A 144,179-nucleotide genomic window follows, 5' to 3' on the forward strand; every position below is an offset into this window, starting at 1 on the left:
TTGAATCCAATTGTACTGGCTGTAACAGATAAGGAGATGTTGTTGCTAGAATCCATGTATCACATATCTGGAAGCAGAGTCTCATATGATGAGGAAAGCCTCTCTTACACCTCTTACTCTGGGCCCCTGATAGTGTAAACAGGAGGTGCAGAAGTGCAAAGTGGCATGAGTGCCTGTAACTCTTGCTAGCAGCAGGGCAGGTGTCCACGCTGGGCAGCTGAAGTATTTAGAAGGCTCCAGTAAGTAGGTGAGCTGATAGGCAGCAGACTGAGGCAGGTTTGCACTGGCAGCTGAGATGGTTGCTGGTAGCAAATAGTAGGTAAGCCAGGACAGCAGGGTGGTAGGCGGCTACCAGTGACAGCAGGCAGAGGAGCCAAGTCAGACAGGCTGGGTCATACTGTATATGCAGGAGCATATTTAGGAAACAAGCCGGGTCTGGAATCGACCAGTGAAGCAGGAGCCAATGGAGAAGACAGAAGCAGAGGTCAGGGAACAAGGCGAGGTTAGTGCAAGTGGAGTTCAGAGAATGGTCAAGACAAGCTGGGTCGGCAGCTGGAATCAGGATAAAGGATCACAGGATACACAAGGGGCTGAAGACAAAGCAACACTGATCCTGAGCACTGGCCTAGTTTAAATAGCCTGTTTAGCACCAACATCTGTCACAAGTGCATGTCAGTGCAGCCGCGCATGGATATGCGCACTGGGTATGCGCATTTGCATTAGCAAGTGTCCAATTTGTGCAAGCACAAAAGGGAACATGTATTAGCCTGCAGACAGAAGTTTGTGTAGAGGAGCCATCTTGTATATTGGCATGGCCTTCCTTACGCCATGAAAGATATTAAAAGGAGAGATATGAGAGGTCAATGGGTGATTACATCCAGCATCATCTATCCAAGGCTAACTGACAGTCTAAAGAAAAAATTTGCTATAAGAAACCTCGAGGATGCCATTGCTGACCCCCCCTTTATAAAAATTCTAGTTTTCTGGCTGGAATGCTGATTCTCTAACTACACCACATTTTTAACGACTAGGAACAAGTATAAAGCATAATAGTTAGACCTTTTGATTTGCATGTCTGTTCCAGATCAATGAATAAAACACTCTATTTGGATTTTATCCTGATCGTTTGTTGTTCATATAAAGTGCAATTGTTAAAATGATTCATTCATTATGCAGTACAAAAACACAAACGGAATCAGTGTCAGACTAGTGCAATTAATTACATTAATTGGATCCCTGCCATTGCTACTACTTAACCTCTGAGCGGGAGAAAGCCTTTCATGACCTTTTCCTCACATGAGGTCCATCTTTTCAAGGTGGGACACAGAGGGTGTTACCACAGGAAGAAGATTTGCAAAAATAATAAAGATTTCAGAATTTTTTATTTTGAATTGTTATACATTGATTATCTAAATTTTATTAACTATTGCTGTGGGAACATTATTTTATTTATTTTTCACTGTTTTGCGTGGTGAATTTCATAAATTGACACTTTTACACTTTAAGAAATGTTTATCACTGCCCTCATTCTTTTATTGAACTGTTATGATATTATTATTAATTTTGGAGTACTCAAATGTGTGATGTATTGCTTGAAATGGTGGTTCATCATGCTAGAAAACATTTGACATTCAAAAGGATGAGGTCAGTTAATTTTTTTAATAAAGTGCAGCTGTTAAAATATGTTTTTTTTTTTCATATTCCAGTTATTCAAAGTATTATATCTAAAATTTAAACATATGTGAAAACAAGGGCCCATCTGAAAGTGGCATGCACATTGAAGCATGGTGGAGATGAAGCTTACTGTGAGGGGTGTGGTTAAAAAGGTGTAGTTTGTTGAACCACTTGTGTTCCCAGTGCTAACTCTGTTTAACAATAGCTACTGATCCCAGTGGTTTCTGCTGATCCCAGGGGCTTGTTCTGAGACACACAGTGGATACAAAAAGTATTCACAGCGCTTAACTTTTTCCACATTTTGTTATGTTACAGCCTTATTTCAACATGGATTAAATTAATTTGTTTTCCCTCAAAATTCTACAAACAATACCCTATACTGACAACATGAAAGAAGTTTGTTTGAAATATTTGCAAATTTATTAAAAATAAAAAAACAATAAAAAATCACATGTACATAAGTATTCACAGCCTGTGCCATGACACAGACAATTGAGCTCAGGTGCACCCTGTTTCCACTGATCAACCTTGAGATGTTTCTACACCTGTGATAAATTCAGTTGATTGGACATGATTTGGAAAGGCACACACCTGTGTATTCAAGGTCCTATAGTTAATAGTGCATGTCATAGCTAAAACCAAGCCATGAAGTCCAAGGACCTCTGAGACAGGATTCTATCGAGGCACAGATCTGGGGAAGGGTACAGAAAAAATGTCTACAACATTGAAGGAGCACAGTGGCTACATCATCTGTAAATGGAAGAAGTATAAAACAGCCAGGACTCTTCCTAGAGTGGACTATCTGGCCAAACGGAGCGATCGGGGCAGAAGGGCCTTAGTCAGGGAGGTGACCAAGAACCCCATGGTCACCCTGACAGACCCCTGGGTGGGTAGGGCATGCATCCCAAAATTCCAGATACTTCAACATCTAGGAATACCAACACTGCCAGCAATTCAGTTGGACTGCCCATCTCAGTAAGTGAGGTAAAGGTTGCTATAGGTAACAATTTGAATATTTCAACATTAATTACTGTCCCTACACACAGTAGATATTGTCCCTTAACTAGGGATCTAGAGAGTTTTGCTAAAGAAGGTGCTCAACCTAAAATACCAACAATATCTCATCCCAGTACTCATAATGGTAACACCAACTCCAACCATAGGGTACCCCAGCACTTTGGTTCAGGATGCATTTGAAAGGTTCCAAGATGCTCCGACTTCTTCAAGCAAATATTGAGCTTCCTCCCAGAAAAGTGTTAGCTTTATAACTAATTTCAAATGTGGCCAAAGGTTAATTTAGAAAATCATGAGAAAACATTGGCATATTCTCAAAATGGACCTGAAGCTAGGCCCAATTCTTCCACCTTTGCCACAGATAACGTTCAGGAGGGCACGCACTATAAAAAACATTATTGCACCCAGTAAGATCAAAAATACAGTAAGTCTGATAGGAGACCCATGGACATACGATCATATTTTGGTGATAGATTGGGCACTTTTCAGTGCAAAAAGAAAGCTTGCCTTTCGTGCCACTTTATAAAACATGGGCTATCTTTTTTTTTTAGCGATAGGGAGGGTACAATTTTTCAAATATACATTTTATTTGGAAGGCCCCACCTGGCCCTGCATAGGACTGCCCCCTTTGGTTTCATAGGGGACTGCCTGTGTGCAGGGCTTTCCATTGTTATGGATTGGTGGGGTCTAGGGAAACCCAGACATCTTACTGCGGGTGTATACGCTGTCGAGGCCATCGTACGTTTATGTAAGGGTTTCTAAATAGTTTGTGACTCATTTCGACCTTCGGTCTGTGGTAAGATATATGGGTGTGTTTGCATGTACTAGATGGACAGATTCCATTTTAAGATTCTTAACGATGTGTTTATAGTAAAACAATTCTTTGAAATTTTCATATATATATATATATATATATATATATATATATATATATATTTTTTTTTTTTCCCTTTTCTTCCTGTACAGTGCAGTCAGGGATATTATCTCCCTCACAAATTGAAGGTATAGCCGAGTCCATGGCCAGTGTCAACATCTAAATATGCGTTTTTTTATGTGTATACATTTCTGGTCTCCCCCTAACTGGAACATATCCAATGCTACCTGTGGAAGGTATATGGTATACCTGTTTTTTTTGTTTTTGTTTTTCCTTTCTTCTTCTTCTTCTTTTCCCTTCTCGTATATATTCGATATGATGTGTAGATAAACTTATGGTTCATGTATTTGCTTGTTTGTGTGTGTGTGTTTTTTTTTTTTTCTTTCTTTATATGCAAATTAGACATCTGTGGAATATATGCGGACAACAAAAAGCCCTCAAGAAGCGGATATATATATATATATATATATATACCACAAAACATATTGGCACTTTCCGCATTAATAAACGTCATACCACGATTGATGTCATTCTGTGTGTAATATGTTATGGGCTCTACATGGCCCTACATGGTTCATTCTGTCTGTGTTTGTAATATTGGATGTAATGAATAATCAATACAATTTTATTTTTACTTTTTAACATATATTTGTGAGGCATTTTGACGCTCTATGGGAGTTACCATCTAAAAAGCCCAATTCTTTTTTTTCCGCTACAGATAATTCTTGCTTACAAATAGGGTTGGGCGAACCCGGACTGTATTGTTCGGGATCGTACCGGACTTTTGGGTGATTCCGTACCCGGACATGGACCCGAACATTTCACTGTATGTTCGGTACTGTCCGTTGTTCGGTAATGTTATTTGATGTTTTGGCGCGGTTTTAATGGCGCGGTTTCAACAGGTGTAAGGCATCCAATCAGCAAGCGTTTAACTAGTGTGCCCTTAGAAGCCATCACAGCCATGCCTACTAATGGCATGGCTGTGATTGGCCAGTGCAGCACGTGGCCCAGAGTCTATATAAGCTGGAGTCACATAGCGCCGCGCGTCACTCTGCTCAAACTATACTAGGGAGAGGTTCCTGATGCTGCTGAGGGAGAGATAGGGAGATTATTGTAGGGTCAGGCTGGAGATTGCTTTGAGGGAAAGCATAGGAAGAATCTTCTTTAATCAGACAGCGATCTACATTGATTTGATTGTGTGGGGGTGCAGTGCACGATCTTTTAGCCTGGAGGGAGAGATAGGATATTATTGTAGGGGCAGGCTGGAGATTGCTTTGAGGGAAAGAATAGGAAGAATCTTCTTTAATCAGACAGCGATCTACATTGATTGTATTGTGTGGGGGTGCAGTGCACGATCTTTATGCCCTGACCTGAGCCCAGTGAGGAGGAGAAAGGAGGAAAAAAAACTTTTATCAGTCTGTTAGGTGGGCAGCATGCAGTGCTGCACATTTAATGCAAGCTCAGTGCATATGTGTCTGCTTAATCTGCATTTAAAAAAGAAAAAACTTTTTTCCTTCATATTTTACTTTGACATACAGTGTTTAGACAGACACTGTTTTGTAACCTGCTTTTCAAAAAGCACCAATGTAAGGGGGAAATAATTATTTTTCAGTATTTAGGGGAAAAAAAATAATTTTTCAGTTTTTCATTCAAATGGGTTTTTTTTTATTCAATAGCGGAATAGAACAACAACAGTATCCAACCTGTAAGGAGTGCGATGTGTAGCGACCATTTCATGTAAGCTGAGTGAATATGTGTCTGCTTAATCTGCATTTAAAAAAGAAAAAAAACCTTTTTTCTTCAAATTTTACTTTGACATACATTGTTTAGACAGTTACTGCTTTTCTAACCTGCTCTTCAAAAAGCACCAATGTAAGGGGAAAATAATTATTTTTCAGTATTTAGGGAAAAAAAATATTTTTCAGTTTTTCTTTCAAATTGTTTTTTTTTTATTCAATAGTGGAATAGAACAACCACAGTATCCAACCTGTCCTGCGATGTGTAGCGGCCATTTCATGCAAGCTGAGTGCATATGTGTCTGCTTAATCTGCATTTAAAAAAGAAAAAAACGTTTTCCCTTCATATTTTACTGTGACTTACAGCGTTTAGACACTGCATTTCAAATCTGCTAATCAACAAGCACCAATTAAGTTGTATTTCGCTTTGCAAAAAAAACCCATTTAGGGGATAAAAAGTTAATTGCGGCCTAGTCTGCATATGTTACAGTGAGATACACCCATTGCATACTGTTGTATTCCGCTTTGCAATAAAAACCCATTTAGGTGAAAAAAAAGTTAATTGCGGCCTAGGTTGCATATGGTACAGTAAGATACACCCATTGCATACTGTTGTATCCACTTTGCAATAAAAACACATTTAGGGGATAAAAAGTTAGTTGTGGCCTAGTCTGCATATGTTAATGTGAGATACACCCATTGGATACTGTTGTTATATTCCGCTATTCAATAAACACCTATTTAGGGAATAAATATTAAATTGCGGCCTAGTCTGTATCTGTATGTGTGAGATACACCCTTTTAGATACTGTTGTTCTATTCTGCTATTCAATAAACACCCAAGTAGGGGAAAGAAAGATATTAAATTGAGGCTTAGTCTGTATCTGTACGTGTGAGATGCACCCTTTTAGATACTGTTGTTCTATTCTGCTATTCAATAAACACCCAAGTAGGGGAAAGAAAGATATTAAATTGCGGCTTAGTCTGTATCGGTACGTGTGAGATACACCCTTTGGATACTGTTGTTCTATTCTGCTATTCAATAAACACCCATTTAGGGGACAGAAAGATATTAAATTGCGGCTTAGTCTCTATCTGTATGTGTGAGATACACCCTTTGGATACTGTTGCTCTATTCTGCTATTCAATAAACACCCATTTAGGGGAAAATTATGTAATTTTGCAGCATTTGCTGATTATGTTACTGTGAGATACACCCTTTAAATTTGTTTGGCGCATCTCCTTCCATCACTGAGGATTGCAGGGCGCTTCAGTTTGCCTCCTGTTGCTAACTCCTCCTACTCTGCTTCCTCATCCTCATCCTCTATCGCCTCTGCATCCGGAGCAGTGATCATTTCCAAGGCTTTGAGGGCAGTCATTCACAAGTGACTCCGAGGGTGGGTTCCTGCACCCACAAACGCCAGGTACACAATTATCCAGTAAGGGCACAGTTCTGGAGGATGACGAGGTGGAGGACGAGGAGGAGGAGGAGGGGATGGAGGAGGACGAACCATGTTCACAGCAGGGTTGCACCCAGATAACTGATAAGAACAGATACTAAACTTGATCTTAGCCAAAAGGTCAAGAAGCAATGCTGGTGGCATTCCCACCTGACAGTGGGGGCACAGTGGAAGCATAAGGCGAAGGCAGAGGAGGAGGAGGTCGCCAATGCAGCCAGGGCACCGCCAGCACCTCATAAGGCAGGGTTAGCATGTATGAAATGTGGAAATGTTTTGTCGGCATGCCACAACCATCAGGACCACCAGCTGTTTTTTTTTTTTTTTAAGCCCGTGGTGTGTGAACACACTCAGACTATCACCCGGTGGGTGCATAAAAAAGTGCACACCAAAAAAGTGAAGCACAAAAAGTGCACAGGGTGTACACATGGTCCTTGACCCTGATCCCCAGGGGTGCAAGGCTCCTGACAGGGACTGGGGTACTTACACTGGCTAACCTGGCCGAAACCAGGCAGCCACGTTCTTTAGGAGGTCTGCTGAAACAGACCACCCTAAGTACTAGGTGGGGCTCTCCCGAAGAGAGACCCTATGAGAGAGGGCGAACCAAGCCAGAAGGCCATATCCACCCACTCCCAAGACTTTCAGGGACAGGCCCAAGGACCTACACCCTACTAATCATGCTGTGCAAAATAAATTGTACCGCCACAATAAGAAACATAAAACGTGAGACACACAACACATAAAAGTGGGGAAAGGGATAGTGAAGAAGAAGTGCAAGATTAGTGCCATGTTGCAATACTATGGCAGGCCCTTCGGCCAGGAATAAAAAAAAATCCTCTGCTCCTGACTCCTGACCAAAAGGCCCGGCCCTAGAGGCAGGTGTGAAAAACGTGTGTAGGAAGTGCAGTGTCCTTGATGCCATACTCATAGTGTTGCCATCCACCGTGAATTATGGCACCCCTGGACCACTACTCCAGGGGCACATACACCACAGGCTTTTCTGAATCCCGGTCCCTGGCAAGACCAGTGCAGCCCCATCCCTACCAGAAGACCTCAGAACTTAGACAGCTTTGGGAGAGCCCGGCCCACAACCAGGGACACATACCTTTTCCAAGGCCAGACTCAACCCAGAAGGGGGAAAAAAGCCCCCCCCCCACCACCATCACCGTTCCTTACCATATACCATATACAGTTCCTTACCGTTCCTTACGTACTATACACGTACTGACTGACGGGTCTGCCCCCTTCAACTTCTGGGTCTCCAAATTGGGCACATGGCCTGAGCTTGCCCTTTAAGCCTTGGAGGTGCTGGCCTGCCCTGCAGCCAGTGTATTACCTTAACGTGTATTTAGCATGGCTGGGGGCGTTATCACAGACAAGCGCAGCCGCCTGTCCAGAGACAATGTGGACAAGCTCACGTTCATTAAAATGAACCAGGCATGGATCCCACAGGACTTGTCCGCACCTTGTGCAGAATAGACATGTATACCGGCCTTACCCAGCCATTGTTGTATTTTTGATCTTTCTCAGTCTTTTGGGGTGTACCCTAATTTAAAAAGAAATAAAATTAAAAACAAAAACCAGTGTTGGCTACCTCGTCCTCCTCCACCGCCGCTTCCACCTACACTGCCACATCCACCGACACCTCAACCTCCTACTCCATATGGGCCTCGTCCTCCTCCTCCACCGCCGCCGCAGCTTCCACATACACCGCCATATCCTCCGCCACTTTAACCTCCTATGTTATTTTAAGTTATTTCCCTATCCACATTTGTTTGCAGAGCACTCTCTTAAGATGATTTTGCTGCCATTTGCAGCCCTCTGGCCCTTTCCATGTTTGTTTTAGAGCCATTTTAGTGCTCAAAAGTTCGGGTCTCCTTTGACTTCAATGGGGTTCGGGATCAGGGTAAAGTTCGGGTTAAGTCCGGGTCACGAACCCAGACTTTTTTTTCAAGTTTGCCGGACCAGCCGGACCCGCCGAACCCAGACATCCAGGTGTTCTCTCAACTCTACTTACAAATATATACAGTATAGGGATGGTTTCTCCTAGACTATCTGGCTCACATCTCCATACCATAACGATATGCTGTTTAAACTAACAGGGTGGAAGACACCCAGGTTATGATGAGCCTGTATATGAGGTTGGCAAAATGAGTTTTGCCCTCATAGTTTTGTAAATATATACATATATATATATATATATATATATATATATATACACACACACACACACTCACACAAGGTATATATATGGGACTATAGGGTTTAATGAGCTCTACCTGCTTCCCCCCTCCTTTTTTCTTCTCTATATCATGTCTGAGTTTACATGACCAGGCTGGACTGGCTTTACAGAATGCATTAAGGCCAATTCAGCAGGTTCATCTAAAAATGAAAATGAGATCCTAACGTACTTTGCACAACTAAAGCAACTACTTGAACATAAGTCCAGATTCCATTGGCATGCTATTTACTTTCAACAATATCCAGAGACCAAAGCGGTACCTTTTAGTCTACAGATACAGATCTTCCCAACTGACTGTTCAAATTCCCTTACATTTGAAGTTAAATGGGAACAAAATCTTACAGCATGCTCTTTGAGCATGCTAAGTATCCTCAAACACCACTATGAAGACTAGATCCTGAAATTGGATAAGGAAATTCAGTTGGTTTCCCTTAAAGCTGAATACATTTCTGGACTCCCCAATATATAAAAATGAAAATGGGAAATTAAGAGATACTCTTGAGAAATTGAATCAACAAATTATAGCTAATGAGGACAAAAAAAAATTACCAAAGACCCATTAGCCTTTAAAACGGGACGTGCATGCAAATGGCACAACATCCAGAGCAAAAAAACCTTTATACAAAGGGGAGAGGGTCATCAGAAAGTGAAATGTCTGACCATTCATCTGCCTCATCAGCTTTATCTTTTCAGTGGACGCCTCACCCAAGGGATGGCAGGAATGGTCGCCATACAAGAGGAGGCCGAGGTAGATGTATTATTGGTGAGTCACGTAGCGATTACAATCGGACGTCGGCTTCAATGAAACGTAAAGTTCCCCCTAGATAGGGCCCATAAACATTTGGTGGTGAAAGAGATGGGTCAGTCAGAAAAAAGGATACATATGGGAATAGGACGCCCCCCTCTCCCACAACCAGCCCACATGGATGACGATTTTTTAGACACACTTCCTACAAACAAATTCCACAGATCAGTTTGATACAGGAAAAGATGGATACTTTTGTGATCTGTCCGGAACATTAGAGGATACCAATTTTGAAATCAATAATCAATAATCTTACACAGTGTGAATTTACTGAGGAAGAATAAAAAAAACTAAGATTGGCCAAGAGACAGACATGGATCTCTTTGACGTGGTGAAGCATCTGAGCCTCTTTGTGAGTAAATGAATTTTACACACCAGTTTGAAAGAGCTGCCAGGCGCTTTGAGTGACAATGTTAACTTCAAAGCCTTAATGAGAGACGAGGATCCCGATGAAGTAACTATGCTGAATAGGGAATCCCTGGCCTGGCCAGCTAACTATAAGAACAAGTCAAGAAAATTCACAACTCATACCAACTCTAAGAGGAAACCTAGATTGAGGGCTGAAAATGAACAGAGGGATGCCATAAATAAATTACAGGAACACCATAACATTGTTATAAAACCCTCCGATAAGGGGGGGAACATTGTTATCCTCACCCAGGACTCATGCGAAAATATTCTATCAAACTTGGCCTGGTACAAAAGAATCTCCCCTTTAACCATTGCCCAATACCAATCTCTATTTTGCAGATTAGTGGACAGGTCCTTTGCACAGGGTATCATTACATAAGACACTAGAGATTATCTAGTTATTGAACACCCTGTCATACCTACATTTTATGCACACCCTAAGATGCACAAAAATCTCACAAATCCTCCGGGTCAACCCATTGTATCTGGGATCGGGAGTATTACTTCCAAGGCCAGCATCATTGTGGAAAAATATCTACGCCCTCATGTGGAAAGCTTACCCACCTGTTTAAAAGATACTCTTCATCTACTTAACATCCTTGATGGTCTACATTAAGATGCCAACAAGATTTTGGTGGCATTTGTAGGCCCTTTACTCCAGTATACATCTGGGCTTAGGGATGGTCAAGACGTTTCTGGATGAGAGGAGCAATGTCTACCAGGAATACAGTGAGTTCATTTTAGAGCTACTCAAATGTATTCTTACTCATAATGCTTTTATGTTCAACTGCTCACACTATCTCCAGGTGCAGGGGGTAGCTATTGGGACTACTTGTGCCCCATCATATGCCAAATTGTACCTGGGGGGCGGGAGCGGTCGATCTTTGCATCTGAGGACTTGTCGATGTACCGCCGCCATGTATCCCTATAGCGGAGGTACATTGTCGACATCCTGATTTTTTGGATAGGAATTACTTGAGTTTATAGATAGATTGAATGCCAATGATTTCAATTTGCACTTCACACTTAATACTGATGCAAATACATTGCCATTCTTAGAGCTCACGAACATCAAACACCCTGACAGTTCCGTGGCCACTAGCCTTTTCAGAAAACCAACAGCAAGGAATTCTTTACTTCACGTCGATGGTGCTCATCCCCGACATTTTATAAGGGGCATACCTACGGGCCAGTATCTACCTGTACATCGCAACTGTACTAGTGATAATAACTTTAGGGTAAAAGCCAAGTGTAGGAGAAGTTCAGCTGGATCCAAACAGGCGTTAGCGCACATGCGCAGGCACATTAGCGTGTGCACAAGAAGAAACGTGCATGTGCGCATGCGTGAATGTGCGTTCACGCATGCGTGCCCACATTGGCGCCAAACTGTCTATTTAACCTGAGCAATGACAACAGCATATTGCTGTGTGGTCTTTCAGCTTGTCGCTGTTTGCCTGTGCCCTGACCTGCTTCCTGTTTACTTGTGTTGAACCGGCTTGTCCTCAACTCTCCTATGAATTCCTGCCTGCCTACCTGTGACCTCAGCCTGTGTTTGACCCTGCTCCTGTCTCATTTATTTGTACCTCGCTGCCAGATTGTATACCAACTTTGGCTTGTATCTTGACACCACTTCCGTCTTATGTTCCTGTACCCACACTGCCCGGCTGTTGATGACCCCTTGGCTTGTGTTCCGGCTATGCTCATGCCTTCTCATCCAGCATCACAGAGTTCCAGTTCCAGGTGTCCGTCCGGTGATCCACGGCCATTGGTTTCCTGCCAAGGTGCAGCTAATGCCACCTGTTATACCGGCCCTCGTGCTACTCTGTGCCCCACACCACCTGTCATCTCTACCAGGGGTGTTAGAAAGGAGGTGCAAGAGAAGCCCCCTCTACAGCTCGATCTCCACCAGGTATGTGATTTCTTAAAAGGGACTATAGCCATAGAGCATTCAAAAGGGCCTATAGAAAAGCATTGGAAATCCCCCTGAGGGAACACTGGCACTTATTGACCAATGTCATTAAACAGTTTGTGGATGCGGACCCTCGGGTGACATTTCAAAGAAATCAGTCTCTTAAAGACTTTCTCAGCCACTTTAAGAGAACCCAGGGATTGGACCCCTGTGGTTCCTGCACCCGGGGTACCTATCGATGTGGTCACTGTGACTATTGTCGATATATAGGTGTTAACAGAGACCCAATGATGGTTGGATTCACAAAAATTTGACATAAGCATTTTGCAAATTGTGAGACCATGTTCATCGTATATCTCCTGATGGGTGGGTTGCGATGCGCTCTATGTTAGCAAAACAAAATGTATGCTTTGACAACCTGTGAAAGAACATGTGAAGGAATCAGGATATATGTGATGGGGTCCCTGAAAGTCCTATTGCAAGGCATTTTGAAAATTGCTGATTTGCGGTATGGAGAATTTGAGTTTTATGATGATTGATAGACTACATCCAGAACTTTGGGGTGGGGACTTTGACAATGCAATTCTATGCTCTGAGTCTAGGTGGATTTTTACCCTAAGAGCTGATATACCTTCCGGTCTCAAAGGCTTTGTGAGCTACACCCCATTTATTTGAAGGTGCCTTGTAGAATGCCCAGCCAAGGGCGATGGCTTTCCTATGTTCATCTCAGTTTTTGCTGTGGCTTAACTGGGATAAAAACAATTCAATTTAACTACTGTATATATTTTACCTAATTGTATTTATTTTTTGGTCACACTTTTATGTGGAAACCTGTGGGGATTTACATATGTAAACTGCTGGTATGTTTTTAGACTGTACACTGTCCTGGCAAGGTTATCTTCCCTCCATCCTTTTCTCCCCTTTTTTTTTTTACAATTATACTATTTTGGATGTGTTGCAGTTAGGTCTCACTTTGGCCTTTAGTTTCAACTATTAGGGGCATTTTGTCTTTACTGTTCATTATTTGATATTTTTTCTTTTAACTATTGTGAGTGTCCGAGCGTTTATTTGGTACGATGGACTTGCTGCTTTGTCCTTCCCTTTTTAGTGGTGACACCAGATGAAGGTGTGGACATGCGTGGTGATCGTTTGGTTTATTTCCGGCCGGGTCCATTGGGGCTGTGGTCTTGTGGTACGTGGCTGATTGGGGAGCAGGGCTGGGTATGGCTTGGGCTGGTTGGTGTGCCCTGATGGATGCGTCTGGCCGGGTGTAGGCTGGGCATTGCTTCCACCTTTAGTTGGGGGCTTACGTCACTTCCGCCCGTGGTGGCTGGTTGCCACATACGTAGCTGAGTGACGGATGTTTACATCCTGATATGTCACTTCTGTTCTGGGGACAGGAACTGATGTCAGTTTTGGCACCTGTCTCCTTTGGCTGGGGATAGCCAACCATGTGGGGTTGGCCATATGTGGTTTGTATCCTGTTCCTTCTGGCGACCATTTCTTCCCCTGTGTTTTTGTAAATAGAGGTCGATTTTTTTACAGTGCCAAATGAGAGGCCCCACCTGGCCCTGCATAGGACTGCCCCCTTTGGCTTCACAAGGGACTGCCTGCGTGAAGGGTTTTCCAGTGTTGGATTGGTGAGGTCTCGGGAGACCCAGACATCTTACTGTGGGTGTATATGCTATCATACGTTTATGGAAGGGTTTCAAACAGTTTGTAACTCGTTTTGACCTTGGGTCTATGTTAAGATATATTGGTGTGTTTGCATGTACTAGATGGACGGATTCCATTCTAGGATTCTTAACGATGTGTTTATGGTAAAACAATTATTTTATATATACATCTATTTATATATTTTTTTCTTTTGTTCCTGTATTTATACAGTACCGTCAGGGATATTACCTGCCTCACAAATTGATTTTATAGCCGAGTCCATGGCCAGAGTCATCATCTGAATATCTGTAGTTTTTAAAGTGTACAGTATATCTAACTAGAACATATCCAATGCTACCTGTGGAAGGTATATGGTATAATCATTTTTTTTTCTTTCTTCTTTTTCTTCTTTTTCTTATTTTCCCTTCCCATATATATTTGATATGATGTGTAGATAAACTTATGGTTCATGTTTTTTTTTTATACATATGTGTGTGTTTTTTTTCTCCTTCTTTATATACATATTAGACATCTGGACAACAAAAAGCCCTGAAGAAGCAGGATGTATATACTGCGAAACATGTTCTGCATTAAAAGCCATCATACCACGATTGATGTAATTCTGTGTGTAATATGTTATGGGCTCTACATGGCCCTTTGTTCATTCTGTCTGTGTTTGTAATATTGGATGTGATGAATAATTAATAAAAACATTTTTTTTTTATTTTTTAAAAAATATTTATGATGCATTTTGATGCTCTATGGGAGTTACCATCTAAAAAGCCAAATTCTTTTTTTCTGCTAAGGATAATTCTTGCTTACAAACATTTTATAACCTGTTCCACTGAATATGTCATTTATATGCTCACTTGCCTGTGCAATTTGTCTAATGTGGGGCGCACCAAATGAACCCTTAGAAATTGGATTGGGGACCACTGTTGTCAGTGGTTGTGACAAGGTTGTGACAAGCACAGCATGCCAAGACATTTTAAAATCTATCACAACCAGAATATCAATGATGTGTCTGTTTGTACCACTGACTATATACCTGAGGGGTCTTTGACGGCCAACAAAAGTTCTCCCTGTTGTATAAAACAGGGGACCTTTTGGATTTACACGCTTTTGACCTTGGTTAAATGAGAAGCTAGATGTTTATACTATTATATGATTTTTACATTCATTATTTTTTTATAGTTTACATTTTTTTTCCCTGTGTGAGAGTCTCTTTTTAATTGCTAATGTTATTTTTAATATGACAAGTCTATGGTTTTCTAATTTTAAATATGACATAGAAGAAAGTGATTTATCTTTACAAAAATCCTTATTCCCCTAGCAATTGCCTATATACTGTATATCCTTACTGGCTGTCTATACCCCATTACCAGATGAAGGGCCATGCCCGAAATGCATTGTCATGGTGACTTATTGCCCATAAGCTTTTATATAACTGTGGAGTTATGCAAAGTAATGACATTCTTGTCCCACACCCATGATAACATTAACACTTCTTGAGAAGGGGCAGTGGGAAGACCTTGGGGGATTGGTTGTAGAAGGAAAAGGAAAGTCTCTTACCCCATTTGTGTTTCATTTATTCATCATAATAAAAATGAAAAAGTTTGGTTCTGTCACATCAACAGGGCAGGGGGTTAGCAGAACAGGAAGCAGAGCAACTATCTTGTGATCCAGAATTAACCTTTATATTGCAGTCATATGGTATTACAAGGCGATCAATCCATTCATTTCTGGTGAGTGTGTTATCTGAAGGGAATTGCTTCACAAGGTGTGGTGATTGGGACATTTTATTTGATCACCCAGAGTATCTCCAGACAACATAGATACAAGATCACCATTCACCAGGTTGATTACACTTGGACAGTTTTAAGATTTTAGTTTGTTTTGTTATTAATAAGTGCTGCTAGTGCTGGATAGAACAGTTGTTCTTACAGTGTTATTGTTAATATGATGGATCGTGAACTGGAGAGAGTCCAGAGAAGGGCAACTAAACTAATTAGGGGATTGGAGGACCTTAATTATGAAGAGCGTCTACAATCGCTTAATTTATTCTCCCTGGAGAAGAGACGCCTGAGAGGGGACATGATAGCAATTTATAAATACCTCAATGGTGTTCTTAGCATAGAAAAAAAGCTATTAAGTTGCAAGGATTGCATGAGGACTCGAGGGCATACAAGGCGATTAGAGGAGAAGCATTTTAACCTCAGGCAACACAGGGGGTTCCTTACTGTTAGGGCTACAATATTGTGGAATTCTCTACCACAAGAGGTAGTTTCTGCGGGAAATATGGCTACTTTCAAAAGACTCTTGGACGTACATCTCAAGGATCAGAACATTAAGGGATATGAGAGATGATTACGGCCACGCGCGCCTACACAGGTTGAACTGGATGGACTATTGTCTTTATTCAACCTTAACTACTATGTAACTATGTAATATTTAATTAACATCACTTTTTTGTTATATATTGCCTACAGCCATTCACAGTCCTTCTGAAAGTTTTTATTTGGCTTATTATTTAACTATTCACTATTACTATCCATTGTGATTGCATCCATTCCGTGGGACTACAAATAACAGCTGGCAAGTGCAAGCACATGGACTATCATTGGGCTGTGTAGACTCACATCCCCCAGCACTATATATAGAGGCTCTTTTGTTGTTTCTTTATGTGTATTGGGACATAATCGGTACCTTATATGTTCCTCATAGCTGGGGGTGGGTATTTAAATTATTTTATGGTCCACTATAGAGCACCTACATATTTGTTTTTTGCCTTTCCTTTATGGCCTCCCAGACATGATGGAGGGGGCCTATTACCCAAATGTAATAAATACTAGGAAATAGGGGATTGGATGCACTTTATTGAATGTAAAGTGGTGTTTGGTGCACTTTCATTTAAAGACTGCCACTGACAGAAATTTAAAAACTATAAGAAAATAAAAAAGGGGGAACACCAGTGTTAAAGTAAAAAAAAAACTGTGGCTGCCAATTTAAAAAAAGGGGGCAGGCAGGGGACAAAAAAGAAAAAGAGGTATACAACACTGTATACAGCACTAAATGTAATGTAATGCTGCACTACACAATGCTCACACTACACTGACACACTACACTACACACTATACTTACACTACACTATGCTCACACTACAATGACACACTATTCCCACTTTATAATCACATAAGGCTACACTAACAAGCTACATTCAGAGTCACAATAACACTAACTAGCTATCACTGAGCCCTGCTCTATCTCCACTCCAACAACACACTGCAAAAAGTTTCCTGTGGGAACCTTATATAGTGTGGGGTGGGGCAATGAACACTAAGCCATGATTGGGAAAAGTCCTCTTGACTTTGTTTAATCAGGGCTCTGACAGTACTTACCAGAGGTCAGGTGCATTGCTTCATTCAAATAGGGCCCTAGAATGCACTGTGCAGCGTTAAATGCATTGTGGGGTGAACATCTGGCCGAGCATCGTGCAAATTCAGAGATGTATAGTAACGAAGTAGAACTACTTAAGTACTGTACTTAAGTACCGAAATGCGGTATCTGTACTTTCCTAGAGTAGAATTTTTTTCTCCTACTTCTACTTTTACTTCACTACATTTTTTCGATGATTTTGATACTTCTACTCAAGTATTTTTTTTTTTGTGCTGCATAGTTACTCGTTACTTTTAAAAAAATTACCACTGCCAGAACAGTAGATGGCAGGTTGCATAAAGCTCAAAAAAATGTGTATAATGTCATTTGTAAATCAGCGCATACGAAAATAAAGGCTGTGTATAATAAAAGCTGCTATACCAAATCTTTCCAATAAAAAGAAAATATGAAACAAACAAATAAATGGTGCTACAGCGCTTAAAGTGCATCAAGAAACTACTAACAAACACAGGTTAATCATTTGAATAAATCATTTGAAATAATAAAAACAATATGATGTTCATACTTTTGACTTCTTTCTTTAATAACTACATAACACAGTACTTGTACTTCTACTTTCAGTACTTGAGTAGAAATTTTTTTTCAAAACTACTGGTACTTTTTACTTTTAGTACTTAAGTAGCAAATTTTTTGAAAAAACTACTTGCAATACTTAAGTAAAAAAATGTTGAATACTTTAGTACTTCTACTTAAGTAACTTTTTCTGCGAGCACTTCCACTTCTACTCAAGTAATTTTTTGATCGAGCACTTGTACTTTTACTCAAGTAGAAATTTCGAGTACTTTATACAAGTCTGTGCAAATTCAGGTGTTCATCGAACAGGCGATGTTCAGTGCGAACTGTTCGCCCAACACTACTAAGAAGTTTTTTGAGGCAGGATTGTACATCAGAGTTGCCTTCCTGGAGAGGTTTGGTCAACATCTTTGATAAGGCACCAGCCTTATCATTCACTGACCCAGGTCGATAGGAGATAATAAAATTAAACCTGGAAAAGAACATGCTTGTCTAGAAGACGTCCTCTTGCCAAAAAAAAAAAAAATTCTAGATTTTTATGAGCAGTTTGAACAGTTCCTGGATGTTTAGCCCCTTCCAGCATATACCTCCATTCCAAAAAGGCCTCCTTAATTGCCAACAATTCCTTATTTCCAATGTTATAATTCTTTTCAGCAGGGAACATTAAGCAAGAAAAAGACGCACAAGGATGAAGCTGCATCTTTTCTCCTTTTTGCTGAGAAAGGATTGCTCCCAGAGCAGAGTCTAAAACATCCACTTCCACTATTAAAAGAATTTCAGGATCAAGATGTATCAATATTGGTGCAGAAGTGAAAAGAGTCTTTAGTCTGTCTCTCAGGTGACCACACAAAGGGCATCCCTTTCTTTGTCAGCTGTGTAAGGGTGAATCATCCACAGTCTTTATATCGATAGAAGAAAAGGTATTTCTTGTTTAGATATTATTGCTGTGGGCAAGTGCTAATGTCCATAAAGTTTCCCCAGCCCCAGTGTCCAGTATAGCAGAGAAAAGAATTTTAAAACCGTTAGAGAAAATTGTAATGGGGATGACAAAATTAAATAGTAGAGAATGTACTATATTCATGAATCAATGGGGAGATAGACTGGGTAATGGAATTTATTTGTTCAGGCACAACCACATCAGTTGCAGCAATTGTTCTTCTAGCCTTGTTAGGAAAGTTAACTGCATAATGCCCAGTGTCCCTACAATATAGATATAAGTTCCTTGAATGTCTTCTCTCTTTCTCCTGCACTCCAGAGACATGGTAATAGGGTCAATGGCTTTGTGCTCTAGGCTGTTGATAGGCACATATGAGCCCCCCGTGATTGCCTCCCACCTTGTGCAAAGGGTATGTCACAATCAGGGGTCAGGATCAAAAACCAGTTGCTATAGCAGTTGCGCAACTACCAACTACCAGTAGAATAGGTACACAGGCAGTCACCCTGGGGGATTATGTGGGCTCATCTGAGGTGTGAAGTCGAAGTTCTAACTGGAGTTTACCAGAGCTCCTAATGGTGGAGATGGAATTTGCTGCATATTAGTACCAGGTCACGGTCCTCAGGATCACCCCACCAGGAGGTGAGAAAGCTGGGGTCCAGTAGAGGAGAAGCAGGTAAGGATCAAACAGAAGCATAGCCAGCAAACAAGCCAAAAGGTCAGTAACGAGTAGTTGCATGTTGGGATCAGGCAGAAGCATATTTAAAGAACAAGCCAAGGGTCGATAACAAGTGGTAGCAAAATATGGAAGGCAGCAGGGAAGACAAGAGCGAGATACTTGCTGAAGAGAACACAATAATCTGGCAAACTGGAAGTGCAAGGACATGGCCTAAATCAGGAAGTTCAAGGGAGGAGCAAAGAGATCAAGGTTCAGGAGAAGTTAAGGCACAAGGCAGGGATGTCCAATAGATCAGACAGGATGTTATCCAGCATCTCAGGTAGCTCAGCGAGAAGAGTCATTGCTAGACACAGTATAGGTCCCGGATTCAAGTCCAGGAACTAACACAGCCATCAACACTTCTGGACCCATTCTGTGATATGTACAGAAGAACAATGAGTCCTGGAAGGTATTGCCTGGTACCTGCATAGCCCTGATGGCAACATCATCAAGTCTGTGTGGAATTACAAGAAGCGACAGAAGGATTTGAGGCAGCCTACATCCACAAAAGATTTGGGGTTAGTTCTACAAGATGTTTGGAAAACCTACCTGCCAAGTTAATTTAAAAACTTTGTGCAAGTGTACCTAGAAGAATTGATGCTGTTTTAAAGGCAAAGAGTGGTCACGCCAAATGATGATTTGATTTGGGTTTCTCTTCTGTTCATTTTTTTTTCCATGTTGTTAGTTGATAAACATAACATACAGTACATAAGTATTAACACTTCTATTTCTGAAAGCATTCTTAAAGAGGAGTTCCAGCCTGGGGAAAAAAAACTGAAAGTCAGCAGCTACAAATACTGTAGCTGCTGACTTTTAATATAAGGGCACTTACCTGACCGGGGAGCCCACGATGTCCGCACCCCGAGCTGATTTGTCCATTGGCTCTGAGTGCAGGCGCCAGTATCGTCACTAAGGGAAACAGGAAGTGAAGCCTTGCAGCTTCACAGCCTGTTTCCTACTGCACATGTGCGAGTCACAATGCACTTTCTGAATAGTCCCATTGTCTTCTGGGCCCTATGTGTCTCCCTGAAGGCAACTGGGGGGAAAGGTGTAGAGGCTGGAAATTATGTAGATCGCTGCATCAGAGTACAGTGTATGTTTAAGCGATATAAGCAAATTCTTCATAGTTATTTCAGAGAGTGGTTGGTCTGTGGCAGGAAATTAATCAATTGCTGAAGGGTGTGAGGTAGCCGGGTTGGAGTTGGCTGTGAAGGGGTTAATATGCTTGCTGGGATCGGTATCATCCCTGCTGGGCTTAGACTTAGCAGGGCTGGCTGTGGTAGGAGATGCAGGGGGAGAGGTAGATATCATTTTGATATCTATCTGCCTTTATGAAGGAAAATACATGCTCATGTGTTTCTACTGTGCCTGATCACCATAGTGGAAACAGCATGTCTCTTTCCCTGCAGATAGCCTCACGTCCATGGGAACAGTAGTAAAATCCTATTAGGCATTGTTCTCTGAGCCTTGCTGAGTGGGATTCACGCTAGTAGTAGTGATGGGAGTGCACGCAGAAGTTTGATAATAGCAGCGTTCACGGTTCTACACACTGGTTTCATTGTGTAGTGGTGGGTGCGAATTCCGCTACACGTGGGATTGATTGTTAACTGCAGTGTGCAGATTTCCACGCACCAACGGCAGGAAGCCCTGCATGCTGTTCTGCTCAGTCATGAACATGTACTCCCCTTTTCTATTGTATAATTGAATGTAAACAATAATATATATTTGAATGTAATGTATATTATATATATATATATATATATATATATATATATATATATATATATATATATATATATATATATATATATATATATAAAATGTATAATATATATATTGTATATAATTTAATGTGTCATTGGCTGATTCTATGTGAGTAACTTATGTCATGTGACTGTACAATTGGAACAGATTGGCTGCTGTTGTATATCCATCACTTCCTGCTGTTATCTCTTTGTTGTCCCATAAATAAATGGAGCTCAATGCTTTAGGCAGGACATTCTATTGAACATCCAATGCAAATAACAGCCTGTGTGTCTGCCTTACTGGGTACTGGTGAGCGGGCTCCATTACCTTATACAAAAGAGCTGAGAACTGTGCTTTTTAGCACAACGGGATTAATTGCACTTGGCGTATATTAATATCCAAGAGTGCAGTTATTAGCGCAACTGAGTTATTTGCGCATCAAGCGTACATTAAGATCCAATACAATTGTAGAGGGTCCCTCCAGCTCCTGAACCACAGGCCTGGAGTCACCCCACCTTACTAGGGGGCACCATCAAGGGCCACTGACAGCCTCCTTAGCACTCTATCACCATCTTCCTCCTGATTGCCCCTGCTGGCATGCCGCATGCCTATTTATGAGGTTCCTACCCCCTTCCATCCCCTCTTCACTTGGGATTGGTCATGGACCTTATAAATATGCAAAACAGCCCTTCCTAGCTTCCACCCACTACATATAGAAGGTTCCAGAAAACAGGGGGAGTCATCAGAGGAGCTGTCTGCTGAGTCATTTAGCCTCCCTGAGTCACTCAGCTCGAACCCAGATTCAACCTAGGTCTGGCTCTCAGCCAAACATATTTACCTAAACTAAAAACTGAACTATGTACATTTAGCATACTAGCTAGAGGGTGCTACCCATATCATATATCCAATTGCACGGTTTAAGTGCACTATTTCATGTGATTGTATTTATTTGGGTTTTTAGTAAAGATTGAGTTTTAATGATGGTAGAGCGTGATGGTGGTCTATTCTTGATTTTGTTTGAGCTATGAATACCTAGAAACCTTACACAGTGGAGCAAAAGGAACTGTTGGATCCAAGGTGAACCTGAATAATATCCCAGACCAGTAATTTTATTTTGTATTTATTTACTTTTGTGGTTCAATATATCATTGAAAATAGGAGTGATAAGCTGATTTTCTGTAAAGGAGGATTCCATTATTATTCACACATAAGTAAAGGAGTTACTTAAAATGGAGTTTCGGCCTCAAATACCTTTTTAAACTAAAAATACCCCTATAATACAAATCCATCGCCCTTTACAGAACCTCTATTCTCATGATTACAAGGTGAACAGTATTGAATTTTAGTCAAAATCCTACTTTTAAAAACGCTGTCTGGGCGCAGCCATCTTAGACGTGGGCATCTGAAGCCGCAGTGTAATCTGCTGTGTTCTTCTTCCTGATTCCAGGGAGTGTTCTGGGAGTTCTTCATGATCCCAGCCTCCTGGGAGTGATGGCAAACAGCTCCCAGGATGCAATGCAAAGGCGGAAGTGATGTCGGTGGCCATGGTCACAGAGGGGGGAGAAGGAGGAAGTACAATCAAAAATCAAAAATGCCCTGTTGATCAGCATAGCGAGCACTCCAGGAATCACCAAAGTTGCAAAATAGGCCGGAACTCTACTTTAAAATTACATAGTTTGTCTGGTTGAAAAAAGACACAAGTCCATCTATTTCAACCAATAACAATATATAATCAGGAGTTTTCCACCACTATTCAACATTCACATATTGTGCTCTCTCCAGCTTATATCTTACTCCTTGTGTCCTTATCTTTGCTATCATTTGTTACCCACCATTGACATATGAAATGCTCTACCGCTATAGCTACTAGTCCCCTAGGCTGACTCATGACCATGACAGAGAGGTCCAGATATTGGGGGGACCCTTTATCTTAAAAGGGCTTTCAAAATCTGATAATCCCCCCTCCCCCCATATCCACTAGATCTGGAGATCTGGGATATGGGGATGATACTTTTGTCCCAATCAACATTAGAACAAAGTGCATTGCCAGGGAAGGGGGCCCTTTGAAAATTATTCTCCCAGTGTTTAAGGCAAGAGGCCTGGTATGGTTCAAGACAGGGGCTGCAAGCTTGCTGCTGCTCCCTTACCTGGAGCCAGGCAGAATAACTGGATAAGGGTATTTGTTTGTCGTGCGTGCAAACAGGTTTAAATGCCAGTTAGTGAAACAGCTGCTGCCCCAGTCAGGAGTTTATTCAGTTGGTGGGCTTTCTGTTGGGCACTGCCTCCCTCTCTGTACTCAAAAATTCAGAAGAGAAGATTTGCCCACATGAGTCCCAGCCACATGGTGAGAAGGAGAGGCTGAAGATGTAATCCATCCAGCCAGCAAGATGTAACTGAGAAAGAGAGTCCTGTGCTTGTGTCCAGCTTCTCACCACATTTTGAAGCCATCCACGATGTAGGGAGGACTGCTGGGACCTGTAGGAGGTTACACATTTGACAAAGGAGCATGCATGCTCAATACGAGCTTCGCGCATGCTCTGAAACATGTTGTTTTGCTAGTCCCCCGGTGACGTAACACGCTTCTTCTGTGCTGCGCTCAACACTGCAGCCCAACACGCATCCCCAGAATGACTAGGTACCTGCCTGCTATACCTTCCTGTCCTGACCGCGGGCTCTGCACCTGGATTGCCATGCTGGACCCTTCACCTGAAGGAGGACATTTATGCTATATCACAGATGAGCCTTTACCCTACTCATATCATGTGAGTTGGCAATTATCATTGCTGTTATCCCCTTGGAATACAATTATTACACTTAGAGGCGCTTTTCTGTTTTTGTTCATGCTGGGACCTGTAGTCTGCTCTCAAGACATTAATTCCAGAGATCTGCCTCTATGGACTTTTCTTTCTCATGAACTTCACCTGAGCACGCTTGGGTAGGGAAGTTAGGGAAAGACTGTGCATCTTTTGGAACTGTTGCTGAGAGTTTCCAGTAAAGCTTTTGAAACTTGACTGGTCTGAAGTTACTAAAGGAGTGTATGTAAGTAACCATAACACATTTTCTACATCTTGGGTCAGTTGAAACACATTGGGTTTGAAGAAATCAGCACAAGAGTTAATGTGGTACAGAAAAGAGCAAATGATTACCAAGGATATGAAAGGTTTTAAAAAAACAGCCTACCATAAGTGTGTAAATAAAGGGGGGATTAACCGCGCTAAAGGATGTGAGTTAAATTAAAACAGCAGCAACTTCCAGTGTGACCACACCCTAAAGAAATTATGTAAATTAAGTTGCACTAAATGTGATCAATGGAGGTATAAAGTCCACAAAAGTCCCAACAGTGATTAAAGATGACAATATCCTGGATGTGATCCTAGACCAGACTCCCTTAAGGGTATACGCTTACCAGATTAAGGTAAGAAAGAAGCGGATGTGCTCTTATGTCTTGTCACCTTGATAGAAGATCCAGGCCCGTGTGAGCAGTAGACTCAGTGGTCATTGGATCATGAAAAAAAATTGTAAACATACGCAATAGCGTAAAACCCAACAACTAGGTATGATATCACCTCAGTGTGACTTAAATGGTAGAATGTGTATAATTAGAGCCACCACCAAGATTCACTGGTATAGTGAGCTAATAAGAAGGAAAAATAAGAGATATATACCCCTTACCAAATACAGATAAGGATAAATGCAAAAAACAATTGATGTGTTCCAGTTGGAGTTGCCTCTTACCAGACGACAATATTAAAAAGCCAAAGTGAGAAGAAACAATGTTGAAGAAGATGGGTGTTGAACCATCACCAGCTAAATCAGCCTCTTACCAAATGGAAAATAAAGGCAAGTGTGTATAGATCAATCCAGTGTGACAGCAGGATTCAATGCCAAAAACCACCAGTAGGGGTCGCCTCTTACCAGATAATTAATTCAGCCAAGCTTGTATGACAATCAGTATACGGGGCCCGAACATGGAAAAGAAAGACTGGTCCTCGCAATCATCCATAGGTTCACTAATCAAAAAGAAGAAGAGAGGCTCCCATAGCGTAAAACCATACAATTTATTCAGGTAAAAAAAGGGGTACACTTACAATAGACCAGGAAGGATTGAGCAGATAATGTGCAGCCGCCGGCCGGATGGCTTCGCTCGCCCGCACTCTCTAGGTCGCGATCGGATGACGTCAGTACGCCGTGCCCTGACGACGTTTCGTCACAGATGACGTTTTCAAAGGTGCGGACGGCGTACTGACGCCATCTATTTAAGCAGGAAGATGGATAAAAACCGGAAGCGAGTGAGCACCATCCCGCCATCTTAAGTGGGGGAATCCAGACAAGAACGGTAACACACACGCCACCGGGAATTGACACCTACAAACATTACATGTGAAACCACATTGAGAGTTACGATAACCCCACAAATGGCTACATATAATGTGGTACTCATGACAAGAAACAAAAATAAAATATATTGATAACACAACCACATATGAAGCATCAGATATGCCGCCATCTAGTGGTCATGAATCAATATGAAAGTTTTTAAAACATAATAGTCACATCAGGACAGCAACTTAATTAACATGCACAATAAATAAAAACTCATGAGTGGATAAATTTGTGATATTAATAAAAATTTGTCATTATACCCATCCTAGAAATATGACAAACGTACCGTTTGGACTCAATGTAGTCAAAAATAATTTTTATTCATGTTTATCAATAATTTTCTTTTTACATTATTTATTTTATATATTGTATCGTTATCACCACAGGACAGCATTAATCACATGTAGTCACTATATATGTGGTAGTATTTAAGAGGACCTTATTGGCAGTACATGGGCCCAGTTTTACCCAGTAGATATCCATGCATGTTTGATTTTTCAACCAACAACGATTGGAGTTTGTCATATTTCTAGGATGGGTATAATGACTAATTTTTATTAATATCACAAATTTATCCATTTATGAGTTTTTATTTATTGTGCACATTACTGCACATTATCTGCTCAATCCTTCCTGGTCTATTGTAAGTGTACCCCTTTTTTTACCTGAATAAATTGTATGGTTTTACGCTATGGGAGCCTCTCTTCTTCTTTTTGATTGGTGAACCTATGGATGATTGCGAGGACCAGTCTTTCTTTTCCATGTTCGGGCCCCGTATACTGATTGTCATACAAGCTTGGCTGAATTAATTATCTGGTAAGAGGCGACCCCTACTGGTGGTTTTTGGCATTGAATCCTGCTGTCACACTGGATTGATCTATACACACTTGCCTTTATTTTCCATTTGGTAAGAGGCTGATTTAGCTGGTGATGGTTCAACACCCATTTTCTTCAACATTGTTTCTTCTCACTTTGGCTTTTTAATATTGTCGTCTGGTAAGAGGCAACTCCAACTGGAACACATCAATTGTTTTTTGCATTTATCCTTATCTGTATTTGGTAAGGGGTATATATCTCTTATTTTTCCTTCTTATTAGCTCACTATACCAGTGAATCTTGGTGGTGGCTCTAATTATACACATTCTACCATTTAAGTCACACTGAGGTGATATCATACCTAGTTGTTGGGTTTTACGCTATTGCGTATGTTTACAATTTTTTTTCATGATCCAATGACCACTGAGTCTACTGCTCACACGGGCCTGGATCTTCTATCAAGGTGACAAGACATAAGAGTACATCCGCTTCTTTCTTACCTTAATCTGGTAAGCGTATACCCTTAAGGGAGTCTGGTCTAGGATCACATCCAGGATATTGTCATCTTTAATCACTGTTGGGACTTTTGTGGACTTTATACCTCCATTGATCACATTTAGCGCAACTTAATTTACATAATTTCTTTAGGGTGTGGTCACACTGGAAGTTGCTGCTGTTTTAATTTAACTCACATCCTTTAGCGCGGTTAATCCCCCCTTTATTTATTATTCTTTTTTTGACCTTTAACTGCCGCTTTTGGTTATATTCATATAACAATGGATATTTTTGAATATCGAGCCTCCAGGTCACTCAATACAGATGGAGTCTTTGAGGTCCTTTCCACTGAGGAAACCGATGTAAGTGGGCTTTTTATGAGACTCAAGAACCTACTTGTATCAGAAATCCACACTCAATGGGACATAGCCTTCTTGGATACATATATCAAGAAGACTATGGTCCCCAGGAGCCTCAGATGGGAAGTGTGTCCCCAACAGGGAGAAGTCGAGTTGGAGGACTGGTATAAATACTTTAACGAGGCAGGGGTGAACTTCTTGCGCTTCTTATCAGGTAGAAAGAGTGCCAAACTTTCCAGACTTGATGACAAAATAAAACTAGTCAAAGAGAAATTAGCACCCTATAAGGAAAGCGAAGAGTACAAATCCTCCTCAGCTGATCTCTTAAAAAATCTTGAAAAAGAAGAGAGAGATCAAAAAATTAAGAAACGCAAGAAGTTCAATAGAGATCTCCAGGATTACCACTCCGGTGGCGTTTTTGAGTGGCAAAAACGGCTTATGGCGGAATTAAGTTCTGAGGAAGAGGGTATGGAGATCTCTATGGCTCAAACAGATAGAACAGTGTCTATCCCCATACAAACAGCAAACAATATAAAAAAAAACACAAAAGAAGGGTCCTAATCAGAATATTAGACGCCTATCTTATAAATCACCCCATAGGGGATCGAACCCCAAAAAGGGTAAACAACCCCATAATCAATCCAAACCTACCAATACGTATAATAACCAAGGTTATAACACCAACTGGCAACAGGGTGGGCGTAATCAATCTAATGCTCCAAATCATCATCAAGGAGAATATATCCATCCAACAGGTTACCCTAATACTCCACAATGGAGAAGGGGACCCTATAATTATCCAGAACCCCCTCACCACTTTAGGGAACATGGTTCAGAGTACGGTTATCAACGTCCTCCCTATGGTGGGTATGACCATAGCCCCTCTAGACCAGATGTCCATTGGTATGATCCACCCGGAGGTAAAGGTAGGGGTCCAGTTAGAGAATCTAACTGGCATAATAGATCTGACACTAGACAGGACAATTATCAATATAATGTCCCATTGCAAAACAGATTCTACCCTTTGAAAGATAATGAGGGTCCCAATGACAATCAACCTATCCCCAATCAGGGCGTACCACAGCCCCCTAGGGAGATAGTTTCAGATAACCCAACCCCCCAAGGTTCTACTGGTCAAAATTATCCAGGTTGGGTTTTTCCCAGGGCCACCCAAGGAACCAAGTGCCCCGTAGAGCCTCAAGAGGAAGTAGAGGAGGCAGGCGCATCCAATCTAAAAAAAGTAAAAACATAGCTGGGGCGGGGGTTTTCAACCTTAGTAAGGTAGTCTTAACGGAACCTGAAAAACTTTTATTAGATAAGGGTTTGAAATATGCTCCTCCGAAACGTTTGGACAAGTTCCATACTTATATGGATGTCCACAAGTTTGTGAGGAAGCTAAATATCAAACGATATATATTAAGTAACCCTGTTAAAGAGAATCGTTTGATTAGCTCTGAAATTCAACACTCCGGGCTCTCAAATGCTTCATTATTCAATCCTCCGGGATCCCTGGCTCCATCATTGAAGGTCTTTAGGGACGTGGTATTAAGAGATCTTGATAAGATCAAACCGCTTAGTACCTCCTTGTCTGCTGGCCTGCAAAAAGGATTAGATTCCTTGTGTGACAATAAGGACTTGGTCATTAGACCAGCAGACAAGGGGGGTGGGATTGTCGAACTTGACCGTAGTGATTACAATCAAGAAATGCAGCGTATCTTAGGTGATAATCAAACTTATGTTCCATTATCTAGGGACCCCAAGGTTTCCTATAAAAAGACTTTGGAGGTTATTGTAGAGAGAGGATATAATCAAAATATATTAAACAAAAAAGAAAAAGCAATCTTGATCCCTAAGTGCCCCCGCACTCCGGTCATTTACTCTCTACCAAAATTGCACAAGAGTCTGACTTCCCCCCCGGGTCGTCCCATTGTCAGTGGCATTGACTCTGTGATGTCCCGGGTGGGGAAGTACATTGACTCTTATCTACAGCCATTGGTGCAAACCACACCTTCTTACATTAAAGACACGAGACAGGTTATTGGCCTCCTAACGGGTTTGATTCCCACTGACCAACTCTGTATGGTCACAGCCGATGTCTCCTCCCTTTATACAATTATTCCACATAACGTGGGGTTAAATGCGGTCAACATGTACCTGAATAGGGATCCTGACTTACCAACAATTCAGATATCCTTTATTATGGAGCTACTGGAGTTTGCTACTCACCATAATTATTTTTGGTACAATGGGCAGTTTTATCGACAGGTCACTGGGGTGGCCATGGGTGCAAAATATGCCCCGTCACTGGCCAATTTGTTTATGGCCCAGTGGGAGGAGGACGTCATCTATTCCCACCGCAGGCCGCAGATACTGCTCTGGGCTAGGTATATAGATGACGTGCTCCTCCTCTGGGATGGCCACCACAGTGACCTAATATCTTTTTTGGACTACTTGAATTCCAATGATCGGGGTATCCAGTTAAATTATGAGTGTAGCCAGTCGTCTATTAATTTTCTTGACCTCACCATTAGTATCAAGGATGGTCACTTTTCCACATGTACATATTTTAAAACAACCGACAGGAATTCATATATTCCTGTCGATAGTTGTCATTACGCACCATGGCTTAGGGCTATACCCAAAGGCCAATACCTTCGTATCAGGCGTAATTGCAGCAATTTTCAAGAATTCCAATCTCAGGCTTGTATTCTTACCGAGAGGTTTCTCGATAAAGGATATAATAAGAAATTTCTTGATGAAACACTTTTGGAGGTCAGTAGACTGGATAGAACGCAATTATTAAATAATGTGCCCAAAGCTGTCAATAAAGACTCCTCATATAATTTACCTTTTGTTACCCCCTTCTCGACCCAACACATGAGTGTAAAAAATATTGTTAATCGTCATTGGCACATTCTAGGTAATGACCCAGTTCTGGGCAGTTCTCTGCCTGTTAAACCACGTGTGGTATTCAAAGGGGCCCCTACTTTGAGAGATAAAGTGGCACCTAATGTCCTAGAACCTCCTGGTCCTAAACCCACCTTTTTGAGCCAGTTAACTGGATTTTATAAATGTAATAGATGCAAGGTTTGTTCTTTCAGTTCCAATAAATGTAGAACAGTTAAAGAATTTGCATCCACAGGTACAGGTAGAGTACATGCTATAAAGCCATTAATTTCCTGCATGAGCACTGGTATTGTTTATTTGCTCCAGTGCCCATGCGGGCTCCAATATATTGGACGAACCAAAAGACCACTACAAGTAAGACTCAATGAACATATATCAAATATACTTAAAGGTTTCCCTAAACACTCGGTGTCCAAACATTATGCCCTTGTCCATGATAAAAATCCCAGGAATACTTTATTCCTTGGGATAGATAAATTTTTACCCCATTGGAGAGGCGAACCTCTGGTTAGAGGAATCTCAAAGCTGGAGATGACCTGGATACATCGGGTTAAAACATACGTACTGTTAGGACTCAATGTAGATATTGAGACAAACGCATTTATAGACAATGCGTAATTAAATCTAGTTTGATTGGGTTCAAAAATAATTTTTATTCATGTTTATCATTAATTTTCTTTTTACATTATTTATTTTATATATTGTATCGTTATCACCACAGGACAGCATTAATCACATGTAGTCACTATATATGTGGTAGTATTTAAGAGGACCTTATTGGCAGTACATGGGCCTAGTTTTACCCAGTAGATATCCATGCATGTTTGATTTTTCAACCAACAACAATTGGAGTTTGTCATATTTCTAGGATGGGTATAATGACAAATTTTTATTAATATCACAAATTTATCCACTCATGAGTTTTTATTTATTGTGCATGTTAATTAAGTTGCTGTCCTGATGTGACTATTATGTTTTAAAAACTTTCATATTGATTCATGACCACTAGATGGCGGCATATCTGATGCTTCATATGTGGTTGTGTTATCGATATATTTTATTTTTGTTTCTTGTCATGAGTACCACATTATATGTAGCCATTTGTGGGGTTATCGTAACTCTCAATGTGGTTTCACATGTAATGTTTGTAGGTGTCAATTCCCGGTGGCGTGTGTGTTACCGTTCTGGTCTGGATTCCCCCACTTAAGATGGCGGGATGGTGCTCACTCGCTTCCGGTTTTTGTCCACCTTCCTGCTTAAATAGATGGCGTCAGTACGCCGTCCGCACCTTTGAAAACGTCATCTGTGACGAAACGTCGTCAGGGCACGGCGTACTGACGTCATCCGATCGCGACCTAGAGAGTGCGGGCGAGCGAAGCCATCCGGCCGGCGGCTGCACATTATCTGCTCAATCCTTCCTGGTCTATTGTAAGTGTACCCCTTTTTTTACCTGAATAAATTGTATGGTTTTACGCTATGGGAGCCTCTCTTCTTCTTTTTGATTGGTGAACCTATGGATGATTGCGAGGACCAGTCTTTCTTTTCCATGTTCGGGCCCCGTATACTGATTGTCATACAAGCTTGGCTGAATTAATTATCTGGTAAGAGGCGACCCCTACTGGTGGTTTTTGGCATTGAATCCTGCTGTCACACTGGATTGATCTATACACACTTGCCTTTATTTTCCATTTGGTAAGAGGCTGATTTAGCTGGTGATGGTTCAACACCCATTTTCTTCAACATTGTTTCTTCTCACTTTGGCTTTTTAATATTGTCGTCTGGTAAGAGGCAACTCCAACTGGAACACATCAATTGTTTTTTGCATTTATCCTTATCTGTATTTGGTAAGGGGTATATATCTCTTATTTTTCCTTCTTATTAGCTCACTATACCAGTGAATCTTGGTGGTGGCTCTAATTATACACATTCTACCATTTAAGTCACACTGAGGTGATATCATACCTAGTTGTTGGGTTTTACGCTATTGCGTATGTTTACAATTTTTTTTTCATGATCCAATGACCACTGAGTCTACTGCTCACACGGGCCTGGATCTTCTATCAAGGTGACAAGACATAAGAGCACATCCGCTTCTTTCTTACCTTAATCTGGTAAGCGTATACCCTTAAGGGAGTCTGGTCTAGGATCACATCCAGGATATTGTCATCTTTAATCACTGTTGGGACTTTTGTGGACTTTATACCTCCATTGATCACATTTAGCGCAACTTAATTTACATAATACCATAAGTGTGTGCCTGTGGCAGGTGAGACAACCTCTTGCAGTGAGGGACTTGTTGTCAGCACTCTCTCCATAAGTGGTCCATCTCTTGTAGCAACAGGAGCAGATCAGTGCCACAGAGGTCCTCAGTCTGTGCACAGGTACGGAAGAGCAAGAATTTAATGAGTGTGTGTGCATGGTGGAGCTCCGTTTTGCTGCTGGAAGTGAGGTACCTGAAATATGTTGGACAGGTGGAGTGGGTATCAGCTCAGCGTGTCCCTCTTAAATGCAGCAAGTGACAGTAGTGATGGATATTAAAATGAAGAGAGGTAACTAGAGTTTGGTAATCTATTCAGGTGTACATGGCTTATGGCCATCATTGTTAGAGGTCTGCCTTAAAGTTCAGATATCCCTAAAAACGACCTCCACTTTATCGCAAGGCATTGGTGAGTATGGCACTAGAAAAAGGTACCCCATCTGGAAGGTAGTTACCCTATTCAAGGTGCCTAGCATAGCTGAGAGGAACCCTCCCTGGGGAAGGCCTCCTGTGTGACCCATACTTGGTGCCCGACGAGGAGAGGAATACGGAAGAAGTGTCACCCACCTACCCCTACATGCACCCCCTCCCCTCCTGAAACATGTCAGACCACATTTTCTGCAGAAGAAAATAAAATAATGTGGGTTTCCCAAAAAAACATACAAGACCCTTATCCTGAATAAAGGTCTACAGAGGATTTTTAGGAAAACACTATATAAAGAAACTAAAAAAAAGGTGTTTGAGCAAAATCCATACAATGTCCTTATCCAGGCATGTAGCCCTCCTGACCAAGAAAAGGAGTGTTAGAAAGCGTGTACTTCCCTCCTGAACCTTTTCAAGCCAAATACCCTCAACATGGCGAAGGTACCTGGCAAGGGGGGTGTCTGCAAGGCAGTGTCCCCTAATATTGATAGGGACATGAGTTTTATCCCCATATCCCTGGACCAGGTATATAGTACCCATTGTTACACATTCACACAAAATATATATATATAGTAAATAAAACACACACATCATTGATAAAGTATTTATTGAAACAAAGTCTTGTGATGTTTTTCTAAGGTGAATCACATCAATCAGTGATGCAGATCCATCATCAATGACAATGAATAAGCCCTGGAGATCAGATGACACGTGAAGACCTGTGCCAACGACCCTTAGCCACTGGACTCTCCCTCCCTAGCTGTATTCTAAATGTCAACAAACTGGCAAGGGATACTGACTGACATCATTGACCAAAAAAAGTTATGATTATTCTGTATTTGCTCAATGACATCATGGGGGTTTCCACCATCTTGTATACAAGCGGCAGGTAAGTGGCCAGGAGCTGTCATTTAGTGATGCTAGAAATGAATGACCACTGGCTGCAGCAACCAGAGATTAATGCAGGTGAACTGCAAAAAGCTTGAGTTTGGGTCAATCTTAGTGTCAATCCAAACCCAAAGCTTATCCCTGCTTAAGATACATTAGTCTGTTAAAGTGGTTGTAAACCCTTACATACACCTAGTGAATTGACTGGCCTCAGGTGATACACAGAGATGAAACAAATTATCCTACATTAGTTGTATCTGTTTAACTGCTGTCTTCTCTTCTCTACATTCGTTCAAATCAAGAATTTATAAAGCTTGTCTGAGCTGTCAGAAAAAAGGGTTCGGAGGGCTAAAATTACATTCTGCAGAGATCAGTGAGGAGAGCCTACCTTCACACAGAGCTGAGGCTGTCAATCTGCTGGAGGTCACTCCCCTGTCACCATGTTTACTTTGGTGTCAGGAACACTTGTCAGAAGTGATTCATGCAGATAGCTGAGGAACCTAGCAGCAGACAGGAATAACACTCAGTACACACTATAGAGCAGGGGTATGCAAATGGTGGCCCTCCAGATGTTTCACAACTACAAGTCCCTTGAGGCATAGCAAGGCTCTGACAGCCATAAGCGTGAGACCCAGAGGCATGATAGGACATGTAGTTATACAACAGCTAGAGGGCCACAGTTTGCATATCACTGCTATAGGGGGATATGCTTTGTTCATATTTCATGTCTGCGGTATACAACCACTTTAGGTTAGAAGAAGGGATGAGGTTTCAGTTCTACTCTATCAAGGGTCTAAGACAAATCATGCATGTGCATGGCTCTGGTGAATTTATGTGCAGATTAACCCCAGATAATTTTTTAAAATTATAATGCATTGCATGGCCATTGAACTATGGCCAGTGGGCTTAAAAGGGCCAAAAAAGGGATTTTTAGCCAGCCCTGTCACTAAAACAGGGAGACACAGAGCAGCCAAAGAATCATTGCACTGGAAACCACTCTAGCAAGAGATGACTAACTGAAAAGAGAGGATAGAGACATTTTGGAAACTGTACACAGATTATGATTGCCAGCTCTTTGTATAATCCACCCATTTGCTCCTATGCATGTATGCATGTTTTTTTGACAGTAGTTTGCTTATTAATTTGAATAATGGCCATAATTTACTAATAGGCTTTGTACCTCCAATAGGCTTCAGTGTGATTCACCATTAAATTTGTTTTGGCATTAGTATTAGTCAGGAAAGCAAGTATTTAAGTCTATGATCTAAAGTTTGCCCAATTCTAGATGTGTTTCGTGACCCAGGGCATGTAAGATACAAAGGAAGAAAAATACTTTATTTGGTATACATTTTAATAGGTAAATATCATAATTAAGCACCCAAAAAGGTATTTGCGAACATAAATATATGCAAATGTAAACATTAAAACAGAAATACTGCATTGCTTTGCTGAAGTATATAATTTCAGCAACAGCTGTGTTAAAAAAAAAAAACCTGTAAATAAGAATGTTTTGAACTTAACATTTCAATAGCAATTATTTTACTCTAGAAAAGGTCCTGTATCTTCAAGATGCAACCTTGAAACTACCTATAAGCAAACCATTATTTTCTAATGTTAATAATACCATCACCATAAGTAGCATTCCTTCTTAAGAACAATAAAATATTTTTTTTTCTTTAAAAAGCAATACAATGCATATTTATTATATGGCATTTTGGACAAGTTTGCTTGATTTGGTCCTGCATTTAAATTAGTTATATCTCTTTTAAAGATTTTTGCTTCATCTTAAACTTCTTTTCTCTCTGTCCCTTTTAATATGAATTCAGAATAGATTTAACAGAGGATTCTGAGAATACTAAGCCAGTAGACGCCCACAACATCAAAGTGATAAAAAGCTGTTAGATGAGCTAGCCAGGCCAACTTGAAACAGTACTTTGACATTGCAGTGTATCAGCATCACTCATATCCAATTAAGTGAGTTCAGGCATTATCGCTTAGAATATATAGAACTTAACACTGACAGACAGTTCACGAGCAACATTAAAGCTTCAATCCAGAATCCATGCAGATATTAAAAAATCGATTCAATCCATTTATATATTCCTTACAATAATATTAAATGTATTTTTTCACAAAATTAGCATATATACCTGAATCTGTCACGAAATCAGTTTCTTGAAATCCCCACAAAACAGGATTAGAAATGGGGATGATGGGGAATGGGGGGGGGGGGGTGGTTAAGGCGGTAGCACTTTGATTCTATCAGAGCTCTGCTGTTTTGCACAATGATATCAGTCAGCTGTCTGAATATGCCTACAGAATAAAAGAGAAGAGTTATGACCTAATCAGTGTACTACTTCACTTAGTAGTCCAATCACATGCTGGAAGCAGGTTGCTCACCAATCTGTAATGCTTACCTTCAGATATCTAGTAGAAAAATCTTATAAACACAGTTCACAGTAAGAACCTTATATCTTCCAGATGTACAAACTTCAGTCTCAAACACGTTCTGTCTAAAAAATTAGCATACACTATCAGTTTTTTTTTTTTTTTTCCAACCCGGGAAACACAACAGTCAGCACTGGAAACCATTGGCTGTCAGGGTTGAACAGATGCAAATTGGATGCTGATTTTCCAGCATGCCCATTTAATAGAATCCTGGCCATTCTGGCTAGCTTCTGTTAGACAGGCTGATGTTAACATACAGTATCTCACAAAAGTGAGTACACCCCTCACATTTTTGTAAATATTTTGTTATATCTGTTTATGTGATAAAACTGAAGAAATTACACTTTGCTGCAATGTAAAGTAGTGAGTGTACAGATTGTTTACCAGTTTAAATTTGCTATCTCCTCAAAACTACTCAACACACAGTCATTAATGTCTAAACTTCTGGCAACAAAAGTGCGTACACCCCTAAGTTAAAATGTCCAAGTTGGGCCCATAGTGTCAATATTTTGTGTGGCCACCATTATTTTTCAGCACTGCCTTAACCCTCTTGGGCATGGAGTTCACCAGAGATTCACAGGTTGCCACTGGAGTCCTCTTCCACTCCTCCATGATGACATCACAGTGCTGGTGGATGTTAGAGACCTTGTGCTCCTCCACTTTCCATTTGAGGATGCTCCACAGATGCTCAATAGGGTTTAGGTCTGGAGACATGCTTGGCCAGTTCATCACCCTCACCTTCAGCTTCTTTAGCAAGGCAGTGGTTGTCTTGGAGGTGTGTTTGAGGTCGTTATCATGTTGGAATACTGCCCTGTGGCTCAGTCTCCGAAGGGAGGGGATCATGCTCTGCTTCAGTATGTCACAGTACATTTTGGCATTCATGGTTCCCTCAATAAACTGTAGCTCCCCAGTGCCGGCAGCACTCATGCAGCCCCAGACCATGACACTTCCACCACCATGCTTGACTATAGGCAATACACACTTGCCTTTGGTCTCCACACCTGGTTGCCGCTACACATGCTTGACACCATCTGAACAAAATAGGTTTATCTTGGTTTTATCAGACAACAGGACATGGTTCCAATCCTCCATGTCCTTAGTCTGCTTGTCTTCAGCAAACTATTTGTGGGCTTTCTTGTGCATCATCTTTAGAAGAGGCTTCCTTCTGGGACAATAGCCATGCAGACCAATTCGATGCAGTTTGCGCTTATGGTCTGAGCACTGACAGGCTGACCCCCCACCCCTTCAACATCTGCAGCTATGCTGGCAGCATTCATACATCTATTTCCCAAAGACCCCCTCTGGATATGATGCAAAGCACGTGACACAACTGCTTTGTTCGATCATGGCGAGGCCTGTTCTGATTGGAAACTGTCCTGTTAAACTGCTGTATGGTCTTGGCCACCATGCTGCCACTCAGTTTCAGGGTCTTGGCAATCTTCTTATAGTCTTCTAGGCCATCTTTATATAGAGCAACAATTATTTTTTCAGATGCTCAGAAAGCTCTTTGCCATGAGGTGCCATGTTAAACTTCAGTGACCAGTATGAGAGAGTGAGAGCGATAACACCAAATTTAACACACCTGCTCCCCATTTCCACCTGAGACCTTGTAACACTAAAGAATCACAGGACATTGGGGGGGGAAAATGGCTAATTGGGCCCAATTTGGACATTTTCACTTAGGGGTGTACTCACTTTTGTTGCCAGCGGTTTACACATTAATGGCTCTGTGTTGACTTATTTTGATGGGACAGTAATTTTACACTGTTATACAAGCTGTACACTCACTACTTTATATTGTAGCAAAGTGTAATTTCTTCAGTGTCGTCACATGAAAAGATATAATAAAATATTTCCAAAAATGTGAGGGGTGTACTCACTTTTGTGAGATACTGTAGGCAGAATGTCGGCCGATTTCTGCTAAAATGCCCAAAACCAGCCTATAAAGGCCGATATTCGACCCATGTTTACAGGGCTTCAGAGAAAGATATCACTGAGTGTAGGGCAGACTGGGGAATAGACCGTCTCCATGAGAGAGAATGAAGTCTTGGGGTCTCAAAGGGCTAGAAACAGTACAGGAATGGTAATCTAATCCATTAAGTCATATCCAGTTTTGCAGGTTTTATGGGACAGTCCCTCCTTCTGTAGCAGGTCTGTTGTGTTGAGGGAGACACAAGCTGAGCCCTACTGATCATGCAAAAACTCTTCTGTTCTTGCACAGTCCAGAATGTTAAGGTACAACCATATTCTGCTGTATGTCAGCCTAAACACTGACCAAATCCAGTCACTATGTGATGCATGTAGGCAGGTTGAACTGCGTTTGCCTCTAGCGAGTTGGAGGCTGGTCCAAGCTGGAAGACAGGGTTAAATTGTGAAAGTTTTGTTCTTGGGCTTTTAGGTCTTAGCTTGGCCACCTGTGATATAAAAGGGGGGAGGCAGAGGTCCTGGGATCTTCTTCTAGAGCTTTTCCTGCTTGGTCAGATCTTCCTAGCTCTCATTTTGTGGAAACGGGATTGAAGACACTGGGAATTTGGAGATAGCCAAGCCATGGACAATGCCATAATGGACACTAGCCTCGCAGAGGTATACCTGGGCAGCCACACTCATATATTTAGAGTTAGGGAAAAGACGTTGTTCATATTGAACTGTTTTGCCACACCTGTTCTGAGCCTTGTCTGAAGTTTTTGAAAGGGGTGCATGTTATGTATCTAAAAGCAACTGGGTCTGTAAATACACTATGGGGTATAAAGTAACATTGCTACCAAAGGGTTAACTTCACAAGTCAAGAAAGAGGAGTGTAGTTACTAAGAGTAACCAAGTACAAGTATTTGACACAAGCAACCAGTCAATAGGCATGGTACCTGGTAAGGCGACAGCTCCACTGGTAGCAAGGTGGTTAATATCTGGCTTCCTCCCTACTAGTCGGCACCACATGCACAAACCTCATAAAGTAAACAAAGTCTTCCCTGAGTGGGCCAAAGCCTCCTTCATGTGTCCTTCACATTCTCCCTCCCCCCCCCCCTCCAGAAATGACAGCTCCCAGTGGCAGAGGTTTAGAAATAGAAGCAGTACTGTCCATCCAGAAAGCAGTGGATATTGCTAGGAATGACTGGGTATTAACTGAAAAGCTATAGGCTTGGGTATCAGCAGTGGCAATGTTGATAGATACATCCCTGTAATTCCAAACTTAGGAGCGATGCAGTATTGTAACATACTGGAACATGTATTAGGTGGACTAAAAAGTTAGGCTCAACAGGTTTTTAGTGGGACTTTGCAAGATGACTAAGAGAAAACTGTAAGCGCAATTATAATTCAGTACTGTAACACTAACTGTATTTTGGATTCATGTTATGTTGACTATTGGTGCAAAGGAGATTTACACTGAAAAATGACCCTATTTCTCTGATGATATACAACTACAAAAGCTCATGGGGCAGTTTGTGGTTTACCCTCTACTAGAAGTACAAATAAAAGTGTGATGATTTTACTATTAAATAAAACTTTTTTTTCTAATTTCATTTGCGTATTCTTCACAGTGGGGAAAATGTACACACACTTTTCCATACATTGCACAGTATAACGAGTGGCTGAGGAGCTGGTGTAGTAAGGAGGGTTTCGGGTTCCTGGAGAACTGGGCCGACTTCTCAGTCGGTCACCGGCTCTTTGGTAGGGACGGATTGCACCTAAATGGGGTGGGTGCAGCCGTACTGGGTGCGAGGATGGCCGAAAAGTTAGAGGGGCTTTTAAACTAGGGAATGGGGGGGAGGGTACAGATGTAGAATTACCCAGTGGAAAGCAAGTTTCAGAGGGCAGAAATGGGGGCATTAGCGATAGGGTGTGCGGAGCTCCTATACCCAGGGTGGGTACGGGGAAAAATCAAGAGAGCAGCCTAAAAACATCAAAAGAGGATAAATATAACCGATCAAAATTACGAGGTTTGTATACCAATGCCAGAAGCCTGGCCAACAAGATGGGAGAGCTGGAGCTGCTGATATTTGAGGAGGACTTAGATTTTGTGGGGATAACTGAGACTTGGTTTGACAGCTCTCATGACTGGATGGCGTCCATTCAGGGGTATTCCCTTTATCGCAGAGATAGAGAAAGTAAAAAAGGGGGAGGGGTATGTTTGTATATTAAGAACAGTATACAGGTAAATATGAGGGATGATATTAATAATGGAGCTATGGACGAGGCAGAATCCCTATGGGTAGAGCTTCAAAGGGAAGGCACGGCGGGGAAGGTAATATTGGGCGTATGCTATAGGCCCCCCAACCAGAGGGAGGAGGGTGAGGCGGACCTCATGTTACAGATAGGATTGGCAGCAAGGATGGGAAATGTCATTATAATGGGGGACTTTAATTATCCAGATATAGACTGGGCAGAAGGAACCGCACACTCAGCCAAGGCTCGGCAGTTCCTAAATGTTTTGCAGGACAATTTCATGGGTCAGATGGTGAATGCACCGACAAGAAGCAATGCGGTACTTGACCTACTGATTACCAACAATACAGACCTGATCACGGATATAGAAATACGGGACAACTTAGGGAACAGTGACCATAGGTCAATTGGTTTCAGTATTAATTACAGTAATAGGAAACACAAGGGTAATATAAGGACGCTGAATTTCACAAGAGCCAATTTCCCTAAACTGCGCTCGCTGCTAGAAAATATCAAATGGGATAGAACCCTGGGAACAAAGAACACGGAGGAAAAATGGGAGTGCTTCAAGAGCATACTTAACAAGGGAGTGGGCCAGTGCATTCCACAGGGAAATAAATTTAAAAGAGCAAAACTAAACCCTGGGTGGCTAAACTCCAACATTAAAATGTATATTAGAGCTAAAGAAAAGGCCTTCAAAAAATACAAGACTGAGGGGTCATTGGCAGCATTTAAGCACTACAAAGAGTGTAATAAGAAATGTAAAGATGAAATCAGGGCGGCTAAAATAGAACAAGAGAGACATATAGCGGAGGAGAGCAAAAAGAACCCCAAGAAGTTCTTTAAGTATATAAACAGTAAGAAAGCCAGGCCAGAGCACATTGGCCCCATAAAAGATGATAAAGGAAAAATGGCCACTGAGGACAGAGAAAAGGCGGAAGTGTTAAATAATTTCTTTTCTTCAGTCTTCACAAAGGAATCGGGGGGCTACACGAAACCCGCTTGTAAGGCCGAACTAAATAATACACCTCAGGAAGTGCCGCCATGGCTAACAGAGGATAGACTTAGAGCTAAACTAGAGAAACTTAACATAAATAAATCCCCGGGACCGGATGGCTTGCACCCGAGGGTTCTTAATGAGCTCAGCCAGGTGATTGCCAGACCATTATTCTTGATCTTTAAGGATAGTTTACAGACGGGTATGGTGCCAGCTGATTGGAAAAAAGCCAACGTGGTACCAATATTTAAAAAGGGGCCGAGATATATCCCGGGTAACTATAGGCCGGTCAGCCTAACATCAGTAGTCTGCAAAATTTTGGAGGGGATGATAAGGGACCACATACAAGACTTTAGTAATGAAAATGGTATTATAAGTAGAAATCAGCATGGATTCATGAAAAATCGTTCGTGCCAAACCAATCTGTTAACCTTCTACGATGAAGTGAGCTGCCACCTAGATAAAGGTAAGCCTGTGGATGTGGTGTATCTGGACTTCGCAAAGGCCTTTGACACCGTTCCTCACAAACGCTTACTGTACAAACTAAGGAAGGTAGGTATGGATCATAAGGTGAGTACCTGGATAGAGACCTGGCTCCAGGGGAGAGTACAGAGGGTGGTGATTAATGGGGAGTACTCGGATTGGGCGGGTGTGGAAAGTGGGGTCCCCCAGGGTTCTGTCCTGGGACCAATCCTGTTTAATTTATTCATAAATGATCTAGAGGAGGGGATATCTAGTACAATCTCAGTATTTGCAGATGATACTAAATTAGGCATGCCAATATCTTCTATGCAGGATGTGGAAATCTTGCAAGCAGACCTGAACAAAATAACGGGGTGGGCAACCACATGGCAGATGAGGTTTAATGTAGAAAAATGTAAAGTAATGCACTTGGGTGCCAGAAACCAGAAAGCAAGCTATTCACTAGGGGGTGAACCTCTGGGTGAGTCTAGGATGGAAAAGGACTTGGGGGTACTGGTAGACAACAGGCTTGGCAGTGGCATGCAATGCCAAGCCGCCGCAAGCAAAGCCAACAGAATACTGGGATGTATAAAAAGGGGGATTCACTCCAGAAATAAAGAGATTATTCTCCCGCTCTACAAGACTCTGGTCCGGCCACATCTGGAGTATGCTGTCCAGTTCTGGGCACCGGTCCGCAGGAAGGATGTGCTGGAACTGGAGAAAGTCCAGAGGAGGGCAACAAAAATAATTAGGGGAATGGAGGACATCGGCTATGAGGAAAGACTACAAGCACTGAACCTATTCTCTCTGGAGAAGAGACGATTGAGGGGGGATATGATATCAATGTACAAATACTGTACTGGCGACCCTAGCATAAGGAACAAACTATTCAGAGAAAGGGAATACAATAAGACACGTGGCCACTCACTAAAACTTGAGGAAAGGCGGTTTAACCTTAAAGTGCGTAAGGGGTTCTTCACTGTAAGAGCGGTAAGGATGTGGAATTCTCTTCCACAAGCAGTCGTATCAGCGGGGAGCATAGATAGTTTCAAAAAACTATTAGATGTACACCTTAAAGACCACAACATACAGGGGTACACAATGTACGGTTAAAAGCAAACACACACGCATCATGGGTTGAACTGGATGGACTTGTGTCTTTTTTCAACCTCACTAACTATGTAACTATGTAACATTTGATATATAAATATTTATTTGTGTCTAGGTGTGCCTTATTTAGCCCTTTGCTCAGGTTTTATTGTGTACAGCACTATCACTTTACCTAAAAGTCAAACAAAACCCTCTTCTCCTTAGAGCAAAGCAAGCTACCAATCTAAACCTCCTAGATCAGCTGAAGGGCACTGTAACGAGACCGCCAAGCCACAAAGTGCTTGTGGGCTTCCGTCAGTGTACAGCTTCCTCCGGTCTTGAACATAGATAGATATTCCAGCCGCCCTACATACAAAACTAGATGACACCTTAGCTTGTATGTATCTGAAAACAACTAACTCCTTTATTGAACAAGAAACAGACTTTTATACACTTGAGAAGTATGTCAGTCACTACATGAACAATGACCCGAATATTTACTCAAAACATCACACAATGGTTAGATAATGAGGTACAGCTGACTCATGGCTAATCCCATCTAGACAAGGTTATCATTCACATGCTAATAAACTCAGCACACTTAAACCAGCTGGGATGACAAGACTGTCGGCAACAAGGCTAAAACAAAATACAAAATTACACATTATCCTAAGTATAAAAACAGAACACCTTATTATACAGACAATGGCAAGAGACCCCCAGTATCAGTCTGTCCATCTCTTACATTAAAGTACATGGAATACACATTATTTAGGTTCCACATACTTCATGGCAACAGTCTGCAACAGTCTAGGTCTCACAGTGTAAAGTGGGATTAAATCTTCATATTTCAAGAGAGATATTGTTGATAAATATGACGGTCCCATTTGAGTAATCCAAATCATATACTCACTGTCCATTAAGTCCATCATTTCCTTGGCCACCCTGTGCCCATAATAGACACAGGGTGACTTACACATAAGAGGGGCCTAGGGACCTGAGACAAAGATTTCCCAACCTCTCTAAGGTAAGCTGGGTTCCACAGGCCCCCCAACCAAAGTGACTCCCGTCACAGGCACAAACAGCTGTAAAGGTTGGAATTCACTGCATGATTATAATGTAACTGTTTTGGGAAACAGTTAAATTGATGGGTTTAGTTTAGCTTTAAAACTCACCATCATGTCATCACAACACTTTCTTCCACTTTCTATGCTGCTGAAGAAAGCTGCTATAAGATACAGGGAAGATAGCAAAAACAGGGTACAAGGAAATTGTTTGGAAGAAGACGTTATGTGAGGGTGGCAGCCTAAAAAAATACATTTCTTTTACTTACCTTTGCCAACCTAACCTTTTACTTGCCAACCTTACCTATGTTTACTTTGAAGCATTTAAAGCATTAAAAACGTATTATTAAATATATTCTGAAAGCTACTCTATGCTAACAGTTGTGTTAGATGAAGAAAGAACAATAGAAAGAATAAAATAGTCACCTTTCCCAGGGAGAAAGGGAGAATCGAAGTCCAGGCTGACTGATTATCCCTTTTAGCTGAGATCACATGACCTATTTACCTTTGGCCCCATCAGTATAGATGTCTTTTATTTCCAGCATCACAGTTCAGTAAACCCATGTAGACTCTAGAGAACAGTGAAAAACAGTGCACTACAAAATGTTAAAAATTGACTCACAAATACTATAATCTTCTGATATACTACGAACAATTTATTCAGCTTCATAACCCAAGTCTTTCTTATGCTTAAAACATACAGAGAAATAAGTGATCATCTCAACAATGAACAAGTCACAGGTGACTTATGCTGCTCATTTTCTGCCGAGAGTATTAATAGAAATAAATAAGAAATATTAAATTGCTCTGAAATGAAATTTCATAAATGATCTGTTCTAATACAACACGTTCATCTATTTTTGCTACTACACAAAGATCACAAAGCATGTTATTCAATTTAAATTTAATGCAAATGCATTATTCTCCTGACAAAACCATTAGACTCAAATCTACTGTGCTTATATTGTAGCATCATAATTTTTTCCCTTTTTAACCAGAACCTGTGTTTTATTATGTTTGACAAGAAACAAAAACAATTTTAAAATAAAGCTAATGCAGACAGTCATATCTGCAGCAGTGCTTTAAATCAGTACAACACATGGCGTAAAAATGGCAAGCGCCTAAAGCTTTGTTCTTTGTATACAGTGTTGACTAAATGTGCTTGTCACCTTCTGTAACTACTTCTCTTCTCAGACAAGACACTGTATACAAGGTCACTGTGGAATTAAGATATTGATTATATGTACTGTATATACTATATATATAATTTATTGACTGCAAACGTGTTTTAATAAGGTGTCTTTTACTATTTCTTTGCACTAATGCTTTAACCACTTCAAGACCAGACACTTTCACCCCCTTTCACTCCAGGCCATTTTTCAACTTTCAGCACTGGCACACTTTGAATGAAAATAACTCAGTCATGCAACCCTGTACCCAAATTTGTATTATTTCATTAGAGCTTTTCTACTGTACTTTTACCCCCTTCCTGCCCGGACCAATTGTCAGCTTTCAGTGTTCTAACACTTTGAATGACAATTACTTATGCTACATTGTACTCCAATTCATTTTTTTTCAATGTTATTTTATTTTAATTAGAGAGTACACAAGTGTTACAAGTAATTTAGTGTAATAAAACTTGGTAAGTATTATACTTTTAAAGTTGCATTTGGTAAAAGCGCATCACAGATCTCAGCATAGTTCCATCCAAATTGTGTCAACGTGTACAACAGATACTGAAGACACCCGTGGGCTGACACGTTTCAAGGAAATCCTCTTCTTCAGAGCCACCTTTGAAGTGGATTTATCCACCTATTGGTAACCCCAGTAAGGAGCATTTAATGGCAGTCCATACTTTGTCAGGGGAAGGAGACACAATACTTAGAGTTGGTCCAGGATTGTTGCTTGATGATATGCTCTGAGGCTTGGAATTCCCATTCCTGTTGCTACTTTAGGCCTGAAGAGACTTGAGGATTTAAATCTAGGTTTTCTACTATTCCAGATAAAATGATGTAAGGTGGATTGGAGCTTTTGTAGGTAGATCACTGTAAGGGGAATCGGAAGCATTCTAAAGAAGTAAAGAATGGAGGGAAGAATGGTCATTTTACCAATGGCCTGGGCAAGATAAATGAGTTGTTTGAAAGGCAACCATTTGCTGTTTCAAGGAAGGAAGTAAAGCCTCATAATTTATGCTGTATATGGAAGAGAATTGTGATGATAACTTGATGCCCAAATACTTAATAGTTGAATGTGGAGCCCAGAAGAAACGGAGGACACAGAAATAGATTTTTTAAGATGGTCAGAGATTGCAATTGGAAACATGTGAGACTTGGAGATATTTACTTTATATAGGGGGATCTGACTGAATTTTTTAACACCATGGGGAGAGACTGTAGTGAGGTCAATGGATAGGCGATGGAGAGAACAACGTCATCTGCATATAATCCTATTTTGTATTCCCCATCTATTAAGGCAAATATCACAGGGGAGAGAGGGCACCCCTGCCTTATGCCGTTGGGTATGGAAAAGGAGTTAAAGAGAATGTCAAAGTTAAGAACCCTAGATAAGGGATTAAAGTAAAGTACTCTAATGACACCATTTATGTACCGTGTTAATCAAAAGGCATTTAACACCGCCTGGAGATAATGCAAATTCACGCGGTCAAACGCCTTCTCGGCATCCAGGGACAGGAGCAGAGAAGGCACCCGGGTCCGTTCTGTCTATTGAAGAAAATTAAGAGTGAACCTAGTGCCATCTGAAGTTTGTCTATTCCTATCAAAACCCACCTGGCCCCGGTGGATCAAGTGTGGGAGGATGTGTTCCAGCCTGGAGGCAATTATCTTGGCATAGATTTTTATATCGGAGGTAAGCAAAGAAATTGTTTAGTAGTTTGCCAATGTGGTGGGTGCCTTTTCTGGTTTAGCCAAGGTTATGTTTAGAGTCTATTAGGGACTCTTTGTGGAAGGAGGCTGAGAGAGCTGAACAGTCAAACGATTGCTTAAAGTGTGGGGTCAGAAGGGATCGAAAGGTTTTGTAATACTCGCTCCCAAATCCATCATGACCCAGGGATTTATATAGGGTTTTTTTGTGTAAAGCCTGTTGAATTTCTTCAGTGGAGAAACAAGCAGAGAGACAAGTGATTTGAGATGTAGAAATTTTGGGGAGATTAAGGGAATTGAGGAATTGATGGATATATGCCTCGGTAGGGTATTCTGGAGAGTCATTTGGGCATAAATTGTAGAGGTTGGAGTATTATTCAGGAAAATGATTGGCTATGTGGGTTGGGTTCATATTGTGATTGTTTAAGGAATCCAGAAGAAAAGCGATACAGCTTTTTACCTCTGTATTTTTTTACTTTCCTAGCCAAAAGCGAAGCTACTTTGCTGCTTGTGGCATAATAGTTTAGTTTAAGATGTTTAAGGAGGAAGTCATATTGAGAGATAAAGCATTGCGATAATTTGTGGTGTAAGTCTCTTAGTTGTTTGGCCCTGTCTAGGGAGAAGTGGGATTTATTCTAGGGGGTCTAAGGTTTTTTTAGAAACTGTAAGCTCTGTGACTACTTGTGTCTTCCTACATTTTTCCTGGGCTCCCAATTTGATGAAAACCCCTCTCATATAGGCCTTGTAAGCAGACCACAATGATTGGATATCATCAACCAAGCCTTCATTAAATGCAAAGATATCAGATAGTTCCTTTTAAATCTGTTCCTGGGATCCAAGGTTGTGCAGGAGGGACATTTGTTGCTTGTAATGTCAACAAAATCAGAGCGTAGTCTGACCACATGATTAACCAAATTTGTGGCGATTCAGATTAGTATGAGTAATGTATCTCTGTCCACCATAAACAAGTCGATCCGAGAATAGACCCTCAAGGCCACTGAATAGAATGTGTAATCTAGTTCTAACCCATGAATGCTTCTCCAAGCATTATATAGATGTTCAGAACACATCAGATTAGACAATGTATGTGAATTACAGCTGGTGTGGTTGGTGGGGTCTAGGGCCACGTCCGGTACCTCAATAAAATCTCCAACTATGGGGGGGTGGAATGACCGCGCTAGTGAATGGATCCGGATCTGATCATGGAGGTGGGTGCCCAGCAGCACACCAAAAACATCACAGCTTCTCACACAGACCCTATTAGAGCCTTCCCCACAAGCGGCCAACCAGTGACAGACACTGTCCCTAAGGAAATGATGCTATCACTTAAAGAATCACTTAATTCTGATATAATGGTGCATCTGCAGCAAGTTAAAGGGGAAGTGCAGGAGTTGGGGGACAGAGTGCTGCACATGGAAGGTATCTGGAGGATACAGTATCTCACAAAAGTGAGTACACCCCTCACATTTATGCAAATATTTTATTTCATGTGACAACACTGAAGAAATTAAACTTTGCTACAATGTAAAGTAGAGAGTGTAAAGCTCGTATAACAGTGTAAATTTGCTGTTCCCTCAAAATAACCAACACACAGCCATTAATGTCTAAACAGCTGGCAACAAAAGTGAGTACACCCCTAAGTGAAAATGTCCAAATTGGGCCCAATTATCAATCCCCCCCCCCCCCAATGTCATTTGACTCATTAGTGTTACAAGGTCTCAGGTGTTAATGGGGAGCAGGTGTGTTCAATTTGGTGTTATGGCTCTCACTCTCTCATACTCTTTCATATTGGTCACTGGAAGTTCAACATGGCAACTCATGGCAAAAAAAACTCTCCGAGGATCTGAAAAAACCAAAAGCAAAAACCAAAAGACCAAAGCAGTTGAGTCACATGCTCAGCATCATATCCAGAGGTTGTCTTTGGGAAATAGACGTATGAGGGCTGCCAGCATTGCTGCAGATGTTGAAGGGGTGGGGGGTCAGCCTGTCAGTGCTCAGACCATACGCGCATACTGCACACAAATTGGTCTGCATGGCTGTTGTCCCAGAAGGATGCCTCTTCTAAAGATGATGCACAAGAGAGCCCGCAAACAGTTTGCTGAAGACATGCAGACTATAAACATGGATTACTGGAACCATATCCTGTGGTCTGATGAGACCAAGATAAACTTATTTGGTTCAGATGGTGTCAAGTGTGTGTGGTGGCAACCAGGTGAGGAGTACTAAGACAAGTGTGTCTTGCCTACAGTCAAGCATTGTGGTGGGAGTGTCATGGTCCTGGGGCTGCATGAGTGCTGCCAGCACTGGGGAGCTACAGTTCATTGAGGGAACCATGAATGCCAACATGTACTGTAACATCAACAGTTCAGAAAAAGGTCATAAAATAAAGTCCAATCCAAAAAGATGCTTGCTGTCCACCAAACCATGTGTGAAAGTGACACCACTCAATTATGGTAGTACACTTACGAGAAAACTGGCAATATAACGCATATCCAGCACACCAAGACAGGGGCTTTGTGACTAAATTTCCAGGTCAGCAGTAGCTTAGTAGGAATCTGTAAGTTTCAAGTCTAGCAAAAAGTTCTGAGAGAGTTGCTTTTGTGCTCTTAAATTGTAAAGCTGTGGTGGACGGCAAGCATCTTTTAGGATTGGACCTTATTTTATGAACTTTTTCTGAACTGTTGGTCTTACGACTTTCATCTCACCTACACGGGATTATAATTATATTTATATGTGCCGCATGTCTTATTTCATCTTTGGGAATTTTATTGTTTATTTGTTTATATTTTAATGATGGCTTGTACTAGTTTGTCTATATTATTTTTGTGATCAGAGTGTCATTCGCCCTGATTTTATTATCACTAGCCGAGGCTCCGTGGTAGGATTCATCTGTAAGGGGCTGTGGATGTTCCTATTTTTTATGTACTGTAACATACTGAACCAGAGCATGATCCCCTCCCTTCAAAGACTGGGCCGCAGGGCAGTAATCCAACATGATAACAACCCCAAACACACCTCTAAGGAGACCATTGACTTGTTAAAGAAGCTGAGGATAAAGGTGATGGACTGACCAAGCATGTCTCCAGACCTAAACCCTATTGAGCCTCCGCTCCTCCACCTTCAAATGGAAGGTGGAGGAGCACAAGGTCTCTAACATCCACCAGCTCTGTGATGTCATCATGGAGGCGTGGAAGAGGGCTCCAGTGGCAACCTGAGAAATTCTGGTGAACTCATTGCCCAAGAGGGTTAAGGCAGTTTTGGAAAATAATGGTGGCCACACAAAATATTAACACATTGGGCCCAATTTGGACATTTTAACTTAGGGGTGTACTCACTTTTGTTGCCAGCGGTTTAGACATTAATAGCTGTGTGTTGAGTTATTTTTAGAGGACAGCAAATTTACACTGTTATACAAGCTGTACACTCACTGATTTACATTGTAGCAAAGTGTAATTTCTTATGTGTTGTCACATGAAAAGATATAATAAAATATTTACAAAAATGTGAGGGGTGTACCCACTTTTGTGAGATACTGTAGATCGAGGACAACAGAAAACACGGGATCATCAAAGCCCACTTATCTTCCATCAAATACCTTGAGAGATGTGCTTCTCAGAGAGCATTTTTTCAACATGAAAGAACAGATTCAGACAACCTTTCACAATTCAGAAAACCTTCCTGAACAGCTCTCCCAACTACAGCTGGTTCCAGACCTGTCGCAGCATACACTACAGAAACGCAAGAACCTTGCCACAATGACTAAAACACTGGGGAACCACAAAATAGTGCACCACTGGAGGTACCCGGCCATGCACAACATTGTCCACAACGGCACCACCACCTCAATGCCTACCCTGGAAGAAGGCCTACAAGCTCTTCGTCAGTGGGGCATCATCCCTGAAGCCACCTCACCTCCTCAAGGTACTGTGATCCCTACCCTATTGCCAAAGGAATGGCAGGTGGTCTCGTACAAGTGCTCCTCCAAAAATAACACAAGGAGGCTCTCCCAAGTTTTAACTCAAAATTCTCTAATCCCTTTGGTGGTGGATGGGAGGGTTATTTTTCCTCATCCCCCAGAAAATTTAAGCAGTGACCACTGTGCTAGAGTTCATTTTTGGATGAATTTTTTAAGTTCTACTCTGCACCATTGTGCGCTGTTCTTTTTCATGTTCTACGTTGCCTTTCCTGCTTCACACTCGAGTTTCCTGCATGGATGGATTTCCTTCATCACTTGTTTTTTAAGGTTAGTATCTTTAAAGGTGAAAGGGCTCAATCACCCAGCCAAACGCTTCACTTTGTGGAAGGAAGTAGCTCGACTCCTCTGCAATCAAGAGACCCACCTTTGGCATCAGACACCCCTGAATGCTCTCACCAGGACTACACTCACATGTTTCAAGCTACCGCACCAGCAAAGAAAAAAGGGGTGTTGGTCACTGTTAAAAGCTCTGTCTCCTCAAGGACTCAATACTGGATACGTAAAGTCGTTACATTATCATCACATGTGACATTAATGAAAAACCATATACTCTCATGACTATTTATGCCCTGAACTCCGGTCAAGTTTTATTTCTTAAAAAGGTGTTTTGATGTATCAGTAGAGTTAAATATGGGAACCGTATAGTAAGTGGGGACTTTAACCTCACGGTTGATCCCAATTTAGACTCTAGCTCCATCTCTAAATCCCATTACGCCTCATTGAGCTCATTGTTCCATGAGGAAGAAGTATTCAATGTCTGGAGATGCCATCATGCCAACCAGAGGGATTACACCTTTTTCTCTCCTAGACATCAATCCTACTCCTGCATCAACCTATTTGTGATTGATCAGTGGCTACTCCGAAGAGTGTCGTCCTTTTCTATTTCAGACATCACTTGATCAGACGATGCTGGTCTATCCATGACAAGTAACCACATGCCCACTGGGCACTTATACCCCCTTCCTAACCAGGCCAATTTTCAGCTTTCAGTGCTCTTACATTTTGAATGACAATTACTCATTAGTCATGCAAAACTGTATCTATATGAAATGTTTTGTCCTTTTTTTTCACACAAATAGAGCTTTTTTGTGGTATTTATTCACCCCTGGGTTTTTTTTATTTTTTGCTCTATAAATGAAAAAAGACCGAAACTTTTGTAAAAAAAAAAAAAAAAAAAAAAAATGTGTTTTGCTTACTTTGCAAATGAGTAATTTTTCTTCATAAGTTTTGGCCATCATTTATACTGCTACATATCTTTGGTAAAAATAACCAAAATCAGTGCATAATAATTGGTCTTTGTGAAAGTTATGGTGCCAATCACAGAAAATTGATCACATCTGATATACTGATGGCCTTTCTCATTTCTTGAGACACTAACAAGCCAGGACAGTACAAATACCCCCTAAATTACCCAGTTGTGGAAAGTAGACATTCCAATGCATTTAGTAGGAGGCATGGTGAGTTTTTTGAAGTTGTAATTTTTTCCCACAAATCTTTGCAAAATGAAGATTTACTTTTTTCTTTTTTTTCCCCAAAATTGTCATATTAACAGGTTATTTCTCTCACATTGCATATGCATGCTTGCAACTGCACCCAAAAACACATTCTGCTGCTCCTCCTGAGCATGGCAATACCACATGTGTGAGACTTTTTCACAGCCTGGCCACATACAGAGGCCCTTGAAGCAAGAAGAAAATGACCGCACTCCGATGTAAATCAAAAAATTGGAGTAAAATTTATTCCACATCAAAACAAATGGGCAAACTGGAACAACACACTGTGGATGCAGGACACAAAGGCAGACGCGTTTCACGACTTAGAGATGTCGCTTACTCATTGCCAACTCCATTCTGTGTGTGCAGCTACCACAAATAAACCCATACAAACAGCTGTAAACGTTCAAGTTCATTAACTGAATTGATTATCTGAATAGGTGTCGGCTGCAAGTCTGTGGATTTAAAGTGCACAAACAGAATGGCCCCAAACCAAAACACATACAAATTCAAATACATGATAATAATGATATGTGTATAAAAATACATCAATGACAAAGTGTTCAAAATATTCAAAATATTCATTTAAAACTGTGCATTTGTGTTGAACAAACTCAATGTTATTTAAATACAGAAATGTAATCGTGCTAAAATAAATAAACTTATATACAATATATGTATATGTATTTATGTAAATTGTGAAATATTCAATCAGAAAAATGTGAGTATGTGTCAACCGATCAATACTCGATCAAAAAGGTTTTCTAACCGATACAAATAAATAAATCCCCAATATGGTGATGTAAAAACACAATAAGTGTGCCCAATGTGAAAAGTGTATATGAAAAGTATATAGTGCTGGACAAACTTCATGTATAAAAACACTATTTAAAGTGAAAGATTCTTGAAAAAGTATATATAAATATGTATGATATAGACATATATACATATGTATTTCTATACATGTGATGTTACATAATTCAAGTAAAAATAAATATGAAAATCAAAATTTGAAATATGTGAATATGTAAAAATTGTATAGAAAAATCATAAGATGTGTACAAGAAATAATTTGACAAAATAAATGTGCGTATATAATAAAAATATCTATTTTGAAATGTCTATTTTAACCGATTAGATGTAAAATATACATACACATATATATGTCATATTCCAGTATTTCACAATTATAAAGACAACATAAAATGTCCTGCGTATCAACACACGGTATACTCTTTCAATTCATTCCATAAACAATGTTTAAAACCATAATAAAGAAAAAATATATATAGAACTCACAGTGTTTCAAATGTTGTAGGAGCTAATTAGCAACCCAACAACATATGATTCCGTGAGAAGGGAAAGGGGATAGAAACAAGGGAAGATTGGCCCATTAGAATAGATAGCTAGCTGCTATCCAACCCATTTAACCCATAATTGGAAGGCCAAAAAACTCCCAAATGTTCGAAATCGGTTTGTGTATGGGAAATGGTAGAGAAAAATATCCAATTTAATTCAATTCTGACAAAAAACACAGATTCTGAATAGAACCATAAAACATATCGATACATATAGATAATTTCTACACGTAACTAGTCAGATTGTAAATTGTGGATGAAAAAAGTCATAATATTGCCATAAGCTCAATTACTGAGAATTATGTATTGAACAAACTACCATTTCCCATTCCACAAGGGGAAAGAACGGAAAAGATTATGAAAATCTTCTCGGATGAACCCATATTGGAGTAGAAACAAACTAGCTGGCTAATTATATTAGGGATATGTATATATTCAATTATGTGTTAAATTATTACACTGAACAGCATACCTATACAATATAATGTAAGCCTATCATATATATTTGCACAGCAACTTTTCTTATGTAAATGGCTCTTTTGAAGCTATATATTTTAAAGATGGATACAAAGAATATAAAGAGTGTAAAATACATAAAATATATAGAAGACATGGGACGTGGCCACTTAATTTGTATGTATAAACACATAGATGCACATATGTATGTACACCATATGTCTAAACATAATACTTTTTAGAAATTTCTATAGTGGTTATTAGCTTTAAATATCACCTACCACAATCATATGTAATATGGATATTTATTTTAACATATATAATTGGAACGCATATAGCTTTCAATATTATGTGTAAAAATGTGTCACATCCCACTCGAAGTTCAAGCCTTCGGGTATTCGTGTACGAAGCATAAATATCCAGAAAACCTCCCTTTTACAGAGGATCTGGAATAAATCTCCTCCTCTCTTGGGTTTCAAAACTTTTTCTATGATTTGAATCATTACTAGTGAAGTGTCACCTCCATGAAGGTCATTAAAGTGACGGGCCACATTTGTTGATTTTACACATCGAATGTCACTTAAGTGCTCCCTGAACCTGTCTTTCAGTTTCCTAGTAGTTCTACCTACATATTGTTTCAAACAGCCTTTGCAGGTGATCAAATATATAATGTATTCTGTGTTACAGTTAAAGAATTTATTTAGTTTAAACTTCCTCCCACTACTTGAAGACTGAAAATTCGGGCTTTTCAGAATGTGGGAACAGGTCACACAATCCTGCATTCCACATTTGAAATTGCCCTTACAGTGTAACCATGTCGATGATGAGGAGGTGGTTTTTGTAGAGAAGAGGCTGGGAGACAATGTATTTCCCAGTGTAACCGCTCTCTTCGCTACAATATTGACACCCCTATTTAAAATATTGTCACATATTTGATCCACATGTAAAATTGGCAGATGTTTTTTAATAATGTGTTTTATTTCATTAAACTCCAAGCTATAGGGAAGCGCTAGAGTAACGGAAAATGTATTATTATTTTTATTTTTATTTCTGATGTTTTTCTTTATATGTGATTTTTTATTTTTTGTTGGCACCCTTAAGCTATTAGGATTGGACTGATCATCTACCGCTGTTTGATCGGTTGCAGATAATAAATCAGTACGGTTCTTCTGGAGGGCCAGATGGTATGCTCTGTCCAGCATCCATCTGGGATATCCCCTCTGGAGAAACCGTTGGTACAAGTGGACCGATTCTTTCTTAAAGGTATCCATGTCGCTACAAATTCTTCTAAGTCTAAAGAACTGTCCTAAAAACATGTGGGATAGACGAGTACAAGCTGGACACATCACATGTGATCCAGCTGTAGTCGTCCAACCACACAAAGGAATCCATAATAGTTAGCAAATGGTTGGTGTCCTTTAAATAGCTAGGAAGTATTTGCACTATGTGTTGGAGTTGTCCATCCAACCATTCTCCCAATCGCTCGTTCAAAGATCCAATGCCTGCTACTATTGGTCGACCTTGTACTGGGTCCAATCCCTTGTGGATCTTTGGTAAATGATGGAATATCGGTGTCACTGGAAACTCCGGGATCATGTTATCAGACTCTCTGATGGAAAAAGCTCCTATGCTGGCCCCCTTTTTTACCAATTTGTTTAGGACAATTTTATATTTACTGGTAGGGTCACTCTTGAGGGTTTGGTAGGTTTTAGAATCCGATAATTGTCTCAAGGCTTCCGCTTTATATTGTGTTTTATCTAAAACCACAACGGCTCCTCCCTTATCTGCATTTTTTATGATGATTGAAGCATCTTTCTGCAGAAGTTTTAGAGACTTCCTTTCTTCTGTGGTCAAATTGTCCATATTGGATTTAACATATGGAGGTAAATCAGATGCCAATTTAAAGATATCGGTTTCAATTAGCATTTGGAATTTGTCCATTTCTGCAGACCGGGATTGTATGGGATAAAATGAAGATGGTGTCTTTAAAAGGACTCGACGGGTTCCTTCTTCTCTATCAGAGTGGGATGTGGATGATTCATAGATCAAATCTTCCAACTCCCATATGGCACATTGTTCCCGGAAGGAAAAAATTGGAGCACTTGTAAGACCGTGTGTGGAAGCATTAAGATCTTGATCTGATCCTTCTATAGCATCTTGATCAGTATCAACATAGAAATGTCTCTTCAAAGTAAGGTTACGAATGAATTTGTTGATGTGTAAAATCGTATCAAAGGGATCTAGGTGTGTATGGGGACAAAAATTCAGTCCTTTAGATAATAGAGAGATCTCATTGATTGTGAGTAGTGTTGAGCGAACACGGACTGTATTATTCGTGTTCGTACCGAATAATTGGATTTTTTTTACCCGAACACGGACACGGACACTTTACTGTATGTTCGGGTAAAAATCCGTGTTCGGTCGTTTTATTTCCGGGTTTTGCATGCTTTGGCGCTCTTTTCATGGCGGGCTTTCAACAGCCAATCAACAATCGTTTAACTGGTGTGCCTTAAGCCATCCCAGCCATGCCTGCAAATGTCTTAGTAGCTGTGATTGGCCGTCTGAAGCATGTGACCAAGTCTTTATAAGTTCGAGGCAGCCGCCGCAGCAGCGTCATTCTGCTGCTTAGCTAAGGGACAGAGCACACATCAATGTGCTGGCTGCTGATTAGGGAAAGATAGGCAGGAAAAAACCATTTGTGTCCGGATAGAATTGAGGGACAGGTCGGAGTGTTTAGGCAGGGCGAGTTGTAGGCATTTTAGGGATAGAGTCTGCTGAATTATAGGGTCAGTGTCTTCTACAAACTACAATCGATATTGCTGTGTGGGGGGTGGGGTGAATCTGCACTCAATCCTGATCTACGATCTCTTCTCAATCCTGTTAGGGACAGAGTCTGCTGAATTTTAGGGAAACTGTGTTCTACAAACTACAATCGATATTGCTGTGTGGTGTGGGATTGGAGATAGGCAGGTGTCAGTGATCCACATCCATTTTTCTGTGTGTGAGCTGCAGTGAACACAATCTTTTTGGGCTGCAGTGAACACAATCTTTTTGGGCTGCAGTGAACACAATCTTTTTGGGCTGCAGTGAACACAATCTTTTTGGGGTGCAGTGAACAAAATCTTTTTGGGGTGCAGTGAACACAATCCTTTTTGGTGTGCAGTGAACACAATCTTTGTGGGGTGCAGTGAACAAAATCCTTTGTGGGGTGCAGTGAACACAATCTTTTTGGGGTGCAGTGAACAAAATCCTTTTTGGGGTGCAGTGAACAACATCCTTTTTGGGGTGCAGTGAACACAATCTTTTTGGGGTGCAGTGAACAAAATCCTTTGTGGGGTGCAGTGAACACAATCTTTTTGGGGTGCAGTGAACACAATCTTTTTGGGGTGGAGTGAACAACATCCTTTTTGGGGTGCAGTGAACAAAATCCTTTTTGGGGTGCAGTGAACAAAATCATTTTTGGGGTGCAGTGAACACAATCTTTTTGGGGTGCAGTGAACACAATCTTTGTGGGGTGCAGTGAACACAATCTTTTTGGGGTGGAGTGAACAACATCCTTTTTGGGGTGCAGTGAACAACATCCTTTTTGGGGTGCAGTGAACACAATCTTTTTGGGGTGCAGTGAACACAATCTTTGTGGGGTACAGTGAACAGAATCTTTGTGGGGTGCAGTGAACACAATCTTTGGGGGGTACAGTGAACACAATCTTTTTGGGGTGCAGTGAACACAATCTTTGTGGGGTGCAGTGAACACAATCTTTTTGGGGTGGAGTGAACAAAATCATTTTTGGGGTGCAGTGAACAACATCCTTTTTGGGGTGCAGTGATCAAAATCCTTTTTGGGGTGCAGTGAACACAATCTTTTTGGGGTGCAGTGAACAAAATCCTTTGTGGGGTGCAGTGAACAGAATCTTTGTGGGGTGCAGTGAACACAATCTTTGGGGGGGTACAGTGAACACAATCTTTTTGGGGTGCAGTGAACACAATCTTTGTGGGGTACAGTGAACAGAATCTTTGTGGGGTGCAGTGAACACAATCTTTGGGGGGTACAGTGAACACAATCTTTTTGGGGTGCAGTGAACACAATCTTTGGGGGGTACAGTGAACACAATCTTTTTGGGGTGCAGTGAACACAATCTTTGTGGGGTGCAGTGAACACAATCTTTGGGGGGGTACAGTGAACACAATCTTTTTGGGGTGCAGTGAACAACATCCTTTTAGGGTGCAGTGAACACAATCTTTGTGGGGTGCAGTGAACAACATCCTTTTAGGGTGCAGTGAACACAATCTTTGTGGGGTACAGTGAACAGAATCTTTGTGGGGTGCAGTGAACACAATCTTTGGGGGGTACAGTGAACACAATCTTTGTGAGGTGCAGTGAACACAATCTTTGTGGGGTGCAGTGAACACAATCATTGTGGGGTGCAGTGAACTCAATCTTTGTGGGGTACAGTGAACACAATCTCATACTTCTGAAGATTTGAGGGTGCTGCCTGTTCCATACTCCCCCTACTCCTCATCTAGCCTTTTAGGGGTACAAACAATAGTAATTGGGGCCTAGTGTGGTTGTGTACGTGTGATATACATACACTTTTTTTGGATCATATTTTCTATTCCGCTATTTAATCAAAAACCTTTGGGGATCAGTTAAATTGGGGGATAGTCTGTGTTGGTACGTGTGAGAGAGATCCACCTTTCCAAGTTGTTGGGGTTCATCTCATACTTCTGAAGGTTTGAGGGTGCTGCCTGTTCCATACCCCCCCTACTCCTCATCTAGCCTTTTAGGGGTACAAACAATAGTAATTGGGGCCTAGTGTGGTTGTGTACGTGTGATATACATACACTTTTTTTGGATCATATTTTCTATTCCGCTATTTAATCAAAAACCTTTGGGGATCAGTTAAATTGGGGGATAGTCTGTGTTGGTACGTGTGAGAGAGATCCACCTTTCCAAGTTGTTGGGGTTCATCTCATACTTCTGAAGGTTTGAGGGTGCTGCCTGTTCCATACTCCCCCTACTCCTAGCCTTTTAGGGGTACAAACAATAGTAATTGGGGCCTAGTGTGGTTGTGTACGTGTGATATACATACACTTTTTTTGGATCATATTTTCTATTCCGCTATTTAATCAAAAACCTTTGGGGATCAGTTAAATTGGGGGATAGTCTGTGTTGGTACGTGTGAGAGAGATCCACCTTTCCAAGTTTTTGGGGTTCATCTCATACTTCTGAAGATTTGAGGGTGCTGCCTGTTCCATACCCCCCCTACTCCTAGCCTTTTAGGGGTACAAACAATAGTAATTGGGGCCTAGTGTGGTTGTGTACGTGTGATATACATACACTTTTTTTGGATCATATTTTCTATTCCGCTATTTAATCAAAAACCTTTGGGGATCAGTTAAATTGGGGGATAGTCTGTGTTGGTACGTGTGAGAGAGATCCACCTTTCCAAGTTGTTGGGGTTCATCTCATACTTCTGAAGGTTTGAGGGTGCTGCCTGTTCCATACTCCCCCTACTCCTAGCCTTTTAGGGGTACAAACAATAGTAATTGGGGCCTAGTGTGGTTGTGTACGTGTGATATACATACACTTTTTTTGGATCATATTTTCTATTCCGCTATTTAATCAAAAACCTTTGGGGATCAGTTAAATTGGGGGATAGTCTGTGTTGGTACGTGTGAGAGAGATCCACCTTTCCAAGTTGTTGGGGTTCATCTCATACTTCTGAAGGTTTGAGGGTGCTCCCTTTTCCATACCCCCCCTACTCCTCATCTAGCCTTTTAGGGGTACAAACAATAGTAATTGGGGCCTAGTGTGGTTGTGTACGTGTGATATACATACACTTTTTTTGGATCATATTTTCTATTCCGCTATTTAATCAAAAACCTTTGGGGATCAGTTTAATTGGGGGATAGTCTGTGTTGGTACGTGTGAGAGAGATCCACCTTTCCAAGTTGTTGGGGTTCATCTCATACTTCTGAAGGTTTGAGGGTGCTGCCTGTTCCATACCCCCCCTACTCCTCATCTAGCCTTTTAGGGGTACAAACAATAGTAATTGGGGCCTAGTGTGGTTGTGTACGTGTGATATACATACACTTTTTTTGGATCATATTTTCTATTCCGCTATTTAATCAAAAACCTTTGGGGATCAGTTAAATTGGGGGATAGTCTGTGTTGGTACGTGTGAGAGAGATCCACCTTTCCAAGTTGTTGGGGTTCATCTCATACTTCTGAAGGTTTGAGGGTGCTGCCTGTTCCATACTCCCCCTACTCCTAGCCTTTTAGGGGTACAAACAATAGTAATTGGGGCCTAGTGTGGTTGTGTACGTGTGATATACATACACTTTTTTTGGATCATATTTTCTATTCCGCTATTTAATCAAAAACCTTTGGGGATCAGTTAAATTGGGGGATAGTCTGTGTTGGTACGTGTGAGAGAGATCCACCTTTCCAAGTTTTTGGGGTTCATCTCATACTTCTGAAGATTTGAGGGTGCTGCCTGTTCCATACCCCCCCTACTCCTAGCCTTTTAGGGGTACAAACAATAGTAATTGGGGCCTAGTGTGGTTGTGTACGTGTGATATACATACACTTTTTTTGGATCATATTTTCTATTCCGCTATTTAATCAAAAACCTTTGGGGATCAGTTAAATTGGGGGATAGTCTGTGTTGGTACGTGTGAGAGAGATCCACCTTTCCAAGTTGTTGGGGTTCATCTCATACTTCTGAAGGTTTGAGGGTGCTGCCTGTTCCATACTCCCCCTACTCCTAGCCTTTTAGGGGTACAAACAATAGTAATTGGGGCCTAGTGTGGTTGTGTACGTGTGATATACATACACTTTTTTTGGATCATATTTTCTATTCCGCTATTTAATCAAAAACCTTTGGGGATCAGTTAAATTGGGGGATAGTCTGTGTTGGTACGTGTGAGAGAGATCCACCTTTCCAAGTTGTTGGGGTTCATCTCATACTTCTGAAGGTTTGAGGGTGCTCCCTTTTCCATACCCCCCCTACTCCTCATCTAGCCTTTTAGGGGTACAAACAATAGTAATTGGGGCCTAGTGTGGTTGTGTACGTGTGATATACATACACTTTTTTTGGATCATATTTTCTATTCCGCTATTTAATTTAACTGGGCCTCCATGCGAGACCTGTGTGCCTTGTTGCGCTGTTTTGAGTACTCCACCAACATGGCCAGTGGCAATGACGCCGTTCTCAGCTTAACTATCCCACTTCTATGCCTCCTTGAAAAAACAATTCGGGCGATGATGGAAGAGGATGTGGCACAGGATGAGGAGGAGGAGGAGGATGAAGAGGTAACATTTCCAAGGCTTTCAGGGCAGTCATTCGCAAGGGGCTCCGAGGGTGGGTTCCTGCACACGCAAACGCCAGGGACGCAATTGTCCAGCAGGGGCACAGTTCTGGAGGATGAGGAGGATGAGGAGGAGGAGGAGCTGGAGGAGGAGATGGAACCATGTTCACAGCAGGGTGGCACCCAGGCCAGCTCATGGCCATCACTGGTGCGTGGCTGGGGGGATACAGAGGACACGGACGATACACCTCCCACAGAGGACAGCCTTTCGTTGCCTCTGGGCAGCCTGGCACACATGAGCGATTACATGCTGCAGTGTCTCCACAACGACCGCCGAGTTGCCCACATTCTAACTTGTGCTGATTACTGGGTGGCCACGCTGCTGGATCCCCGTTACAAGGACAACGTACCGTCCTTAATTCACTCACTGGAGCGCGATCGCAAGATGCGCGAGTACAAGCGCACGCTGGTAGACGCCATGCTGCTGGCATTCCCATCTGACAGCGGGGCCACAGTGGAAGCACAAGGCAGAGGAGGAGGAGGAGGAGGTCGCCAACGCAACCAGGGCACCGCCAGCACCTCAGAAGGCAGGGTTAGCATGGCCGAAATGTGGAAAAGCTTTGTCAGCACGCCACAACAAACAGCAGCACCAGCAGCTCAGATGGAACGTCTTAGCAGGAGGCAGCATTTTACCAACATGGTGGAGCAGTATGTGTGCACACGCCTACATGTAGTGAATGACGGGTCTGCCCCCTTCAACTTCTGGGTCTCCAAATTGGGCACATGGCCTGAGCTTGCCCTTTACGCCTTGGAGGTGCTGGCGTGCCCTGCAGCCAGTGTATTATCTGAACGGGTATTTAGCACGGCTGGGGGCGTTATAACAGACAAGCGCAGCCGCCTGTCCAGAGACAATGTGGACAAGCTCACGTTCATTAAAATGAACCAGGCATGGATCCCACGGGACTTTTCCGTACCTTATGCAGAATAGCAATGGATACCGACCTTACCCACCCATTGTTCCATTTTTGCTCTTTCTCACTCTTTTGGGGTGTACCCTCATTTAAAATTTTTGAAAAGAAGCAGTGTTGGCTACCTCGTCCTCCTCCTCAGGGCCAGATTAATGTAGGGGCTATTGGAGCTGCAGCTCCAGGCCCCTACCTTTTATATAGGCCCCGGGTTGGCCATATTCACTGTTACCGCTCTTCTGTCACTTGTAAACACAGAAGTCTGGCTTCTATGCTCGCTTCCCCAGGCAGCACCCTCAGAACCTCCCCACACAGCGTGAAGGCCGGACAAGGAGGGACAGTTGGCGATGCATGGATGTGTTTATGGGCTTCAGAGACAGCATCCCATGTTGAATTAGGCATGCATGGCTGCACCCTTCCTCCTCTGGGTGCATGGCAAGGCACGGCCCTTAAGGCCCTTCAAAATCCTCAGCACCAAGCCCATGATGCTGTTAATCCGGCCCTGGTCCTCCTCCACCGCCGCTTCCACCTACACCGCCCATAGGTGTGCGCAGCCTATTGCATTAAGGTGTGCACCCCAAAGTTGAAATACACATGCATGTGTTTGCCAGCAGGGAGAGTAATGTATCGGGGCCATGTACCTGTAGGCAAGGAGAAATAGAGCAGAGCAGGTCCCAGGGAGATCTTTCCCATCTCCTCACTGGCAATGCTATGTGCCCTAGGTGATTAGGGTGTGCCCAGGCACACCCAGCACACCCTGTGCGCACGCCTATGTCACCGCCACATCCACCACCACCTCAACCTCCCTCCTACTCCATATGGGCCTCGTCCTTCAGAGATGAAGAAGAACATTGTTTTATTTTTCTGTTTTTTTTTGTTGTTTTAAGTTATTTCCCTATCCACATTTGTTTGCAGAGCACTTGCCATGCTCTTAATTACGTTTTGCTGCCATTTGCAGCACTCTAGCCCTTTCCTTTGGTGTTTTAGAGCCATTTTAGTGCCTTAAAGTTCGGGTCCCCATTGACTTCAATGGGGTTCGGTGTCCGGGAAAAGTTCGGTAAAAGTCCGGGACACGGACCCGGACTTTTTTTTAAAGTTCGGCCGAACCCGTCGAACACGGACATCTAGGTGTCCGCTCAACCCTAATTGTGAGGACTCTCTGAGATAGATTTAACACATTTGTAGACGTTATTTGCGGTGTGTCCTCAAATTGTACTGACCATTTGAGTTTTCGCTGATGTTTCTTTCCTCCTCTCCTTGTTTTGACTTTTTTGTTTTTTTCTTTTTTGTCGGATACCTGCCTTTCTTCTGTTCGTTTTTTGACCCATTATGTGGACTAGAATTGGATCTAGATGTATATGTATAGTCGACAGAAGTGTCAGATGACGTATAAGCAACCGATGTATCCGTACCTGTTGCTTCTGGATCCGAGAAACTCACTTTTTTCTTTGGATAATGATGGTTCCAGGTGTTCGGTTTTTTCCAAATATAGACATTGTTTGTCTCATAGTCTATTTTATCTCTCATTAGTTTCTCTTTTTTACCGCTGATAGTATTTGTTTCTAGCTTATTTATTTTATCATTTAGCTTACGGTCAAGTTCTGTAAATAGAGAATTGCTTTTCAATGGAGATATTTCTTCTTGTAATTTAGTGATTTCATCCTGTAACCTCTTTAATTCCAAAGTTTTTGAGTCGATTATAAGTTTCATAAGATTAAAGGAACAGGTGGAAAGAGTGTCTGTCCATTGCTTTTTTAGTTCTTCATTAAAGAGATCAAAAGTTGGAAACTTTTTTATCCGTAGACCTCTTGGAATACGTTCCACATCCAGGTATTCTGTGATTGTGGTCTTTTCCCAATAAGCCTTTATTTCTTTGACCATAAATTTTTCCAATTTATGGAATAATGATTTTATAGAAGTTGAGCCATCTTCTCTTGTCTGTTTTAAGGTGGCGTGTGCATCATTCCTGAAAGGATTAGTGTTTAAATTTCTAAAAGTTCTACTCGTAGAGGGTTCATCCATGTCCTTGTATGCAAACTCACAGGTGTATAATGTGTTCAAAAGCCTTGTTCTTTCAAACAATGATGTATCGGAATATAAACTCCAAAAAACATATAAATGTCCAGAAAATTCACTCACCGAGCTGGTCTGTATACACGGAGAAGTAGCTGAAATCCAAGGGAGAAAAAGACCGCTCCAGGTGGGCTGGGTGTCAGGTGCTGGTCGGATCCGTTGATCCAGAATCACTTGAAGCAAGAAGAAAATGACCGCACTCCGATGTAAATCAAAAAATTGGAGTAAAATTTATTCCACATCAAAACAAATGGGCAAACTGGAACAACACACTGTGGATGCAGGACACAAAGGCAGACGCGTTTCACGACTTAGAGATGTCGCTTACTCGTTGCCAACTCCATTCTGTGTGTGCAGCTACCACAAATAAACCCATACAAACAGCTGTAAACGTTCAAGTTCATTAACTGAATTGATTATCTGAATAGGTGTCGGCTGCAAGTCTGTGGATTTAAAGTGCACAAACAGAATGGCCCCAAACCAAAACACATACAAATTCAAATACATGATAATAATGATATGTGTATAAAAATACATCAATGACAAAGTGTTCAAAATATTCAAAATATCCATTTAAAACTGTGCATTTGTGTTGAACAAACTCAATGTTATTTAAATACAGAAATGTAATCGTGCTAAAATAAATAAACTTATATACAATATATGTATATGTATTTATGTAAATTATGAAATATTCAATCAGAAAAATGTGAGTATGTGTCAACCGATCAATACTCAATCAAAAAGGTTTTCTAACCAATACGAATAAATAAATCCCCAATATGGTGATGTAAAAACACAATAAGTGTGCCCAATGTGAAAAGTGTATATGAAAAGTATATAGTGCTGGACAAACTTCATGTATAAAAACACTATTTAAAGTGAAAGATTCTTGATAAAGTATATATAAATATGTATGATATAGACATATATATATATGTATTTCTATACATGTGATGTTACATAATTCAAGTAAAAATAAATATGAAAATCAAAATTTGAAATATGTGAATATGTAAAAATTGTATAGAAAAATCATAAGATGTGTACAAGAAATAATTTGACAAAATAAATGTGCGTATATAATAAAAATATCTATTTTGAAATGTCTATTTTAACCGATTAGATGTAAAATATACATACACATATATATGTCATATTCCAGTATTTCACAATTATAAAGACAACATAAAATGTCCTGCGTATCAACACACGGTATACTCTTTCAATTCATTCCATAAACAATGTTTAAAACCATAATAAAGAAAAAATATATATAGAACTCACAGTGTTTCAAATGTTGTAGGAGCTAATTAGCAACCCAACAACATATGATTCCGTGAGAAGGGAAAGGGGATAGAAACAAGGGAAGATTGGCCCATTAGAATAGATAGCTAGCTGCTATCCAACCCATTTAACCCATAATTGGAAGGCCAAAAAACTCCCAAATGTTCGAAATCGGTTTGTGTATGGGAAATGGTAGAGAAAAATATCCAATTTAATTCAATTCTGACAAAAAACACAGATTCTGAATAGAACCAAAAAACATATCGATACATATAGATAATTTCTACACGTAACTAGTCAGATTGTAAATTGTGGATGAAAAAAGTCATAATATTGCCATAAGTTCAATTACTGAGAATTATGTATTGAACAAACTACCATTTCCCATTCCACAAGGGGAAAGAACGGAAAAGATTATGAAAATCTTCTCGGATGAACCCATATTGGAGTAGAAACAAACTAGCTGGCTAATTATATTAGGGATATGTATATATTCAATTATGTGTTAAATTATTACACTGAACAGCATACCTATACAATATAATGTAAGCCTATCATATATATTTGCACAGCAACTTTTTTCATAATCTTTTCCGTTCTTTCCCCTTGTGGAATGGGAAATGGTAGTTTGTTCAATACATAATTCTCAGTAATTGAGCTTATGGCAATATTATGACTTTTTTCATCCACAATTTACAATCTGACTAGTTACGTGTAGAAATTATCTATATGTATCGATATGTTTTATGGTTCTATTCAGAATCTGTGTTTTTTGTCAGAATTGAATTAAATTGGATATTTTTCTCTACCATTTCCCATACACAAACCGATTTCGAACATTTGGGAGTTTTTTGGCCTTCCAATTATGGGTTAATTGGGTTGGATAGCAGCTAGCTATCTATTCTAATGGGCCAATCTTCCCTTGTTTCTATCCCCTTTCCCTTCTCACGGAAACATATGTTGTTGGGTTGCTAATTAGCTCCTACAACATTTGAAACACTGTGAGTTCTATATATATTTTTTCTTTATTATGGTTTTAAACATTGTTTATGGAATGAATTGAAAGAGTATACCGTGTGTTGATACGCAGGACATTTTATGTTGTCTTTATAATTGTGAAATACTGGAATATGACATATATATGTGTATGTATATTTTACATCTAATCGGTTAAAATAGACATTTCAAAATAGATATTTTTATTATATACGCACATTTATTTTGTCAAATTATTTCTTGTACACATCTTATGATTTTTCTATACAATTTTTACATATTCACATATTTCAAATTTTGATTTTCATATTTATTTTTACTTGAATTATGTAACATCACATGTATAGAAATACATATGTTTATATATGTCTATATCATACATATTTATATATACTTTTTCAAGAATCTTTCACTTTAAATAGTGTTTTTATACATGAAGTTTGTCCAGCACTATATACTTTTCATATACACTTTTCACATTGGGCACACTTATTGTGTTTTTACATCACCATATTGGGGATTTATTTATTTGTATCGGTTAGAAAACCTTTTTGATCGAGTATTGATCGGTTGACACATACTCACATTTTTCTGATTGAATATTTCACAATTTACATAAATACATATACATATATTGTATATAAGTTTATTTATTTTAGCACGATTACATTTCTGTATTTAAATAACATTGAGTTTGTTCAACACAAATGCACAGTTTTAAATGAATATTTTGAATATTTTGTCATTGATGTATTTTTATACACATATCATTATTATCATGTATTTGAATTTGTATGTGTTTTGGTTTGGGGCCATTCTGTTTGTGCACTTTAAATCCACAGACTTGCAGCCGACACCTATTCAGATAATCAATTCAGTTAATGAACTTGAACGTTTACAGCTGTTTGTATGGGTTTATTTGTGGTAGCTGCACACACAGAATGGAGTTGGCAATGAGTAAGCGACATCTCTAAGTCGTGAAACGCGTCTGCCTTTGTGTCCTGCATCCACAGTGTGTTGTTCCAGTTTGCCCATTTGTTTTGATGTGGAATAAATTTTACTCCAATTTTTTGATTTACATCGGAGTGCGGTCATTTTCTTCTTGCTTCAAGTGATTCTGGATCAACGGATCTGACCAGCACCTGACACCCAGCCCACCTGGAGCGGTCTTTTTCTCCCTTGGATTTCAGCTACTTCTCCGTGTATACAGACCAGCTCGGTGAGTGAATTTTCTGGACATTTATATGTTTTTTGGAGTTTATATTCCGATACATCATTGTTTGAAAGAACAAGGCTTTTGAACACATTATACACCTGTGAGTTTGCATACAAGGACATGGATGAACCCTCTACGAGTAGAACTCTTAGAAATTTAAACACTAATCCTTTCAGGAATGATGCACACGCCACCTTAAAACAGACAAGAGAAGATGGCTCAACTTCTATAAAATCATTATTCCATAAATTGGAAAAATTTATGGTCAAAGAAATAAAGGCTTATTGGGAAAAGACCACAATCACAGAATACCTGGATGTGGAACGTATTCCAAGAGGTCTACGGATAAAAAAGTTTCCAACTTTTGATCTCTTTAATGAAGAACTAAAAAAGCAATGGACAGACACTCTTTCCACCTGTTCCTTTAATCTTATGAAACTTATAATCGACTCAAAAACTTTGGAATTAAAGAGGTTACAGGATGAAATCACTAAATTACAAGAAGAAATATCTCCATTGAAAAGCAATTCTCTATTTACAGAACTTGACCGTAAGCTAAATGATAAAATAAATAAGCTAGAAACAAATACTATCAGCGGTAAAAAAGAGAAACTAATGAGAGATAAAATAGACTATGAGACAAACAATGTCTATATTTGGAAAAAACCGAACACCTGGAACCATCATTATCCAAAGAAAAAAGTGAGTTTCTCGGATCCAGAAGCAACAGGTACGGATACATCGGTTGCTTATACGTCATCTGACACTTCTGTCGACTATACATATACATCTAGATCCAATTCTAGTCCACATAATGGGTCAAAAAACGAACAGAAGAAAGGCAGGTATCCGACAAAAAAGAAAAAAACAAAAAAGTCAAAACAAGGAGAGGAGGAAAGAAACATCAGCGAAAACTCAAATGGTCAGTACAATTTGAGGACACACCGCAAATAACGTCTACAAATGTGTTAAATCTATCTCAGAGAGTCCTCACAATCAATGAGATCTCTCTATTATCTAAAGGACTGAATTGTTGTCCCCATACACACCTAGATCCCTTTGATACGATTTTACACATCAACAAATTCATTCGTAACCTTACTTTGAAGAGACATTTCTATGTTGATACTGATCAAGATGCTATAGAAGGATCAGATCAAGATCTTAATGCTTCCACACACGGTCTTACAAGTGCTCCAATTTTTTCCTTCCGGGAACAATGTGCCATATGGGAGTTGGAAGATTTGATCTATGAATCATCCACATCCCACTCTGATAGAGAAGAAGGAACCCGTCGAGTCCTTTTAAAGACACCATCTTCATTTTATCCCATACAATCCCGGTCTGCAGAAATGGACAAATTCCAAAAGCTAATTGAAACCGATATCTTTAAATTGGCATCTGATTTACCTCCATATGTTAAATCCAATATGGACAATTTGACCACAGAAGAAAGGAAGTCTCTAAAACTTCTGCAGAAAGATGCTTCAATCATCATAAAAATGCAGATAAGGGAGGAGCCGTTGTGGTTTTAGATAAAACACAATATAAAGCGGAAGCCTTGAGACAATTATCGGATTCTAAAACCTACCAAACCCTCAAGAGTGACCCTACCAGTAAATATAAAATTGTCCTAAACAAATTGGTAAAAAAGGGGGCCAGCATAGGAGCTTTTTCCATCAGAGAGTCTGATAACATGATCCCGGAGTTTCCAGTGACACCGATATTCCATCATTTACCAAAGATCCACAAGGGATTGGACCCAGTACAAGGTCGACCAATAGTAGCAGGCATTGGATCTTTGAACGAGCGATTGGGAGAATGGTTGGATGGACAACTCCAACACATAGTGCAAATACTTCCTAGCTATTTAAAGGACACCAACCATTTGCTAACTATTATGGATTCCTTTGTGTGGTTGGACGACTACAGCTGGATCACATGCGATGTGTCCAGCTTGTACTCGTCTATCCCACATGTTTTTAGGACAGTTCTTTAGACTTAGAAGAATTTGTAGCGACATGGATACCTTTAAGAAAGAATCGGTCCACTTGTACCAACGGTTTCTATAGAGGGGATATCCCAGATGGATGCTGGACAGAGCATACCATCTGGCCCTCCAGAAGAACCGTACTGATTTATTATCTGCAACCGATCAAACAGCGGTAGATGATCAGTCCAATCCTAATAGCTTAAGGGTGCCAACAAAAAATCACATATAAAGAAAAACATCAGAAATAAAAATAAAAATAATAATACATTTTCCGTTACTCTAGCGCTTCCCTATAGCTTGGAGTTTAATGAAATAAAACACATTATTAAAAAACATCTGCCAATTTTACATGTGGATCAAATATGTGACAATATTTTAAATAGGGGTGTCAATATTGTAGCGAAGAGAGCGGTTACACTGGGAAATACATTGTCTCCCAGCCTCTTCTCTACAAAAACCACCTCCTCATCATCGACATGGTTACACTGTAAGGGCAATTTCAAATGTGGAATGCAGGATTGTGTGACCTGTTCCCACATTCTGAAAAGCCCGAATTTTCAGTCTTCAAGTAGTGGGAGGAAGTTTAAACTAAATAAATTCTTTAACTGTAACACAGAATACATTATATATTTGATCACCTGCAAAGGCTGTTTGAAACAATATGTAGGTAGAACTACTAGGAAACTGAAAGACAGGTTCAGGGAGCACTTAAGTGACATTCGATGTGTAAAATCAACAAATGTGGCCCGTTACTTTAATGACCTTCATGGAGGTGACACTTCACTAGTAATGATTCAAATCATAGAAAAAGTTTTGAAACCCAAGAGAGGAGGAGATTTATTCCAGATCCTCTGTAAAAGGGAGGTTTTCTGGATATTTATGCTTCGTACACGAATACCCGAAGGCTTGAACTTCGAGTGGGATGTGACACATTTTTACACATAATATTGAAAGCTATATGCGTTCCAATTATATATGTTAAAATAAATATCCATATTACATATGATTGTGGTAGGTGATATTTAAAGCTAATAACCACTATAGAAATTTCTAAAAAGTATTCTGTTTAGACAGGTGTACATACATATGTGCATCTATGTGTTTATACATACAAATTAAGTGGCCACGTCCCATGTCTTCTATATATTTTATGTATGTATGTATAATTTTACACTCTTTATATTCTTTGTATCCATCTTTAAAATATATAGCTTCAAAAGAGCCATTTACATAAAAAAAGTTGCTGTGCAAATATATATGATAGGCTTACATTATATTGTATAGGTATGCTGTTTCGTGTAATAATTTAACACATAATTGAATATATACATATCCCTAATATAATTAGCCAGCTAGTTTGTTTCTACTCCAATATGGGTTCATCCGAGAAGATTTTCATAATCTTTTCCGTTCTTTCCCCTTGTGGAATGGGAAATGGTAGTTTGTTCAATACATAATTCTCAGTAATTGAGCTTATGGCAATATTATGACTTTTTTCATCCACAATTTACAATCTGACTAGTTACGTGTAGAAATTATCTATATGTATCGATATGTTTTATGGTTCTATTCAGAATCTGTGTTTTTTGTCAGAATTGAATTAAATTGGATATTTTTCTCTACCATTTCCCATACACAAACCGATTTCGAACATTTGGGAGTTTTTTGGCCTTCCAATTATGGGTTAAATGGGTTGGATAGCAGCTAGCTATCTATTCTAATGGGCCAATCTTCCCTTGTTTCTATCCCCTTTCCCTTCTCACGGAATCATATGTTGTTGGGTTGCTAATTAGCTCCTACAACATTTGAAACACTGTGAGTTCTATATATATTTTTTCTTTATTATGGTTTTAAACATTGTTTATGGAATGAATTGAAAGAGTATACCGTGTGTTGATACGCAGGACATTTTATGTTGTCTTTATAATTGTGAAATACTGGAATATGACATATATATGTGTATGTATATTTTACATCTAATCGGTTAAAATAGACATTTCAAAATAGATATTTTTATTATATACGCACATTTATTTTGTCAAATTATTTCTTGTACACATCTTATGATTTTTCTATACAATTTTTACATATTCACATATTTCAAATTTTGATTTTCATATTTATTTTTACTTGAATTATGTAACATCACATGTATAGAAATACATATGTATATATGTCTATATCATACATATTTATATATACTTTTTCAAGAATCTTTCACTTTAACCACTTTAGCCCCAGCCCTATTTCGGACACTTTTTGTTCACAAGTTAAAACCAGTATTTTTTCCTAGAAAACTACTTAGAACCCCCAAACATTATATATATTTTTTTAGCAAAGACTCTGGAGAATAAAATGTCGGTCATTGCAAAATTTTTTGTCACGCGGTATTTGCGCAGCGGTCTTTAAAACGCCATTTTTTTGGAAAAAATTTGAAAAATCACATTTCACTGCATTTAAAAAATACTAAACAGTAAAGTTAGCCCATTTTTTTTGTATATTGTGAAAGATGATGTCACGCCGAGTAAATAGATACCAAACATGTTACGGTTTAAAATTGCGCCCCCCCCCCCCGTGGGATGGCGACAAACTATGGTCAATAGAGATCTCAATCTGCGACGCTTTAAATTTATTTAACGGTTACCAGTTTAGAGTTAGTGTGTAGCTCTTTTTTTTTAATTATTGCCCACGCTCTGGCGATCGCGGCGATACCTCACATGTGTGGTTTGAACAGCGATTTCATTTGCGGCTCGACTTGCGTATACGTTTTTTTTTGTGCGCGAGCTAACGGTGACGGGGACGGCTAAATTTTTTTTTTTTTTTTTTCCTATTTATTTTTTCTTTTTTTTTTCAAACTTTATTACAGGTTTTTAAAAAAAAAAAAAAAATCTGATCACTTTTATTGCTGTCACAAGCAATGTAAACATCCCTGGTGACAGCAATATGTCGTGACAGGTACACTTTATGGAGGGATCGAGGGTCTAAAAGACCCTAGACCCCTCCACTACACTTCCCTGTATGCAAAACGCCGAAAACGGCATTTTTGCATACAGCCGTTTTTCAAATCTGCCACCTTTTGCAGCACAGTAACCCGGAAGTGACGTCATGGACGCCGCCTCCGGGTTACGTCATCGGAGACCCGATCGATGCCGTTTCCGGCATTCATCGGGACTCCATCCAGCCGGCGGACGTGCCGGCTGGGTGCTCGGGGCTCCCGGTGGGACGGTAGCCCTGAGCAAAGCCGCGGAAGGCGGCGGGAGGGGGGGGACGTCCCCTCCCGCCCCCCCCGGGTAACGATCGAGCGGCTCCCGAGCCGCATCGATCGTTACCGACGGAAAGCCGACCGTCGGCTTCAAACAACGGTACCGGGATGATGCCTCTAGCTAGAGGCATCATCCCGGTATAACCCCGCAAAGTCTGCTGACGTAGAGGTTACGTGACTGGTAGTAAAGTGGTTAAATAGTGTTTTTATACATGAAGTTTGTCCAGCACTATATACTTTTCATATACACTTTTCACATTGGGCACACTTATTGTGTTTTTACATCACCATATTGGGGATTTATTTATTCGTATCGGTTAGAAAACCTTTTTGATCGAGTATTGATCGGTTGACACATACTCACATTTTTCTGATTGAATATTTCACAATTTACATAAATACATATACATATATTGTATATAAGTTTATTTATTTTAGCACGATTACATTTCTGTATTTAAATAACATTGAGTTTGTTCAACACAAATGCACAGTTTTAAATGAATATTTTGAATATTTTGAACACTTTGTCATTGATGTATTTTTATACACATATCATTATTATCATGTATTTGAATTTGTATGTGTTTTGGTTTGGGGCCATTCTGTTTGTGCACTTTAAATCCACAGACTTGCAGCCGACACCTATTCAGATAATCAATTCAGTTAATGAACTTGAACGTTTACAGCTGTTTGTATGGGTTTATTTGTGGTAGCTGCACACACAGAATGGAGTTGGCAATGAGTAAGCGACATCTCTAAGTCGTGAAACGCGTCTGCCTTTGTGTCCTGCATCCACAGTGTGTTGTTCCAGTTTGCCCATTTGTTTTGATGTGGAATAAATTTTACTCCAATTTTTTGATTTACATCGGAGTGCGGTCATTTTCTTCTTGCTCAAGTGATTCTGGATCAACGGATCCGACCAGCACCTGACACCCAGCCCACCTGGAGCGGTCTTTTTCTCCCTTGGATTTCAGCCACATACAGAGGCCCAACATGCAGGGAGCACTGTCAGGTGTTTTAGGGACATAAATTACACATCTAATTTCATGACTATTACACTTTTGTGAGGCACTGTAGTGGAAAGGATGAGCACTGTAATGGCACTGATGAGCACTGTAGTGGTGCAGATACACACTAATGGGGCACGGATGAGCACTGATGTGGCATGGATGATCATTGATGAAGCACGGATATTTGAAGTATGTGCTACATGTGGAATATAAATGTTATACATGTACCTTTGTCCTAAAAATATCTTGGAAGATTCTAGAACAACGGGGCTACAGGACTTTTATGGTACAGCAAGAACTTACAAACTCTTATAAAAAATACAAAAATGTATTGATTGTACTATAAAACTCGCCAAATAGAGCCAAAAATCACAATATATACAGTCTGATCAAAAAGCAATTGATAAAAAATGATAAACACATGAAGTATTCATTTTGGATAATGTAATGTAAGTATCTATTCTAGCCCCATTGTTCTAGAATCTTCCTAGATGTGGCTCAGATGAGCACTGATATGGTATGTATGTGGCACAGATAAGCACTAATGGATGTGGTACGGATAAGCACTGTCGTGGCATGGATGAGCACTGATGTGGTACAGATGAGCACTGATGTGGCATGGATATGCACTGTTATGGCACAGATGAGTACTGATGTGGCACAGTTGAGCACTGATGTGCCACGGATAAGCCACGGATGAGCACTGATGTGGCATGAATGAGGCACTGATAGGCACGGATAAGGCATGGATGTGGCATGGATGAGCACTGATGAGGCACGGATGAGCACTGATGTGGCATGGATGAGGCATGGATGAGCACTGATGAGGCATGAATGTGCACAGATATGGCATGGATGAGCACAGATTAGGCATTGATTGGCACAGATGTGGCATGTATGAGGCATGAATGACGCATGGATGGGCTTGTATAAGGTATGGATGAGGAATGGATGGGCAAAGATCAGCACTGTGGGCACTTCATATGCAGCCCACTCGTGCTGCTGCATGGGCTCCTTCCTCTCCTTCCACACTGTACCGATCAGTGTGAGGAGAGGAGAGAGCTGAACCACACATGTGCCAGTTTCACACCCTTTACCCTTTCACTCCGATGTGGTAAAGGGATGCTGTGATTGGCCCTTAACCCGATCCTTGATGCACTCCCACTATGCTAACACCATTAGGGTGGGTAAATTATTAGCATGTAAGGTTAAAGTTCAGAGAGCTAAAACTAGCATACAGGATCTGATACATCCCATTTCTAAACACAAGATTATAAGATTATAAATACAACATATTGCTGATAGAGCAAAAAGGCCAATGCGCTGCCAATGGGTTAATTGAAAGAGGTCTTAAATGAAAAGTAAAACCACAAAAAGTGGTAGTGAATGAAGAAAAAGGGAACAGCTGCCAATTTTTTTGTAGTGTCACCACATACTTACATGAATAATAATACAAATACATATAAACAAAGTGCTGTGCATAAATTAATAATGAATAAATTATTAATCAAATAAATGCCAAATGATCCATGTAAAGTGCTGAATAAAGAAGAAAAGAGTGAATAAATATAGAATAGATCCAAATTCCGTATAAAGTGCTGGTGGTGAGAATGAATAAGGAGTTCATATCCAAAAATTCATGTGCAAATGGGCAAAAGCATAAGTGAATCAATAAAATAAAATAATATGACAATAATATATCAAAAATTCAAAGTCCATATATAGTGCTGGTGGTAAAAATATATAGTATATATAGGAGTTCATATATAAAAGTTCATGTGCAAATGTGCAAGCATAACTCAGATAATGGTGGTCTGTACACGTGAAGTGCTTCTCCAATCTGACTATATCACCGGTGTGTGCTATATCCCACAGTGTAAGTAATGGCTGCTCACCTCCAGGCAGGTTACAATAAGCATGGTTTAGAGAAATAGTTTCTCCTATATGGCTCCAAGCGAAGGTAACCGGACAGCTGGTAGTTGGTGAATTCTCATAAGGAAAGGGTCCTCTTAGCTCTCTCTCTCACGCACATATGGGCACAATAAGAAAGAGGCCTCATGGTGTAGTATGTTAAAACATTTATTAAATAAAAAATAGATCACTCACAGTATAAAACAGGCAGATGCTCCTCTGCAAACTCGCGGTAAACACAGAAATGGAACTTACGGTCAAGGCCGTAGACCAGTAGTCACCCGGGTATCCTTGAGAAAGTCACGTGAGTAGTGACGCAACACGTCAGCAGGAGCTAGGTGACGTCACTTCTATTTATTTATTCATTTATTTGATTAATAATTTATTCACAATTTATTTATGCGCAGCACTTTGTTTATATGTATTTGTATTATTTTGCACATATCATCCTTTTATTATATATTTATGAGATTTTATTCATTTTGAACATAGTGCCGATTTACTTATTTTATGATATTGCTGATGCATTTGCAGACTATTATGGCTTATTATTCAATCTTAAGGAAGACAGCTCCACTCCCCAACCTTCAGCCCCAGATATTATTAATTTTCTATCTGCCATTAATATATCCACACTGTCACAAGACCAATTAGATATGCTTAATGCTCCGCCTAGTGGTAAGGCCCCCAGGCCCAGATGAGTGCTCTAGCAATTACTATAGAGCCTTTAAAGATATTTTGAATCCCCATCCTCTCAAACTATTTACCTATGCAGCCTCATCAGCCCCCCCCCCCCCCGGAGATGCTGAAAGCCTATATTGTAACTTTCCCAGCCCTGGTACAGCCAGACCAATTTGGCTTTACCAGGGGCAGACAGGCATCGGATGCCACCAAGAGATTCATAAAACATAATCCATTATGCAAAGAAGTCTAGAACGCCTTCCATGTTGCTATCCATTGACAGGGAGAAGGCATTCAATAAAGTACATTGGACTTACATGTCCTTAGTTCTTTCAAAATTTGGGCTTTAAGGTACCATCTTGTTGGCCATTATGGCACTATATTCCAACCCTTCGTCAAGGTATATACCCCCGGTATATTGCCAAAAAACTTTAAAATATTCAACTGCACTAGACAGGGGTTTCGACTTTCCCCATCTATCTTTAACTTGATGATAGAACCATTAGCTGAAACGTTCCACTCTGACCCAAACATTTTGGGGTTTACCTTAGGTCCTCCCCACAAAATCAACTTGTTCGGGGATGACGGTATTCTTATATTGATGGACCCCTTGGTCTCCCTCCCACAAGCCCATAATGTTTTAAATTGCTTCAGTCAGTTGTCATATTACAAGGTCAACTTTACTAAATCATTAATCATGGGTCTTGGAATTGGTTCCTCTTTGAAACATTCCCTGTTGACCCAACTATCATATACTTGGAGTGATACAGGAATCCCATACTTGGGCATAACTCTTACGACATGAATATCTTTACTTTCAGCAGCCAATTACCTGCCCCTGATAGTAAAGCTAAGCAGTGAACTAAACCACCTTTCCCAATTTGAGCTATCGTGGACTGGTAGACTGGCCTCTTTTACGTTTCCCCATCTTTCTGGCCCATTCCTTAATATGAAAAAAATGAATCTTTGCGATCACATCTCTGGGCACAGAATTTGGTAGCGCAGTAGATTTAGCCAGCCTGTGGTCCCTGTCGATAATTAAATCCTTGAGATTTTCCAAGGGAAGCAGAGCTTTCAGTAACTGCTGCAAGTTTGGTATCAGCTCAGGGGTGGTAACAGATTCTGGAATGCCCCAAAATTTTAAACTGTTTTGCTTTGATCTCTCCTAGAGATCTGCAATTTTGGATTTTAACCACTGTATTTCAGTGCTGTGCTCTTAAAAACCCATCTGTTTCTGCAAAATGCCCCAATTTCCTCTCCACATTATCAACTCTTTCCTCAACTTGCTCTATATAAGATTGCAAATTAGAAAGATTTTTGCCTAATTCAACTTGGAGGTCATATTTTAGAAAAAGGAACATCTCTTTAATCATATTTTCAGAACATGAACGGTCAGTTGTAGGAAATTCAGTCAATGCTGTGACCCCAGAGAAAAGTCTGCATCAGTGTCCCCATTATCAGCTAATTGCTTTTTACTCACCGGCCCGTTGGAGAGTGGGGAGGCAGCTAGAGAGATGACAGGGTGCTTCTGACAGACCTTGTCATCCTTTTGCCTGTGTTTGTACAGTGACTACTGCTTGCTGTGAGTGCTCTGTGGAGCCTGCTGTGCAGAGGGAGCATGCTCCATGTTATTATCATCTCCTCCTCCTAGAGCTGCAGTGCTGCTGGCTCCAGGGAAGAAATATGTGAGCCGTTTTGGCTGTGTATAACCTGTCAAACCATGGGTGGAGGTGCTCCCAGACACCCTGCTGCTTGTGCACACTGATCCATCCGATCTCAACAAAGAGTGTTGCCAGACGCCGCTGAGTAGTCACTGATCCCCGCCGGAGTTCATTCACAAGGCGGGCATACAGTCTTGCAGCCAAGCCCCGCCCCCCAGATTACATTTTTATATTTTTTTTCACACAAATATAGTTTTTGTTTGGTGGTATTTATTCACCACTGGGGTTTTTTATTTTGTTTGTAATATAAGCAAAAAAAAAAGAGCAGAAATATAAAATAATGTATTTTGCTAGTCTTAGGTAAAAAAACCTGACAAGTGTATGATTGGTTTGTGTGAAAGTTATAGTGTCTACAAGCTATACTACTGTATGTATCATCGAAAGTTGATCAATCCTAATGTACTGACTACCTGTCTCATTTCTTGAGGCCCTAAAATGTCAGGACAGTACAAATACCCCGCAAATGACCCCTTTTTGGAAAGGAATTGAGTAAGAGGCATAGTGAGTTTGTTGGCAAAAAATTTGGGGGAGCATACCCATGTATTTCCAAAGCTGCTGCAGCTATGAACCAAAAGACATGTATACGCAGTAGTGGGCTTGAGCACGATATGGCCATATGGTGGGACCAAACCCCCATTTTTATTTATGGACTCTCTTCAGATTTGGTAGTAATTTCTTTTGCATTTGCGCGCTATTCTTTTTTAATATACATGTCTTTTGGTTCATAGCTGCAGCAGCTTTGGAAATACATGGGTATGCTCCCCCAAATTTTTTGCCTGTTTATTATGTATTCGGTCTGACCAGACTATCGAGGTTGAGCAGCGCTCCCCACCCCCCACATACACCTGTACTCAATCAGTGTCCACCATCAAATGGATATAGGAGGAGTCCCCTGTAGTGCATTTGCACATTTTTCCCAGCAAGGAGTGTTGTCTCCAAGGGTTAGAAGGGCTGGATTCATCTCTTTTTCATGGATAGTGTAGGACCCACTGATAATGGGGTACTTTGACGCAGTAGTGGGCTTGAGCACGATATGGCCATATGGTGGGGCCAAACCCCCATTTTTATTTATGGACTCTCTTCAGATTTGGTAGTAATTTCTTTTGCATTTGCGCGCTATTCTTTTTTAATATACATGTCTTTTGGTTCATAGCTGCAGCAGCTTTGGAAATACATGGTTATGCTCCCCCAAATTTTTTGCCTGTTTATTATGTATTCGGTCTGACCAGACTATCGAGGTTGAGCAGCCCTCCCCACCCCCCACATACACCTGTACTCAATCAGTGTCCACCATCAAATGGATATAGGAGGAGTCCCCTGTAGTGCATTTGCACATTTTTCCCAGCAAGGAGTGTTGTCTCCAAGGGTTAGAAGGGCTGGATTCATCTCTTTTTCATGGATAGTGTAGGACCCACTGATAATGGGGTACTTTGACGCAGTAGTGGGCTTGAGCACGATATGGCCATATGGTGGGACCAAACCCCCATTTTTATTTATGGACTCTCTTCAGATTTGGTAGCAATTTCTTTTGCATTTGCGCGCTATTCTTTTTTAATATAGTGAGTTTGTTGAAGTTGCATTTTTCCCCCACATTTGTTTGAAAAATAAAGCAATATACTGTATATATTTTCCACCCAATTGTCACAACAGGTTATTTCTCACACACCGCATAGGCATACTTGCAATTACACCCCAAAATAAATTCTGCTCCCCTTCCTGAGTATGGCAATACCACATCTGTGAGACTTTTCCACAGCCTGGCTGCATTCAGAGGCCCAACATCCAAGTAACACATTCAGGCATTCTGAAAGGCATAAATTACACATCTAATTTCCTGCCTACCTATCTCATTTGGAGGCCCTAGAAAACCAGGACAGTGGAAAAAACCATGAACCCATTTTGGAAAGCAAACACCCCATTTTCTAAAAGGCATAATTTAACATTTTTTTTTCTTTTTCTTTTTAACACAAAATTGACAATTAAGCACCTTCGGGCTAACTAGGGGCATACATGATACATCTAATAATAAACAGGGACACTGTAACTGGTGTGGGGGTTATCAGGGACATATTAACTGGTACAGCAGTGATTAGGGACACTGTAACTGGTATGGCGGTGATCAGGGACAATATGACTGGTGCGGCAGTGATCAGGGACACTGTGAAAGGTGCAATGGTGATTTGGGACACTCACTGGTGACAGTAGGTAAAAATGAATGAATAAAGAAATAGAATGTATTTTTCCTTTTCTTTTTTTTTTTTTACAATTTTTTTGTGAAAAATACCAGACTCATTTAACCACTTCCATACCGGCGTATAGCAAAATAACGCGGGCAGGAAGGCTCTCTCGATCTGGGCCGGCATCATATGACGTCCGCCCGTTCTAGCTGCTACTGCCAGGGGTGCGCAGCGATCAGGGATGAGGCTCATCCCTCGGACAGAGCCTATCCCTGATCAAGGTAAACAGCCAATAAAAATTGGCTGTTTACCATGTGATTGGCTGTGTCAATCACAGCCGATCACATGAGCGGCTCCAGCGCGAGCCGCTTGTTCTCTCCACAATGCGCGCCCTTGGGGGATCGGGGACAAGGCTCGTCCCTTGGACAGAGCCCATCCCCAATCTAGGTAAAGAGCCAATGAAATTGGCTTTTTACCACGTGACCGGCTGTGTCCAATCACAGCCGGTCACAAAATGTCAGAGAAAACGGAAACTAGCTGTCACCGTGTTCTTCTCCTCACACACTGATCCTGTGTGAGCAGGAGATTTCAGTAACAGCTAGTTACCGAATACAGTGCACCCCAAAACACAATGATTGCTCCCCCCCAATAAAGAGTACCTGTCACTAACCCATCAAAATACCTGTCACCAGCCCATCAGGTACTCTGATTATAGGTACTCGGGTACTCTGATGGGCTGATGACAGGTACTCGGGTACTCTGATGGGCTGGTGACAGGTACTCGGGTACTCTGATGACAGCTACTCTGGTGACAGGTACTTCTGTACTCTGATGGGCTGGTGACAGGTATTCAGTTACTCTGATGGGCTGGTGACAGGTACTCGGGTACTTTGAGTACCTGTCATGGGAGTACCCGAGTACCTGCCATCGGAATACCCGAGTACCTGTCACCAGCCCATCAGAGTACCCAAGTACCTGTCACCAGCCCATCAGAGTACCTGAGTACCTCTCTGTATCCCATCAGAGTACCTGAGTACCTGTCTCCCGCCCAGAGTACCCGAGTACCTATCTGCAGCCCATCAGAGTACCCGAGAACATGTCATCAGCGTACCCAAGTACCAGTCACTAGCCCGTCAGAGTACCCGAGTACCTGTCACCAGCCCATCATAGTAACCGAGTACCTGTTATCAGAGTACCTGAGTACCTGTCACCAGCCCATCAGAGTACCCGAGTACCTGTCATCAGAGTACCCGAGTACCTGTCTCCAGTCCTGCAGAGTACCAATCTGCAGCCCATCAGAATACCTGTGTACTTGTCTCCAGCCCATCAGGGTATCTGAGTACCTATCTGCAGCCCAATAGAGTACCTGACTACCTGTCTTCTGCCCATCAAAGTATCCAGGTACCAGTCTCCAGCCCATTAGAGTACCCAAATACCTCTCTGCAGCCCATCATAGTACCCAAGTACCTCTCTGTAGCCCATTAGAGTACCCGAGTACCTGTCTCCAGCCCAGAGTGCCCGAGTACCTGTCTCCAGTCCCGAGTACTTGTCTCCAGCCCAGAGTACCCGAGTACCTGTCTCCAGCCCAGAGTGCCCAAGTACCTGTCTTCAGCCCCGAGTACCTGTCTCCAGCCCAGAGTACCCGAGTACCTGTCTCCAGCCCAGAGTGCCAGAGTACCTATCTGCAGCCCATCAGATTACCTGAGTACCTGTCTCTAGCCCATCAGAATACCCAAGTACCTCTCTGAAGCTCATCAGAGTACCCGAGTACCTTTCTGAAGACGATCAGTGTACCTGAGTATCTGTCTGCAGCCTATCAGAGTACCCGAGTACCTATCTGCAGCCCATGCCTCCTAGATTATGTGTTGGGGTGTTTGCTTTCCAAAAGGGGGTCATTTTGTGGGGGTTTGCATTGTCTTGAGGTTCAAGGGCCTTCAAAAATGTGATTGGTTGTAATGAAATTATATGTTTAATTTCTGCTCCTAGAACACCGGACGGTGCTCCTTGCATGTTGGGTCTCTGTATCTGGCCAGTCGGTGGAAAAGTGTCACATATGTGGTATTTCCATACTCAGGAGGAGTGGCAGAATGTATTTTGGGGTGTAATTTTTGCTATATACATGCTATGTGTTAGAAATATCTTATAAATTGACAACTTTGTGTAAAAAAAAAATGCGTTTTCATTTTCTTTCCACATTTTCCAAAAACTTGTGAAAAGAAATGACATGTTCAAAAAACTCATCATGCCTCATAGAATATACGTTGGGGTGTTTGCTTTCCAAAATGGGGTCATTTTGTGGGTAATGCCATTGTCCTGGTGCTCCAGGGCCTTCAAAAGTTTGATAGGTCGTTTGGAAATGATATGTGTAATTTATGCTCCTAGAACACCTGACGATGCTCCTTGCATGTTGGGCCTCTGTATGTGGCCAGGCTGTGTAAAAGTCTCACACATTTGGTATCCCCATACTCAGGAGGAGTAGCAGAATGTATTTTGGGGTGTAATTGCAAGTATGCATATACTGTGTGTGAGAAATAACTTGTTATTATGACAATTATGTGTAAAAAAATATATATATTTCTTCATATTCCCAAGAATTGTGGGAAAAAATTACAATTTCAAAAAAACTCACCATGCCTCTTAATAAATACCCTGGAATGTCTATTTTCCAAAAATAGGTAATTTGGGGGGTATTTGTACTGTCCTGACATTTGAGGGCCTCACGAATTGAGATAGGCCGTCGATACATCAGGTGTGATAAATTTTCAGTTATTGGCACCATAGCTTGTAGACTCTATAACCTTCACATAGACTAAATAATATCCACTAATTTATGTTATTTTTACCAAAGGTATGTAGTAGTATAAATTTTGGCCCAAATTCATGAAAAAAAATTACTTATTTGCAAAATTTTATAAAAGAAACTAAAACAAAATGGTTTTTCTTTCAAAATGTTCGCTCTTTTTTCACTTATATCACAAAAAATAAAAAACCCAGTGGTGATTAAATACTACCAAAAGAAAGCTCTATTTGTGTGAAAAAATATATAAAAAATTTGATTGGGTACAGCATTGTATGAGTAATTATCATTCAAACTGTGAGAGCGCTGAAAGCTGAAAATTAGTCTGGGCAGGAAGGGGGTGTAACTGCTCTGTATGGAAGTGGTTAATGGATCACCAGGTGAAAATAAAGGAACAAAGCCTAAAAAATAAAACTAAACGCAGCCACCACATTTAATAATGTGTGAGCTGCAATTTAATGAATTTTAGTTTTTTGGGTTTAATACCACTTTCAAATAGGAAAGACATGGACCCTGATCCCTGAACTTAGTCTGATGCTACATTATTGCACACAAGGCATGCAGGCTGATATACCTATGACAGAACATTACATTTGTTTCTAACAATGTATCTCAAACACATATTTACTTAAATGTAATGGGAAATTAGGGTGCGTTTTTGCACATTTTTAGATACAGTACATGTGAGTGAAAACTGAAAAGCAATCCCATGTAAATGCTTCATTTATCAAAGTGTGGTGTGTGAGTATTAGATTTGCAGGTTTATGTGTCAAATTAAATTTTAAAGTTCATGGTGAAATTGTCTCCTAAAATGACAATGCATTCCACAAAATCTGATAACAAAGATAATATAGTACAATATTATTAAACCCTATTAGATTGTAAACTTTTCTGAGCAGGCCCTCTTAACCCTTTTGTATTTTAATGTATTGTAACTGTATTGTCTCCCTTTTATATTGTAAAGCACTGCATAAACAGCACTATATACATCCTATATAATAATAATATAATAATGAAGGAGCATTTGCACAAAACAAACTGAAATAAAACAATTGAATAACATTTCAAATTAAAAAAAATATATTTTTGTTCTCAGTCTATATTTTTGCTAATTGCTTTTATGTTTTACTTTTATTTTTCCTTTTTTATATATTCTAAAAGCATTAGCTATATTCAATGTAGCAAGATTATACATCAAACTGATTGCTTACTTAATTTTTTTTTTTTTTTATGTTTCCAAACAATTATATAGATATGGCTGCTGATAGACATTTTATTTATCTTTATTGTTATAGCAAATTGTTTATGAGCTAGAGATGAAACCTTTAAAGAAACTGTGGAGTAAAGAAAAAGAAAAGGTCAAGTGAAAAGTCAAGTCTATCTAATAGCTTGAATTTCCTCTCCTTATAGCAGCTGCCAACATCTTGATCTCTTTCATGAAGCATCTGTAATTCTGTATCAGTGTCTACCTCTGATGTAAATCTGGGCTCCACTGTGAGCTACCTGCTGCAGTTAAAGCACAGCATTCCGCCCTAGGCAAATCTAGGAAAGTCTACCAATGTCATAAACAAAATAGCTATTGTCTTTCAAAACTATTGGTATTCAATAGAGAACATGGCAAATTAAAAAAGACAGATGCTTTAGTGTTTCTTTATATTGTTCAATGACTTTGTTGTTTAAAACCAATTGCACGGAGCTTGGAAGTGTTTGGAACTAGTATTGATACAAAATGTAAGAACACATTCACACCAAATGCAATCCACTGTGTTTTTTTTCTGCATCAAAAACACACGGACAGGAGGGGGCGGAGCGACCGCGGACGTGTATGGCCACATGAGAAAGGAGCTCCTGCACCGGACCAGGGAGATCATCTCATAGAAGCCTGTAATTCTCACCCGTCCACATCCACGATCGCTGCGGATAGTCCGAGCACCCGGCGGAGATGTCCAGACGCCAGAGAGACCCACCGAAGCCGAGGAAACTGACACTTTACTTCCCGCCTGTAGCGGGACGGTCTCACCAAAATGGCGCCCAGGCCCCTCTTCACAGAGATGCAGCCAGCGCTTTGGCTGCGGCGGCCCTCCTGCGAGACTCCCTGGACTCGGCAGACGCTGACCCAGACCCGACATCAGGTCAGTCGACCCCTTCCACCCACAGCCCTTCTAAAAGCAGGCAACGGAGATCCTCATCATCGCTCACGGATGATCCATCCTGCAAGGGGGTCCCGGCGGGGGACGCACCCGCCATGGACACCAACACACCAGACCCCATAGCAGCCTTCCCAACTACTGGCCAGCCCATATCAGACACGGGACTTAAGGACATTATTATGCTGCTACGGTCCTCCCTACAAGCAGATCTATACTCAGGCTTGAAAGATTGTAGGAGAAGTGTGCAGATGGTGGAGACTAGAGTACACCAGGTAGAAGAACAAATGACGGATTTTGCTGCCTATTTTAACACCATGGTGGACTCTCACTCATCCCAAGCTGACGATATCTCCTGGATCAAATCTAAACTAGCAGACCTTGAAGACCGGTCACGCCGGAGCAATCTCAAGATTCACGGCGTTCCAGAAACAGTTTCCCCTAACCAACTACCGCACTTCGCAAGAGACCTGTTTCTGGCTGCGGTTCCCGGCTTCTCACCTACGGATGTAACCATAGACCGAATACACCGCATTCCTAAACCTCCCCACCTCCCTGCAGAAGTGCCAAGGGATGTATTACTAAAAATGCACTACTATCAAGCTAAAGAGGGCATCCTCCTTGCATTTAAACAGAAAGACCAGCTGCCTGAACAAGCGAGGAGCCTTCAGGTATTTCCAGACTTTTCCCGCTACACGATGCAACGCCGCAACAACTTGATGACCGTCACCAAGGCCTTGCGCAATCACGATATCCCGTATAAGTGGAAATATCCAGCGAGCTTGATCATAACCAAACAAAAAGGGTTCCACCAAAACCGTACACACCCTGGAAGCTGGATTGGAACTTTTGCGCACCTGGGATATAATACCCCCTCATCCTCCGGAGTCTACACAACCCCGAAGAGCGAATACATCACTGGGGTGGTCTAAACCTCCCACGCGCCACCACAATAAACCTTGAAGGCCCACATTACTTCATTCTTACTCTACGGATTTCCCTGGCCCGGTGCCTTGATACACACTACCGTACCTTTCCCTGGTAAATGTTGCAGGTCCTCCTGCTTGAATCCCTCTCGAGGAATTCTATTTTTTATGCCCAGGAATGGGCTCCTTTGTTGCCCCCGTTGGGGCTTGCAGTTCTGAATAAGCAGCGTTCAATTTTTGTTCTTTTGGATCCTACCAGCAACTCGCATGATCCTCACGCCCAGGACCCAGTGTTTCCTACCATCTGTGAACTTTTTTCTACATCTGCCAACATAAGAATTCCTCCAGCTTCACCCTGACGCACCGCTATGTACGTAACCCATTTCCCAGACGCAAGTATTATAGACGGATATCACCGTCTCATCTACTCATTTCACCATGGGTCTGAAGATTCTTTCAATTAACTCCAATGGACTCAATCATCCAGCCAAAAGGAGGACCCTTTGGAAAGATGCAGTCTCACAGAAGGTGGACATTCTGGTGGTCCAAGAAACGCATTTCCAGATGGATGCGTCCCCATATTGCCAGAACACCCCACACTTTCCTCCCCTTAGCGCCTACCAAGAAGAATGGTATCCTAGTGGCCATCAGAGACTCAGTGGTGTTCTCCCTCAAGACGTCCCACCTAGATCCGGAGGGTAGATATGTGATATTGACATGTGTAATTGATAATGTACCATTGACGATAGTTTCTATATATGCACCTAACACCAAGCAATTGCACTTTCTCCGCAAAGTCTTCAGAAAGGTCAGGGCACTAAGAGAGGATCGCCTCATTCTATGTGGGGACTTTAACTTACCACCTGACCCAGGTATCGATACCACCTCTGGGTGCGGCAGGCGCTCCGCTGCTTTGGGGAGCCTGCTTCGCCGAGAGGAGCTATACGATGCTTGGCGATGCTTCCACGCGGAAGAGAGGGACTTCACCTTTTTTTCGGCCCGCCACAGATCATACTCACATATTGATCTATTCATTGTGGATGCTTGGTTATTGCACCGTACTTCAGAGGTCACGATCCACGACATTACGTGGTCGGATCACGCGGCCATTTCCATTATACTCCACCTGGACAAGCCAGGGCCTGGCTTCTCCTCTTGGAGGTGTGATAATAGGCTGATCCAACTCCCACAACACTCTATCACTCTCCAAAACCACTTAAGGTCCTTTTTCCAGATAAACGATGACCCCAACATTTCTCCCCAGGTATTGTGGAATGCCCATAAGACAGTTATGAGGGGCATACTGATCCAACTCAAATCGAGAGACAGAAAGTCCCACAAGACAGCCATAGACTCCCTACTGGCGGACATCCATAAGTTGGAAACCTCCAATAAGGCCTCTCCCACTGCCACAAACTCGACCACTCTCACTAGACTCAGACACGACCTACGCTTACTCCTGATCCAGGACCATGACTATGCGCTCCCTCAAGCTGATGTTTTATTCCCAACATAATAAGGCAGGCAAATTCTTGGCGAATCGCCTAAAGGCCCGTAGAATTAAGAGTAAAATCCCGCATATTGTTCACCCCTTCACCAAACAAAAACTGCTAAAACCTCAGGAAATAGCGAATGCATTTTCTGATTATTATGGGGCGCTATACAACCTAAAAGAGGACCCCTCCTGCCCTACCCCATCTGAGTCAAACATAAAAGCATTCCTCGATGACATTCGTCTCCCTACCCTGTCTGACGAGCAACTTCTGCGCTTGAACTCCCCCATATCACCGGAGGAATTAAGACTAACCATAGATAAACTTCCTAACGACAAATTCCCTGGCCCGGACGGCTTTACCAACGAATATTTCAAGCGATTTCAGACCATACTATCCCCGTTCTTACTACGCCTATACCAAAACGTTTCCCACTCAGATACCTTTCCCCCTGAGATGCTTAAAGCTCATATAGTAGCTCTCCCTAAACCAGGTAAATCCCCGGACACCCCAGCAAATTTTCGCCCAATATCCCTGTTGAATTCAGACGTTAAAATATATGCCAAAATCATTGCTAATCGCCTCTCCGCCATCCTTCCCACCCTAATTAACAATGACCAGCTAGGCTTTATGACCAATAGACAGGCGTCAGATGCGATGCGTCGAGTCATAAACTTGATACATTATGCTGAATTAACGAAGACCCCCTCTCTTCTCTTATCTATCGACGCAGAAAAAGCATTCGATAGGGTCTATTGGAAATATATGCTATTAGTGTTGGAGAAGTTTGGATTTCAGGGACGGATATTATCTGCCATTATGGCTTGATACTCTACTCCCTCTGCCCAGGTATATATCTCGGGTATGCTCTCCAGACCCTTCGCCATCACTAATGGCACCCGTCAGGGTTGCCCACTCTCCCCGAGTATATTTAACCTGATGATGGAACTCCTAGCCGAACACATAAGATCACATCCCCACATCTCAGGATTTTGTGTCAAGGGAGTCTCGCATAAAATTACTCTATTCGCAGATGACGTCATCCTGTCCATCACCAACCCCATAGTGTCCATGCCCTTTTTACACCAACTGCTAACATCATTCTCATCCCTATCCTATTACAAGGTGAATTTCACCAAATCACTCATCCTTAACCTAGGAATCCATACACATGCCAGACAGCACCTAGAAACACTCTTACCATACGTATGGACGGACCAAGAAATCTCCTATTTGGGCCTAAAGTTGACCCCACTGGCCTCCTCGCTGGCAGACGCCAACTACAAACCCCTCATTGCTGACATACAAAGAGATCTCAACACGAAGCCTTACCAGGAACTATCCTGGCTAGGCAGACTGGCAGCTTTTAAAATGATGGCCCTCCCCAAAATTCTGTACATCTTCTGCACTCTCCCGATCCCGGTACCGGCGACACTGCTCAAATCCATGACCCGCGTACTTAAACACTACATATGGCAAGGTAAAAATACCAGGTGCCCCTGGACTCATCTTATTAAGCATAAAAAGGTAGGGGGAACGGGCATGGTGCAGCTATATGACTACTTCTTGGCCTCTCAGCTAACACATCTACATAGGTGGTTCACGGCGAACCCAGACATACACTGGTCTCAAATAGAAGCGGCGTACAGCAAAGTAGACCACCTACACCACCTACTACTAGTGGACAATTGGTCCCCCCACGCTATGTCAGACATGTTAGTTTCGACCAAAACATCTATCATAGCCTGGAGAGAACTAAATAAGCATACAAATGTGGAAGAAGCCCATTGTAAACAACGACTACCTATTAGACTCCTCGACATCATGATCCCCTGTCTCTCCACTTTAAAATGGAGAGATAACGACGTTCAATGGATCGATGACCTCTTTATCAATGACCAACTAAAACCGTTCGCATCCCTCACTCAACAGTACCACATCCCGCGCTCAGAATTGTACAGTTACACACGTATCTCATCATTTTTGACCAAACACCCACCACCTCCCATCACCATCCCACACTCGGTATACCAATTCTTCACCGGCCCTGCTGGGCCAAGAAAAGGCATCACCTTTTTCTACAATAGATTCCATGCTAAGACCACTTTCCATAAATCAAATCCAATGATTAAATGGGAAGAAGATCTCCAAAGATCTTTCTCATCACAGCAGTGGACCCAAGCCTTTCGACACGCATATGGGGTATCGAAATGTGTTAACCACTGGGAACTGTCACAGAAAATAATTTCCCAATTGTACTTTACCCCATATAGGTTGTCTCGATTCTACCCGGCGCATTCCCCACTGTGCTGGAGGGAATGCGGCCGAGTAGGAAATTTATACCACATACTGTGGACGTGCAAAAACCTCACTAGCTTTTGGAACCAAGTCTTTGGCCTTATTTCCTCAGTAACGCAGTCGCAAATTGCACCAAACCCAGCTCTGGCGCTTCTCACTCTAGATATCGAGGTTGTACCTAGCAAGGCCAGATGGGTGGTATCACACATACTACTGGCTGCCAGAGCCACCATCACTAGGAGATGGAAAAACATGGAGGCTCCAAACCTATCAGAAGTGGTAGCCTCGGTGTCGCTTACATTTGAACATGAAAAGGCAATAGCACTACACTCACACTCCCTTACCACACACTCCAAACACTGGGAACCATGGATCACTTGGAATGACAATTAATCATTGACTGTTTTTTTCTGTTTGTCTACTTTGTCCACGATTTGAGATCTGATGCACCTAACTTTGCTTGTTGTGTATGTATCTCTCTCCTACGTTTTATCTGGACATGTTGAATGCATTTCTTGTATATGCTGTTTTAAAACCAATAAAAATGTATTTGGAAAAAAAAAAAACACACGGACAGTAGATTACATGGATATCAATGGCATAGTTTTCACCATTGCAGTGCATTCCGGTACAGTCAACAAAAGTAGAACATGTTGCAATATTTCTGCATTAACCTGCACTGGAATGCACCTAAACGCATCAAAAACACACTGGAACGCACATTTAACTAATAAGACCCCTTCACACTAGTGCATCTTCTGAGTCTAACAGAATACCATGAGAATCCCATCAGAAGGGAAATCACATTGATTTCAATGGTGCCTGTGATTTCAGCCCCATAGACTTGAGTGTTAACTCACAGAAGTCGCATCAGCATTAGATAAGATCCTATGTGACTTTGGTAAGATAAGTGTTTTTTTTACCCTCACCTCACCTTCCAACCAAATTCCATTCATACCTAACCATAGCAGAAACATGTGTTCCCCCACGCATGAACACAGATCGTGCATAGGGTTGCCCATTTAAATGAACAGGCTGCCCTACACATGACAAATGCCCCAAAGAAGCTCAAGAACCTTTTTTGGTCATGAAGCGTCGCATGTTCCAGAATATGTGTACCATGGAGCCTATGAGATTGCAACCCCTAAAAGAGAGTGGGAAAGAGTTGGGAAATATTCTAGCTAGGCGAGAGGGGATCATGTATAACCTCATAAGTATCTTTATGCTAGCTTCCATGAGTGAGATACTATGGATCCCCTTAAGGGATCTTTCGGAACAATTGTACCAGGTACTCAAGTCCTGGTCAATGTCCAGGTCATGTTCCCAGTTAATCATGTAGGAATTTTGTTCTGAGGTGTACATAAGGGATGTATATATTAGAGAGATCCCTCTTCTAATCTTCTGAGTAGTGTTGAGCGAACACGGACTGTATTATTCGTGTTCGTACCGAATAATTGGATTTTTTGTACCCGAACACGGACACGGACACTTTACTGTATGTTCGGGTAAAAATCCGTGTTCGGTCGTTTTATTTCCGGGTTTTGCATGCTTTGGCGCTCTTTTCATGGCGGGCTTTCAACAGCCAATCAACAATCGTTTAACTGGTGTGCCTTAAGCCATCCCAGCCATGCCTGCAAATGTCTCAGTAGCTGTGATTGGCCGTCTGAAGCATGTGACCAAGTCTTTATAAGTTCGAGGCAGCCGCAGCGGCGTCATTATGCTGCTTAGATTCAGGGACAGAGCACACATCAACGTGCTGGCTGCTGATTAGGGAAAGATAGGCAGGAAAAAACCATTTGTGTCCGGATAGAATTGAGGGACAGGTCGGAGTGTTTAGGCAGGGCGAGTTGTAGGCATTTTAGGGATAGAGTCTGCTGAATTATAGAGTCAGTGTCTTCTACAAACTACAATCGATATTGCTGTGTGGGGGGTGGGGTCTGCACTCAATCCTGATCTACGATCTCTTCTCAATCCTGTTAGGGACAGAGTCTGCTGAATTTTAGGGAAACTGTGTTCTACAAACTACAATCGATATTGCTGTGTGGTGTGGGATTGGAGATAGGCAGGTGTCAGTGATCCACATCCATTTTTCTGTGTGTGAGCTGCAGTGAACACAATCTTTTTGGGCTGCAGTGAACACAATCTTTTTGGGCTGCAGTGAACACAATCTTTTTGGGCTGCAGTGAACACAATCTTTTTGGGCTGCAGTGAACACAATCTTTTTGGGCTGCAGTGAACACAATCTTTTTGGGGTGCAGTGAACAAAATCTTTTTGGGGTGCAGTGAACACAATCCTTTTTGGTGTGCAGTGAACACAATCTTTGTGGGGTGCAGTGAACAAAATCCTTTGTGGGGTGCAGTGAACACAATCTTTTTGGGGTGCAGTGAACAAAATCCTTTTTGGGGTGCAGTGAACAACATCCTTTTTGGGGTGCAGTGAACACAATCTTTTTGGGGTGCAGTGAACAAAATCCTTTGTGGGGTGCAGTGAACACAATCTTTTTGGGGTGCAGTGAACACAATCTTTTTGGGGTGGAGTGAACAACATCCTTTTTGGGGTGCAGTGAACAAAATCCTTTTTGGGGTGCAGTGAACAAAATCATTTTTGGGGTGCAGTGAACACAATCTTTTTGGGGTGCAGTGAACACAATCTTTGTGGGGTGCAGTGAACACAATCTTTTTGGGGTGGAGTGAACAACATCCTTTTTGGGGTGCAGTGAACAACATCCTTTTTGGGGTGCAGTGAACACAATCTTTTTGGGGTGCAGTGAACACAATCTTTGTGGGGTACAGTGAACAGAATCTTTGTGGGGTGCAGTGAACACAATCTTTGGGGGGTACAGTGAACACAATCTTTGTGAGGTGCAGTGAACACAATCTTTGTGGGGTGCAGTGAACACAATCATTGTGGGTTGCAGTGAACTCAATCTTTGTGGGGTACAGTGAACACAATCTCATACTTCTGAAGGTTTGAGGGTGCTGCCTGTTCCATACTCCCCCTACTCCTCATCTAGCCTTTTAGGGGTACAAACAATAGTAATTGGGGCCTAGTGTGGTTGTGTACGTGTGATATACATACACTTTTTTGGGATCATATTTTCTATTCCGCTATTTAATCAAAAACCTTTGGGGATCAGTTAAATTGGGGGATAGTCTGTGTTGGTATGTGTGAGAGAGATCCACCTTTCCAAGTTGTTGGGGTTCATCTCATACTTCTGAAGGTTTGAGGGTGCTGCCTGTTCCATACTCCCCCTACTCCTAGCCTTTTAGGGGTACAAACAATAGTAATTGGGGCCTAGTGTGGTTGTGTACGTGTGATATACATACACTTTTTTGGGATCATATTTTCTATTCCGCTATTTAATCAAAAACCTTTGGGGATCAGTTAAATTGGGGGATAGTCTGTGTTGGTACGTGTGAGAGAGATCCACCTTTCCAAGTTGTTGGGGTTCATCTCATACTTCTGAAGGTTTGAGGGTGCTGCCTGTTCCATACTCCCCCTACTCCTAGCCTTTTAGGGGTACAAACAATAGTAATTGGGGCCTAGTGTGGTTGTGTACGTGTGATATACATACACTTTTTTGGGATCATATTTTCTATTCCGCTATTTAATCAAAAACCTTTGGGGATCAGTTAAATTGGGGGATAGTCTGTGTTGGTATGTGTGAGAGAGATCCACCTTTCCAAGTTGTTGGGGTTCATCTCATACTTCTGAAGGTTTGAGGGTGCTGCCTGTTCCATACTCCCCCTACTCCTAGCCTTTTAGGGGTACAAACAATAGTAATTGGGGCCTAGTGTGGTTGTGTACGTGTGATATACATACACTTTTTTGGGATCATATTTTCTATTCCGCTATTTAATCAAAAACCTTTGGGGATCAGTTAAATTGGGGGATAGTCTGTGTTGGTACGTGTGAGAGAGATCCACCTTTCCAAGTTGTTGGGGTTCATCTCATACTTCTGAAGGTTTGAGGGTGCTGCCTGTTCCATACTCCCCCTACTCCTAGCCTTTTAGGGGTACAAACAATAGTAATTGGGGCCTAGTGTGGTTGTGTACGTGTGATATACATACACTTTTTTGGGATCATATTTTCTATTCCGCTATTTAATCAAAAACCTTTGGGGATCAGTTAAATTGGGGGATAGTCTGTGTTGGTACGTGTGAGAGAGATCCACCTTTCCAAGTTGTTGGGGTTCATCTCATACTTCTGAAGGTTTGAGGGTGCTGCCTGTTCCATACTCCCCCCTACTCCTAGCCTTTTAGGGGTACAAACAATAGTAATTGGGGCCTAGTGTGGTTGTGTACGTGTGATATACATACACTTTTTTGGGATCATATTTTCTATTCCGCTATTTAATCAAAAACCTTTGGGGATCAGTTAAATTGGGGGATAGTCTGTGTTGGTACGTGTGAGAGAGATCCACCTTTCCAAGTTGTTGGGGTTCATCTCATACTTCTGAAGGTTTGAGGGTGCTGCCTGTTCCATACTCCCCCTACTCCTAGCCTTTTAGGGGTACAAACAATAGTAATTGGGGCCTAGTGTGGTTGTGTACGTGTGATATACATACACTTTTTTGGGATCATATTTTCTATTCCGCTATTTAATCAAAAACCTTTGGGGATCAGTTAAATTGGGGGATAGTCTGTGTTGGTACGTGTGAGAGAGATCCACCTTTCCAAGTTGTTGGGGTTCATCTCATACTTCTGAAGGTTTGAGGGTGCTGCCTGTTCCATACTCCCCCTACTCCTAGCCTTTTAGGGGTACAAACAATAGTAATTGGGGCCTAGTGTGGTTGTGTACGTGTGATATACATACACTTTTTTGGGATCATATTTTCTATTCCGCTATTTAATCAAAAACCTTTGGGGATCAGTTAAATTGGGGGATAGTCTGTGTTGGTACGTGTGAGAGAGATCCACCTTTCCAAGTTGTTGGGGTTCATCTCATACTTCTGAAGGTTTGAGGGTGCTGCCTGTTCCATACTCCCCCCTACTCCTAGCCTTTTAGGGGTACAAACAATAGTAATTGGGGCCTAGTGTGGTTGTGTACGTGTGATATACATACACTTTTTTGGGATCATATTTTCTATTCCGCTATTTAATCAAAAACCTTTGGGGATCAGTTAAATTGGGGGATAGTCTGTGTTGGTACGTGTGAGAGAGATCCACCTTTCCAAGTTGTTGGGGTTCATCTCATACTTCTGAAGGTTTGAGGGTGCTGCCTGTTCCATACTCCCCCTACTCCTAGCCTTTTAGGGGTACAAACAATAGTAATTGGGGCCTAGTGTGGTTGTGTACGTGTGATATACATACACTTTTTTGGGATCATATTTTCTATTCCGCTATTTAATCAAAAACCTTTGGGGATCAGTTAAATTGGGGGATAGTCTGTGTTGGTACGTGTGAGAGAGATCCACCTTTCCAAGTTGTTGGGGTTCATCTCATACTTCTGAAGGTTTGAGGGTGCTGCCTGTTCCATACTCCCCCTACTCCTAGCCTTTTAGGGGTACAAACAATAGTAATTGGGGCCTAGTGTGGTTGTGTACGTGTGATATACATACACTTTTTTTGGATCATATTTTCTATTCCGCTATTTAATCAAAAACCTTTGGGGATCAGTTAAATTGGGGGATAGTCTGTGTTGGTACGTGTGAGAGAGATCCACCTTTCCAAGTTGTTGGGGTTCATCTCATACTTCTGAAGGTTTGAGGGTGCTGCCTGTTCCATACTCCCCCTACTCCTAGCCTTTTAGGGGTACAAACAATAGTAATTGGGGCCTAGTGTGGTTGTGTACGTGTGATATACATACACTTTTTTGGGATCATATTTTCTATTCCGCTATTTAATCAAAAACCTTTGGGGATCAGTTAAATTGGGGGATAGTCTGTGTTGGTACGTGTGAGAGAGATCCACCTTTCCAAGTTGTTGGGGTTCATCTCATACTTCTGAAGGTTTGAGGGTGCTGCCTGTTCCATACCCCCCCTACTCCTCATCTAGCCTTTTAGGGGTACAAACAATAGTAATTGGGGCCTAGTGTGGTTGTGTACGTGTGATATACATACACTTTTTTTGGATCATATTTTCTATTCCGCTATTTAATCAAAAACCTTTGGGGATCAGTTAAATTGGGGGATAGTCTGTGTCGGTACGTGTGAGAGAGATCCACCTTTCCAAGTTGTTGGGGTTCATCTCATACTTCTGAAGGTTTGAGGGTGCTGCCTGTTCCATACTCCCCCTACTCCTCATCTAGCCTTTTAGGGGTACAAACAATAGTAATTGGGGCCTAGTGTGGTTGTGTACGTGTGATATACATACACTTTTTTGGGATCATATTTTCTATTCCGCTATTTAATCAAAAACCTTTGGGGATCAGTTAAATTGGGGGATAGTCTGTGTCGGTACGTGTGAGAGAGATCCACCTTTCCAAGTTGTTGGGGTTCATCTCATACTTCTGAAGGTTTGAGGGTGCTGCCTGTTCCATACCCCCCCTACTCCTCATCTAGCCTTTTAGGGGTACAAACAATAGTAATTGGGGCCTAGTGTGGTTGTGTACGTGCGAGATACATACACTTTTTTTGATCATATTTCCTATTCCGCTATTCAATAAAAACCTTTGAGGATCAATTGAATTGCGGGATAGTCTGTGTCGGTACGTGTGAGAGAGATCCACCTTTCCAAGTTGTTGGGGTTCATCTCATACTTCTGAAGGTTTGAGGGTGCTGCCTGTTCCATACTCCCCCTACTCCTCATCTAGCCTTTTAGGGGTACAAACAATAGTAATTGGGGCCTAGTGTGGTTGTGTACGTGTGATATACATACACTTTTTTTGGATCATATTTTCTATTCCGCTATTTAATCAAAAACCTTTGGGGATCAGTTAAATTGGGGGATAGTCTGTGTTGGTACGTGTGAGAGAGATCCACCTTTCCAAGTTGTTGGGGTTCATCTCATACTTCTGAAGGTTTGAGGGTGCTGCCTGTTCCATACTCCCCCTACTCCTCATCTAGCCTTTTAGGGGTACAAACAATAGTAATTGGGGCCCAGTGTGGTTGTGTACGTGTGATATACATACACTTTTTTGGGATCATATTTTCTATTCCGCTATTTAATCAAAAACCTTTGGGGATCAGTTAAATTGGGGGATAGTCTGTGTCGGTACGTGTGAGAGAGATCCACCTTTCCAAGTTGTTGGGGTTCATCTCATACTTCTGAAGGTTTGAGGGTGCTGCCTGTTCCATACCCCCCCTACTCCTCATCTAGCCTTTTAGGGGTACAAACAATAGTAATTGGGGCCTAGTGTGGTTGTGTACGTGCGAGATACATACACTTTTTTTGATCATATTTCCTATTCCGCTATTCAATAAAAACCTTTGAGGATCAATTGAATTGCGGGATAGTCTGTGTCGGTACGTGTGAGAGAGATCCACCTTTCCAAGTTGTTGGGGTTCATCTCATACTTCTGAAGGTTTGAGGGTGCTGCCTGTTCCATACTCCCCCTACTCCTCATCTAGCCTTTTAGGGGTACAAACAATAGTAATTGGGGCCTAGTGTGGTTGTGTACGTGTGATATACATACACTTTTTTTGGATCATATTTTCTATTCCGCTATTTAATCAAAAACCTTTGGGGATCAGTTAAATTGGGGGATAGTCTGTGTTGGTACGTGTGAGAGAGATCCACCTTTCCAAGTTGTTGGGGTTCATCTCATACTTCTGAAGGTTTGAGGGTGCTGCCTGTTCCATACTCCCCCTACTCCTCATCTAGCCTTTTAGGGGTACAAACAATAGTAATTGGGGCCCAGTGTGGTTGTGTACGTGTGATATACATACACTTTTTTGGGATCATATTTTCTATTCCGCTATTTAATCAAAAACCTTTGGGGATCAGTTAAATTGGGGGATAGTCTGTGTCGGTACGTGTGAGAGAGATCCACCTTTCCAAGTTGTTGGGGTTCATCTCATACTTCTGAAGGTTTGAGGGTGCTGCCTGTTCCATACCCCCCCTACTCCTCATCTAGCCTTTTAGGGGTACAAACAATAGTAATTGGGGCCTAGTGTGGTTGTGTACGTGTGATATACATACACTTTTTTTGGATCATATTTTCTATTCCGCTATTTAATCAAAAACCTTTGGGGATCAGTTAAATTGGGGGATAGTCTGTGTCGGTACGTGTGAGAGAGATCCACCTTTCCAAGTTGTTGGGGTTCATCTCATACTTCTGAAGGTTTGAGGGTGCTGCCTGTTCCATACCCCCCCTACTCCTCATCTAGCCTTTTAGGGGTACAAACAATAGTAATTGGGGCCTAGTGTGGTTGTGTACGTGCGAGATACATACACTTTTTTTGATCATATTTCCTATTCCGCTATTCAATAAAAACCTTTGAGGATCAATTGAATTGCGGGATAGTCTGTGTCGGTACGTGTGAGAGAGATCCACCTTTCCAAGTTGTTGGGGTTCATCTCATACTTCTGAAGGTTTGAGGGTGCTGCCTGTTCCATACTCCCCCTACTCCTCATCTAGCCTTTTAGGGGTACAAACAATAGTAATTGGGGCCCAGTGTGGTTGTGTACGTGTGATATACATACACTTTTTTTGGATCATATTTTCTATTCCGCTATTTAATTTAACTGGGCCTCCATGCGAGACCTGTGTGCCTTGTTGCGCTGTTTTGAGTACTCCACCAACATGGCCAGTGGCAATGACGCCGTTCTCAGCTTAACTATCCCACTTCTATGCCTCCTTGAAAAAACAATTCGGGCGATGATGGAAGAGGATGTGGCACAGGATGAGGAGGAGGAGGAGGATGAAGAGGTAACATTTCCAAGGCTTTCAGGGCAGTCATTCGCAAGGGGCTCCGAGGGTGGGTTCCTGCACACGCAAACGCCAGGGACGCAATTGTCCAGCAGGGGCACAGTTCTGGAGGATGAGGAGGATGAGGAGGAGGAGGAGCTGGAGGAGGAGATGGAACCATGTTCACAGCAGGGTGGCACCCAGGCCAGCTCATGGCCATCACTGGTGCGTGGCTGGGGGGATACAGAGGACACGGACGATACACCTCCCACAGAGGACAGCCTTTCGTTGCCTCTGGGCAGCCTGGCACACATGAGCGATTACATGCTGCAGTGTCTCCACAACGACCGCCGAGTTGCCCACATTCTAACTTGTGCTGATTACTGGGTGGCCACGCTGCTGGATCCCCGTTACAAGGACAACGTACCGTCCTTAATTCACTCACTGGAGCGCGATCGCAAGATGCGCGAGTACAAGCGCACGCTGGTAGACGCCATGCTGCTGGCATTCCCATCTGACAGCGGGGCCACAGTGGAAGCACAAGGCAGAGGAGGAGGAGGAGGAGGTCGCCAACGCAACCAGGGCACCGCCAGCACCTCAGAAGGCAGGGTTAGCATGGCCGAAATGTGGAAAAGCTTTGTCAGCACGCCACAACAAACAGCAGCACCAGCAGCTCAGATGGAACGTCTTAGCAGGAGGCAGCATTTTACCAACATGGTGGAGCAGTATGTGTGCACACGCCTACATGTAGTGAATGACGGGTCTGCCCCCTTCAACTTCTGGGTCTCCAAATTGGGCACATGGCTTGAGCTTGCCCTTTACGCCTTGGAGGTGCTGGCGTGCCCTGCAGCCAGTGTATTATCTGAACGGGTATTTAGCACGGCTGGGGGCGTTATAACAGACAAGCGCAGCCGCCTGTCCAGAGACAATGTGGACAAGCTCACGTTCATTAAAATGAACCAGGCATGGATCCCACGGGACTTTTCCGTACCTTATGCAGAATAGCAATGGATACCGACCTTACCCACCCATTGTTCCATTTTTGCTCTTTCTCACTCTTTTGGGGTGTACCCTCATTTAAAATTTTTGAAAAGAAGCAGTGTTGGCTACCTCGTCCTCCTCCTCAGGGCCAGATTAACGTAGGGGCTATTGGAGCTGCAGCTCCAGGCCCCTACCTTTTATATAGGCCCCGGGTTGGCCATATTCACTGTTACCGCTCTTCTGTCACTTGTAAACACAGAAGTCTGGCTTCTATGCTCGCTTCCCCAGGCAGCACCCTCAGAACCTCCCCACACAGCGTGAAGGCCGGACAAGGAGGGACAGTTGGCGATGCATGGATGTGTTTATGGGCTTCAGAGACAGCATCCCATGTTGAATTAGGCATGCATGGCTGCACCCTTCCTCCTCTGGGTGCATGGCAAGGCACGGCCCTTAAGGCCCTTCAAAATCCTCAGCACCAAGCCCATGATGCTGTTAATCCGGCCCTGGTCCTCCTCCACCGCCGCTTCCACCTACACCGCCCATAGGTGTGCGCAGCCTATTGCATTAAGGTGTGCACCCCAAAGTTGAAATACACATGCATGTGTTTGCCAGCAGGGAGAGTAATGTATCGGGGCCATGTACCTGTAGGCAAGGAGAAATAGAGCAGAGCAGGTCCCAGGGAGATCTTTCCCATCTCCTCACTGGCAATGCTATGTGCCCTAGGTGATTAGGGTGTGCCCAGGCACACCCAGCACACCCTGTGCGCACGCCTATGTCACCGCCACATCCACCACCACCTCAACCTCCCTCCTACTCCATATGGGCCTCGTCCTTCAGAGATGAAGAAGAACATTGTTTTATTTTTCTGTTTTTTTTTTGTTGTTTTAAGTTATTTCCCTATCCACATTTGTTTGCAGAGCACTTGCCATGCTCTTAATTACGTTTTGCTGCCATTTGCAGCACTCTAGCCCTTTCCTTTGGTGTTTTAGAGCCATTTTAGTGCCTTAAAGTTCGGGTCCCCATTGACTTCAATGGGGTTCGGTGTCCGGGAAAAGTTCGGTAAAAGTCCGGGACACGGACCCGGACTTTTTTTTAAAGTTCGGCCGAACCCGTCGAACACGGACATCTAGGTGTTCGCTCAACCCTACTTCTGAGACTTCACACACCAGTGTTCATATGGGGTGACCTGTAAAGAAGTTGGAAATTTGTAAGAACCGAAATCTCTCCGAAGGCGGAATTTCTAAATTGTTTACACGGTGGGTATAAGAGAGGGGCCCTTTTGAATCAAAAAAATGTCCTATTCTGTACAGACCCTTGTCCACCATTTGAAGGCCTGGATGTTTTCCTCTGGTGGGAAACTGGGGTTGTTGAAAATATGAGCAAGAGGGGACCGTGTGAGGTAATTTTGTTAGACCTATAGATTGTATCACACAGGACAATGGAGTAGGAGAGAGTGGGGGCCAGAATGGGGGAATGGGACTTGGGGGGTCTCCAGATTAGGTAGTCAATAGTTAATTGGGGGTTGTTTGTCTCTCCATTTGCACCCAGTCTGGTTTACCACCCTCAGAATACACTGTGGAAATCTTGGCTACCTGGGCAGCTTGGTAGTAGGACCATAGATCCGGGAGGCCAAGACCTTGTTTTTTGGGTCTACACATTATATTTTTATTTAAGCGATGCCCTTTCTTACCCCAAGTAAATTAGATAATGTGGGATTGAAGTTTGGAGAAATGTTTTTTAATGATAGGTATAGGGAGAGATCTGAATAGGTATATTATCCTGGGGAGGAGAGTCATTTTCATTGCATTAATTCTACCTAGCCAGTAGAGATTGAGTTTAGACCAGATAGTCAGGTCTGTCATTAGTTTTTTGATTAAGGGGGGGTAATTGGCTTTGTATAGTTTGTCAATTGAGGAGGTCAGCTGAATACCCAAGTAGGGGATGGCGTCACAATTCCAATCTAATAAAAAGTTTTCCTGAAGGCATTCCACTAAAAGTGGGGGAAGGGTGACGTTAAGGGCTGTGGATTTTGTCATGCTGACCTTGAGGCTGGAAATTTTACTAAAGTCTTATAGAAGGGTAAGGATATTGGGGAGGGAAATCAGTGGGAACGTTACGAATAGCAAGATGTCGTCTGCGAACAAGGTATGTGTGTAGTTTCCACATCTACAGTGGTGATCGAAAGTTCGGGCACCCCAGGTAAAAATTTGTATTAATGTGCATAAAGAAGCCAAGGAAAGATGGAAAAATCTCCAAAAGGCATCAAATTACAGATTAGACATTCTTATAATATGTCAACAAAAGTTAGATTTTATTTCCATCATTTACACTTTCAAAATAACAGAAAACCAAAAAATGGTGTCTGCAAAAGTTTGGGCACCCTGCAGATTTAATATATGGTACTGCCCCCTTTGGCAAGTATCACAGCTTGTAAACGCTTTTTGTAGCCAGCCAAGAGTCTTTCAATTCTTTGCCCATTCTTCCTTACAAAAGTCTTTCAGTTCTTTGAGATTTCTGGGTTGTCTGTCACGCACTGCTCTTTTAAGGTCTATCCATAGATTTTCAATTATGTTGAGGTCAGGAGATTGTGAAGGCCATGGCAAAACCTTCAGTTTACGCCTCTTGATGTAATCCCCCGTGGATTTCGAGGTATGTTTAGGATCATTATCCATTTGTAGAAGCCATCCTCTCTTTAACTTCAGCTTTTTCACAGATGGCATCAAGTTACCATCCAAAATTTGCTGAAATTGTATTGAATCCCTTTTTCCTTATACTCGTGAGATGTTCCCTGTGCCACTGGCTGCAATACAATCCCAAAGCATGATTGATCCACCCCCATGCTTAACAGTTGGACAGAGGTTCTTTTCATAATTCTGTGCCCCTTCTTCTCCAAATGTACCTTTGCTCATTCCGGCCAAAAAGTTAAATTTTACTTAATCGGTCCACAGAACCTGTTAACAAAATGCATCAGGCTTGTCTATATGTTCATTTGCAAAGTTCAAACGCTGATTATTGTGGTGAGGGCGTATAAGAGGTTTTCTTCTGATGACTCTTCCATGAAGACCATATTTGTACAAGTATCTCTTTATAGTGGAATAGTGTACCACAACTCCAGTGTCTGCCAGATCTTCTGGAGGAATCGTGCAGTCAAACGTGGGTTTTGAATGGTTTTTCTCACAATCCTGCGAGCTGTTCTGTCTGGTATTTTTCTTGGTCTTCCAGATCTTGCTTTAACTTCCACTGTTCCTGATGACTGCCATTTATTAATTACATTCTGAACAGAGGATATTGACATCTGAAAACGCTTTGCTATTTTCTTATAGCCTTCTCCAGCTTTGTGGGCATCAACTATTTTCAGTTTCAGTTTTCTAGACAACTGCTTAGAAGATCCCATGGTGCTGATTGTTGGGGCAAGGTCAGATGAGTCTGGGCATTTAAAACCTTTGAGATTGACATCACCTGGTCTTCCCAGTCGCTGATTGAGAACAATCCATGACACTGGCAGGTCTCAGCCTTGCAAAGGGGGCAGTGCATGCTATAAATTCTGCAGGGTGCCCAAACTTTTGCAGACACCATTATTTTGTTTTCTGTAATTTTCAAAGTGTTAATGATGGAAATAAAATTTAACTTTTGTTGACATATTATAATAATGTCTAATCTGTAATTTGATGCCTTTTGGAAATTTTTCCATCTTTCCTTGGCTTCTTTATGCACATTAATACAAATTTTTACCTGGGGTGCCCAAACTTTCGATCCCCACTGTAAATTGTTGCGGCGTTGCATGGTGTACTGAGAGAAATCAGGATATATTTGGATATTCCTGAGGTCTTCTGGGGGCTTATCAATTTTCCAAAATGCTTCTAAAATTCTTTCCTTGACTTGATAGAAGTGGACCCTTAGGAGCACATCGCGGGGTGTTTCTTTAGGTAGGTAGGCTGGTTTAGAGATGCGATGGACGCAATCTACGGTAAGGTCTGCGGAGGACAGGGTAGGTACTGCAGCTAAGAAAATGTCTTTTACATCAGTGGTCCTCAACCCTGGCATACAAGGCCCACTAACAGGCCAGGTTTGCAAGATAACTGAAATACATCCCAGGTGATATAATTTGCTTCTCAGTGATTGCAGTACTCTAGTCTGCATCTCCCCAAGGTAATACCTAAAATCTGGCCTGTTAGTGGGCCCTGAGGACCGGAGTTGAGGACCACTGCTTTACATGATGTGGTAATTGGGCAGGTGTAATGGACTCTGGTATACCCAGTATTTTGAGGTTGTTGCGTCTAGACCTGTCCTCCAGGTCCGCTAGTTTTGACTTGATCCAATCGATGTCTTCCGTATGTGCGTCATGTGCGTCCTCAATGTTGTTAAAGGATGTGGTACATTCTCCAAGATGTTCCTCCACTTGGCCCACTCTTTGTCCCATCTCATGGATTTCAGTTTTACATTGGCGTAAGCCCATCCTTATGTCTGATTGAAGGGAAGCTCTCAGGGACAAAATCATATCTTTCATCATGATGTCAGACATCGGTTGGCCGCTTGTAGGGAAGGTAGCTATAGGGTCATTAACTGTAGTGTCCATAGATGGTAAATCATGGTGTACACTCACCTCCTGTGCCAAGGTATCCCCATCAGCATCATAGGTGTTTGTGGCTTCTGTTCTGGGTCTCTGTTTGGCTGGGCTGCCTGTTGATGGAGATCTGCAATCTGGATCGTCTTGCAGCACTCTGCCTTCTGTGCCTGTGTTGAATTGGAGACGCTGCTGGGCAGACACTAGAGCACTGCCTCCAGAGCGTGCAGAGTGGGAGCAATGAATAAGCACAAGGTGTGAAACGCGTCTGCTGTCCAGTCTGTCTTGTGGTCTTGTCTGATGTTGTACCTATGATTTGAAGAAATAAACTCAAGTTTCCAAGTTCCTGGGTCTGGAAGTGCCACTTTCTTCTTCATTCACATGGATTCCTCAGGTCACGGACCTTGGTGAGCACCCATTCCTACAGGACTGCCACAGCTGCTCGGGATCCATCTGGCTCAGCTGATTGTTTTCAGAGCGGTGATTTGTTTATTTTTGGTTTCCCAGAGCGGGAGCTGCCGCCATTTTGGCAGAGCCCGGTGGAGAAGAGGCTCTTAATTTTGAGGAGCTGCGGGGCTTACCGGCGTCTCCTAGACATGGCCGCTTGTGCAGTGTACCTTCAGAGACAGGTATAGGTACTTGGTTGATGGCGGAGGTCCCTGGATCCATTGTTATAGCCCGATCAGCGGGAGCTCTCTCAGCTCATGCAGCCAGTCTCTTCAACGGTCGCCATGCCCTCTCCACTCTCTGGATTCTCAAGCGACACCTCGAGATATCCACCTTCCTCAGACAGGAGGAGAGACAGCTGCACTCTCCTTCCTGGACTCTGCTCCCGCCAAAGCCACTGTGCCATGCACTTCCCCCCAAACTTATACCCACTCCCAGAATCCCTTGCAGCATAATCTGCCTTCTGGGGTAGTTACAAGCTGGGATGTGTCCCCTGATTGGGCTTCCCACACTGTCCTATGAGAAGCCTCTCACAGGAGCCAATGGGGATACTTCTCCCCTCAGGAGGCACATCTGGAAGCCCTGACACCCTACCTAACAAATCACAGCCCTGCTTTTAGGCAGACAGGGCCCACTATAGTTTTACCTAGCACCTACCTGCAGGGTGCTACATATATTTATATTGTGGCAGTGGGACCACAATGGGAGTGGCAGTGGGAGGCACAAAGTGCAAAAAGGAAAAAACAAAACCTGGGACCAAATAGAGTCATCAAGGGGGCTTGACATCGCAATGGTGTTTCGATTGATGTTTGTTCCAAACATTCAAGAGGGGGCTGATCGGAGGAGCCCGTTTGGTCGACAGCGGTCTGGCGGTCGGAGCAGAGGTCTGAAGGTCTCTGGTGATGAGTCCCAGCTGCAGAAGCAAACCTTCTCCCTCCTGAAAGCTGGAAAAGCCAAAAGTCTTGTTGTGATGTTGAAAGTTCAGCTTAAAAGGGAAGGACCACCAGTATTTCAGAGACTTATTGGAAAGAGCAGTGAGTAGTGGTTTCAGGGATCTGCAGTGTTGAATTATCATAGGCGAGAGGTCAGCAAAAAGTTGGATTTTATGGCCTTGCACAGATAGATCCTCTTTGCCCCTGCTTTTCCTCATAATTTCCTCCTTCACCCCGAAAAAATGTGGTTTAACAATAATGTCTCTCGGTAGACCATCCTTGCGGGGTGGCTGAAGGGCTCTGTGCGCTCTGTCTAGCTCTAGCTCTAGCTCCTTTATAAAGGTCTTAACAGAGGTGGGAACATCCGTGATGGTTTCGGGGACCCCCCAGATCCTGAAATTAAGCCGTCTGCTCCTATTCTCCAGGTTATCTAGCTTTGATAGCGCAGTGTCCATTTGGTCTTGGAGCGTTTGGATGCAAGCTGAGTTTTGGTTGGCTCTCGCCACAGTTTGGTCCACTGTAGTTTCTATAGCTTCCATTCTCACGCCTATATTTTGTAATTCCGCTTTGATTGAGTCTGTAATCTGGGCAGCTGTGTGAGCTAACCCCGCAGCCAGCATGTCAGAAAACTGGGCCATTAGTTGTGCAATATCAGGGTTAGGGCACAGGGGACTGAGACCTAGTTGCTGTGAGCAGGCTTGAGAGGCCAGGCTATGTAGGCCTGGTGTCCCCCCTAGTTGTACCATTGAGCGGTGCAAAAGAGATTCAGTGGAGGCAGGAGAGACTTCCAGGTGGTTTATGGCATATGCTGGGGTCACTGGGGAGGACCAGGGCCCAGGGGATGCTGGCGGTATGTCCACAATAGAGTCCATAAGCCCCCCTACTTTAGAGCTGCCTCGTGTGTCTTGCTGCTGTGAGCTGGCCGCCGCCATTTTAGGAGAGTCCAGCAGAGGGGATGTGAAGTCGAGTTTGCATGATACCTCCTTCTTGTGGCCCGCCGACATGCAGAAAGTGTCCCTCGGGTGTGTAGGAGGTGGGATGCTGGCGGGGAGAGAAATTCTCCCGGCGCCGCCAGAGCTGGGGCTCACAAAAGACCGGAGCGGTGCGGAGCTCACGGGCTAGTCATCCATCCTGGAACTGCATCCTTATTTTTATTTTTTAATAAAGTACTTGTCCAAAACTGGCTTTTGTCTTAATTTTTTTGTACACTTTTTTTGGTGAATTGGTAGGAGTACGATGTATCTGATATCCATTCACATGGGGGGTGGTCGGGATCTGGGGCCCCCTTGTTAAAGGGGGCTTCCAGATTCCGATAAGCATTTCCAGATTCCAAATTTCGATTCCAATAAGCCCCTGCAGACTCCCACAACCACAGCCCAAGGTTGTTGGAAAGAGACCCCTGTCCCCATCAACATGGGGGCAGGGTGCTTTGGGGTGGGGGGCAGAGCAGTCTGTGGCTTGTATAAGCATACATTCCATACAGCTTTTCAATTTATGACACTTAGTTTGCACCCAATTATATACATTATCAATATTACCAAATTTTTCACATCTTTTATACAGCAGCTGATCTCTATAGGGTATTAGGTAATATTTACCAGCCCTGAATCCTTGTGACCTGTGCACTAATATTGGTCCATCAGCAGAACCTCTTGCCTGTTATGGCTTTTTTTGTTGAGCTCCTTACCAACAAGCTTCAGCATCCATCATCTTTTTTTGTTTTTGAGAACTATGATTGGACTACTGAACTAATCCCTATTTGGCATATATGTACTGTGTTGTGCTATCTAGTATCAGCAGTACAGTATATATATGTATTACTTTGATAGACTTACTCATTGTATGCACTAATATCTATATTTATGTTTAGATTCTTATCAAACTTTGTCGTCACCTCTGAAGAAGGACAATACATATACAAGTCCGAAACATGTCAGGTGTCACTCTTTTTGTTAGACAACTTATCCCATTGGATACACCTAGTCCATTGGTTTCAGGCAATTTTACAATGTACATGTTGGTGTATGTATACAATTACACATGTCCACAAATACGATATGACATGGGTTGTACTACTATTTTTTTTTTTCAAATTCTTCTTTATTAAGGACAAGAAAGTATACAAATAACATACATCTTTTCAAACATAGCTGTGTTGAAGCGTACAGAATCAAAATACATCAAACAAGTGGAAAAGGTGAATACAATGCAGCAATAAGACAATGTCAGGCAGAAAAAATAAATAGACAACAGATCTACTTTTAGCATGAAAGGACATGGAAAAATACTAAGATCATCAGATACTCAGTGAAACTACAGTAGCTCTACAGATAATGGAGAACATCGTGTATCAGAGCAATGCCAGACAGCAGTTAACGTGAGCTGGGAATCGACCCAGAGCAAACTTTTCTCACTATGAAACCCAAAAAAGGAAAGGGGCTTACAACACATTGGGAAAAGATACGGAACACAAAGGGGAAGAAGAAGGAGCAAGAGGAAAAGGAAGGAATACCTAGAGAGGGGAACAGGAAGAATCAGGGGTGGGGACAGAAGGAGACGGTAGCAACCGGCAGGTAAAGCCGGCCGAGCTCCCGTCGCAGAGCCCCAAGGGCAAGAGGGGGGGGGGTAGAACAGGCAAGAAAAGGAGAAAAACGTCCAATGGACCCCGTGCGAGGTGTCGGCCATGGAGACCAGCCAGTGCTATCAGTGGGACTCCAGCAGTGCTCTGCCCTCGTCCGACAGGACAAACAGATTCCAGCAGCCCCATGTGGCCGTATAGAGTTCCCTCCTGCCCTGCGTGTACTACTATTTTTATATGTATATATCTACTCAATAAAAGTTATACTTTTCACATTGGTATTTGTCAATCAGTCCTTGAGGGGCCCATGAGGTCTATGTTTGTTTCTAATTTTTTGAGGTATAGGAACAGAGTTACTGGGGGACGGACATGAGTAATGTTCCCGTCGGGGAGATGCTAAGAACAATAAGACAAAAGAGGTCTTTAATGAGGATCAGCAATAATAGGTATAGAGCTTATAATGTAGGTAACCAGATGTAGGTCGCTAACATAAGTGGTGTAGAAACAAAACTAAACAAAAATAGGACCTAGATCCTTTAGCACTTCCAGTACACCTGGTACAACTGGTACCAAGGAAGAGCAACAGTGGGGTATAGAGTTCCAAAGGCTGAATAAGGCCACTCACTGGGTGAAACGATATCTGTGTCAGTAATTCTGCGGCTGCTGTTATTGCGCTGTGGGAGTGGGTGAGCTTGCCTTTTCTGCTCTGCCGAAGTTTTTTATTGGAGTAGAGGTATCATAAATTGTGCCCCATTCAGCTAAGAGGCACAGCCCCTCTTGAAGACACACTGTGTTTTGAGCCGTTGTATGTTATTAGCATTTTAGCTTGGGCAGCCCATTGATATTGAATGTGGTGATTGCACAGGGTTTTCAATATCTCGTTGAGCTGTCTGCGACCTTGCAGTGTGTGCTGGGATAAATCCGCAAAAAGATGCAGGGAAGCATATGGATCAGGCAGGGTCTCCAAAGATCTTGATTTTTGCATAAGCTGTGCTTTTATATGAAAAAAAAATGAATGCAGAGGATCATATCTCTGGGCACTGTGTCGGGTAGGAAGGGGTGTATGGGAAGCCTATGAATTTTGTGGAAGACCAGTTCTATATTCTTCAGGTCTAGTAGTAAATCTTTGATCAGCCTCCGGATGTATGAGGGCAGATCTACTGCTTGCACAGACTTGGGTATGCCATGAATCCTAACGTTGTTGTGGCGCAATCTGTCTTCAACGTCTGCCAGTTTGTCTTTGATCCATTTTTGCTCTTCCACATGCTCATCATGGGCATCAATTCGATCATTGACTGTGGTGGCCACTTCCCCCATGTTAGTTTCTATATGTGACAACCTGTTTTCCAGAACAGTCATGTTATGATCATATTTATGCAGAAAAGATGGCATGTTTGACTGTTGGGAGCTCCTCAGAAAGACCACCATCTCTTTTAACGTGGTGTCCATACCTGGCTGACCTAGGGTAGGGTATGAAGTAATTGGATCAGGCTTTGTGCCTGAGGGCCTTGTGAGGAGTGGATGGCTTACCTCATGTAAATCTGGTGCCTGAGAGTCCAGCCTTGTCTGAGCCTTAGCTGGTGGTGGGTGTTCCTGGGAGTAAGACTGAAGGGTCATGGCTGGAGAGCGTGATATGCTCCTAACCTGGAGGTGGATGTGTCCCCAGGTGTTGCTGTGGAGAAGTGGAATCTGCGGACCACCTGGGCGCCATCATGGCTGCACTGCCTGGTCGGCTGGAGCATGCAGGCTGTGAAATTACTCTGGCAATATTCCTCCTTTCTTTTTGGAGGGAGAGGATGTGCGGGCAAGCTGTCAATGCACAAACAGGATTTTAAGCATACGAATGTCTGCCAACAAGTTCTCCTATCTCAGTCAGTCTGACAAGACTATTGTAACATGTGCAAGTGCTGTTTGACCACTCTTTATTGAGGGTCACACATGTTCCAGTAAGCCCCCCTCTTCTCTGTTCACTGAGATGTTGTGTATTTTTCGTTACTGTTGGCAGTGTTTGGAAATCTACACATTTCCTTTCTTTCATCATGATTTCAGGACTGCTACAGTGCCTTTCGAGAGTATTCGGCCCCCTTGAACTTTTCGACCTTTTGCCACATTTCAGGCTTCAAACATAAAGATATAAAACTGTAATTTTTTGTGAAGAATCAACAACAAGTGGGACACAATCATGAAGTGGAACGAAATGTATTGGATATTTCAAACTTTTTTAACAGATAAAAAACTGAAAAATTGGGCGTGCAAAATTATTCAGCCCCCTTAAGTTAATACTTTGTAGCGCCACCTTTTGCTGCGATTACAGCTGTAAGTCGCTTGGGGTATGTCTCTATCAGTTTTGCACATCGAGAGACTGAAATTTTTGCCCATTCCTCCTTGCAAAACAGCTCGAGCTCAGTGAGGTTGGATGGAGAGCGTTTGTGAACAGCAGTTTTCAGTTCTTTCCACAGATTCTCGATTGGATTCAGGTCTGGACTTTGACTTGGCCATTCTAACACCTGGATATGTTTATTTGTGAACCATTCCATTGTAGATTTTGCTTTATGTTTTGGATCATTGTCTTGTTGGAAGACAAATCTCCATCCCAGTCTCAGGTCTTTTGCAGACTCCATCAGGTTTTCTTCCAGAATGGTCCTGTATTTGGCTCCATCCATCTTCCCATCAATTTTAACCATCTTCCCTGTCCCTGCTGAAGAAAAGACCATGATGCTGCCACCACCATGTTTGACAGTGGGGATGGTGTGTTCAGGGTGATGAGCTGTGTTGCTTTTACGCCAAACATAACGTTTTGCATTGTTGCCAAAAAGTTCAATTTTGGTTTCATCTGACCAGAGCACCTTCTTCCACATCTTTGGTGTGTCTCCCAGGTGGCTTGTGGCAAACTGTAAACAACACTTTTTATGGATATCTTTAAGAAATGGCTTTCTTCTTGCCATTCTTCCATAAAGGCCAGATTTGTGCAGTATACGACTGATTGTTGTCCTATGGACAGAGTCTCCCACCTCAGCTGTAGATCTCTTCAGTTCATCCAGAGTGATCATGGGCCTCTTGGCTGCATCTCTGATCAGTCTTCTCCTTGTATGAGCTGCAATTTTAGAGGGACGGCCAGGTCTTCGTAGATTTGCAGTGGTCTGATACTCCTTCCATTTCAATATTATCACTTGCACAGTGCTCCTTGGAATGTTTAAAGCTTAGGAAATCTTTTTGTATCCAAATCCGGCTTTACACTTCTCCACAACAGTATCTCGGACCTGCCCAGTGTGTTCCTTGTTCTTCATGATGCTCTCTGCTCTTTCAACTGACCTTTATACGGAGACTTAATTACACACAGGTGGATTCTATTTATCATCATTAGTCATTTAGGTCAACATTGGATCATTCAGAGATCCTCACTGAACTTCTGGAGAGAGTTTGCTGCACTGAAAGTAAAGGGGCTGAATAATTTTGCACGCCCAATTTTTCAGTTTTTTATTTATTAACAAAGTTTGAAATATCCAATAAATTTTGTTCCACTTCATGATTGTGTCCCACTTGTTGTTGATTCTTCACAAAAAATTACAGTTTTATATCTTTATGTTTGAAGCCTGAAATGTGGCAAAAGGTCGCAAAGTTCAATGGGGCCAAATACTTTTTCAAGGCACTGTATTTCTGAGCTATTTTTCTCCATTTTTTTAAATCTTTTTCATTAATTTTTTCCAACTTAATGTGAACTTTGATTTGAGCACACTGATTTGTGCATTTATGTTTAAAAGTTACACTTCATGTATGTTTAGTGCTGCACTTATGGTTTTTGATATACAGTATATATCTAAAGCAATCAAACCAGCTGTAATTTTTTAGAAAGAATGTGACAGGCTTTAAAAACAAGAAGCTGCATAAAATTATTTATTTTTAACAATGGATAAATTATCAATAAAACATATTTGCTTATATTGAGCATGTGAAACACTATAAAATACATTGAACTTTGCAAGACTATAGTGTTTCCTTACCCTCTATTTCACTCTGCTTTAAATGTCTAGTTAAGGAATTTCATGAATTGCTTTTTAATTGTGCTTTTAGCTAGCTCAGATCACTCTGTGCATTGATAAATTCCACCTTTGTAACAGATTGACCTTCACCCAGCATCTTCCAACAATAGAGCTTATTTTCATGTGATTTGCATGTGATCATCTCCTTTTTGAATTGAAAATAATTGCAGTGCTGCATGTGTGCTCCAGTTATCATGATGAGCCCTCCTTTTTCCCAGATTAAGGACAGAGACAAGAGGGCTAGTAATGGCTAAAATTCTTACCTCTAATTATGGATTCAGTTTTAAGATTTCAAATTATTGAAGATTGTTAACATCTGATGCATTCTGCCATTATTTAATGAAAAAAAAATACAATATTTTATAATTGTATCCATGTCTACTAGCTGCATTTTCTTTTGCTTCTGCATGTACCTATATTTAGCATACCACTCTGATTATAATAAAGCTATAGATTACATTAAAAACAAGGTGTTACAATTTCCCTAACATGTTTAACGTAATGGGATACTATAGCTACATTTTATACATTGAGACCATTTAGATTAAGGAAAGGTACTAAGACTAAAGATGAATAAAAAAAAAAAAATACTCTTAAAATCAAATTTACAAATGTTATAAAGAAAATATCTTGGCAAACAGCCTTAGTCATAGCATAGTTTAACCACCTCCCACCCGCAGTATAGTAACATGACAGCGGAGCGGGGCAGCTCTTGTTTTGGGACGACGTCATATGAGGTCGCCTTATTCCAACGGATCATGCGCACAATGCAGAGTGGCGATGTCGGTGCTGGCATGTCCCCAGCTCGTCACCGATGGTGGTAAACAGCCAATGACTGTTTACCATCTGATCAGCTATGTCCATTCACAGCCGATCACAAATGTAAACACGGAGCGGTAACTGGCTGTTACCGGCTCTTCTCTCCTCATACACCGTTTCCAGTGTGAGGAGAGAAGAGCCAGGGATCAGTTAGTTAATGATCTGTGTCTGTCAATGTGTCTGTGTCTGTCAAGCACAACAATAAAGCGAACCTGTCACATCGCCCCATCAGCAGTAATACAGTCCTCATCAGTGCCCATCAGCAGTGTTACTGTCACCCTCCCCAGTACAGCTGTCACCCATCAGAGCCCAAAAATTGCACCTGTCACCTATCAGTGCCCCTAAAGTGCACCTGTCACCAGAGGCTGACTGGCAACTTTTGGCCCAGGGGGCAAGTACAACCCAGAGGCTAATGGTGCAGCTTCTCAGCCCCTTCCCGCTCTCCCTCTTCCCTGCCTCCTCCCTAACCCTCATCCCAGGGTGAAGCTCTGCTCCAGGTACTCTCTGTTCACTGGGCTGGCAGAGAGCGGCTGGGGGAAGCTGGAGTGGCTCGGTCAGGGATGGCCAGTAGAGGAGAGCCTGCACTGCTCAGACACGACATGTGTAATGTACAATATAGTGTACAATATATAGTACAGGGGTGTGTAATGTACAATATAGTGTATATACCACAGGGGTATGTAATGTACAATATACTGTATATAGTACAGTAGGGATGATCGAACTTTTCAAAAGTTCGGTTCGGCCAGAACATCCGAACTACTCGAAAGTTCGGCCCGGATTTCAGAACCCCATTGAAATCAATGGACCCGAAATTCGGTAATCAAAAAACACAATTTTAAAGCCCTAAAACCCAATAAATGCCCCTAAAAAGTGCCTAGGGTTCTGGGTCATGCCCCAGGGACTATTAATCACACAAAAAAAGTTCTTAAAAATTGTCATTTTTGATAAAAAAAGCCAATTATTGAAAAAATTAAAACAAAAAGATATTTTTTTATTTTGATTTAGTGTACCTGTGAAGTTTCAGCTCTGTAGCATGTCCAGAACCAGAAAAAAATATAATTTTTCATTAGCGCAGGGATGGTGGGACCCCACTTTTACACTTATATGATCTTTTTTGGGGGGTTCTGGACATGCTACAGAGCTGAAACTTCACAGGTACACCTTTTAGACCCCCCAGACACAAAATCACACAAAAAAAAGTTCTTAAAAATTGTCATTTTTGATAGAGAGCCAATTATTTAAAAAATTAAAAAAAAATTAAAAAAAAAATGTCTTTGGATTTAGTATTTGGGGGGTCTAAAAAGTGTACCTGTGAAGTTTCAGCTCTGTAGCATGTCCAGAACCTTAAAAAAAGATAATTTTTCAGTAGAGCGGGGATGGTGGGACCCCACTTTTACACTTATATGATTTTTTGGGGGGGTTCTGGACATGCTACAGAGCTGAAACTTCACAGGTACACCTTTTAGACCCCCAGACACAAAATCACACAAAAAAAAGTTCTTAAAAATTGTCATTTTTGATAGATTTTTGATAGAGAGCCAATTATTGAAAAAAAAAAAATTAAAAAAAAAAAAAATATTTGGATTTAGTATCGGGGGGGGGGGGGTCTAAAAGGTGTACCTGTGAAGTTTCAGCTCTGTAGCATGTCCAGAACCATAAAAAAAAGATAGTTTGTATTAGTGCAATTATAGATCTGGAATATGGCTTCTCGCTTTTCACACCTTGCCGGTTTAATAGCAGGCGTTTTTTTTTTTGGGCATTTTTTTGGGTTCTTTGGAGGCAGGCAAAACATCTGAACTTGTGTATAGTGGTATATATACCACTATACACAAGTTCAGATGTTTCTCCTGCCTCAAAAGAACCCAAAAAAATGCCCAAAAAAAACGCAAGCTATTAAACCGGCAAGGTGTGAAAAGCAAGAAGCCGACCTCCTGTGCTGAAAGTGTTCTAATACAAACAATCTTTTTTTTTTATGGTTCTGGACATGCTACAGAGCTGAAACTTCACAGGTACACGTTTTAGACCCCCCAGATACTAAATCCAAAGAAATGTTTATTTTTTATTTATTTATTTATTTATTTATTTTCAATAATTGGCTCTCTATCAAAAATCTATCAAAAATTACAATTTTTAAGAACTTTTTTTGTGTGATTTTGTGTCTGGGGGGGTCTAAAAGGTGTACCTGTGAAGTTTCAGCTCTGTAGCATGTCCAGAACCAGAAAAAAAAGATCATATAGGTGTAAAAGTATGGTCCCACCATCCCTGCTCTATTGAAAAATTATCTTTTTTTCTGGTTCTGGACATGCTACAGAGCTGAAACTTCACAGGTACACTATACACAAGTTCAGATGTTTTGCCTGCCTCCAAAAACCCCCAAAAAAATGCCTGCAACAACACACCTGGGCATTTTTTTTTTTTTACGCTAGCGTTTTTTGGGCATTTTTTTGGGTTCTTTGGAGGCAGGCAAAACATCTGAACTTGTGTATAGTGGTGTATATACACACATACTTAGGAGCAGAAATATATTGGTGTTAATTATTTCATTAGTGCAAGTAGTTTCTTCTGCTCCTTTCACACCTATATATGTGCAGGTGTATATATACAGACATGTGTGTGTATATATACCCCCTATACACATGTTCAGATGTCATGTCTGACTCCAAACATGTGCTCAAAAAAGCACTAGCAACGCCTGCAGCCAAAAATGCTGGCGGCGGCGAAGCAATATTACGGAAACTAAAGTGACTTCAGAGAAACTAGCTTTTCTCTATAGCGGTTACCCTGCTATGGAAGGGTTCGGTCACCCTGCCATAGCAGTCACTGTCAGTTCACCCTACACTACATTATGGTCACCCTGGTATGGAAGGGTTTGGTCAGTCGGTCACCCTGCCATAGCAGTCAGTTAACCCTACACTACATTACGGTCACCCTTACACTTCATACTTTCCCTACAGAAACTAAATTTTTTAAGCTAACTAAAGTGTAAAGGAGCACTCTAACTACACTAGATATCCCTTTCCTCACACTAATAAATGCTAAAGGACACTTTTAAAGTAAAATTAACAGAACTGCTTCCACTCTCTTCCATGTCCAGTATAACAATGCTAGGAATTTGGCGGGGGCTATCTAATATACTGGGGGGCGTATTCACTAATGATTGGACTATGGACTATGGACCCCCTAGTCACTCCAATCACATTCCTAGCATTCTTCTGCCCCCTCAATTGGCTTTTGCTAATGGTTCTGGTCCAATCACAGGCTTTTAAAGCCCATTTCCTGAACCATTGCATTTTGGTCGGTTCTGGTTGCCAATTCCAAACTTTTTGCGCAAAAAGTTCTAAATTCGGCTGAACCTCGAACACCCAATGTTCGGGCCGAACCGATGGTCGACCCGAACCGTTCGATTATCCCTATACAGGAGTGTGTAATGTATATAATAGTGTATATATGGTGATATTAAGGGTGCGCTGATAATTAAAGCTGCTACCTGAACTGTGTATAGTGTTAAAGTGATAAAAAATGAAGGTGCGCTATAAATCAACAATCAACAACAAGTATGTGACAAAACATATACAATAGTGATGTTAAATAAAAGTAAATACATAAATCAATCTATGTATAAATAAAGAATCAAAGTCCAATTGTGATAAACGTCCACTCTGTGCTTTATCACCACGTGTGTGGTTTAAGGTGAAAAACACATTCCAATAAAATCCAATAAATCAATTCCGTGATGATCTCCACCAAGTGTTAAAAAACAAAAGTGAAGTACAAGTGCTGTATCCAGTGCTCTTAAGTAGAAAATCCCATCACCAGTTAGCTTCCCTCCTTACCAGAGGTATTGGAGTTATAGGCAGAAAAGGTTCTGACTGCTAGATGGTAGACAGAGATATCTAGGAAAGAATCACCCCGCAGTAAAGATGAGGATGGCCTCTTACCAGATACTGGAGATAAACAGGCACATATGGGATCCAGTGGTAATCGATTGCCCGATCGTATATCCCGCTTCCTGCTGAAGGATCTAAATCTCTATTCCCTCTCACACAACATGCGTGGGACAAATAGAAAAGGAGACCATAGCGTATTATCCCCGAGATATAGTTTATTAAGCAAGTAATGCACTTACATGTATCAGGGGAACTCAAGCGTGGATGACAGGCAAATACACAGATCCCGGCTGCAGACCGGGCTTCTGTGTGACGTCTGTGGCGGCGCGACTCGCCTCCTCTCTTACGGCGTTTCTTCTCAACAGGCTTCTACTGAGACAGGCTTCTCCTGTCTCAGTAGAAGCCTGTTGAGAAGAAACGCCGTAAGAGAGGAGGCGAGTCTCCTGTCTCAGTAGAAGCCTGTTGAGAAGAAACGCCGTAAGAGAGGAGGCGAGTCGCGCCACCACAGACGTCACACAGAAGCCCGGTCTGCAGCCGGGATCTGTGTATTTGCCTGTCATCCACGCTTGAGTTCCCCTGATACATGTAAGTGCATTACTTGCTTAATAAACTATATCTCGGGGATAATACGCTATGGTCTCCTTTTCTATTTGTCCCACGCATGTTGTGTGAGAGGGAATAGAGATTTAGATCCTTCAGCAGGAAGCGGGATATACGATCGGGCAATCGATTACCACTGGATCCCATATGTGCCTGTTTATTCCCAGTATCTGGTAAGAGGCCATCCTCATCTTTACTGCGGGGTGATTCTTTCCTAGATATCTCTGTCTACCATCTAGCAGTCAGAACCTTTTCTGCCTATAACTCCAATACCTCTGGTAAGGAGGGAAGCTAACTCGTGATGGGATTTTCTACTTCAGAGCACTGGATACAGCACTTGTAGTTCACTTTTGTTTTTTAACACTTGGTGGAGATCATCACGGAATTGATTTATTGGATTTTATTGGAATGTGTTTTTCACCTTAAACCACACACGTGGTGATAAAGCACAGAGTGGACGTTTATCACAATTGGACTTTGATTCTTTATTTATACATAGATTGAATAGTGTATATAGCACAGGAGTGTATGTAGAAAACATATTTTAAATTACGATTCTGAGTCCTCCAGGCTCTGCACACACCTTCCAATCCTTTCTTGCTTCCTCCTCCACGGTTCAGTCACTGCACTGACTCTCCCTCCCTCCACAGCATAGACTCCACTCCACTAACTCCACGCTTACTCTTGGCTGCCTGTTCTCCCATGCTGGGCGGCCGCTGCAAGCCTGCATTGATATTCCAAGTCCCAGTTACAAGTCCCTCCGATATCACTCCGCAGCACAGGACGCACCTACACTACAGGAGGTAGCCGAGGCTGACCGAGACATCCCATCTGGGGGGAGGAGGGGGGTAAGAGAGGGTCTAGTGACAGTCTGACAGACATCAGACTGACTGAAGTAAAAAAAAATGTCAGCGGCAGACCCGGCTCACTTGCTGATCACTGTAAGAGATGATACAGAGACCAGAGCGGCTGGCTGCACAGCACAGGGGAGAGGGAGAGACTAAGAAGGGAAAATCAGCGGTCGGGCGCTCTAGGCGGCAGTGCGCTCTAGTTGACTGCCTAACTTGCCTAGTGGTAGCGCCAGCCCTGTGTACAATAAAGTGTATATAGTACAGGTGTGTGTTATCTACAGTATTGTGTATATAGTGCAGAAGTGTGTAATGTACAATATACTGTATATAGTACATTAGTGTGTGTAATGTACAATATAGTGTATATAGCACAGGAGTGTGTAATGTACAACATAGTGTATATAGCGCAGGAGGGTGTAATGTACAAAATAGTGTATATAGCGCAGGAGGGTGTAATGTACAATATAGTGTATATAGAGCAGGAGTGTGTAGTGTACTAATGTACAATATAGTGTACATAGTGCAGGAGAGTTTAATGGACAATCTGATGTATATAGTGCAGGAGTGTGTAATTAACAATAGTGTATATATGGAAGCGTAGAAGTGTGTAGAGTACAATAAAGTTTATATAGCACAGGAATGTGTAATGTACAATATAGTGTATATAGTGCAGGAGTGTGTAATGTACAATATAGTGTATATAGTGCAGGAGTGTTTAATGGACAATATAGTGTATGTAGTGCAGGATTATGTAATGTATTATATAGTGTATACAGTGCAGGACTGTGTAGTGTACAATAAAGTGTATATAGTGCAGGATTATGAAATGTACAATAAAGTGTACAAAGCACAGGAGTGTATAATGGACAATATAGTGTATAGAGTGCAGGGTTATGTAATGTATAATATAGTGTATATAGTGCAGGAGTGTGTAGTGTACAATATAGTGTATATAGTGCAGGATTATAGTAATGTACAATATAGTGTACAAAGCGTGGGAGTGTTTAATGAACAATATAGTGTTTATAGTGCAGGACTATGTAATGTACAATAAAGTGTACATAGCGCAGGAGTGTGTAGTGTACAATATAGTGTATATAGGAGGATTATTGTGACGGTACTAGCCGTCACTATGGGTGACGGATCACCCTGTCCCTGGATTGTAAACCCCTTTGTGTCATTTTCTTATGAGTTTGGGACATTGCATTTTATTTTCCCTTTATTCATCCTCTGAACAACTGACTCATGGCATTGAGTTAATGTAATGTAATGTTACAACCCATCCCCCCCCCCCTCCTGTTTCTGTGTCTAAGTGTGTGGATTCATGGCAGACAATGGTCTGAGTTGGAGACATCTCTCCGCAGGGGGTGTGTATTAAGACTGCATGTTTCAAATGTACAAATGTTCAGTTCTCATTGGTTGGTTCCCTTCCCCCCCTTCTGTGGAAAGGCTAAGGGGAGTTTCCCTAACTGTGTGTAAAACTGTTGTCTTGGAATGTAATAAACAGTTTAAGCTCTGGATGGTTAACCCTCAACACCTGTGTGGATTGTCTCGTGATTGAGGGGTTAAGGGCTGGATATGACTTCTCTGCAGGCTGTGGGTGCGTTTGGAGGACAGGAGACACAGATCCGGCGGATGTGCCCACCTGGGGTACAAAGATCCGTTACATTGGTTGGCAGCGGTGGGATGTCTCCTGCAGTCCAGGACATCCAAACCACCACCAGGATTCAAGATCTGGGCAGCTGCCGAGGAGTGATACGGGGACCAGCCAGCATGAGAGCGGAGTTCGGGAGGAGGCTGCAAGGCATGCGGAAGCACCATCGGGGACCAGCGACAGAGCACACCAGGCTCGGCTGGGAGGATGTGATCCGCCGGCAACTCTGGCATGAGGCGCTAAGCCACGAGCGGCACCATCAGGGGAAGATCCTTCCCTCCTCCACAGAGATGTACCGGAAGCAGTACTGTGCGCGAGAGGTGTTCCTGAGGGAACGACCGCGAGATGAAGGGAAGACGGAGCTCGGAAGATTGGTCCAGGAGGAAATGAGGCTGGACGCCAGCTACAGAGCCCTCCGGTGGTTCGCGGCTCAACTGTGGCCAGGTACAGCAGATGGCAGCCCAACAGAAGGCGTTGGCTATGGCGGCGTGGGGCTGCTCCATCAAAAAATGTACGGAGACCCAGACTTTGGGAGCGATGAGGAGTGGCGGCTGGAACACATTCTGGATTTCTGAGATGAGGTGCTGGACCTCCCCGATGAGGCGTGTGACCTGGAGGAATTGGAGTTCCTGGTTGAGCAGGAATGGGAGCTCGAGATTGCCTACAAGCGGCTGTTTGACGGTGATCAGCAGCCTGGCATGGCTCCCGTTGCCTGGGACTGTCCGAGAGAAATAGCAGACAGTCACAAAGATGAGAAGCAAATGGGGCCAGGGGTGACCCTGCGTTTTCCCGTACTAACTGCAATGGAAGAAGCAGCGATGATACAGAGGGCACTGCGAGCGCTAGAATGCCGGAACGCACCGGAGGTCCACCAGGCAGCGAGACAAGCTAATAGCATGAAGGTCTCAGAAGGGGGAGTTGAGACAGGCGCTGGAAGGCTGGGAAATGGTGATCAGCAGCAAGTCCAGAGTATCTCATCTGGTGCCCCAGCAGAAGCATTGGCTACAGGGCAGAGTGCCCCTGGCATCTGCCCAGCATCAGAAAAAGAGTTGGATCCGGAGAGTCTGAGAGAGGATCTGCGTGAGCTGTTTTCCCAACAGCAGATACCCCCACCGGGAGTAGAGGAAGCAATTCTCCCTCCCCAACAATTGGACACTACCCCAATGTTCATCCCCCCAGCAGAAGCGCTGGCTACAGGACAGAGCGCTGATGGTCTCTGCCCAGCATCAGAACCAGAGATGAAGAATCCGGGAGACAGTCCCTGCAAGATACCTTCTCAGTGGCTGGTAACTACACCAAGAGAAAAGCAAGTACCTTTTTCTCCCCAAATGCATAGCCCTACCAGCCTACATTCCCTACCAGCGGAAGCGCTGGCATCAGGGCAGAGGATTATTCAGCTCCCCCCAATATCTGCAACCCTGCCCTGGATCAGAGGAGTGCAGACAGCTGTTCCCACTCTGCAGCGGCTGTTTTTATTCATGGGAGACCCTATGTGCGGTGTTGCTCCCCAGCGCCAGAGTCGTACTTTTACTTTTCCTGGTTGCCTGGGGTGGAAGTTTGTGACTAACACAGGTCCAGACCATTTGAGGGTCAGGAACCTCGTTAGTCTGTTTTTAAAAGGGGAGAAATGTGACAGAACCCACTGTCACTGTGTGTTTTGGAGGGGACTGTGCGCAAGCCTCCTACCGACAGACTATGGGCCAGAAGATACTGGAGTTTGGCGCTGCAGCCTTTTGACTTTACCATCCACTACTGCCCTGGGAAGCAAAACGGCAACGCCGACGAATTATCCAGGCAAACAGACATTGACTCTTTGGGATTTGTTACCCGACTAATTCAGGCACAGACCAGTTGGAGGTCTAGTACCTGGATTAGTCTACCTTTGGGGGGGAAGAGATGTGACGGTACTAGCCGTCACTATGGGTGACGGATCACCCTGTCCCTGGATTGTAAACCCCTTTGTGTCATTTTCTTATGAGTTTGGGACATTGCATTTTATTTTCCCTTTATTCATCCTCTGAACAACTGACTCATGGCATTGAGTTAATGTAATGTAATGTTACAACCCATCCCCCCCCCCTCCTGTTTCTGTGTCTAAGTGTGTGGATTCATGGCAGACAATGGTCTGAGTTGGAGACATCTCTCCGCAGGGGGTGTGTATTAAGACTGCATGTTTCAAATGTACAAATGTTCAGTTCTCATTGGTTGGTTCCCTTCCCCCCCTTCTGTGGAAAGGCTAAGGGGAGTTTCCCTAACTGTGTGTAAAACTGTTGTCTTGGAATGTAATAAGCAGTTTAAGCTCTGGATGGTTAACCCTCAACACCTGTGTGGATTGTCTCGTGATTGAGGGGTTAAGGGCTGGATATGACTTCTCTGCAGGCTGTGGGTGCGTTTGGAAGACAGGAGACACAGATCCGGCGGATGTGCCCACCTGGGGTACAAAGATCCGTTACACATACCACTGCCCAGAGCACTGTGTACATTACAGGAGTACTCTCAGACCACTGTCCAGAACACTGTGTGCATTATAGGCCTATCATATGACCATCCAGAGCACTGTTCATTACAGGTCTCCTCAGACAGCTGTCCAGAGTACTGTGTACATTACAGGACTTTCATACCACTGCCCAGTGCACTGTGTACATTACAGACCTCTCAGACCACCGTCCAGGGCACTGTGTGCATTATAAGCCTCTCAAATCACCATCCAGAGCACTATTCCTTACAGGCATCCTCAGACCGCTGTCCGGAGCAGTGTGTATATTAAATGCCTCTCATAGCACTGTGTACATAACAGGCCTCCCCTTTAGACCACCGTCCAGAGCACTGTGTACATTACAGGCTTCCTCAGGCCACTGTCCAGAGCACTGTGTACATTACAGGCCTCTCAGACCTCCATGCAGAGCACTATGTACATTAAAGACCTCCTATGACCACCATCCAGAGCACTGTGTACATTACAGGCCTCCTCAGACCACAATCAAGAGCACTGTCATTTTGGAAAAAAAAAAAAAAAGAGCACTGTGTTCATTACAGGCCTCCCCTCAGACCACTGTCCAGAGTATTGTGCACATTTCAGGCCTCTTAGTCCACTGTGCAGAGTGCTGTGTACATTACAGTCCACCTCAGACCACAATCAAGAACACTGTGTACAGTGTATTCCCCAGAGAATCCCCTTCATTTATACTATAATTCTGTTAAGTCATTCTTGCCACAAATGCGTGATAAATATTTAATATTTAAATTAATAAATATGTAAGCAGCATGCATGGATATACGCAGTCCATAGATCCGGCGCATAGACGACTCATGCGGACATGCGCAATAACTTGTTTTTAATGACTGCTCATCTCATTCCCACAAGACATATCTATGATAACAACAGGTTCTCAGCCTTCAGACTTTATTTGGCTAAATTGCAGCGGTCTTGTTCCCATGAAATAAATTGATAACAGCTGGTTCTCAACCGTCAGCTCTATTTGTCTGAACTGAAATAACCCTTGTTCATATGAAAATGGCATCCATTATTTGCTGAAGACTCAATTACTTTCAATCTTTTAACTATTCACTCTCTCTCTGATACAGCACTGTGTACATTAGAGGCCTCCCCTCAGACCACCATTCAGAGCATTGCATACATTATAGGCCTCCTCAGACCACCTTCCAGAGCACTGTGTACCTTACAGACCTTTCAGACCAATGTCCAGAGCACTGTGTACATTACAGGCCTCCCCTCAGACCACCATCCAGAGCACTGTGTACATTATAGGCCTCCCCTCAGACCCCCGTCTAGAGCACTGTGTATTACAGGCCTCCTCAGACCACTGTCCAGAGTACTGTCTACATTACAGGCCTCTCATACCACCTTCCAGAGCATTCTCTACATTACCAGCCTCCCTTCAGACCACCATCCAGAGCACAGTGTACATTACAGGAATCCTCTGACCACCGTCAAGAGCACTGAGTGCATTACAGGCCTCTAATACCACCATCCAGAGCACTGTTCCTTACAGACCTCCTCAGACCACCATTCAGAGCTGTGTGTACATTACAGGCCTCCTCAGACAACTGTCCAGAGTACTTTGTACATTATAGGCCTCTCAGACTACCTGTCAGATCCCTTCTTGGTAGAGGCCGAAATGCTGAGAGGGCTTCCCTTGCAGCTCGGTGCGAATCACCCCTGGAAGTGGGACAGGAGGTGACGCGTCCCAAGGAGCACTGGATGCTTGTGGAGTGCAGGTAAAGGTTCACAAGGGTATCCGGAACAACTTTCAGGGCCTCCAGGGAATCAAGCAATGTGCAGGTAAAAGCCAGGCCAAGGGTCATACACAGGTATCAGTCCAAACAGGCGCCAAGACAAGGGGATTTGAGCAGAAGCAAGTCCGTTGAGCAAGCCGGGATCGGTACACTAGAAGTCAGGCAGAGGGCAAAAGAGCAAGGATGGTTACACAAGCCGAGGGTCAAACACTGGAGCAGGATCGTATGGTCAGATGAAGCCGAGGGTCAAAGCCAGGAGAGAGAGCAGACAGGTCAGGAACAAGCCGGGTCAAACTGGAATCCAGGAAGTAACAATGCACAGGAAACAGGAAGAGCTGAAGACAATCCAGCAATCAGATGGGCTGAGCAGAGTCCTTTTATAGGCCAGTGAATTAGTCTATGGCCTGAGTCCATTGCAGCCATGGGAAGTATTGGCAAAGTTGCCAGTTGCAGCACAGCCATTTCACTGACAATGAGTCTATGGCCTGAGTCCACTGCGGCCATTGGAAGTACTGGCGGAGTTGCCAGTTGCAGCATGGCCGTTTCTCTGACAGTGCCCCCCCCCCAAGGGGCAGCCTCCGGATGCCCAACCGGGCCAATCTTTCTGGGAATCTCCTGTGGAATTCCTGTACCAGCCTGGGGGCATGCAGGTTACTAGCGGGTTCCCAGGAATTGTCTTCAGGGGGGTAACCTTTCCATTTAATAAGATACTGTATGAGCTCACCCCTTCTTCGACAATCCAGAATGGTTTCCACTTCATATTCAGGTTCACCCTCCACTGAAACTGGAGGTGGAGGCAATTCTTCCCTCCCTGGGAAGGGGCTAGAAATTGCAGGCTTAAGCAGGGAAACATGGAATACAGGATTGACCTTGTATGAATTAGGTAAAGTTAGTTCGAAAGCCACAGGGTTTATCATCCTTTTGATTCTAAAAGGCCCAATAAACCTTGGTCCCAATTTTTTAGAAGGGCAAGATAGTCGTAGATTGTTTGAGGAGAGCCACACCTTATCCCCGACCTTATACATAGGATTTTCCTTTTTCTTGCGGTCATAAAATTTCTTGTACTCCTGTTGGGCTTTGGATATGGAGTCCTGTAGCACCCGGTAGTTATCCCTGATAGCCATTATCCGGTCTTGCACTGCAGGAACCGATGTTTCTGAGAAAGCACTGGGCAAAAAAGAAGGATGGAACCCGTAATTCACCCAGAACGGGGTCTGGTTGGTAGCAGAATGCAGGGCGTTATTATACGCGAATTCCGCGCACGGAAGTAAAGAGACCCAGTTATCCTGGGAGCAAGTGCAAAAGCAACGTAGGTATTGTTCAAGGGTCTGGTTGGTCCTTTCCGTTTGACCATTACTCTGTGGGTGGTAGGCTGATGATAGGCATATCTCAATGGACAAGGATTTGCAAAGCTCTTTCCAGAATTTGGAGGTGAACTGGATGCCTCTGTCCGATACTATACTGTCCGGGAGACCGTGTAGCCTGACCACTTCTTTAATAAACATGTTAGCTGTTTCCACGGCAGAAGGTGTGCCAATCATAGGCAAAAAGTGCGCCATCTTTGAGAAACGGTCCACCACCACCAGGACAGTAGTGAAACCTTCTGAAGGTGGTAATTCCACTATAAAATCCATGGATAGTTGCTTCCAGGGCTGTTCCGGGATGGGCAATGGCCTTAACAGGCCCCAGGACTTGGTCTTAGCCCCCTTGTTACGCTGACATGTAATACAAGAACCCACATAGGATTTACAGTCCCGAACTAAATTGGGCCACCAAAAGTGGCGCTGAATGAGTTCACATGTCTTCCTGACCCCAAAGTGCCCGGCAAGCTTGTGATCATGCAAAGTCTTTAGGACCTGTAGTCTGATTTGTGAAGGAACAAAAATCCTTTTTTGGAACCACAAGAAACCCCCGCGTTTTTCCAAGGAAGAGGTCCCAGGCTCGAGACATTGAACTGAGGCTTGCTTAATTGCTGATTGCAGATCCGTTTGAATAAGCAAAAAATTTTGAGCCGAGAGGATGGTGTTAGGTTCGGCTGTGTTTGGGGTATCTGGAAACATTCTGGACAAGGCGTCTGCTTTCCCGTTCTTGGACCCTGGCCTGTAAGTCAGATGAAAGTTAAACCTGGAAAAGAACAAGCCCCATCGAGCTTGACGGGGTCTCAGGCGTCTTGCTGTCCTGAGGTATTCCAGGTTTTTGTGGTCTGTGAATATCAAAATGGGATGAGTAGCCCCTTCAAGCAAGTATCTCCACTTTTCCAAGGCACATTTGATGGCCAAGAGTTCCCGATCCCCTACGTCATAGTTTCTCCCCGGAGGTGTCATCTTCCGGGAAAAGAAAGCCACAGGGTGAAGAAGAGTCTTTGGGCCCTGTCTTTGAGATAAGATTGCTCCAGTGGCTATTTCTGAAGCATCCACTTCAAGCACATAAGGTAGGGTTGGATCAGGATGCTGGAGAATAGGTGCTGAGGTGAACAACGTCTTCAGTTTGTCAAAGGCCGTTTGAGCTTCCTGTGACCAATGGAAACGGACCTGTTGGCGGGTCAATTGGGTAATGGGGGAGATAATCATAGAGAACCCCTTCACAAACCTCCGATAGAAGTTAGCAAACCCCACGAAGCGTTGAACTCCTTTCTTATCACAGGGGGCTGGCCAATCGAGAATTGACTGCACTTTCTGTGGATCCATGGAAATGCCGTTTGTTGAGATAATGAGACCCAGGAACTGAATGGAGTCTTTCTCAAATTCGCATTTCTCTGGTTTCACATAAAGTCCGTGTTTCCTTAAAGTAAATAGTACCTTTTTAACATGGGTCCGGTGGAGTTCCAGAGTGGAGGAAAAAATGAGTATGTCATCTAGGTAGACAATCAGAAAGAGATCCAGGAATTCCCGAAAAATGTCATTAACTAGATGTTGGAAGGTAGCAGGGGCGTTACACAGCCCGAAAGGCATGACCAGGTATTCAAAATGGCCAAACCGCGTTCTGAACGCCGTCTTCCACTCATCTCCTTTCCTAATGCGAACAAGGTTGCAAGCTCCACGGAGATCCAATTTGGTAAAGATCTGAGCTGCCCGGAAACGTTGAAACAGTTCTGGGATAAGAGGTAGAGGATACCGGTTTTTAATAGTAATTTTATTAAGCTCCCGGTAATCTACACAAGGTCTTAGTGTGCCATCCTTTTTTTCGACAAAGAATATCCCGGCCCCTGCTGGTGAGGAGGAGGGGCGGATAAAACCCTTTTCCAAATTTTCGTTAATATAAATCCGGAGGGTTTCCAGCTCCTTCTCAGATAACGGGAATATCCTTCCGAAAGGAATCTCGGCTCCGGGCAGAAGTTCTACAGGGCAATCATAAGGTCTGTGAGGAGGCAGAGCTTCGGCCTTTTTTTTTTTATCAAATGCGTCCATGAATTCCTCATAAACTGCGGGGACATTTTCTGGGAGATCATGTACTGGTTGGACGGCCAGGCAAGCAGCAGAAGTATCAGATCTGGGTAGGAAACAATGGTTCAGGCAGTAATTAGACGTGAAGGAGATCCTTATCTTAACCCAGTCAATCTGTGGGTTGTGGGCCTGTAGCCAGGGAAGTCCTAAAATAATGGGAAACATTGGTGAGGAAAAAAAGAAAAGGGGGAAGAGATCTGTCACAAAATGTATGTCTGGTTGCCTCCATCCCTAAATGTGTATTTTGGAAAAGGGGGGAATGTGGGACTTTAAATGAGTTTTGCAACCAGGCATATCTGTTTCCAAATGAGCATCATATAGAGCCCCTACACAAGGAGGGGAACACATCAAGAGCTGACATAAATGTACAGATATTAAAGAACCATATTTATTAATCACATATATAATTATTACAGAATGGGGATAATGCACTCATTTCATGTACAATAAAATCCATAAAATTAGGTTATATCTGACATCAATTTCTCTATAGATACAGGGTTTGGAAACATGAGATACTTGAAAACGGGTGAGTAAATATAGGCTCTACGCGTTTCGTGGACCTCCGTCCACTCATCAGGAGCTTGAAGAGAAACAGTATCTAAAATACATAAGAAATCTCAATTATACCAAAAATGTTAAGGAAAAAAGAAAAATAGGGGAAGGAGAGGAAAAAAGGGGGAATACATTTGTATGCAATGGGCACTACCTGAGATGGTGTCACATATCCAGAAGTATTCCAATTGGGGAAAATGAAAAACGAAGGTTGATCCGAGAAATGCCTGACCCGGGGCTGAGGCACGGACATCATCCAGCACGCGGGGGAGAAAGAGCAGTAACAAAGTGGAGAGCCGGTGGGTGGTTGATAATAGATGTATTGAAATCAAAGGAATCTACAAATATATATACTTAATTTGTTATATGTTCCTTCAAAATAAGGAAACTAATTGATCAAAAAACCACCACCAGATCTTATTGGGACATAGTGGAAACCAAAGAATGTGAGAAACATTGCCAAAAAAAGTGAACATACCAGATGAAGAAGGGTGCAGAGAGAGCAGTGAAACCAGACTGCATGTCTCCAAGTGGGAAGAAAAGTGAAAAAGTGGTGGAAAAGTAGCCAAACCACAAGAGGAAAAATAGAAAGAAGAAAGGGTGGGAGGACAAAGAAACAAAAAAGGTGCATGTCTGTCCAATGGTGGAAGGGAATGCGAGAAAAGTACATAATGAGAATAATGTGAGTTAAACCAGAACCAGAAGGATACATACCAACAAGTGTGACTCCACAATGGGAGGATAAAAGGAATTGGATGGCAATGTGAATGGAAATAACCCAGCTGCATGTCCCGATGGGCGAGGATGAGTCCATGCCAACGCCATAATGGCGTCTGGTCTATATAGGCGGAAGTCAAACCTCCCACAACCGGTCTGCTGACCGGATGTTGGTCGGAGAGGAACCGCCACAGACGCAGATGAGAAAAGCGTAACCATGGAAATATGACGCCAACGGGCGCCAACTCCATGGTGAGCAAATTATGGCGCCGATGGTTGTAGCACAGCCCGACCCCCAACCTGGATGCAGAGAGGCAGAGGCAGGTACAGGGGAGGAGCGGCTGACAACCATCGCAGCCCCGAAACCGGAAACCCGGACCAGTCCCCGTGATTCAGGTCCACTCTATAATATGGACAAAAAATATAGAAGGAAGCTCAAATGGCTAAAAAACAATTCTAAAATGGGAAATATAAGGTATAATGAGAAACAAAAAAATGTGTTCCCCTCCTTGTGTAGGGGCTCTATATGATGCTCATTTGGAAACAGATATGCCTGGTTGCAAAACTCATTTAAAGTCCCACATTCCCCCCTTTTCCTAAATTGGTGAGGAAAGGACATTGAATCGGAGGAATTCCTGGTGAAGAGAATCTGTCGTGGTGAAGATGGGGCACGTCTCATCAGTAACAGGCCCGGAACTGGGCAAAGAACCATCAGCCAGAAGAATATGGAGTCGCTGTTCCTTAGCTTGCATGGGGACACACAGTCTTTGAGCTAAAGAATGGTCCAGAAAGCAACTACATGCCCCGGAATCAACGATCGCCAGAAGCCGAATCTTCTTTTCTGCTACCTGTAGGGAGACAGGGAGAATAAGATGAGTAGGGGATGACCCGGCGACTTGACAGTTCAGCAAAGGTCGTGAATAGGACTTACTGGGTCTCACAGGACAATTGCGTAGGAAGTGGCCAGATTCCCTACAATAAAGGCAGAGGTTCGCTGTCTTTCCTCGGGGGTCAAGGCAGAACGGATTAGACCAATCTGCATGGGTTCTCCTTCTGATCCCCCGGAGACAGAAGGCCCAGGATGGGGTGAAGCAGCAAGTGGGACTTTCGGGAGTACCCAGGTAGGTCGGGCCCCTTGAAGGCGCTCTGAGCGTCTCTCCCACAGGCGCCTGTCCAGTTGGATTGCCAGTGAGATTAGACCTTCCAAAGATGTAGGGGTTTCTACCCGAGCTAACTCGTCCTTAAGGGCTTCAGACAATCCGTGACGGTACTGGTACTTGAGTGCTGCCTCATTCCAGTCTGTATCCACAGCCCATCTGCGGAAGTCAATGGTATAGTCCTCTACAGGACGTTTATTTTGTTGTAAGGCATGTAGGGCTGATTCAGCTGTAACAGTCCGTTGGGGGTCCTCATATAACTGGGCCATGGCCTGAAAGAAGGAGTCTACAAAGTTCAATGAGGGGCTCTTTTGCTCAAGGAGGTTATGGGCCCAGGTCTGGGGTTCTTCTGACAACAGAGAAATTATGAATCCTACTTTGACAGTCTCTGAAGAGAAGGTTCTGGGCTGAAGGGCTAAATACAAGAGACATGCATTCTTAAAGGATCTGAACCTTCTCCGTTCCCCACGGAAGCGTTCAGGTGTAGGTACCCTGGGTTCAGGTGGGAAAACCATGGCTGCCTGAGCAGGGCTGGCTGGTCCTTGCTGAGTGGAGGTGCCCCCGGAGCTGGCGGGAGGTTGATTGGGGTCGGAAGGAGAGGGTATGCCGGCTAGGTTCATAACTCGACCCTGTAATTGAAAATAACCGTCCTGCAGTCTCTGGACTGCCTGTGTTAAAGAGGAGACTTGCTGACAAAGAGCCTCGAGCTGGGAAGCACCTCTGTCGGCCTCTGACATGGCTGGATTGTACTGTCAGATCCCTTCTTGGTAGAGGCCGAAATGCTGAGAGGGCTTCCCTTGCAGCTCGGTGCGAATCACCCCTGGAAGTGGGACAGGAGGTGACGTGTCCCAAGGAGCACTGGATGCTTGTGGAGTGCAGGTAAAGGTTCACAAGGGTATCCGGAACAACTTTCAGGGCCTCCAGGGAATCAAGCAATGTGCAGGTAAAAGCCAGGCCAAGGGTCATACACAGGTATCAGTCCAAACAGGCGCCAAGACAAGGGGATTTGAGCAGAAGCAAGTCTGTTGAGCAAGCCGGGATTGGTACACTAGAAGTCAGGCAGAGGGCAAAAGAGCAAGGATGGTTACACAAGCCAAGGGTCAAACACTGGAGCAGGATCGTATGGTCAGATGAAGCCGAGGGTCAAAGCCAGGAGAGAGAGCAGACAGGTCAGGAACAAGCCGGGTCAAACTGGAATCCAGGAAGTAACAATGCACAGGAAACAGGAAGAGCTGAAGACAATCCAGCAATCAGATGGGCTGAGCAGAGTCCTTTTATAGGCCAGTGAATTAGTCTATGGCCTGAGTCCATTGCAGCCATGGGAAGTATTGGCAAAGTTGCCAGTTGCAGCACAGCCATTTCACTGACAATGAGTCTATGGCCTGAGTCCACTGCGGCCATTGGAAGTACTGGCAGAGTTGCCAGTTGCAGCATGGCCGTTTCTCTGACACTACAGTTCAGAGCACTGTGTACATTGCAGATCTCTCCTCAGACCACCGTCCAGAGCACTGTGCATTACAGGCCTCCTCATACCACTGTCTAGAGCACTGTGTACATTATAGACCTCCCCTCAGAACACTGTCCAGAGCACTGTATGTATTATAGGCCTCTCATACCACTGTCCAGAGCACTGTGTACATTACAGACCTCTCAGACCACCGTCTGGAGCACTTTGAACATTACAGTCCTCTCTTCAGACCACCATCCAGAACACTGAACATTATTGGACCCCTCAGACCACTGTCCAGAGCACTATGTACATTACACCCCTCTCATCCCACCATCCAGAGCACTGTGCCTTACATGCCTCTTCAGACCACTTTCAAGAGTACTATGTACATTACAGGCCTCTCAGACCACTATCCAGAGCACTTTGTACATTACAAGCTTCTTACCACTGTACACAGCACTGTGTAAATTAGAGGCCTAACCTCAGACCACCAACCAGAGCACTGTGTACATTACAAGCCTCCTCAGACCACTGTCCAGAGCAATGTGTATTATAGGCCTCCTCAGACCACCATATACCAGACCATACTGTGTACATTACAGGCCACTCAAACAACTGTCCAGAGCACTGTGTACATAACAATCCCCCCCACAGACCACCATCCAGAGCACTGTGTACATTACGTGCCTCCCCTCAGACCACCTTACAGAGCACTTTGTACATAACAGACCTCCCTTCAGACCACCATCAAGAGCACTGTTTACATTACAGGCCTACCCTCAGACCACCAACCAGAGCACTGTGTACATTACAGGCCTCTCAGTTCACTGTCCTGAGCACTGTGTACATAACAGGCCTCCCCTTTAGACCACCGTCCAGAGCACTGTGTACATTTCAGGCTTCCTCAGGCCATTGTCCAGAGCACTGTGTACATTACAGGCCTCTCAGACCTCAATGCAGAGCACTGTGTACATTAAAGGTCCCTCTTCCCTTCTATCTGAAGGATACTATGCATTTGCTGACCATTCTAGTTGGAGTAGAAGTTACACCAAAAAACATTTTGGAATCACTCAATGTTGAATCATTATATTCTAACATCCCACATGGAGAGGGTCTTAAGATAGTAGAGAGATTTTTTTCATGAAAGTGGGATAGATCAGTATGATTACAACTGTTTTACCTTGGATGATTTGAAATTATTATTCAATCTAAATTTATTAGGAACTTTTTATCATACAAAATTGTGTTACAAAAAGGGTGTACACATCTTTCTTGAACAGAATCTTCCAAGTAGCTTCTGACATTGTTGGCTCACTGATGTCCCCAGACCCTGCACTAGCACTCCATCTAGGGATACACAAATTACCCCCCAAAGTTAGAGTAATACTCAAACATTTATTTTTAGCTGCAAAGCTCAAAATCACTAAACTATGGAACTCAAATCAATCTCCATCTGTCTTAGAAACAATCTCCACACTTAATCACCAATGTGAGATGGAAAAGTTACTCCCAATTATCAATATGACATTTGCAAAAATCTGTACAACTTGGACTGTATGGCTATCCGATCCCAGATGTACCATTAAGATCTTATGACATTAAAATATGAATCCTCATTATTACTACTGAAGTTATTGCTCAATGCTTTTAACCCATAGCTGCCCTGACAGCTCTATAGTAACAGCCGGCTGTTCTGTATTTCTTTGACTATCATTTCTCCCTCCTTATGTTCCCCTACCTCTCTTGTCCCATTTATTTATTTATTTTCTCTATCTCTCCCCCCCCCCTTTCCCCTGGTTGAGAGACCCCTTAATGTCTGGTTATATATATAAACTGTTTACCCTATAGCATTTCATCAGTTAATACCTTCATATGTAAACCTGGAGATGATATGATTTATCTCTCACCACTACTGAATTTCCTTACTCTGTATTGCTTTGAAAAATTTGAATAAAGATCTAATAAAAAAAAAATGGTATACACATACCAGAAGAAATGGAAAAAAAATAAAAATGAGAAAGAGCAAAAGAAAAATAGGAGTATTCACAAACCAGTAAAAAATACTGCATTAAAGTGTACATAATAGTTGACATACAGTATAAACATCCCCTGGGAACCATTACACATGCATAGCAGGTACTGGTACCAATGCTAATGCTGGTAAAGAGGATAGACCAATACAGAAACATATCTATTACTAAAAATAGTGTACCAAACAATACTATTTTTTAGACTTCAAAAATAAATAAACATATCACTGTCACATAATACCAGCAAAAGTTATAGTCCGAGACATATTAGTATTTAGCATTACTTATTAACTCCAGAAAGGGTGTACATAACAAAACACAACAACAACAAAAAAAGGAAAAATGACTCTGAGGTAGCCAAGGATGGACAACCAGTCGATGCCTCTTGCAACAGAACCTTAGACCATATTTTGGTCCTATAATTTTCCGTAAGGAGATTTCGCATTTTAGATGACTCCCTAATAGGGATGGGCTTGATGTTCGACTTGTGTATGTTCGCTGAACACACAAACAAATGGGGCGCTCGGCTGGAAGTTTGCCCGCTGATGAGCGCCCCATAATGCACTGCGATGGTGCAGTGAATAAATTACTGATGATTGGTCAAAGCATGCACATGACCTGTATGCTTTGGCCAATCACAGCAGAGTGTCCTGTCAGAGCCATGATTGGCCAAACGCAGGCTGCCTTTAGCCAATCATGGCTCAGGGGCAAAGTCCCACACTATGTAAGGCTGCTGCTTACATGGCAGCCATGTATAGTGTATGATAATAGAGGTTAGGCAGGTAAGCCCCCCACCTGCCCTGCTCCGATAAGCCCCCCACCTGCAGACCCCGACAACCACAGTCCAGGGTTGTCTGGAAGAGGCCCTTGTCCCCATGATTGGCCTAAAGGCAAACTTTTGCGATTGGCCAAGGAGGAGAAGGAGGACTCGGGAGACGCGGAGGACTGAGGAGAAGCCGCCGCTGCATCAGGTAAGTGCACGCTGGTCTCTCTGCACGCTGTGCTAACTCTGCATTGAATGGGGGCACGCTGTGCTAACTCTGCATTGAATGGGGGCATGCTATACTTTGATTACTGAAGGCCCCTTTCCACACTTTTGTGACCTCAAAGTCAGGCAATTTTTTGCCACGTTTTTTGCCGCAAAGCAATGCCTATTTGATTTTTCTGTTTGCGCCCCCCCCCCCAAAAATGTTTTGAGCACCAGCCGCCACAGATCTGGTATGGATTTTGGGGGGACATTGAATGGGGGCACGCTGTGGTAACTCTGCATTGAATGGGGGCACGCTGTGCTAACTCTGCATTGAATGGGGGCACACTGTGGTAACTCTGCATTGAATGGGGGCACGCTGTGCTAAATCTGCATTAAAAGGGGGCACGCTGTGCTAACTCTGCATTGAATGGGAGCATGCTGTGCTAACTCTGCATTGAATGGGGGCACGCTGTGGTAACTCTGCATTGAATGGGGGCACGCTGTGGTAACTCTGCATTAAATGGGGGCAGGCTGTGCTAACTCTGCATTGAATGGGAGCACGCTGTGGTAACTCTGCATTGAATGGGGGCACGCTGTGCTAACTCTGCATTGAATGGAGGCATGCTGTGGTCACTCTTCATTGAATGGGGGCACGCTGTGGTAACTCTGCATTGAATGGGGGCACACTGTGGTAACTCTGAATTGAATGGGGGCACGCTGTGGTAACTCTGCATTGAATGGGGGCACGCTATACTTTGATTACTGAAGGCCCCTTTCACACTTTTGTGACCTCAAAGTCATGCAATTTTTTACAGTGTTTTTTGCCGCAAAGCAATGCCTATTCGATTTTTCTGTTTGCTCCCCCCCCAAAAAAAATAATTTTGAGCACCAGTCACCACTGATTTGGTATGGATTTTGGGGGGACCCCGCACTGTTTTTTTTTTTTTTTTCAATTTTGGCGTGGGTTTCCTCTTAAAATCCATACCAGACCCAATGGGCCTGATATGGACTGGGAGGGGGGGCCCGTGACATTTTTTTTAATCTGTATTGCAGGGAGCCAACAATACATTGCAGCCACGAGCAAGTTTAAATTACATTTTTTCCTTTAGAAATGTCAGTATTGCTGAAGCAGGCTACATACATCGTACAAATGTGCCACTTTACAGGCACATTAAGGGGACCCCTCCAGGCACGATGTTTAAAGGAATTTTTCATTTTTATTGTTTCACTTTAAGCGTTATTAAAATCACTGCTCCTGTAAAATTGATCATTTTAAAAAAATGTTTTTGCATTGATACATGTCTCTCAGGGCAGTACCCAGGTCCCCATACACTTTATGAGGCAATAACTTGCATATAAGCCTTAAAAATGAGGACTATGGATTTTTCATGTTCGAGTCCCATAGACTCCCATAGACAATAGAGTTTGCATGTCGCTAGAACTTTTTCCCTGTTCAAGATGTTCTGGTGCGAACCGACCGGGGGAGCTGTTCAGCCCATCACTACTCCCTAAACATATTCCAAGAGAGCCATGTTTGGTAACATTTTTCAAATGTATCCAGTTTGTGTGCTAGAAGGGACTACATCCTCTCAATATAAACTCTGCAACCCACTCAACCAGAGGGGATACATGTGCCATTCGCCAGTGGCACGGTATAACTGATCTCGCTGCTTTCAACCAATGCCTAAAAAGGCCTTTTTTAATGCATTTAAAAGAACCAGGTAAGATAGATAGCAAAGTGATTTGAGGCATATTGGGGACGATCACCTCAGTAACAGTAGTATAAAGCCGCAAAATTAAATCCAAAAAATCATGAATAAGTGGCCATTCCCACTAAATATGTAAGATGGAGCCTGTGGCAGAATGGCAGCGCCAACATATATCCGAAGCATTCGGGCATATCCGGTAAAGCAGCGTAGGGTACCGATATCAATGAGAGAGAAACTTAAAGTTTGTCTCATTAACATTATGATGGTCATACACTTTATGAAAAATCATTCAAACTAATTTTCGAAAAAACAAACACTCGGCCGTGAGAACAAACGTTCGTGCCATCATGTAATGACCAATAAATTGTTCAATGGACATAAATAAATCAGTTTTTTGTTTGTTTTTTTCACATATACCTAGTGCAAACAGTTTGGATGAGAAACACATTAACCTTTCAATTTATCATTCGTTCTGCAGAAAATTTCCAAACTTGTCCTTCGTTTTTTCGGCTCAAAAACGTCACAACCGATTACCGATTCGTGCCCATTAACTGGCCGGAAAACAAAAGAACTGTCCAAAATGACCGAAGTTTGGACGATTTTTCGTAGAGTGTATGACCAGCATTAGTTGCCATTGACAAACAGTGGGTAAGGGTGAACATTTAGTTGTATATTCTGGAAAATCTGGATGAAGTTTAATGAGAAGGACCTTATATACCTCCGAAAGAACATGGCCAGGTGTAAAATATTGCAGGAGAAGAGGTTTGAAGGTATCTGGTTCCCTAGTAATTAAATCCGTTGAAGGAAACAAAGAAAGAAATTATGAATGCTGCTGTTTACATTTGACAAGGGCGCGAGATTTCCCTGACAAAGAATTTGGGCTAATCAGTGATGCGACTCCTTATTCCACGCAGGGGGGAATCGTGGATTACCAAACAAAGAGTCATCCGGCCCACTTTGGAGGAGAGCCCCAGTTGAGATTACAATCTGTCCCAGACTCCCAATAAATGGGATGTAAGAAAAGGTAAAAAGGTAGATGGACCACGGAAAGATAAATCAATCAAAGGTAGCACCTGAAGATCAAATAGAGCAATCAACTGCTCTATGAGAACCTATTACTTGTAATGGGAGTGGTGAAACCAATTTATCAACCTGCGGCATTGTAATAGTAAACGTCCAGTGCACCTACGCCTCCTTTTGTTTTGATCTTGGTGTTTAAATGAATCTCTTATGTCAGATTCACTTTGCCATCAGGCAATTGTGGCAGCATTTTATCTCTGAACATGAGCAAGATGGAACTTCATTACCTCTACAATGGGAAGCTTAAAGGCTGTGTTACGAGGGCTGTTTATCCAACACATGGCCTGTCTTTAAAAAGAAAACACTCTGTCCAGGATTTACTCCCTGGAAACCTCACATAAAGCTTCCCCCTCCCCAGAGCTGTTGGCTGATATACAGTGCCTTGCAAAAGTATTCGGCCCCCTTGAACTTTGCAACCTTTTGCCACATTTCAGGCTTCAAATATAAAGATATAAAACTGTAATTTTTTGTGAAGAATCAACAACAAGTGGGACACAATCATGAAGTGGAACGAAATTTATTGGATATTTTAAACTTTTTTAACAAAATAAAAAACTGAATAGCTCCATGTTGAGGTAAATTGAGACATACAGTCTTGTGAAATATGGATCAGTTCCTCCATCTCCTCTATGTTACTCACCCTCTTAAACCAGTCTTGCGCCGTTGGGACATGAGTCGACCGCCATAGGACCAGGATGCAGAGTCTGGCCGCATTGACCAAGTGCATGGCTAAAGAACGTTTGTAATGTTTCTTTGATAGAGAAGTATGGTGCAAAAGATATTGTTCCGGTGTGAAGTCTAATGTGTATGTGGTGACTTCCGCTATGACATCGTGGACCAAAGTCCACAAAGGTTTGATCTCATCACACCCCACCAGACGTGTAACAAAGTCCCCACTTCCGAATCACACCTCCAGCACACCTTAGGCAGTGAAGGTGAAAATTTGTTAAGTAGAGCTGGAGTTTTATACCAGCAGGATCTAATCTTGTATCCATTTTCCTGAATGGCCACGTTCAAAGATCCTTTATGTATGTATGTCATCCCATTCCTCATCAGTCAGGGTGCGTCTTTCTCCCATGTTTGCCTTGCCTTGTCAATCAGTAATGGTGCTAGTTGCGTCAAGATAGAGTAAATGGTCGACACTAAGTATCTCTGGGGTGTATGTGAAAGACAGAGTTTCTCAAATGGAGTCAGGGGTCTAGACCAGATGGCCAGTTTTGCGGAGTGCGTTAGGAAGTGGCTGAGCTGTAGGTAACCCCAAAAAGGGAATGTACCCGTAGCAGAGAGAGCCTTTAATTGGTCATACGAGTTGAGCTGCCCTTTGGAGAAAAATAGGTGTGTCAATATCTCCCTGTGTGGCCATTCCTTCGCCAGAAAGGCGGGGACCACTCCCGGAGGAAAGTCAGGGTTCCCTCTGATAGGGGTAAGAGGGCCCCTGGTAGATGCAAAGGCTTCATCTCTACAGGCCCAAGAAAAGCAGGCCAGCTTGGGTCCTACAGTCAGGTGAGTCATAATGGTTGAAGAGAGATTGCCTTGGGCTGCAGCCACAGCATCAAGTGCAGTGGGGTAGAACTAAAGGAACCCTTCAAGGAGACCCAAGCCTTTTCCCGTGAGTGCACACTCCAGTCTATTATCCTCATGAGTAAGCAAGCCCTGTAGTATCTATGCATGTCTGGCAGCCCGATCCCACCACTCAGTTTCGGTAAGGTGAGGTGAGCATGTTTTATACGTGGGGGAGCATTCCTCCAGAGAAAAGCAGAGCAGCGTTTTTTGAGAGTCGCAAAAAAGGAAGGAGGGACCGCAACCGGAATGGTTTGGAATAGATAAAGGAGCCGCGGGAGTATGTTCATTTTTGCAGGTCTTTCTCCCATGCTTGCCTCGCCTTGTCAATCAGTAATGATGCTAGTTGCGTCAAGATAGAGTAAATGGTCGACACTAAGTGTCTCTGGGGTTTATGTAAAAGACAGAGTTTCTCAAACGGAGTCAGGGGTCTAGACCAGGTGGCCAGTTTTGTGGAGTGCGTTAGGAAGTGGCGGAGCTGTAGGTAACCCCAAAAAGGGAATGTACCCGTAGCAGAGAGAGCTTAATTGGTCATACGAGTAGAGTTGCCCTTTGGGGAAAAATAGGTGAGTCAATATCTCCCTGTGTGGCCATTCCTTTGCCAGAAAGGCGGGGGCCACTCCCAGAGGAAAGTCAGGGTTCCTTCTGATAGGGGTAAGAGGGCCCCTGGTAGATGCAAAGGCTTCATCTCTACAGGCCCAAGAAAAGCAGGCCAGCTTGGGTCCTACAGTCAGGTGAGTCAAAACGGTTGAAGAGAGATTGCCTTGGGCTGCAGCCACAGCATCAAGTGCAGTGGGGTAGAACTAAAGGAACCCTTCAAGGAAACCCAAGCCTTTTCCCGCGAGTGCACACTCCAGTCTATTATCCTCATGAGTAAGCAAGCCCTGTAGTATCTATGCATGTCTGGCAGCTCGATCCCCCCACTCAGTTTCGGTAAGACGTGGGGGAGCATTCCTCCAGCATTCCTCCAGAGAAAAGCAGAGCAGCGTTTTTTGAGAGTCGCAAAAAAGGAAGGAGGGACCGCAACCGGAATGGTTTGGAATAGATAAAGGAGCCATGGGAGTATGTTCATTTTAACCAGGGCCAAATGCCCAAACCAAGAAACCGTAAGACTGTTCCAAGATTTAATATCATTACTCATCTGTTCCAGAAGTACCTGAAAGTTCCTGTCATATAACTCCGACAGCTTAGTAGGGACCTGGATTCCCAAATAGGTAATTTTGTCCTGCCTCCAGGTGAAAGGAAAATGTTCCTGACAGTGGGCCACGAGGCCGGGTGGCAGGGAAATATTTAATGCCCGCGACTTTGAGTAGTTCATTTTGAGGTATGATAATTTGCGAAAGGATTCCAATTCATTGAGGAGATTCGGCAGAGACGTTCTGGGTTCAGACAAAAACAATAGCATGTCGTCGGCAAATGCCACAACCTTATGTTCCATGCTCTTCACCCTGAGCCCCTTAATATCAACACTGGACCAAAGTTTATTCAAAAAAGGTTCCAGGGTTAATATGAAAATCAATGGGGGAAAGTGGGCAACCCTGTCATGTTCCATTCCTGATCCGGAAGGCGTTCGACAGATGGCCATTTTCCCTCACCCTTGTGGAGGGAGTGGAGTAGAGGGCCATGATACTGGTACGCAGACGAGGGCCAAGGCCCACCGACTGTAGTACCGCCATGTAGTCCCAGGCCACTCTGTCGAACGCCTTCTTGGCATCAAACGACAGGAGAAATCCCTGCTGAGCAGACAGAGAGAGCCAGTGATGTACGTTTATGGCCCTAATTGTGTTGTCCCTTGCCTCCCTCCCCGGCATGAACCCCACCTGGTCCAAAGAGACCAGGGAAGGTAGGAGTGGCAACAACCTGTTTGCTATCACCTTGGCATATAACTTGATATCCACGTTCAGGAGCGATATCAGCCTGTAGTTGGGGGCAAGATTAGGGTCCTTACCTTCTTTAGGAAGGACCATGATATGTGCCTCTAATAGGCGGTCTAAGGAAGTCTGAGCATCGTGGAGTGAATTGAGAGTTCAGAGGAGTTGGGGAAGCAAGATTTCAGGGAAACTTTTATAGTACTGAACGGTCAGTCCGTCAGGGCCAGGGCTCTTAATGAGCTTCATTTGTTTCAGGGCCATTTCTAGTTCCGTTAGTGTAAATGGTTGGTCCAATTCTTTCGCCTTCAGTGGCGAGATGGCAGAGAAGCCATGTGAGGACAAGAAATCGTCTAGAAGGTGAGCATGATCCATCTGAATGTGAGGTGAATGTTCAGGGGTATCTAAATTATGGAGTTCACGATAATATCGATCAAAAGTGGCAGCTATGTCTTCATTTTTGGTGAGGACATTCCCCAGAGTATCCTGGAGGTGGTGGATGCTAGTATCACTATGGGGGCTATGGACAGCTCTAGCCAACAACCTGCCAGTCTTATTGCCCTGCTCATAGAACATTTTCTGCTGCAGAACGTAACGTCGGCGGGTCTGCTTGCCCAACTCATCGAGAAGGAGAGAACGCGTATGTTTCAGATCTCTCAGAGTTGCCTGCGCTAAGGAACTTTTGTGTGCCTATTCTAGGGAGCTAATGCGGTGTGTCAGAGAGAGGATCAAAGCTTGGCGCTTCTGTTTAGTCTGTGCCGCTATAGAAAGGAATTCCACTCGCACCACACATTTGTGGGCGTCCCACAACGTCACCACGTTTGTGTCCGGGAGGGTGTTCTCTGTAAAATAGTTTGACAGGCACGTGGAGACACATTTCACGTCCCCATCCTCTTTCAGGAGAGATGGATTGAGCCTCCAGGTCCTGGTGGATGCGTTGCATCTGTGGATATTTTTAAAGAATTTGAAAAAATAGGTTGCAGCGCTAAAACATAAAATTAGTGAACATATAGTGCATATGATCAAAAATAAAGAACTCGGTCCATAAAACTGCAAAAAAAAGTCCATATGGATAATCAGTGTCAGTGTAAACAAGGTCAATCCTCCACCAGTGGTCCTTCACCCAAAAACAGAAATGCGCACTCACCAGACCATGTTGCTGTCTTATTAGGACAGCTAATGCTTTTTTGTATATTATACAGCAGGTCTTGAGCCAGAAAGCAAATCAGAAGAGATGAATGGATGACAACGGAGAAAATTCCTTCAAGTACTCCAACCAGCAGGAAGTTGAGGCTCCTGAGGAAGTGGTTTCACGCAAAACGGCCATAGAGCAGTATTACATGCCAGAGGTCCTAGCCACCAGTGCTATTGTGGGTTCTGGTGGCTTTTCATGTAAGTGATGTTCTGAAGATTGGACTTTTGTGTTCGGCTTTTTCTTGTTTTTAGTTGTCTTTTAATAAATACTACACTATGGAAAGCATTTTCTCTCTTGCATATCTATTGATATAACTTCCTGCTGGTTGGAGTACTTGAAGGAATTTTTTCCGGTGTCATCATCTCTTCTGATTTGCTTTCTGGCTCAAGACCTGCTGTATAATATACAAAAATGCATTAGCTGTCCTAATAAGACAGCAACATGGTCTGGTGAGTGCGCATTTCTGTTTTTGGGTGAAGGACCACTGGTGGAGGATTGACATTGTTTACACTGACACTGATTATCCATATGGACTTTTTTTGCAGTTTTATGGACTGAGTTCTTTATTTTTGATCATATGCACTATATGTTCACTAATTTTATGTTTTAGCGCTGCAACCTATTTTTTTCACATGTTTTTTTTATGTTTATATATTCACATTGTTTGCAAGCTGCTGATTAAGTATTTTATTTTAAGGCGCTGACTTCACTTTTATGTTTATTTTTAAAGCATTGCCAATGGAAAATATAGGTATTGAATTTTTTTTTACTGTTTCAGGGAAGTGCACAATTTCAATGCCTGACACAGTTGGGTATTTATTTACTCAGTGCAACTTTGTTGGGTAATTTATTGTGTTTGTGTGCCCTAAAATAAACTTTAGTATATTTAATACAGAAAGTTTGTGTTTCATAAACGGTTGCACTAATATCATTTGACATTAAAAATTGAAACTACCACAATTTTATTTTTTAGGGTGTCTGCTTTCAGAAAATATATAATGGTTAGGGATTTTAGGTCATCTTCATGCCTAAAACATTTTTTTTTACATTTCAATGTTATTATTATTAAAGATTTTCAAAAAGTGAAACTTACAAACATTTCAATAGGACTTAGTCCCATTTTCGCATTTGTGCGATGCGGGAAAGCTGCAAATATACAGCGTGTTCCCGCATCACATCCGCACCCCTGGCAGTTCACACTGCCATATGTGATACGCTGGGGATGTCAATTAAAGGTTAACGACACCCCCAGTTGAGATCGCATATCACAGTGCGATCTGCAAGTTCGTACAGAATCAGATCGCACTAGTGTAAACCACCATGCGATCCAATTCTGCTGCGGATTAAAAAAAGGGTCATGTGCGTGTTTAGTGCGATTGCAGTGCGAATCCAGCCATACAAACTGTATGGCTGAATTTGCACCGGCACAAACATCACATGTAATTTTAGGAGCAGTGCGCTCCGAATTACATGCGATCTCTGTAATCGCACTAATGTGAACCGGCACTTAGTCCAGTTTCTGTTGATGGTATAATAGATACATGAGGATATGGCTTGACATAGCAATTGCAAACAATATAAGAAGAAAATAACAAGATTATCGAAACATTGATTTTAGGTAAATTCACAACATACTAGTGAGATGTGCCTGTGTCCCCTGTATATCCGGACACCCCTCTTGGGAGCTAACTGTGTCTGAATGGGGGGGCACACTCCTA

This window comes from Pelophylax lessonae, assembly GCF_965119305.1.
Source record: "Pelophylax lessonae genome assembly, chromosome: 4".
Classification (NCBI taxonomy): domain Eukaryota; kingdom Metazoa; phylum Chordata; class Amphibia; order Anura; family Ranidae; genus Pelophylax; species Pelophylax lessonae.